Raw genomic sequence first — 144,179 nt, 5'->3', positions numbered from 1 at the left:
GAGTTGTGAAAAGAATACATTTGGTAATCCCTAGAGCAACTACTAAGAATACTGTACAATACTTAAAAGTGTTTTAACTAAATTATAATGGAATACTAAAAAATGTTCAAAAATAAAAGAAATATAAAATAGTAGACCTAATTCCAAACATATCAATAATTACATCAAATGATTTAAACACACCATTTAAAAGACAAACATTATTGGATTGTAACATGATCTAAATATATGCAGTACATAAGAACTAAACAACTCAATTGTTCTTTGAGTGAATGGATAAATGGTGATACATCCATAAAATGGAAGATTACTCAACAACATAGAAGGACAACTAACAATATATGAAAAAAGATGACTGATTCTCAAAGGTATTATGCTGAGTGAAAAAAAAGCCAAGCTCAAACGATTATATACCAATTGCTTTTAGATAGCATTCTGTAAAAGAAGAAACTATAGGAATAGAGAACAAGGAATAAGTGGTTGCCAGGGGTTATGGGTGGGGATGAGGAGATGACTGCATAGGGATAGCACAAATGAAATTTTTAGAGTAATAAAACTGTACTATATTCTAATTATGGTGATGGTTACCTGAATCTAAACATGTGTAAAATTTGAAAAACAAACTTAAGACAACAATCACAATATATAGACCTTACTTGGATTCTAATTTTTAAAAAAATTCTATAAAATATTTTTACATTTATGAGAATTGGAAATTTGAACATTTACTATATACTTAATAATATTAAGTAAAGTGATTTTTAATTTTTTTTAGAGATAGAGAGCACATGCGAGTGGGGGAGAGGGGCACAAGAAAGAGAGAGAGAAAGAGAGAATCTTAAGCAGGCTGCATGCTTAGTACAGAACCCAACCCTGGGATCATGATCTGAGCCAAAATTAAGAGTCAGACACTCAACCAACTGAGCCATCCAGGTGCATCTGATTATTTTTAAATGTAGTTATATTTTTAAGTCTTTTATAAATACATACATATATTTTATAAATACATGTGAGTAAATAATGAAGTTTTATTGATATTTTTTTAAGTACTTAGGTGAAGTGTCACCAATAACAAAGTAGAGAATCCCATCACCATCTCAGAGCCCAGCGTACAGCCTGCAGGGAGCAGCTAGGGTGTCATCCCCAATGTTCAGCAGAAGCCCACCTGCCCCTATTCAGACTGTGAGTCCAACTGGGCTCAGAATTCTAATTAACAGGGATTGGAGTTCCCAAATGAAGCAACTGGGTGGTAGAGGGAAGATTGTGTTGGATGCCAGGAGACAGACTTAGGGTAGTTAGAGGTGGCCTACCAGGAAGACAGAAAACCTAGGCCACACCCACTTCACCCAGAGCCTCTGCCCACAGACCTGGGAGGCCACCCTGGTGACCTCCACAGCAGAGCAAGAAAGAGTCCCACACTCACTGGTGAAGAGTTGCTGGATGTGAGGAAAGCCACTGCTAAGCCCAGCCAGAAGAATGCTAACCATGATCCAGGTAAGGTCCACAGTGACAACCAGAGCCCAACATGGAGGGGGTCCAGAGGCAGGACAGACATGGGCAAGGCTACCTCAGTTGCCAGTGAGTCCCCAAATGATCCTAGTGCTTGGGCCTCCTGTCCCAGAACAGCACAAATCCCACCAACACCTCATCTCCTGACCTGTGAGATTTGCAGGATCTCAGTTCCAGCAGTGGTAGAAGGTCTCATTTTGCCAGCACAACACCACACACCTTGTTAAAATGCATCCTACCCCTGCTGAGGACCAAACACCACCCATGACAGGCAAAAAGAGCCTCTGCAGACAACTGGACTGAAGGAAAAAGAAGCAAGGACTAAACAGCAGAACATATGCAACACACATAGGAGACACTCCCTGAAGCACCAGGCCTCAGGAAACAGAGGGACACTGCACAGCAAGGCACTACAGGACCTCTTCTTCATAAAGTTATTACTGACAAGAGCAAGAGACATAGCTGATGTTCCTAAACATGGAAATGGGCACAGAGAGTTAGACAAAATGAAGACACAGAGAAATATGTCCAAAATGGAAGAACAGAATGAAACTACAGCAAGAGATGTAAGCAAAATGGATGTAAGTAATATACCTGATAGAGAATTTAAAGTAATGACCATAAAGATACTCAATGGATTTGAGAAAAGAGAAGAGGCTATCAGTGAGAGCCTTAACAAAGAGATTAAAAAAGAACCAATCAGAGATGAAGAACACAATAAGTGAAATTAAAAATACATTTAGTGGAATAAATAGCAGGCCGGAAGAAGCAGAGGAGTGAATTAGCGACCTGGAAGACAGAATAATGGAAAGTAATCAGGCTGAGCAGCTGAGAGAAAAAAAAAAGTAATGCAAAATGAGAATAGTCTTAGGGAACTCAACGACTCCATCAACCATAATAACATTGACATTATAGGGATCCCAAGAGAAGAGGGGAGAGAAAAGGGAGCAGAAAACTTACTTGAAGAAATAATAATTGAAAACTTCCCTAATTTGGTAAAGGAAACAGACATCCAGATGCAGAAGACACAGAGATACTCAAGGAAGTCCACACAAAGATACATAGTAATAAAAATGGCAAAAAGTAGTGGTAAAGAAAAAAAACTTATTCAGCAAGAGAAAATAAGACTGTTACATACGAAAGAAACTCCATAAGGCTATCAGTGGATTTATCAGGAGAAACTTTGCAGAAGAGACGGGAGTGGCATGATATATTCAAAGTGCAAAAAGGAAAAAATCTGCAACCAAGAATAGTCTATACAGCAAGGCTAGTATTCAGAATAGAAGGAGATATTAAGAAATGAAAGGGGTTCACAACGACTAAACCAACCCTATAAGAAATATTAAAGGGGACTCTTTGAGTGGAAAAGAAAGACCAAAAATGAGAGTGTGGAAAGTAAAAAACACAAAAGCAGTAAAAATAAGTATTTCTCTAACAATCAGTCAAGGGATTTATAAAATAAAAGAATGTAAAATATGACTCCATATACCTAAAGCATTGGGAGAGGAGGAATAAAGAATTGGTTCAAACATAAATGACCATCAACCTAATATAAACTTCTATATATAGAGGATGTTATATGCAAACCTAGTGATAACAACAATCAAAAACCAATAATAAATATGAAAAAAATAAAAAGAAAGGAATCCAAGTATATCACTAAAGAAAGCTAGCAAAACATGAAAGAGAGCAAGAGAAGAAATGATCAGAGAAAAACTACAAAACAACCAAAACAAGTAAGAAAGTGGCAATAACACATATTTATCAATAATTATTTTGTAAATGAGCTAAACAATCCAATGAAAAGACATAGGGTGACAGAGTGGATAAAAAAACAAGACCCATCTATATGCTGCCAACAGGAGACTCATTAAAGACCTAAAGAGACCTGCTGATTGAAAGTGAGGGGATGGAAAAACATTTATCATACAAATGGATGTCACATGAAAGCCAAAGTAGCAATACTTAGACAAGGTAGAATTTAAGACAAAGACTATAACAAGAGACAAAAAAGAACACTATATAATAATAAAGGGGACAATCCAACAAGATATAAGAATTATAAATATTTATGCACCCAACACTGGAACACCCAAATACATAAAACAGTTAATAACAAACATAAAAGTAGCTAATAGATAGCAATACAATAATAGTAGGGGACTTCAACGCCCCACTTATATCAATGGACATATTGTCCAATCAGAAAATCAACAAGGTAACAATGGCTTTGAGTGACATACTGGACCAGATGGAGTTAACAGACATATTCAGAGCATTCCATTCTAAAACAGCAGAATATACGTTCTTTTCAAGTGCACAGAGAACATTCTCCAGAATAGATCACATTAGCCACAAAAAAATCTTAACAAATTCACAAAGATCAAGGTTATACCATGCATCTTTTTTGACCACAATGCTATGAAGCTAAAACTCAATCACAAGAAAAAAACTAGAAAGAGCACAAATTCATGGAGGTTAAAAAGCATGCTACTAAAGAATTAATGAGTCAACCAAGAAATCAAAGAAGAAATCAAAAATTACATGGAGACAAATACAAATGAAACAGCAGTCCAAAACATTTGAGATGTGCAAAAGCTGTTCTAAGACGTAAGCATATAGAAATACAGGCCTTCATGGAACAAAAACAGACACTCAGATCAATGGAACAGAATAGAGAACCCAGAAATATATCCACAAACATATGGCCAACTAATCTTTAACAAAGCAGGAGAGAATATCCAATGGAATAAGACAGTCTCTTCAGCAAGTGGTGCTGGGAAAACTGGACAGCGACATGCAGAAGAATGAACCTGGACCACACTCTCTTACACTATACACAAAAATAAACTCAAAATGGATGAAAGACCTAAATGTAAGACAGGAAGCCATCAAAATCCTCGAGGAGAAAGCAGGAAAAAACTCTCTGATCTTGGCTGCAGCAACTTCTTACTCAACACATCTCCAGAGGCAAGGGAAACAAAAGCAAAAATGAACTATTGGTACCTCATCAAAATTAAAACCTTCTGCACAGTGAAGGAAATAATCAGCAAAACTAAAAGGGAACTGATGGAATGGGAGAAGATATTTGCAAATGACATATCAGATACAGGTTTAGTATCCAAAATCTATAAAGAACTTATCCAACTCAACATCCAAAAAACAACCCAATGAAGAAATGGGCAAAAGACAAGAATAGGCACTTCTCCAAGGAAGACATCCAGATGGCAGACACATGAAAAAATGCTCAACACCACTCATCATCAGGGAAATACAAATCAAAACCACAATGAGATACTACCTCACACCTGTCAGTATGGCTAACATTAACAACTCGAGCAAACACAGATGTTGGTGAGAATACGGAGAAAGAGGATCTCTTTTGCAATGCTGGTGAGAATACAAACTGGTGCAGCCACTCTGGAAAACAGTATGGAGGTTCCTCAAAAAATTAAAAATAGAACTACCCTACCATCCAGCAATGGCACTACTGGGCATCTTTCCAAAGGATACAGGTATGCTGTTTTGAAGGGGCACATGCACCCCAATGTTTATAGCAGCACTATCAACAGTAGCCAAAGTATGGAAGGAGCCCAAATGTCCATCGATGGATGAATGGATAAAGAATTATTACTCGGCAATCAAAAAGAATGAAATCTTGCCATTTGCAACTACGTGGATGGAACTAGAGGGTATTATGCTAAGTGAAATTAGTCAGAGAAAGACAGATATCATATGGCTTCACTCATATGAGTACTTTAAGACACAGAACACGTGAATATAAGAGAAGGGAAGCAAAAATAATATAAAAACAGGAAGGGGGACAAAACATAAGAGACTCTTAAATATGGAGAACAAACAGAGGGTTACTGGAGAGGTTGTGGGGCGTGGGCTAAATGGCTAAGGGGTATTAAGGAATCTACTCCTGCAATCATTGTTGCACTATATGCTATTTGATATAAATTTTAAAAATTTTAAAAAAATGTTAATTTCCAACAAAGTTGTAAACTATAAAAGAACAAAAAATAAATTACAAAGGCAAAAAAAAACAACAACAAAAGAAATACAGGCCTACATCAAGAAACAAGAAAAATATCAAATAAACAACTTAGCCTTACATCTAAAGGAGCTAGGAATAGAAGGGGAAAAATTGAAACCCAACAGAAAGAAGGAAATAATAAAGATTAGAGCAGAAATAAATGATATGGAAACTTAAAAAACAATAGAAGAGATCAATTTGCCAAGATGCTCTTTGAAAGGATCAAGGAAATTGATAACCCCCTAGCTAGGCTTATCAAAGAAAGGGAGAGCATCCAAATAAGCAAAATCACAAATGAAAGAGAAGAAATAACCAACACCACAGAAATACAGACAATTGTAAGAGAATGTTATGAAAAATTATGTGCCAACAAAGTGGAAAAACAAGACGAAATGGGTAAACTCCTAGAAACATATAAACTACCAAAACTGAAACAGGAAGAAATAAAAAATTTGAACAGACTGATAACCAGAAAAGAAATTAAATCAATGAAAAAACAAAAAAACAAACAAAAAAAACCTCCAAACAAACAAAAGTCCAGGACCAGATGGCTTCATAGGGGAATTCTACCAACATTTAAAGAAGAGTTAAAACCTATTCTTCTCAAACCATTCCAAAAATTAGAAATGGAAGGAAAACTTCCAGACTCATTCTATGAGGCCAGAAATTACCCTAATACCAAAACCCAATAAAGACACCACAAAAAAAAAGAAAGAGAGAGAGAGAGACAGAACTACAAGCCAATATCCCTGATGAACACAGATGCAAAAATCCTCAACAAAGTATTAGCAAACCCAATCTAACAATACATTTTAAAAAATCATTCACCAGGGCACCTGGGTGGCTCAGATGGTTAAGCGTCTGACTCTTGATTTCAGCTCAGGTCATGATCTCAACTGTTTGTGAGTTTGAGCCCCACATCAGGCTCTATGCTGACAGTATGGATTCTCTCTCTCTCCCTCTCTTTCTCTCTTAAAATAAATAACTAAATATTAAAAAAAAATCATTCACCACACTCAAGTGGAATTTATTCCTGGGCTGCAAGGGTAGTTCAATATTCACAAATCAATCAGCATGATACATCACATTAATAAAAGAAAGGATAAGAGCCATATGATCCTGTCAATATATGCAGGAAAAGCATTTGACAAAGTAAAACATCTATTCTTAATAAAAACCCTTAACAAACTAGGTTTAGAGGGAACATACCTCAACATAACTAAAGACCATATATGAAGAACCCACAGCTAATATTATCCTAAATGGAGAAAAACAGAGCTTTTCCTCTATAGTCAGGAACAAGACAGGGATGTCCACTCTGACCACTTTTATTCAACATAGTACTGGAAGTCCTAGACACAGCAATCAGACAACAAAAAGAAATAAAAGGCATCCAAATCAGCAAGGAAGAAGTCAAACTTTCACTATTTGCAGATAACATGATACTCTATATAGAAAACCTGAAAGACTCCACCAAAAAATTGCTAGAACTTCTACACAAATTCAGTAAAGTTGCAGGATACAAAATCAATGTACAGAAATCTGTTGCATTTCTATACACCAATAATGAAGCAGCAGAAAGAGAACTTAAGGAATGAATCCCATTTACAAATGCACAAAAATAATGTTACCTAAGAATAAACCTAACCAAAGAAATTAAAGACCTGTATTCTTAAAACTATAAAACATTGATGAAAGAAATTGAAGATTACACAAAGAAATGAAAAATATTCCATGCTCATGGATAAGAAGAACAAATATTGTTAAAATGTCTATACTACCCAAAGCAATCTACACATTTCATGCAATCCCTATCAAAATACTACCAGTATTTTTCACAGAGCTAGAACGAACATTCCTAAAATTTGTACGGAACCACAAAAGATCCCAAATAGCCAATGCAACCTTTTAAAAGAAAAGTAAAGCTGGAGGCATCACAATTCTAGACTTCAAGTATATTACAACCTGTAGTGATCAAAACAGTATGGTACTAGCACAAAAATATACACATAGATCAATGGAACAAAATAGAAAACTGAGAAATGAACCCACAACTCTATGGTCAATTTTTGACAAAGCAGAAAAGAATATCCAATGGGAAAACAACAGTCTTTTCAACAAATGGTGTTGGGAAAACTGGACAGCAACATGCAAAATAATGAAACTGGACTACTTTTTTACACCATACACAAAAATAAACTCAGAATGTATTAAAGACCTAAATGTAATACATGAAACCATAAAAATCCTAGAAGAGAATAGAAGCAGTAACTTCTTTGACATTAGCTGTAGCAACTTCTTTCTAGATATGTCTCCTGAGGCAAGGGAAACAAAAGCAAAAATAAACTATTGGAACCTCATCAAAATAAAAAGCTTTTGCACAGCAAAGGAAATAATCAACAAAACTAAAAGTCAACCTACTGAATAGGAGATGATATTTGCAAATTATATATCTGATAAAGGGTTAGTATCCAAAATATATAAAGAACTTTATAACTCAACACCCGAAAAACAGTTAATCCAGGTAAAAAACAAGCAGAAGACATAAACAGACATTTCTCCAAAGAAGACATCCAGGGGCGCCTGGGTGGCGCAGTCGGTTAAGCGTCCGACTTCAGCCAGGTCACGATCTCGCGGTCCGTGAGTTCGAGCCCCGCGTCAGGCTCTGGGCTGATGGCTCAGAGCCTGGAGCCTGTTTCCGATTCTGTGTCTCCCTCTCTCTCTGCCCCTCCCCCGTTCATGCTCTGTCTCTCTCTGTCCCAAAAATAAATAAAACGTTGAAAAAAAAAAAAAAGAAGACATCCAGATGGCCAACAGACACATGAAAAGATGCTCAACATCACGCATCATCAGGGAAATACAAATCAAAACTACAATGAGATATCACCTCACGCCTGGCCAAATGCCTAAATATCAAAATCACAAGAACACTGTTGGTGGTAATACAAAGTGGTGCATCCACCATGGAAAACAGTAGGGGGAGTTCTCAAAAAGGTAAAAATTGAACTACGATATGATCCAGTAATTGCAATACCTGGTATTTACCCAAAAAATACAAAAGCACTAATCCAAGGTGATACATGCACCTATATGTTGATTGGAGTATTATTTACTGTAGCCAAATTATGGAAGCTGTCCAAGTGTCCACAAGATGATGTGGTATATATAGAATGGAATATTATTCAGCCATAAAAAAGAACAAAATCTTGCCATTTTTGGTAACATGGATAGAGCTAAAGAGAATAATGCTAAGCAAAATAGGTTTGTCAGAGAAAGACAAATACCATATGATTTCACTCATATGTGAAATTTAGAAAACAAAATAAAATGAGCAAAAAGAAAAAGAGAGCAAGAGAAACAAACCAAGAAACAGACTCTTAACTATAGAGAACAAACTGATGGTTACCAGAGGGGAGGTTGGTAGGGAGATGAGTGAAATAGGTGAAGGGAATTAAAGAATACACTTATGATGAGCAGCGAGTAGTGTATAGAATTGTTGAATCAATATATTGTACACCCGAAAGTAATGTAGACCTCTATATTAATTACACTTGAATTAAAATAAAAAACAAAAAAAATCTTTAAAAAATAGACTTTGCTAAGAAAATAAGGAAAAATAAAACACATAGTAATAAGTGAGACTACAGATTTCTCAACCACATTTAAATAAAATGTAGCCTAGACTGACTTGGCTTGCACAGTTTGCAAGACATCGCAATTTCCTATGTCTTTCCTTTACTTCAAGAAATACTAAAAACATCATCCAAAAGCCACTCTTTTTAGTTCTTTAACAGTGTAGTTACTCCTTCTCTCCCACTTTTGGTCCATTTTTTTTGCTCCAAGTGAAAGGGATGATTTGGGAGCTTTGGCAAAGGAACATATACTGTTAATTTGCTAAGTATTTGCTAAGGGATTTCTCCAGCCAGAAAAAAAAGGACATTAGAATTGGATACTTTATAGATTAACATAACAGAATCACAAATAGAAGGCCAGCATCTTACTCAGCATGGTTTTTCCTGTCCCTTCTGAAGGGTACTGGAGTCATTTACTGAAGTGATCAAAGTTTCTTTTTCTCTCCTAAAATAAAATTATAGGAATTTTCTCCTAACTGCATTTTAAGAGTTTGGGAGGTAGAAAGTTTTTTCCCACATTTGGAGCACAGACAATAAAGATAAGGAGAGAAGAATTTCTGTTACACTGAGCATCCCCTTTGACAACAAGTCCATTCAGTCTAGAAGTAACAATCCATTAGAATCTGTAGGAAGCTTCATATTTCAGCTCAGGCCTTCATTCAATGTGACAGTGCTGAGATACTCCTGGAAATCTCTCTCTGCATTGTTTAAAAAAAGGCCTACAGGCTTATGTGGGAGGTGCTATTACAGCCTGGAAAAAGTCTAAGATTTTTTTTTTTTAATATATAAGAACCACACCTTGTGTGCTGTCTTTCTGGTGGGAGTTTTCCAGTTACTGGAGTGTCCAGTAGCCATTTCATTCTGTTATGGGAGTAATGAAATAATATTATGATCAGGAGATCCACAAAGTCTTGGCCAGGAAAATAGGCAACATATGTGTTCTGATAAGACATTCATTGGAATGTCTCCACAGATACATAATGGAGCATGACTGAGGTCCACGGAGGTTGCATTCACTTTGTAGGTTTGTAGGAGTTCTACTTCCTGATTATATGGGTTTTAGAGGACCACAATATAAGTCCTCCTTTCTTTGCCAGAGTTTGGAACCAAATGAAAGATAGGGAAGTCATGCACATGGAGATAAAAACATCAGCTTTATTACTGATAAAACTAATATTGGAGAATGCAGATTCCTTAATGCACCAAAGAATCAGTCAGGCTTACTCATCCATTTGCAAGCAATAATATACAACCACAGGTATCCTTATGTGAAAAACTGCCCTTGTAAAATAAGGAAGAAGCAGACACAAATGCATGTGGGCAGCTGGCAGCCAAAGGAACAGAAGGAGAAAGAGGCTCAGTTACACATGCTAAGTTTATGCTCCCAAATTCATCAGTCAGGTAAGTCACCAGAATAAGTAGGTGAGAGAACATACAGTAAGTAAGTAGGTGAGGGAACAGGAGAGATTAGGGAAGACCTTTCCTCTTGGAAACCAGAGGAGAGTGGAAAAGTTGGTCTCCACATCCCAGAACATCAGTTATTCACCTGCAACATCTAACGTGCTAAAAGTCTATATCCAGGTAGAGTAATTAGATATTTCCAAACATTGCATCAATATTTTTTATTAATAAATATTTCTCTAAATTTGATGTTACTGGTAACTTAATGGCATCTTTGCAAATGACTCTTTGCAATTTGTTGTTTCTCACTGTGAACATACTATGAGAGATGAAACTATATAGTTCTATGAATCAATTAACATCTATAATCACTGATCTGAATTGGGTAAAATACTTCTAGAAATGGGCAGGATTAAAAAAAAACAGGAAGAACACAAAAGGAGTCCATGATGTTTTTAGGGACAATGAATAACATAATTGGTAAGCATCCATTACAACAGAAGTTTTATATTCTTTTTTTTTTTAATTTTTTTTCAACGTTTATTTATTTTTGGGACAGAGAGAGACAGAGCATGAACGGGGGAGGGGCAGAGAGAGAGGGAGACACAGAATCGGAAACAGGCTCCAGGCTCCGAGCCATCAGCCCAGAGCCTGATGCGGGGCTCGAACTCACGGACCGCGAGATCGTGACCTGGCTGAAGTCGGACGCTTAACCGACTGCGCTACCCAGGCGCCCCAGAAGTTTTATATTCTAATAGACCCTTAGAACCACAGAATCTATAAAAGATATTAGGGTCATTTGCTCCAACTCATTTGACACTAAGGTCCATGGAGGAGAAGTAACTTGCCAAAATCAGAACAGCAAGTATGAACATAGAGAAGGCAGTGGGATTAAAAATCAGGTCTTCTGATTCCCATTACAATATATATCACCAAGATTTATCCTTTGAGTACCATTCATATATGCTGATTCACAGGGGTAAAATACTTGGGCCATATGTTAATGTGATTTTTAAAAAGATCAGAATTACTCAGTAACCATTTTGCCCCATCCTCTCTGCCAAAGACAATTTTTACACTGAACATATTACAATTTGGAAAGACTGATTTTAAGCCTAATATAGGTAATGAAACAGAGAAAAGTATGTAGTTCATTCAATAAGCTCAAGTCTTCTGACCAGATGAATCATATTCATACTGAGAAATTTATGGATGAGATCCTTCTTGGTGATCTTTGAAGACTTTTGGAGAATGGAAGAGGAACTCTAAAAGGTGCCCAACATCATGAATCATCAAGGTAATGAAAATCTGAAACACAATAAGACATCACTTCACACCTGTTAAGATTGCTGTTATCAAAGTATTATTGTATGTTGATCAAAGTATCAAAGTATTATAGTATGCTGATAAGTATTATTCAGAATGTGGAGAAATTGGAACCCTTGTAAACTTGTGATGGGAATATAAAATGGTGCAGCCACTATGGAAAACATATGGAGGCCTCTCAAAAATTAAAAATAAAACTACAATATGATCTAGCAATACCACTTTGGGTATATATCTAAAAGAATTGAAATCAGGATCTCAAAAATGTGTCTGAACTTGCATCTTCAATGCAGAATTATTCACAAAAGCCAAGACATGGAAACAACTTAAATGTCCACTGACAGATGAATGAAAAAAGAAAATGCACTAAATATGTACACTGGAATATTATTCAGCCTTATATAGAAGGAAATCTTGTCATATGACAACATGGATGAATCCTGAGGACAGGATCCACTTATGCTAGGTAAAATAAGACAATCACAGAAGGACAAATATTGCATGATTCCACTTATATGAGATATCTAAAACAGTCAAACACACAGAAGCAGAGTGTAGAATGGTGGTTACCAGGGTCTGGGGTAACCCATAACTGATAAGTTATGCAAGATGAATAAGTTTTAGAGATCTGTTGCACAACATAGTGCCTATAGTTAGAAATACTGTATTGTACACTTAAACTTTTGTTGAGGGTAGATTTCATTCTGTGTTCTTACCACAATTCTTTAAATGGGCAAAAAAGGGGTGCCTGGGTGGCTCATTCGGTTAAGTGTCTGACTTAGGCTCAGGTCATGATCTCACGGTTCATGAGTTCAAGCCGTGTCAGGTTCTGTGCTGACAGTTCAGAGCCTGAAGCCTGCTTCAGACTCCGTGTGTGTCTCTCTCTGTCCCTCCTCCACTCATGCTCTCTCTCTCTCTTTCAAGATTAAATAAACATTAAAAAAATAAATGGTCAACAGAAATGAGCAGACACTTCACCAAAGAAGATATACTGATAGGAAATAAGCATATGAAAAGATGTTCATTTAATAGACCCATTTAATTGCATATTAAAATAGCAGAACTATCACTACACACCTATGAGAATGTTGAAAATTCAACAAGGATGTATAACGACATGCTGATGGGAATGCAAAAATGGTTCAGTAACTTTGAAAAACACTTTGGCATTTTCTTAAAAACTAAAAATACTCTTACCATATGATCCATCAATTGCACTCCTTGGTATTTACCCAGATGAGTTAAAATTTTCTACACAAAAACTTACATATGAATGTTTATAGAGATTTTTTTCATTATTTCCAAAACTTGGAAGCAACCAAGATGTCCTTCAGTAGGTAGATGGATAAATTGTGATCCAACCAGACAATGGAATATTATTCAGCACTAAAAAGAAATGAGTTATCAGACCATGAAAAGACATGGAGGAAACTTAAATACATATTACTAAATGAAAGATGGCAATCTGAAAAGTCTACATACTGTATTATTACAACAATATGACATTCTGGAAAAGGCAAAACCATGGAGACAGCAAAAAGATCAGTGGTAGCCAGGGATCAGGGAGAGGGAGGAATAAAAAGTCAGAGCACAGAGGATTTTTAGTGCATTGAAACTATTCTATATGATGCTATAATGGTAGATGGGTGTTATTATACATTTGTCTAAACCACAGAATGCAGAAAATCAAGAATGAACCCTAATATGCACTATGGACTTTTGGTGATAACAATATGTCAATGTAGGTTCATCAGTTGTAACAAACATACCACTTTAGTGTGGGATGTTAAAAGCAGGGGAATCTGTGCCTGTGTGGGACAGAGATTTTACGGAAAATCTCTGTACTTTCTGCTCATTCATGCTGTGAATATGAAACCTCTATAAAAAATATAAAGTCTGTTAAAAAATAGAGGCTGGATAATATAGTCCTTAGTTTTGAAAGAATAAGGGGAAAATTTTGAAACTTATAAACCGTGATCTCAATGTAAAGTTTTGTCAGGGCTTTAGAACTGATTACCAAAAGTAAGTATTGATGAGAAGAAAAAAAAGTGCTGATCACCAGGAACTAACATGTGTGACCAATGGTTTTGACAGAAGATTCTAATTTCCTACTGAAAACTCCATGCTGATTTTTGATAGAACAAAAGGCCCAAATTAAGGTACTATGATAACTCTATTTTGTTATATAGTACAGCTAGAAATATCTGTTGTATTGAACCAAGCAGCTTTCTTTTCCCCCTAAGTATCATATTTTGCATATTGTACACCCTTGGCACAATGTTACATTAAGAAGCTCAATTAACAGAAAACAATATATAACAACATTGTCAGTAGCTGGCACGTGTAGCTGGCCAGACACATCTCTCCCACACTGCTTAATTCATAGTCTTTTGGATGTCCTTTGTATCACTTGTAATGACCAAAGTTGTAGAAAACATTCCTGTTTTAAAATGGCCATCTTGGCTGTGTCTCCTAACACCTAAAATTTTGTCCCTCCCACCCTGGCGAGCCTCAACTGACTGCTTTACTTCTTACTTTTGGAGTTACTGTCATTTCTTTAAGCTATGTGCTGGTCATCCTCAATTACTCTGATACATCTCCCTTCTCATTGCATGATCCCCCAAATTTTCCTCTTCTCTTTCCATGCAAAGACATATTTCTGGCTGCCCTTGGAGCCTTTCTCCACAAGCAAGCCAGGGACGCATCCCCACAAACTCTTCCTGTGTACTTATTGGTGACAGCTAAATCTTCCAATTTATAATTTCATACCTTTTTATGGACATGTTGCACTTCCTTCTGAAGGTTTACTAGTTAGTAGATAAGGTGAATGTTGTATATATACTGTATCTGGATTGAATAATCCAAGTATTTGACAAAGTTGCACATGAGATGTTTATGAAAAAAATGGAAAGGTGACAACATAATTAGGTGTGCTCACAACTAATTGAACAATTACACCAAAATAGTTCTGTTTACTGAATTAATCATAAGCTCCATGAGGAAGGAAACTGTAGGTGTTTTGTTCAACACATAAAAGGTGCTCTAGAAATGTTAAGTGAAGAGATAGAAAGTATCAAATGCAGGGAGATTGGTAGTTCAATATTTTTGAGGATAACTTGGATAGGGATGAAGAAAGCTGAAATGGACCTGAGATTTTTTTTTAAAAATGAGATGCAATAATTGGAAAAATCATTCAAATACATGGGATAGAACAGACTTGGCTTAAGAGCTTCATATATGCATTCATCAGTTGATAGACATTTAGGCTCTTTCCATAATTTGGCTATTGTTGAAAGTGCTTCTATAAACATTGGGGTAAGTGCAAGTGCCCCTATGCATCAGCACTCCTGTATCCCTTGGGTAAATTCCTAGCAGCTAGGTCATAGGGTAGATCTATTTTTAATTTTTTGAGGAAACTCCACACTGTTTTCCAGAGCAGCTGCACCAGTTTGCATTCCCACCAACAGTGCAAGAGGGTTCCCGTTTCTCCACATCCTCACCAGTATCTATAGTCTCCTGATTTGTTCATTTTAGCCACTCTGACTGGCGTGAGGTGATATCTCAGTGTGGTTTTGATTTGTATTTCCCTAATGTGGTTTATATTCACAATGGAATACTATGTGGTAATGAGAAAGAATGAAATATGGCCTTTTGTAGCAATCTGGATGGAACTGGAGAGTGTTATGCTAAGTGAAACAAGTCATACAGAGAAAGAGAGATACCATGTTTTCACTCTTATGTGGATCCTGAGAAACTTAACAGAAGACCATGGGGGAGGGAAAGGAAAAAAAAGGTTAGAGAGGGAGGGAGCCAAAACATAAGAGACTCTTAAAGACTGGGAAAAAACTGAGGGTTGATGGGGGGTGGGAGGGAAAGGAGGATGGGTGATGGGTATTGAGGAGGGCACCTGTTGGGATGAGCACTGGGTGTTGTATGGAAACCAATTTGACAATAAATTTCATATTCAAAAAAAGAAGAGCTTCATATATGAAAAAAGGGCTTCATATGTAAAAAAAAAAATGTAACGGTGCACCTGGGTGACTCAGTCGTTTAAGTGTCCAACTTCGGCTCAGGTCATAATCTCATGGTTCGTGAGTTCAAGCCCCACGTTGGGCTCTGTGCTGACAGCTCAGATCTGGAGACTGATTCAGATTCTGTGTCTCCCTCTCTCTGTTCCTCCCCTCTCACACTCTCTCTTTCTCTCTCAAAAATAAATAAACATTAAAAATGTTGTTTAAAAAACGTGTAGGGGCGCCTGGGTGGCTCAGTCAGTTAAGCATCCGACTTCAGCTCAGGTCATGATCTTATGGTTTGTGAGTTCAAGCCCCGCGTTGGGCTCTGTGCTGACAGCTCAGAGCCTGGTGCTGCTTTGGATTCTGTGTCTCCCTCTCTGTCTGCTCCTCCCCTGCTCATGCTCTGTCTCTCTGTCTCTCAAAAATAAATAAATGTTAAAAAAATTAAAAATAAATAAAATAAATAATAAATAAAATAAAAAAGTGTAGAGGTCTTAGTTGACAGTAATCCTATGAATCAACAATTTACAAAAATAAAAGCTACTATAAAAGCTACTAAAATCAGTCTTTGTTAGTAAAAGTATAGTATACAGAGGAAGAAAGATGTGAAACTTCTACTTAAATTTGCTCTGACCAAATCCATCCTGAAGGGATGTGCTCTATTTTGAGAGACAATTTTTAGTTTGATAACAAGTAGAACTGTATAACCATTAGACTTAGCCAACAATGGAAGAGATTTCCTTCCTTGACAGGCAGTGAGTTTCCCAACACTGGACATGTACAAAGAGAAAATGGAAATCTACTTGGAAAGATTTTGTACAAGAAATTCATCTTCAGCATGACAGGATAGGTGAAAAATAAATAAATCTCAAAATTTCCCAATTGGTATGTTTTTGGCACAAGTGTTTCTCCACAAATGTACTATAGGGATGCAATAAAATATTTATTCCTTCAACTCTCATGGTGACCAGATAGAGCTTTGGGTAGCTGGAATCTCCATGCCAGTTGTCTCTGGCTGCAAACAGCCTTACCTCTTTGTCCCAGTGAGATATACAAATATTATTTTCTTTTTGTGTCATGATGTGAAAAAGAATGGGAGCCACAGTCCAAAATGAGTTCTTGGTTCCTTTCAACTAAGATGACTAAATTGTACAATATAGAGTTAGAATTGTCACTAGAAATTAGTCCAGGGTTTTTTCTCAATTACAGAACCCATAATTAGAGTAAAATATCAATAGAATCTTGAATTGAAGCAAAATAAGATAGCTGCTGTGAATTTGACTTAGAGAAGGATGGCAGAGAAGATAAAGGACATAGGCTACAGCTCTAACGGTCTGGTATTAGGAGGATAAGTCCCATTCTTTCTGTATTAATCATAGCATTGACCAGAGGCAAATATGACTGCCCTCTAATTGTATCCTGAATAAGTACCTACCTCTGAAGGGTTAATCTTTCTAAGTCCATGACTTGTGAAAAAGAGTATAAATACATTTTGACCAGCAAAAGACTAAATAGAAAACTCCAAGAAGGAACTGTCCAAGGAAGGCTGATCTGGATAAGATGCAATAAGAAGAGGGCCTGAAAAGCTGGGGGACAGTTTGAAGGCATTGGAAATTTGAGAGCCAGTAGTCAGGGAAGTTGGAAGGGCACCAAAGAAACATTGGCTGATTTCACACTTTGGCAGCTTTTCTGACAAACTTCCACACTTTGGCAGCATTTCTGACAAACTGTGGCCAGAAACATCTCCCACTGCATTGTCCCCTTTTGAGAATACCAGGCAGATTTACTAAAACCAACAAATGCTTTTCATAGAAGTGATAGCAACATCATTTCAAACCTACTTAATATTTAGTGAACAAAGGAGAAAACAATGTTATATACATGTAGTAGTTTGAAAGCATATCATGCTCATAGTCATGTGTTGTGCTCATGACATAAGGTCATTGAAGGCAAGAAATGGTCTTGAGCTTTTGTATTTGCATTCTAGTGCCCAATAGAGCACAGCATGATGGATAGATGATATATTAAAATGATAGATTAGGTAGATGATAGATAGATAGATAGATAGATAGATAGATAGATAAAAGATGGAAGGAAGGAAGGAAAGAAGGAAGGTAGGGAGGAAGGAAGGGAAAGGGAGGGAGGGAGGGAGGGAGGGAGGGAGGATCATGGATGTCTATTCAAAACAAATGTTTGAATGAAATAGTTGGGTAATCATTAAGACTTGGAATGACACTCATAAGAAGACAGAATGATTTGTCCTAGCCCTTGGCACGCCCTTCCTGCTTCCTCACCAAGCCCAAATACCAATCCTCAAAATATTCCCATCCCCCAGACATTAGGAGAAGCAATAACCTTCCTGCAGAAGAAAACTGGCTCTTTGCCTCAGGGATCAGAATGACTCAGGAAAGAGAGTGATTAACAAAAAATGTTATCAGGCTAAAAGATTACTGTTTAAATCATGAGCATCCTAGAAGAAAACAATTTAAAATAAGTAACTATCTTTCTCTTCTCAGCCTATAATTCCCCCTATGTCTCTTAGTTCTACATTCCCAAGGCCTCAGCTTCCTCATCACCTCTAAAATAAAGTATCATACCCTAGCAGATTGTGTTAGCACCTTCCAAAACCTCAGACGGTGGGAGTACAGTGGTTTAGCAGAATATAGATGGAGGTAAGTGGCACAGAGTACGCCAAGTGTGTTACATAAAAGGAAAAGGTTGCCATGAGCTTGCATCTGAGGACAAGGAAAAATCATGGACTGGTAATCGGTATGGCTTTCCTCAGGGAACTCTATTTGAGGATGATCAGTGAATCTGGCCCCTAAAAGACTTTAAAAGGCTAGTATGGTAGTAGAGAAAGAACATTAAAATAGAAAGTTTCTAGTTCTGGTTGTACTCTGCATGGCCTTGAACAAGTTCTTTTGCCAATCTGGGCCTAATTTTTTAAATAGAAAAAAATAATATCTACTTTGCCTAACTCACAGGTCGTTATAAGGTCAGATGTGGTAGTTCTCATAAAATAATTTTAAACTATAAAGCAAAATACAAATAAAGGGAATTTTCTACTCTAACCTCTTTGTTTTACAGAAGAGACAATTCTGAAGCCAAAAGATATTATGGTACTTGCTCAAAAATACAGATAGTAGCAGAGCCCAAATAAGAACTCATTCTCCTGACTTAGTCAAGCGCTTTCTCCACTACACCATTTTTACCTCCTTCACAAACTTGGTATATGTCAGAACTCAATTGACTGAGCTTGCAAGCATGGGGTGTCTAATTAATTTAGAATGATAATCTACACATTTGCATTCACACTGCAATAAAATTTACTGAGGAATGTTTAGATATTGTCATTGTAAATTTAATTATTTTTCTGTGGATTTTAATTTAACAAAGTTTTTGTAATCCTAAACATGTCTAGCTATTAATTGAAATAGTACTGTGGTCTGTATTATAATTAGCAAATAATATATCAGCATAGGAATTATAAAAATGCTTATGACATCTTTTTGTAAGGTGTGATATTTTCAATTTAAAGTCAGTTTCTTAGAGATACAGGTAATAATGTGGGAGATTAATTTGGATTATACATATTGTATACCTTAAATACTTTAACGCTTAGAATGTGGAGGGTGAGAGTTCTAAGGATAAATTTTAAAACGTTGTAGAAGATGAATGAGAAACACAAAACTTTGTAGAAGATGAATGAGAAATACAATAGTATAAATGGATAGCATGATGTGACAGAATAGGAAGAGAAGGATAGAGGAAGGATGAGAAAAAAGGGTAAAGGAAAATTAGTCTAAAGGTAACTCTATAAAAGCCGTTGATGATTATTTAGAGACACATTAGAAATTATTCAGTCAGTACTTAAAGCCCAGAAATAATCCCTTTATTACTTGCCTAATCTATGTTGTTTATCTCCTAAAGCAAATCATTGGAATGAAGCCAGTATTGCATTAAGGTTACTAATGGCTCACTGTCTATGATGACCTAATTTTTTAAATTTGAAAGACACTTAAAAAAAATCCTCTACAAGTACCCCTGAGCCCTTGGGCCTTTATAATACAGGCAATCCTAAATCATGGAATAGGGAAGAGGACAGAAATAGAATATCCTAGAACTGATAGGTATGGCTTAGAACATAGAGACTGAAATATTCTGTGAGATCAGCCCAAGCAAAAGAGAAAAGCAAAATAGGATCAGCAATTAAACAGAGAAGACACAGGAACAATATGGGGCCCAAGGACAGGTAGTTATTCTGGAAGCCCTAAGGTAGTGTTACATTTCATGGTTTTTTTTTAAAAGGCTCAAAACAAAGGAGTGAGGAGATATTTAATATAAGAATTACCACAGTATCTCAAGATATAAGATGTATAAAATGCATAAGGAGCAATAATCTGAAGTGCACAGCTAAATAAAATCGTGCATATGTATATATACCTGTGTAATGCCTATGTAGATAAAGATACAGAGCATATCTAGCACACAAAATTTCCTCTGGTGCTTTCTGATTCTATATTTCATTTGTCCCTTCCCAGAAGGTAACCCCTATTCTGACTTTTTGCTATCATAGATTTTCTTTTTCTAAAAATTGATATAAATGGAATAATATAGTATGTACTTTGCTGTGTCTGGCACTTTTGCTCAATACATTGCTTAGAATAATACTCTCTAGCTCCATCAATGTAATTGCAAATGGCAAGATTTCATTCATTTTTATGGATGAGTAATATTTTTTTTTTGCTTCATCCCAGAGGTTTTGGGCTATTGTGTTCTCATCTCATTTGTTTCCATGTATTTTTTTATTTCTTCTTTGATTTCATGGTTGACCCATTCATTCTTTAAGTAGCATGTTATTTAACTTCCATGTATTTGTGGTCTTTCCAGATTTTTTTTCTTGTGGTTGACTTCTAGTTTCATAGCACTGTGGTCAGAAAAGATGCTTGGTATGATTTTAATCTTCTAGAATTTGTTGAGGTTTGTCTTGTGGGCTAATATGTGATATATTATGGGGAATATTCTGTGTGCACTTGAAAAGAATGTGTATTCTGTGGTTTTAGGATGAAATGTTCAGAATGTATCTGTTAAATCCATCTGGCCCACTGTGTCATTCAAAGCTATTGTTCCCTTGATGATTTTCTGTTTAGATGATCAATCCATTGATGTAAGTGGGGTGTTAAAATCCCCTACTATTATTGTATTATAATCTATTAGCTCCTTACATTTGTTATTAACCATTTTATGTATTTGTGTGCTTCAATGTTAGGTGCATAAATATTTACAGTTGTTACATCTTCTGGTTGGGTTGTCCCCTTTATTATTATAAGGTGTCCTTCTTTGTCTCCTTTTACAGTCTGTGTTTTAAATTAGACTTCATCTGATACAAGTATTGCTACCCTGGCCTTCCTTTGACATCCATTCATATGACAAAGGTTTCTCCATCCCCTCACTTTCAATCTGCAGGTGTCTTTAGGTCTAAAATGGGCCTCATGTAGGCAGTGTATAGATGAGTCTTGTTTCTTATTTATTCTGCCACCCTATGTCTTTTGATTGGAGTATTTAGTCCATTTACATGCCAATTAATTACTGACAGATATGTATTTATTTATTGCCATCTTATTATTTGTTTTGTGGTTGTTCCTGAAGATTTTCTCTGATCCTTTCTTACCTTTCGGTTTTTCATGTTTTACTGATTTTCTCTAGTGTTGTATTTGGATTTCTTTTCTTTATTCTTTGCATGTTTATTAGTGGGTTTTGACATATGGTTACCATTAGGTTTACATATAACATCTTCTGCATATAGCAGTCTCTATTAAGATTATGGTAGTTGAAGTTTGAACACATTCTTTTCTCCTTTTATCCCCGTATTTTAGGTATGTGCTATTATATTTTATATCCTTTTTTCTCTGAATTCCTTGACTGATTTTTTACAGAAATATTCATTTTGGGGATGTCGGGTTGGGTGGCTCAGTCAGTTAAGCGTCTGACTTTGGCTCAGGTCATGATCTCACAGTTCATGGGTTTGAGCCCCATGTCGGGCTCTGTGCTGACAGCTTGGAGCCAGGAGTTTGCTTCGGATTCTGTGTCTCCTTCTCTCTCTCCCCCTCCTCCACTTGTGTTGTCGTCTCTCTCTGCCTCTCTCAAAAATAAATAATCATTAAAAAATTTTAAAAAGGAAATATTCATTTTTACTCTTTGTATGTTTCCTACCTGTATACTGTCACTTTTGGTCTTTCCTCTTCACTAAAAGAGTCCCCTTTAGTATTTTTTTTTCAGGACTGGTTTAGTGGTCATGAACTTCTTTAGTTTTTGTTTGTCTGGGAAACTCATCTTTCATTCTATTCTGAATGATAGCCTTGCTGGGTATTCTTGGCTGCAGATTTTTCCCACTCAGCACTTTGAATATATCATGCCACTCCCTTCTAGTTTGCAAAGTTTCTGCTAAAAAATCTCTTACTAAATTTATGAGCTTTCCATTGTAAGTTAATGACTTCTTTTGTCTTACTGCTTTAAATTTTTTTCTTTATCATTATATTTTGCAAATTTAATTACAATTTGTCTTGGTGTGGGTCTGCTTTTGTTTATTTTATAGGGGGTTCTCTATGCCTCCTGGATCTGGATATCTGTTTCCTTCCACAAATTAGGGGAATTTTCAGCTCTTATTTCTTCAAATAAATTTTATGCCCCCCTTTCTCTTTCTCTTTCTTCTTGGACTCCTATAATATAATGTTATTACATTTGATGGAGTTACTGCGTTCTCTAAGTCCATTATCATTTTGCATTATTTTTTGTTGTCTCTTTTGTTCAGCTTGATTACTTTCCATTACTCTGTCTTCTAGGTCACTAATTTGTTCCTGTGCTTCTTCCAGCCTGCTGTTCATTCCATCAAGTGTTTTTCTCATTTTGTTTATTGAGCCCTTTATCTCCATTATGTTATTCCTTATCTCTATGTTAAGATTCTCACTCATGTCTTCCATTCTTTTCTCAAGTGCAGTGAGTATTCTTATAATCATTGCTTTAAATTCTCTATCAAGCATGTTACTTATATTTGTTTCATTTAGATCTCTGGCCATGGCTTTGTCCTGTTCTTTCATTTGTGATAAATTTCTCTGTCTCCTCATTTTGTTTGCCCCTCTATCTCTGTTTCTGTGTGTTAAGAAAGTCAGCTGTGTCTTCTGCTCATGAAAGTAGTGACTTTATGACCTAAATGAAGATTTTAAACCATAAAAATCCTAGAGCAGAACATAGGCAGCAATCTCTATGACATTCGCCATAGCAACTTCTTTCTAGATATGTCTCCTGAGGCAAGGGAAACAAAAGCAAAAATAAACTATTGGGACTTCATCAAGATAAAAAGCTTCTGCATAGAAAAGGAAACAATTAATAAAACTAAAAGGCAACCTACAGAGTGGGAGAAGATATTTGCAAATAACATATCTGATAAAGAGTTAGTATCCAAGGGGCACCTGGGTATATTAACTGACTGGAGATTAAATAAAAACTTTAAAAAAATAAAAAGGAAAAAGAGAAATATGCACTTCTATGTTTATTTCATCATTACTTACAATAGCCAAGATATAGAAGCAACCCAAGCATTCATCCATAGATGAATGAATAAAGAAGATTACATATATATATACATATGCATACATACATATATATATATAAATATATGTATGTGTGTATATATACATACACACACATATATAATGGAAATTTACTCAGCCATAAAAAAGGATGAGATCTTGCCATTTGTGACAACATGGATGGACCCAAGGATATTATGCTAAGTGAAATAAATTATAGAAAGACAAATATCATATGATTTCACTTATATGTGGAATCCAAAAACCAGAAAAAATGAATAAATAAACAAAAAGCAGAATCATACTTATAAATACAGGGAAAAAAACTGATGGTTGCTAGAGGAGAGGGGTGGGAGATGGGCAAAAAGAAGTGAAACGGAGTGAGAAATATAGGCTTCCAGTTACAGAATGAAAAAGTCACAGAAATAAAAGATTCAACATAGGGAATATAGTCAATGGTATTGTAATAGCATTGTATGGTGACAGATGGTAGCTGCACTTATGGTGAGTGTAGCATAAGGTATAGAGACATTGACTCCCTATGTTGTATACCTGAAACTAATATAACATTGTGTGCCAACTATATTCAAACTAAAAAAAAGTCATGCTTTCCCCTAAAAGGGGCTTTCAAATGGCCACTAAAAATAAAAAAAAAAAAAGATGCATTGACTTTATAAATCATCTGGAAAATTTTTAATGTTTATTTATTTTTGAGATAGAGTGTGAGTCGGGGAGGGGCTGAAAGAGAGGGAAATACAGAATCTGAAGTAGACTCCAGGGTCTAAGCTGTCAGCACACAGCCCAACTCAGGGCTCAAACCCACCAAGAACGAGATCATGACCTGAGCCGAAGTCAGACGCTTAACCGACTGAGCCACCCAGGTTCCCCAAATCACCTGGAAATTTTAAGTTAAAACAGAATGAGGGGCACCCGGTGGCTCAGTCAGTTAAGCCTCTTGATTTTTTTTTAATTTTTTTAAGACTCTTGATTTTGGCTCAGGTCATGATCTCACAGTTGTGAGATTGTGAGCGCCGCATCGCTCCCTTAAGATTTTCTCTCTCTCCCTTCCTCTGATCCTACCCACTTATGCTCTCACACTCCCTCAAAAAAAAAAATCCAAAAAACCACAATGTAATAGCGTACACACCTACAAAAAAGGCTAAAATTTTAAAAAATCTATCATTGACTACTAATTCTGTTGTTAGGCTGGTGGAATAAAGGGCACTCTTTACACCTGCTGCTATGCCTATAAATTGCTTGTATCAATCAGGGTCCAGTCAGGAGACAGAAACTACAGAAACCACTAAACATTGACCAAACATTGAACAAATAAAAAAGCAAAAAGAGAACAATAAGTTATCGTAGATATCATAATGATAGGAAGCAGCTACCACCCCTAGGGCTGGGAAACTAAGAGGAAAGTTTGGAATTATTAAGTCCTAGAAATGAGGAGAAGACATCCTGAGATGTGAAACTCAGATCTCTGAGGCCTGCTGATGCTTGTGTCTCTGATTGCAGAGGACAGTCCCCAGTGAAAGACTTCTGAGGAGGAGGTGCTTCCAGCTGGTGGTGGAGTGTCTGAGGGGATGTAATGAGGCTGGTTCTGGAAACACTGGGAAAACTGCAAACTGGATTTAGCTGCTACTACATGCAGGAATTTATGCTGCTCTAGCACTCCCTATTGGCAATGCCTACCAGGGACCCAGCAGTCAAAACATAAATGTGGTTTGCATAACATTAGCCCCAATATTCACAAAGCAAAATACAGAATGTGGGCTTGAATCTTAAGAGAAAATTTCTTAATAACCAGCAGTCAACCCATTTGCCTAGTAAGCATTCATTCATATCCTTCTACATGTATTTTCAATTCCATACACCAACAGAATAACTCTCTGTATTTGATTAACAAGATGTAATTATCCTTCATGCAAACAAGACAGTGTCATAGTCTCTCCAAGTGAGGAGTGACAAAATTCCAATAGTCATTGTATACATCTCTGGACTATGTTGATTTCTCCTTAAATTCAGGCACAGCTCATCTGAAATTTCAGTTACCTAAAGGCTAAGTTGTAAAGTTAACCTCTAACAACAATCTTTATAAAAAAATAATGAGAAAGCAGAGAAAAAGAAATTAGTCAAATACACATATATTTTATATACAATACATACATTTAAAAAAAACAAGTAAAAATGATGTTTCATTTCCATTTATATATCCTCTGGTTCTGAGTTAGTATCTAAAGCATTCTTTTTTCACTACTTATTCAAATATTCCTTGCCCCAACTTGTGCCACCTTGTGGGGAGATACACAGTTTTATTTCTAAAAGGTTTGAACCTTTAATGGTCTTACCTATTTTCTATTTGATGTAGTTTTCCATTAACTTTTACTATTGGGCACAGACATACTATAGAGGTGCCCCAGAGAATCTCCTGGGCACCAGCCATAGTCCTCCCTGACCCTGTTGTGTGCCAGCAACCCAGTTTCCCTTGAAGATCAGGATCAATCACTCCAGCCAGTAGAGTAACCCCCTTTCCTAATTGTTGGTTCAGTTGGCATAAGAACCTCCAAATATGCAATAGCAGGTGGCAGTCTCAAATTCCGATCTCATAAAACCATTGTTGTGGTGGTCCCTGCTGAAAACAACCCTCCCTTGGTAGATAAGACCTCCAAGCCAGCAGAGCTCAAAGTGACAAGGACAAGAAGCAAAAATTCTGCAAGTGGGTTACTGGGGAGCCACTTCCACATTCATTCCTTGATTCCTAAGTACATGGGTACGTGCACTTAGGGTACTATCTTCCAACTGATGCCACAACTGAGTCTTCAGTAGTCTACCCACTGTTTAATCAGTCCAGCTGCTTCTAGGTGATATGGCATATGGTAAGACAAATTCCATGGCATGAGCCCATTTATGTACTTCTTTTGCTATGAAATGAGTTTATTGTTCAAAATCAATGTCATTAAAATACCATGATAGTGAATAAGGCATTTCACAAGTGCACACATGGTAGAGCTAGCAGAAGCATTATAGTAAATCATACCCAGGGTGAATGTTTACTCCAGTGAGGACAATGGCTTCCCCCTCCTTTGACAGAAGCAACCCTATGCCACCAGGTGGATGGCTTGTCCCTTCTAAGGGAGTGGAGCTAAGCGTTCTGCTTTTCTCCTGGCATGTCAGGCACTCAGTAGCAACAATACCCCTATAATCCTGTGAGAAGATATCTCAAAATGCTTTTGACCAGTTGACCACCAGAAATTTCACTGAGATCTTGTGTTCTCAATTTTATGGTATTTGTTTCCCATTTTCTGATTCTCATATTTAAATAAGGCATTTAAAGTCTGTGCTACTTTTCCCCTCATCAGGTAAAATCACTGTAATGCTATCAATGTAGATAACCAGTATAATATTTTGTGGAATACGACGAGAGTTAGCATATTTATATATTATGGCCCAGAGGAAAATTGTTGATATAGCCATGAGGCCAGATTGTGAAGGTGTACTGTCAGCCCAGTCAGGTAAAACTAAACGGATTCTTGTGATCCTTGCAAACTTATATAAAGAAAAAGCATTTTCTAGGTCAATGGCTGCATATGTCAGGGGATGTGTTGATTTGCTCTAGTAAATAAAGCACATCTAGAATGCAGCTGTTACCATCTGATGAAGTTTATAAAAGTTCACAGTCATTCTCCAAGTTCCATCCTATGTCTGCACAGTCCAAACAGGAGAGTTAAATGAGAATGTGATATGTATCAATACCCCTCTTCTTTTAAGTATCTGATGGTGTTACTAATTCCTATGGTTTCCACAAGCATTTAAGTTTTCCTTTTGGTTTACTATCCTGGTATGAAGGGAAAGTTCCTGAGGTTTATACTTGACTCTTCTTACAACAATAGCTCTCATTTCATAGATCAAATAGCAAATATGGAGATTCTGTCATTGTCTGAATGTATCTATTTCAATTGTATATTCAAGAACTAGGGGAAACAACCACAGAGTGTGTTATCCTACCTATTTAGTCACTGTCATTAAAACATAGGTCAAAACTCCACTTACTATCTTACTGCCACAAGCTCACATTTAGATTTGTGGACCAGAATAATGACTTGGGTCCTTAGAAGTTAACATTAATTCAAAGACAGTGTCTAGTATCCCCCAACGTGTATGAATATTTCCTTTTCCCCAGTGGTGTCACTATGGTGAATGGCCACAGGTCCCTTTGGGTAAAGTTTGGGATAAGATTTACAGTACAGTATGTATAGCAATGCTGTAGGGTTTGTCCCCAAGGGACCTAGCCTCTCCTTCAATCACAGAGCTCTGGGTCTGTCTGGGAACTTCTTAGGTCTTGGAACTGGGTTCTTAGAGAACACGGATTTCCGTTTTAGTAATTCCAGTAAAGTTTCTCTCACACTGGAGCTTTCTTGTTATTTAAAGTATCATTTTAATAGTATGTTCATCTATTGTATTCCTAAGGACATTGATGAATTAGCTATCATCAAAGATCCTTGAGGGCTAAAGCACTATGATCATTGCTTTGTCCTCATTTCCAATTATGGTATTTATTCTCATCTTCTCCTATAGTTAAGTGTTGACAGTTGGCTGTGGTAGTGGTGCTGGTGAGTGTAGAAACTTTATGTGATAAATTCACTCCGTCTTTTCTGTCCTCCTAAGGTTCTGGATTATTTTCTCTACATTATGCCATGGAAGTTCTAGCATCGTAACCTCATTAAATATAGGCCATCATTCAGTCCACATTAAGATGCTAAAGCTACTTCCTTCTGCAAAAGCTAATGCATTAAATCCAGAATCTCTGGTAAGTATACTTATATCAATACATTTGGCCTGATACAATGTTAGATTCCATCTTTCTTGGTAAAACACTTTTAGAATCCATTTCAGTATATATTCCCTCAGGTTTATGGTATTATAACTTAGAAAATCTTTAAATTTTGACCAAGTATAAATTATTTCCTCTTGAGTCAGATTGCATTTGCCCATCAGCACATTGAGATCTGATCCTAGTTACAAGTCTAGTGGCAAAAAGTAGTAGGACAGTAGATCTTGAGAAGAATAGACATCCCTTTGCAAGGCAACATTGAAAAACAATTTGACAGTATCTCCTAAAGTTGAATGTATGTATATTCTATGACCCAGCAATTCTATCCCTAGGGATGTACCTAACAAAAATTTATGCACGTATACTACAAAAGACACGTACAAGAGTGTTAGTAGCAGTATTATACTTCACATTCCCAAATTGGAAACAACCTCAATGCCCATCAAGAGTAGAATGGATGAATAAATTGTGGTATGGTCACACAATGGAATTCTACACAGCAATGAGGATGAATGAGTTGTTGCTGTACACAAAATTAATAATGAATTTCATAAACACGATATTTTGGGAATGGAGACAAAACAACACAAATAGACACACACACAGACACACACACACACACACACACGGTTTCATTTATATAAAGTTCAAAACAGGGGCACTTAGGTAGCTCAGTTGGTTAAATGTCCAACTCTTATTTTGGCTCAAGTCATGATCTCATGGGCATAAGATCGAGCCAAGAACGTCCATGATGGGCATGGAGCCTGCTTAAGATTCTCTTCCTCTCCCTCTACCTCTCCCTGCTTGTACTAAATAAATAAATAAATAAATAAATACACACATACATACATAAATACATAAACAAACAAACAAACAAATAAATAAAGTCAAAACAGGCAAAACTTATTTATGTTGATAAGTCAGGATATTTATTTTTCTGAGGAAGCCTCCTGGAGTACTGGCAACATTCTAGTTCTTGACTGAATTTGTGTCGACACAGGTGGTTTCATTTTGTGAATATCAACTGAATTGCATACTTATACTATGCCCAGTTTTCTGTACTTGTGTTACATTCAAATTAAAAATGTTTTTAAGCAAATTAAAAAAAAGGGTGGGGCGCCTAGGTGGCTCAGTCGGTTAGGCTGCCGACTTTAGCTCAGGTCATGATCTCGCGGCCTGTGGGTTTGAGCCTCGCGTCAGGCTCTGTGCTGGCAGCTCAGAGCCCGGAACCTGCTTCTGATCCTGTGTCTCCCTCTCTCTCTCTCTGCCCCTCCCCTGTTTTCTCTCTGTCTCTTTCTCAAATAATAAACATTAAAAATAATTTTTTTAATGTTTTTAAGCAAATCAAAACCATGAGATATCACCTCACACCTGTAAGAATGGCTATTATCAAAAAGGTAAGAATTAAGTGTTGGCAAGGATTTGGAAGAAAAGAAACTCTTGTGTGCCATTCTTGGGAATGTAAATTAGTGCTGCATCTATGGAAAATAGTATGGATATTCCTCAAAAAATTAAAAATAGAACTATTATATATCCAGCAATTCCACCTCTGGGCGTTTATCCAAAGAATACAACACTAATTCAAAAACATATCTGTACCACCATTATATTAAAGCATTATTTATAATAGCCAAGACATGTGATACATAATGGAATATTATATAGCCATAAAAAGGGAAAACATATTTTTTTTAAGTTTTTTTTTTTCTCCAAGTTTTTATTTAAATTCTAGTTAGTTAACATACAGTGTAATATTAGTTTCAGGTGTACAATCTAGTAATTCAACACTTCCTTACAACACTCACTGCTCATCACAACAAGTGCACTGCTTAATCCCCATCACCTATTTAACATATCCCTCACCCACCTCCCCCCTCTGGTAACCATTAATTTGTTCTCTATAGTTAAGAGTATGTTTCTTTGTTTGTCTCTCTCTCTCTTTTTTCCCCTTTGCTCATTTGCTTTATTCCTTAAATTCCACATATGAGTGAAATCATATGGTATTTGTCTTTCTATGACTGATTTATTTCACTTATCATTATACTCTCTAGTTCAGTGCAGGTCGTTAAAAATGGGATGATTTCATTCTTTTTTATGTCTGAGTAATATTCCATTGTATGTATATACCACTTCTTTATCCATTCATCATCAGACAATGGATACTTGAGCTGTTTTCATAATTGTAGATAATTATGCTATAAACACTGGGGTGCATGTACCCATTTGAGTTACTATTTTTGTATTCTTTGGGTAAATATCCAGTAGTGCAATTGCTGAATCCTAGGGTAGTTCTATTTTTTACTTTTTGAGGAATGTCCATACTGTTTTCCACAGGGGCTGTGCCACTTTGTATTCCCCCCAACAGTGCAAGAGGGTTCCCCTTTCTCCACATCCTCACCAACACTTGTTTCTTCCGTTGTTTGATTTTAGCCATTTTGACAAGTGTGTGGTGATATCTCATTGTAATTTTGATTTGCATTTCCCTGAGGATGAGTGGTGTTGAACATCTTTTTATGTGTCTGTTGACTATCTGTACGTCTTCCATGGAAAAATGTCTATTCATCTGTTCTGCCCATTTTTTAACTGGATTATTTGTTTTGGGGGTATTGAGTTTTATAAGTTCTTTATAGATTTTGGATAATAACCCTTTATCAGATATATCATTTGCAAATATCTTCTCCCACTCTGTAGGTTGCCTTTCAGTTTTGTTGATTTTTTTTCTTCCCTCTGCAGAAGGTTTTTGTTTTGATAAGGTCCCAATAGTTTATTTGTGCTTTTGTTTCCCTTGCCTCAGGGGACATATCTAGAAAGAAGCTGCTATAGTCGATATCAAAGAGGTGATTGCCTGTGCTCTCTTCTAGGATTTTTATGGCTTCCTGTCTCACATTTAGGTCTTTCATACATTTAGAATTTATTTTTGTGTGTGGTGTAAGGAAATCATCCAGTTTCATCCTTTTGCGTGTTGCTATCCAGTTTTCCCAATACCATTTGTTGAAGAGGTTGTCGTTTTCCCATTGGATATTCTTTCCTGTTCTGTTGAAGATTAATTGGCCATACAGTTGTGGGTTAATTTTTGGGTTTTGTATTCTGTTCTATTGATCTATGTGTCTATTTTTGTACCAGTACCATACTGTTTTGATCACTACAGGTTTGTAATATACCTTGAAGTCCAAAATTGTGATGCTTTCAGCTTTACTTTTCTTTGTCAAGGTTACATTGGCTACTCAGGGTCTTTCATCATTCAATGCAGATTTTAGGATTGTTTGTTCTAGCTCTGTAAAAAATGCTGGTGGTATTTTGATAGGAATTTCATTAAATGTGTAGACTGCTTGGAGTAATATGCACATTTTAACAACATTTGTTTTTCCAATCTATGAGCATGGAACGTTTTTCTAGTTCTTTGTGTAATCTTCAATTTCTTTCATCAATGTTATCTTTTACCTCTTTGGTTATGTATATTCCTAGCTGTTTTATGGGTTTTGGTGAAATTATAACAATGGTATTGATTCCTTAAATTCTCCTTATTCTGCTTTATTATTGGTGTATAGAAATGTAACACATTTGGGGTGCCTGGGTGGCTCAGTCGGTTGAGCATCCAACTGCGGCTCAGGTCATGATCTCACATTGGTGAGTTCAAACGCCACATTGGGCTCACTGGCATCAGCCTGTCAGCATGGAGCCCGCTTTGAATCCTCTATCCCCACTCTGTCCCCCTCTTTCTTAGCGCCTCCCCCACTTGCACCCTCTCCCTCTCAAAAAATAAATTAAACATTAAAAAAAAGAAATGCACGAGGCACTTGGGTGGCTCAGTCAGTTAAGCGTCCGACTTCAGCTCAGGTCGTGATCTCACAGTCCGTGAGTTTGAGCCTCACGTCAGGCTCTGTGCTGACAGCTCAGAGCCTCCTTTGGATTCTGTGTCTCCCTTTCTCTCTGACCCTCTCCTTCTCACGATCTGCCTCTCTCTCTCTCTCTCATATAAATAAAGGCTAAAAAATTTTAAAGAAAATGCAACACATTTCTTTCACATGTTGATTTCATATCCTATGATTTTACTGAATTTGGGTATCATTTCTAGCAATTTTTTGGTGGAGTCTTTCAGGTTTTCTACATAGAATATCATGTCATCTGCAACTGGTGAAAGTTTAACTTCTTCATTGCAGATTTGGATGCCTTTTATTTCTTTGTGTTGTCTGAGGAAAGGCTCTTAATTTTTCCTCATTGAGGATGATATTAGCTGTGCGTTTTTCCTATATGACCTTTATCATGTTGAGATATGTTCCCTCTAAACCTACTTTGTTGAGGGTTTTTATCATGAATGGATGTTGTACTTTGCCAAAAGATGCTTTTTCTGCATCTATTGACAGGATCATACGGTTCTTATCCTATCTTATATTTAGGTTGGTGTATCATGTTGATTGATTTGTGAATATTGAACCACCCTTGCAGCCCAGGGATAAATCTCACTTGATCATGATGAATGATTCTTTAATGTACTGTTGGATTTGGTTTGCTAATATTTTGTTGAGAATTTTTGCATCCATAATCATCAGGGAAATTAGCCTGTATTTCCTTTTTTTTTAGTGGGGTCTTTTTCCGGTTTTGGTATCAGGGTAAATCTGGCCTCATAGAATGAGTTTGTAAGTTTTCCTTCCTTTTCCGTCTTTTGGAACAGTTTGAGAAGAATAGGTTTTAACCCTTCTTTAAATGTTTGGTAGAATTCCTATGAAGCCATCTGGCCCTCAATTTTTGTTTTTGGGAGCTTTTTGAGTACAGATTCAATTTTTTTGCTAGTTATTGGTCTGTTCAAGTTTTATTTCTTCCTGCTTCAGTTTTGGTAGCTTGTATGTTTCTAGGGATTTATCCGTTAATTCTAGTTTGTCCAATTTGTTGGCATATGGTTTGTCATAATATTCTCTTATAATCATTTGTATTTCTGTGGTGTTGGTTGCTATTTCTCCTCTATCATTTGTGATTTTATTTATTTGGGTCTTTTTTCTTTTCTTTTTATTAAGTCTAGCTAGAGGTTTATCGATTTTGTTAATTTTTTTAACAAACCAGCTCCTCATTTCATTGATCTGTTCTATTGGGTATTTTAAGTTTGTATCTTATTTATTTATACTATAATATTTATTTCCCTTCTGCTGGTTTTAGGCTTCATTTGTTGTTCTTTCTCTAGCGCCTTTAGGTGTAAGTTTAGCTTGTTTATTTGAGATTTTTCTTGCTTCTTAAGGTAGACTTGTATAGCTATATACTTCCCTCTTAGGACCACTTTTGCTGCACTCCAACAGTTTCATCTGTTGTGCTTTCATTTTCGTTTATTTCCATGTATTTTCAAAATTTCTTCTTTGATTCAATGGTTGACCCAATCATTGATTAGTAGCATGTTGTTTAAGCAGCATATATTTGTGGTCTTCCCAAATTTGTCTTATGGTTGACTTCAGGTTTCATAGTGTTGTGGTCAGAAAAAATGCATTGTATGATTTCAATCTTTTTGTGTTTGTTGAGGCATGATTTGTGACCTAGTATGTGATCTATTCTGGAGAATTTCCCATGTGCACTTGAAAAGAATGTGTATTATAATGCTTTAGGATGGAATATTCTGAATATATCTGTTAAGTCCATCTGGTCTAGTGTGTCATTCAAAGCCATTGTTTCCTTGTTGATTTTCTGTTTAGATGATCTGTCCATTGATGTAAGAGGGGTGTTAAAGTCTCCTACTATTATTGTGATATTATCAATGAGCTCCTTTTGTTCATTATTAATTGTTTTGTGCATTTGTATGCTTTCGTGTTGGGTGCATAAATATTTACATTTGTTATATCTTCTTGTTGGGTTGTTATTTTTATGATTATATAATGTCCTTCTTTGTCCCTTTTTACAGTCTTTGTTTTAAAGTCTAGTTTCTCTGATAAAAATGTTTCTACTCAAGCTTTCTTTGAAATCCATTTGTATAATAAATATTTCTCCATCCCCTCACTTTCAATCTACAGGTGTCTTTAGGTCTAAAATGAGTCTCTTGTAGGCGGTATATAGATGAGTCTTGGGTTTTTTTTAATCCATTCTGACACACTATGTCTTTTGATTGAAGCATTTAGTCCATTTACATTCAAAGTAATTATTGATAGATATATATTTATTGCCACTTATTACTTGTTTTATCATTTCTCGAGATTTTCTCTGATCCTTTGTTGTCTTTGTCACTTTTTGTCTCTCCTTTGCATTCAAAGAGTCCCCATTAATATTTTATGCAGGGCTGGTTTAGTGATCATGATTTCCTTTGGTTTTCATTTGACTGGGAAACGCTTTACCTTTCCTTTTATTCTGAATGATGGCTTTACTGAATAGAGTTTCCTGGCTGCAAATTTTTCCCTCTCAACATATTGAATATATCACACTCCCTCCTGGTTTGCCAAGTTTCTGTTGAGAAATCTCCAGCTAGTGTTATAGGGTTTCCTTGTAAGTTAAGGGCTTCTTTTGTCTTGCTGTTTTTAGGATTTTTCTTTATTGCTATATTTTGATGTCTGTTTCCTTCCCTGAGATTAGGGAAGTTTTCAGCTATTATTTCCTTAAATAAATGTTCTGTCCCTTTTTTCTCTCTCCTCTTCTTCTGGGACTCCTATAATACAAATGTCATTACATTTGATGGAGTCACTGAGTTCCCTAAGTCTATTCTTGTGTTCCATAATTCTTCTTTCTCTCTTTTGTTCAGCTTCATTATTTTCTATTATTTTGTCCTCTAGGTCACTAATTCATTCTGCTGTTTCTTCCAGCCTGCTGTTCATTACATCATGTCTGTTTCCAATCTCTTTTATTGCATTCTTCGTCTCTGACTGATTTTTTTTAACTTTCTATCTCTGTGGTAAGGGTCTCACTGATACCTTCTATTCTTTTCTCAAGCCCAGTGAGTATCCTTATGATTGACACTTTTTAAAATTATCTATCAAGCATGTTACTTATATCTGTTTTGCTTAGATCTTTAGCCATGGCCTTATCTTGTTTTTTCATTTGAGACAAATTCCACCATTTTTGAATTTTGTCTAAGTCTCTGTCCTCTTCTCTGTGTTAGAAAAGCCAGTTATGTTTCCTGCTAATGGCTATGAAGAAGAGGTCATATAATTTCCAGGGCCTGAGACTTCAGGTAGTGTCTCTGGTGTGTGCAGTGTGCACTCTGCTGCTGTGTTTTTGGCTGCTCTATCCTTCAGGTCAGTCATGGGCAGAGGCTCTCCTTGCCTGCAGTGGGCAGTGTTTGGTCCGTTGCCTGAATGTGGTGAGTTTTAACTAAGTATGCTCTGGTATGCTTGTGAAATGAGACCTGTCACTACTTCCACCAGAACTGAGGCCTTGCAGAACCTTCTGATTCTGCAAATGTGCAAATGGAAACAAAACAAAACAAAACAAATGAGCAAATGGAAAAAAAAACTGAAACAGAAACAAACAAAAAATCAGACTATTAACTATAGAGAATGAAATGATGGTTAGCAGAGAGGAGGATGGTGGGGAATGGGTTACATAGGTAATGGAGATTAAGGAGTGCATTTGTTGTGATGAGCAGCAGGTATGGTATGAAGTGGTGAATTACTATATTGTATACCTGAAACTAATATTACACTGCATGTTAACTAACTGGAATAAAAATAAACACTTAAAAAAGGAATTTGTGGTATTTATGAAAATAGGTGTGAAGATAGAGATCCAAAGAGAGAGATCAATATCCAGTTAAAGAGTATTTAGAGTGCCAAATCCCCTCTTTACCTCAGCTCGGTGGATGGTTGCCATGTTTATTCTCATCACAACAGAAGTCTGAGGTTTTATTCTCTGCCGAGTCTCTGAATTGCAAGATGCCAAATACAAACCCTAACCCTAACCTTAATCCTGACCCTAAACCTAATGCTACCTCTAACCAGTCACCCATAAAATCTGCCCATAACCCTAGCTGTAACCCTGAATCTAACCTGTGGAGAGGTCTCTGAATGGCAGGATATGAGGCACATACTCTTTAACAGTAACCTTATTTCTAAATCTAACCCTAACCCAAACCCCTAACTGCTAACCAGTAACTCCTAAACCTAACCATAACCATAACCATAAACTTGTCTTTCTGAAAAGGTCTCTGAACTTCAGGACAATAGGCACATATAGTCACTCTAAATCAAACCCTAATATTAGACCTGCAGGGAAAAAAAGATTTGGTATATATACACAATGGAGCATTACTCAGCCATAAGAATGAAATCTTGCCATTTGCAATGACATGGATGGAGCTAGAGAGTATTATTCTAAGCAAAATAAGTCAGTCACATAAAGACAAATAACATATGATTTCACTCATATGTGGAATTAAAGAAACCAAACAAGCAAAGGGGGAAAATAAGAAGAAACAAAGAGCCCAACCAAGAAACATACTCTTAACTATAAAGAACACACTGATGGTTACCAGAAGGGAGGTGGGTGAAGAGATGGATGAAGTAGGTGATGGGGATTAAGGAGTGCACTTGTGACGAGCACTGGGTGTTGTATGGATGTGTTGAATCACTATATTGTACACATGAAACTAATATTACACTGTATGTTAGCTAACTGGAATTTAACTTAAAACCTGATAAAAAGAGTATGTGTTTAAATTTATAATAGTTTTCTAAAGCAATTGTGCATTTTATTTTGCCATCAGCAAGTTATGAGAGCTCAAACTGTTCCACACTCTCACTAACATTTGGTAGCATCATTATTTAAAATTTTTATATATTTTAGTTGGTGTGTTGTTTTGTGATTTTCCCCCCTTAATCTAAGGGGTAAATGACATTGAACTTCTTTTCATGTGTTATTAGTCATTTATATTTTCTTTTGTAAAGTATGTGTTCAAGTATTTTGCCTATTTCTAATTGGGTTTTTTTGTGTTTTTATTTTTTTAAGTTTATTTATTTATTTTGAGAGAGGGAGAGCATGCATGAAAGCAGTGTAGGGGAAGAGAAAAAGGGAGAGAGAGAATCCCAAGCAGGCTCTGAACTGCCAGCATGGAGCCCAATGTGGGACTCAATCTCACCAACCATGAGATCGTGACCTGAGCCAAAATCAAGAGTAGGATGCTAAACTGACTGAGTTACCCAGGTGTCCCTGTATTTTCACTTTTTACCTTTAAGAGTTCTTTATGTATTCTAATTATCTGATCTTTGTAATGTGTACGCATTATGACTATTTTCTCCCTAGTCCATGGCTTATATTTTCACTTTCATAATATCTTTGATGTGCAAAAGTTTTTAATGTTGATGAAGGTCAATTTATCAATTTTTTATTTTATGTTTTTCTTCTGTTTTAGGAAATATTTGCCTATCTCAAAATTATTAAGATATTCATCCATGTTTTCTTCTTTATGCTTCATAGTTTTAGTATTTATGTTTATGTCTATGATTCATCCTAAATTAAATTTTGTGTATGGCATGAGGTAGAGTTTAAGGTTAATTTTCTTCAATAATCAGTGGTTTATGACACTTCCTTTCCTTATTTAATGGCATTGGTAACTTTAGAAAAAGTTAATTGAAGTTATCAAGGCAGTGTGGTGGTGGCAGAAGGATAGACACAACAATGGAATTGAATTTAAAAGTAAGAAATAGACCCATTCAAATATGTCCAAATGATTTTTGTAAAAGTAATTCAATAGAGTAAGAGTAGCCTTTATATATATATATATATATATATATATATATATATATATTCCATTGGAATGGAATATATATAAATATTCCATTTATTCAAAATAAACAAATATGTAGAGACAGACATAGGTTAGTGGATACCCAGGGATGGGAGAGATGGGAGTGAATAGGGAGTAAGGAGGGTTACGTTTCTTTTCAAGTTAATGAAAAATTTCTAAAGTTGATTGTACTAATGGATGTACAACAATGTGAATATATTAAACCACTGAACTTGTACACTTTATGTATTTATTTATTTTCGGGGAGAGTGAAAGTGGGGAAAGGACAGAGAGAGGGAGACAGAGGATCTGAAGCTGGTTCTGCACTGACAGGCTGACAGCAGTGAGTCTGACGCGGGGCTCAAAATCACGAACTGCAAGATCATGACCTGAGCTTAAGTCAGACGCTCAACTGACTGAGCCACCCAGGTGCCCCTGTACACTTTATTTATTTATTTATTTATTTATTTATTTATTTAAATATAAGTTAGCACATACTGCAATCATGATTTCAGGAGTGAATCCAGTAATTCATCCCTTATGTATAACACCGAGTGCTCATCCCAACAAGTGTCTTCCTTATAATGCACCTTATCCATTTAGCGCATCCCCCACTCACAACCCCTCCAGCAACCTTCATTTTGTTTTCTATATTTAAGAGTCTCTTATGTTTTGTCCCCTTCCTTGTTTTTTATATTATTTTTGCTTCCCTTCCCTTATGTTCATCCGTTTCGTATCTTAAATTCACATACGAGTGAAGTCATATATTTGTCTTTCTCTGACTAATTTTGCTTAGCATAATACTCTCTAGTTCCATCCACGTTGTTGCAAATGGCAAGGTTTCATTCTCTTTGATTGCTAATAGTCCACTGTATGTATGTGTGTGTATATATATATGTATGTATGTGCATATATATATATATTTATGTGTGTATATATATATATATGTATATATATATGCCACATCTTCTTCATTCACTCATCAGTCAATGGACATTTAGGCTCTTTCCATTCTTTGGCTATTGTCAATAGCGCTGTTATAAACATTGGGGTGCATGTGCCCCTTTGAAACAGCACACCTGGATCCCTTGGATAAATACCTAGTAGTGTGATTGCTGGGTCATAAGCTAGTTCTATTTTTAATTTTTTTTAGGAACCTCCATACTGTTTTCCAGAGTGACTGCACCAGTTTGCATTTCCACCAGCAGTGCAAAAGAGATCCTCTTTTTCCGCATCCTCACCAACATCTGTTGTTGCCTGAGTTGTTAATTTTAGCCACTCTGACTGGTGTGAGGTGGTATCTCATTGTGGTTTTGATTTGTATTTCCTTGATGGTGTGTGATGCTGAAAATTTATCATGTGTCTGCTAGCCATCTGGATGCCTTCTTTGGAGAAATGTCTATTCATGTCTTTTGCCCATTTCTTCACTGGATTACTTGGTTTTTGGGTGTGGAATTTGATAAGTTCTTTATAAATTTTGGATACTAACCCTTTATCTGATATATCATTTGAAAATATCTTCTCCCATTCCATCAGTTGCCTTTTAGTTTTGTTGATTGTTTCCTTTGCCATGCTTACACTTTTTATTTTGATGAGGTCCCAATTTTGCTTTCATTTTTGCTTTTGTTTCCCTTGCCTCTGGAGATGTGTTGAGTAAGAAGTTGCTGCAGCCAAGGTCAAAGAGGCTTTTGCCTGCTTTCTCCTCAAGAATTTTGATGGCTTCCTGTCTTGTGTTTAGGTCTTTCATCCATTTTGAGTTTATTTTTGTGTATGGTGTAAGAAAGTGGTCCAGGTTCATTCTTCTGCATGTCACTGTCCAGTTTTCCCAGCACCATTTGCTGAAGAGACTGTATTTCATTGGATATTCTTTCCTGCTTTGTCAAAGATTAGTTGGCCATACGTTTGTGGGTCCATTTCTGGGTTCTCTATTCTGTTCCATTGATCTGAGTGTCTGTTTTTGTGCCAGTATTATACTGTCTTGATGATTACAGCTTTGTAATACAGCTTAAAGCCCGGGATTGTGATGCCTCCAGCTTTGGTTTTCTTTTTCAGGATTGTTTTGGTTATTCAGGGTCTTTTCTGGTTCCATACAAATTTTAGGAGTGTTTGTTCTAGCTCTGTGAAGAATGCTGCTGTTATTTTGATAGGGATTGCATTGAATGTGTAGATTGCCTTGGATAGTATCTACATTTTAACAATATCTGTCCTTTGAATACAGGAGCATGGAATCTTTTTCCATTTCTTTGTGTCTTCTTTAATTTCTTTCATAATCTTTCTACAGTTTTCAGTGTATAGATTTTCCACCTCTTTGGTTAGGTTTATTCCTAGGTATTTTATGGGTTTTGGTGCAACTGTAATTGGGATCAATTCCTTGATTTCTCTTTCTGTTGCTTCATTATTGGTGTATAGAAAAGCAACCAATTTCTGTGCATTGCTTTTATATCCTGCAACTTTGCTGAATTCATGGAATATTTCTAGCAGTTTTTTGGTAGAATCTTTTGGGTTTTCCATATAGAGTATCATGTCACCTGCAAAGAGTGAAAGTTTGACTTCCTCCTTGTCGATTTGGATACTTTTTATTTTTTGTGTTTTTTGATTTCTGAGGCTAGGACTTCCAATACTATGTTGAACAACAGTGGTGAGAGTGGACATCCCTGCCGTGTTCCTGACCTTAGGGGGAAAGCGCTCAGTTTTTCCCCATTGAGGATGATATTAACATTGGGTCTTTCATATATGGATTTTATGATCTTGAGGTATGATCCTTTTATCCTTACTTTCTTGAAAGTTTTTATCAAGAAAGGATGCTGTATTTTGTCAAATGCTTTCTCTGCATCTATTGAGAGGATCATGTGGTTCTTGTCCTTTCTTTTATTAATGTGATGTGTCACATTGATTGATTTGTGTATATTGAACCAGCACTGCAAGGGACAGACTTTCAAGCAATTGTCCTGGGGCAACTGGACATCCATAGGCAAAAATATGAACCTCAACTTAACTTACACCTTACAAAAATTACTCAAAATGGATCATGAACTTTAATGCAAAACATGAAACTATAAAACTTTCAGATAAAACATGTGATAATATTTGGGATATAGGCCTGGGCAAAGAGTTCTTAAACTTTAACACCTAAAGCATAGGCAACAAAAGAAATACTGACAAATTAGACCTCATTGAAATTCAAAACTTTTACTCTATAGAATACTCAACAGAATGAAAGAGACAAGAACAGAAAGGGGAGAAAATATTTGTAACTCAAGTACCCAACAAAGGATTAGTATCTTAAACATATAAAGAGCTCTCAAAATTCAACCATAAAAAAAATCCAAGCAAAAAACATGAAGAGACATTTCACTGAAGATAATACACATATAGTAAGTAAGCACATGAAAATTTGCTCAATATCATTAGTCATCAGGGAAATGCAAATTAAAACCACAATGAGATATCATTATAGACCTATCAGAAAAGCTGAAATGAAAAATACTGGCAATATAAAGTGTTGGAAAGGTTGCACAGAAAATGGATCTCTCATGCATCACTGGTGAGAATGTAAAATGTTTTACCCACTCTGGAAAACACTTTGGTTGTATCTTAAAATATTAAACATGTAACTACCACATAACCCAGCAATTACACTCAGGGATATTTAGCCCAGAATAATTAGAACTTGTGTTTACACAAAAACCTGTACATGAATGTTCATAGCAACTTTATTCACAGTAGAAAAATACTGGAAACAGCCCAGATGTTCTTTGGTTAATGGTTGAACAAACCCCCCAAAATAAATGAATGAATGAATGAATGAATGGCCATATATGTGTAGGTATATTACTGGATTCTAATCTGTTCCATTGACTTATTTGTCTACAATATCATACTGTTTTGATAAGTGTAGTTTTACAGAAGTCTTGAAACAAAGAAGTGTAAGTTCTATTTTCCCTATTTTTAAAGATTTGTTGGAAACCCCAAGACATTGAAACATCTTCACAGCTTTGTCTTCTCTAATGTCTTGTTCCATGGATTTAATTTGGTTAGCTGCTCTGAACTCTGATCCTTGCCTCCTGAGCTTAGTGAGAATGCTAAACTCATCTTGGAATGCAGCTTTCTATGTTGGCGTCAGAAAATTAACACCAGGCAAAGAATGGAGTGATCCTGGGGGCTTACCTTGTGAGTTTCTCTTCTAATGTAAATCACAGTCATGTGCTGACTATTGTTCAATACCTATAAACAGTTTCTTGGCATATATTATGCAGTTAATGCCTGTAAACAGTTTCTTTGCATATATTATGCAGTTTTATGATTTCTGTAATAGCATGAGTGCTAGTCTGGTGCCATTAACAATATAGATTTATTAAACTTTCCTTTGTTTAAATCATGCAGATTCAGCTTCTGTTGCATGCAGCTAAGAGTCCTGACTGATGCAAGCTGTTACTTTATGTCATGCTCTATGATAGTTGCTTAGAATTTATTATGTGACTTAATCCTTATTTGGGGAAATCCTTCCTTGTAGAAAACAAAGCATTGGGGAAGAGGCATTTCTCTCTAACAGTGGTAAGAAGGGTAAGCAGGTTTCAGTGAGAGAAACTTTCTAGATGGACTAGGCATGTATAAATGCACAAGAGAGTGAACATGACAAGAAATAAAATATGAAACCTTTGGCATTTTCATGGGAATAGTTCTGAGACCTTCATAAGTTCCCCTAATCTAATAAAACCACTATACCAGAGAATTTCCTCCATAAAATGCAGTAAGATGCAATTGTTCATACAGTTTAAAATCCTATAAGATTATCTTAAATGCCCTTCCCATGCCTATTAACACTAGGAAAAGCAACCATCCCAGTTTACCTTGGAGTATCATAGTTTTAGGAAAATCTTTAGGGAATCTCTCAGTCTCAGGCAAACTGGGATGGTTGGTCACCCTTGAAAACTGTCCTTTACTATAATATGACATCAGTCACTTAACTACAGTTAATTGGTCTTGATGACTTAAAGCTTGATGATGAATCCCTCTCCCAGTGTCTGTGGCAGGTGCCTTTCAGATTTTCTTTCAAGAGAAAATCTACTGTGGGCAGTGGAGTTAGACAACAGCCTCCAGCTGTAGCACTTTGGGGATATTTTTGCATCATTTTACCCAAGGCCATACCCATCCCAGGCATCTCCAGGCAATTTCTGAGCACAGAAGGGATATTAGGAACATTTATGCTCAATGTGGGATTCTTATAATTAGTAACCTTTGCTCTAGAGTTCCCAGTTGGGCTGGCTGGAAATTCCACAGAGTTGCACTGCAGTCTGAGGCATTTTGTATCCATTCCTCCTTAATTTCCTCTCCTTTAATAAGTGTCAGACCTGTACTATGGTCTGAATTCTCCCCTGCCTACTCCTGCTCTTCCTCTTTATCTTCTTAATCATTACCCACAATAGATCTCTGGACTTGTAACTCCATCTTGGCATCTGCTTTTCAGAGGACCCAATGTGGCATAATGTCTCTCTCCAGTGGTTGAAGCTGTAAGATGAAAATTTGGGAAGGTATCAGTAACCATATTTCTTATTGCATGAACTTGAGAAACGAAGATTTTAAAGGAGATGGGGGAAGGAGAGAGAAAGAAAGGGAGAGGGAAGGAGAGAGAGGAGAGAGAGGACAGAGACAGGGAGAGAGTGTGAGCACAAATGTGTAGGGAAGAATATGGATAAAAGAATGATAGAGCTATAATGGCATTTGAATAATTGCCATTTGACCATTCTTGAGGCCTAACTGTAATTTGCCCTTTCCAAATTTTGATTGTTCCACTCCTTAAATTTTGTGACAAACTCCATATCTTTCCACAGATTTCTTTCTCACTTAAGTTAGTTTCAGGTAGATTTGTGTCTCTTTCAACTAATGAAATACCTCTTCACTGCAAAAGTTATTATACATGCTACTGATTTTGTGCTGAGTCATATTTCTGTTAAGTCAGAAATGTTCATACCCTGCTCATATCCTCAGGCATAAATTAATACAACACTTTTAAGGTTTACCATGTTTTTGTTCATTGGTAGATGAGGAAAATTTTGCATGGCCTACATGATTTCTGAGATGTTTTAGCATTTACTTATTTCTGTATAGAATATATAGAATTGTTGTCATAGACCAAAGCCTCAGCCAAATTCGACATTGCACTTTGTCCAGAATATTTATTTTCTGATTAAAAGTCACTTTTAATCATATAATAAAGGTTAGTTTTAATATGAATTTTTTCTTTCTTTTCTTAATTATTTTTAAGCTTTTCAAAGGTCACTAGTAGCTTCCTTTAAGGACCACTTTGATAAATTAAAATTCAAAAATCACAATATACAGTTTGAATCACTTTTCAACAACTCTTAAGGTTGTGACCAATTTAGAGAGTATGAAAGCTTCATTCAGATGCTGATAAAAGTAAGATATAGAAGTTGGCCAAAGATGAGAGCTCCTACACATCACCCTTCTAGAACATTCATGCAAGAATGGTGCTGATTTGGTCTGGGGCAGGGCTGTCAACTTATAGCCCACAGGCCAAATTCTACCTCTTTCTTGTTTTTGTAAATAAAGTTTAATGGAATACATTCACACTCATCATTTAAGTGTTGTTTGTGGCTGCTTTTGCTCAATGAAGGTAGAATCAAGTAGTAACGGAGACTGGATGTGTCCCACAACACCTAAAATACTTACTATCGACCCTTTACAGAAAAAAAAATGCCAACCCTCAGCCTCAAGTATTATCAGTACATGTGGAGATGAACAGATGAGCAGATTATATTTGTAGAAGCAGAGCAGGAACAAGCCTGGTGTATTCTAGAACACAAGGAAGACCAGTGTGGTTGAAACATAAAGGACCCACATACTATTGTGTATTTTTTTAGCACATTTGTACCTATTGATTTTTGAGACATTAATTCACTCACTCAACAAATGTTCTTTAAGTTCCCACTCTGTGCTAGACAGTGTTAGCTACTTCACACTCACAAGCACATAGAATTGTAATAAGGGAAAGCAGCAAGTAAACAATCGCAACACAGAATAGTAAGCACTAACTAAAAATGCAGTTGATGCCAAAAGGAGGAAATTAACTTTTGTTTCACCGCCCACTCAATACTTATCTGATATTCCAAGGTACCTTCCTCAGATTATACCTGAACCACATCTTATCTGGTTGGTCATAGCTCCCTTCCTTCATTCACTAAAACGCATCATTATAACATTAATAATCATAATCATAGCAGCCAGTACTCACTGAGCAGTTACTGTGTGTCAGACACGGCTGGGTACTTTATACACATTGTTTTATTTGATCATCACAACCCTGTAATATAGAGACTATTATTATGCCCATTCGTAAAATCAGAAACTGAGGGTCAGAGACCAAGGTCTCATGTGTGTCTCACAAAGTAGCACTCAGGACATCTACTATTTTCTTCCTCATCTACTCTGGCTTGCTGCTGATGCCTAATGTTATGATCATTGCTGCTTGATGGTATCACCTACCAAAGGCACCACTACCCCTGCCAATACCAACCAATGTCTATACCAAATTCTTCTGTCTAGAGCATTAATGTTTGACTCCAGGTTATTGTTTCTCATAGATGTCCTATATCTGGGAACAATGAACATATTTTGTGAAAGAGTTCTTTGTAGTTTTTACTTATGCTTTTATTATAGTTCCTGTCCTCAGGTTTGGAGCCAGATTACCTAGGTTTGAATCTCAGCCCTGAAACTTAACTATTCTGCGATTCTGATGAAATCACTTAAGTGGTCTGTAACCCTGTTCCATTATCCTTAAAGCAGAGATAATAATGTTGTCTACATTAGTGTTTGTTATAAAAAAAAAAAACTTGGCCCAGCATTTGGCATATAAGGCAGGTTTAATAAATGTTGGTTATATTACTAGGGCAAATGACTTCTTTTTCCAACTGTTAAACAGGCTTTATCTACCAACCTCTTGCCTCTTTCTGGGTACTTACTATCTGTTGATTTCACCTTACCTTTACTGATCTTACTCACTCTAATTAATACTGTCATGCTCCTTCCTATTATAGGACCTTTGATCAGGCTGTCCCTTCTGTGTAGAATGTTCCTTTTCCTGTTTGCCTGGCCAATTCCTATCAGTTCATTAAGCTCCATAAGAGCATGGACACTATCTGGTTTGTGTTTACCATTTTACACCGAGAACTTGCTATCGCACCTGCTGTACACTAGGCACTCATTAATACTGGCATGAAAACCAGCCTGAGTCTAGAGTCACTACATTCAGCTATTCCTCTGTATATGAATTCACATCCTAGACTAGCTAGAGCCTTTTCTTCTGTCTAATCACTGGTTCTAGACAATTTTCAACAAATATTCAGTAAATACATACTATATGTTAGGTTCTGTGCTAGGGTCTTAGAAAATAAATTTTATAATTTATTATTTAAAATTTATTTAAAAATATATATTTTTCTTACCATCTCAAGAGGCCACTTGTTCATTGAAAGACACAGGCATGCAAAGGTAGAAGTAATAATACAGAGTGATATTTGCTATACCAAAGGCCTGTACTGGATCCATTGGGCATATTGAACCCATGGGAAAGAATAGAAATTTATCTGGAAAGAGAGAGACTGATTCATAGAGGAGGTAATATCTAAACTGAGTCAAAATAAGGAGTAGCAATTTTCCTAAAGAACAAGTAGGGGTAGAGCGTGTGGCAGAAAGATTTTCAGGACAAAATTACGAAGTCACTTCCTTCTTTTATTGGTGCTAACTGTTACAAACCATTTCCTTTATTACCCTTTGATATCAGACGAATTATTTTTCATCTGTAATAAGTGCAATACCGGTCAGTTTATTTTTCAATGTCTGTACGTTATATTTGTTTGTTCTTGCTCTAGATTTTTTTTCCCCTTTGTTCTGGATTTCATTTTCATTGTATATACTATTTCAGTGCAGTTTTTGGTCTTTTTGTAATATGTGTTGTTCTTAAATTTTTAAGTGCATAAGCTGTGCATTCGTGATGGCTCCTTCCATTCTAATGTTCATTGTATTTAGCTCTGTACAGGGGCCCTGGATTCAAGTAGCTCAAATGAACTCCTGGGAGTCCAGGAGTGAGTGGTATGTGGCTTAAGTTCAAGAAAGTGGTGCAAGGAAGTGGAAGAATTTTTGTTCCAGCAAACCTCGATAAGCAACCTCATTAGTGGGGAGAGTCAGGAGGGGCACAGAAAAGGCAAACAAGGAAACCTAGGTGTTACACCCAGTATACTTTTATGAGTCCGTGTATTCTCCTCTCTGTGCCTGGGGCTCCAAATCTGTCAAACTAAGGCCATCGACTAGGGCACCCCGTCGCCACCCTTCTGGATCAGAGGCTGTAGCACACCCCCGCAGCAGTCCCGGTCCCGGGCGCACAGGACGCGCACCCACAAGGCCGGAAGAAGTGGGGCGGGGCCTCTAGGCAGTTGGGCCTGAACGGACTGGGGGAGGGGAGCGCGGGGCAGATGGTCTCTGGGAAAAAGCAAAAGGCGGGTGCAGGGCTGCCTCCCAAGGCTCTACTTGCTTGCATTTCCTCCCGCTTTGCTGAGTTGGGAGTCGCGACCTCCAGGACAGGTGGGTCCCGTCCCACGGATCGGGAAGGGGTGTCTTTGGTGGGTGCAGTGGCTGGGTTAGCCCGGGCGCTCTATTGAAGGCCTGGCACGGGAGGCGGGGTGAGGGGAATGGTTCCCACCCCGTCTGCTCGGTACCAGGGCGGTGGTACTTACCTTAACCCTGGCTGAGGAGAAGGCCACTCGTGCATTTCCGCAGGGCTGTCGTCACGGTTTATGCCAGTTGCGCGACAAAGCCCGGAGATCAGCGCAGGGCCAGATGGGCCTAGCGCTCGGAAAGAGCTGGGAGAGCTGAAGGAAGCTCGGGTTCGGAGTGACGCCCAGTGTACATTGTTTCAAACTCGATCCGACTTCCCCGCCCTGGGTCTGTCACCGACTTGGTGTCTAGCTTTCAGAGAGCCCCTAGCCTGTCCATGTCTCACTTTGTTCGGCGGTAGAGTGGAAGGTGGAACTCCTTTCGTTATAATATCCACCAGTGTTGTCTGCGCATTGTACCCTTCTTCTGCCCCTCCCGAGCAAGAATGCCTAGCAGGAGTCGGGAGTGGCAGGGCAGGGCAGCGGAGAACTTACGCGAGGAAGTGCTCTCCCTTACGAAAACAATTCTGAAAAACCTTTTCAACGTTTTTAACTACTGACTGCCCCCAAAACTGGAAAAAGCATTCATCCAATGCCCTAGAGGTGAATGTCCACTCTGGAAGAATGCTTTTGTGAATGCTTTACTGTTAAAGATTTTTAACCAAATGATTGATCAAAACATTATGAGTTGAATGAACGTAACACAATGCCTAGCAAAAGTCTCCTCATAAAAGACTTGGGTGGTTTACCTGTTACCCAATCGCTGCAAAAAAAAAAAAAAAAAAAAAAAACCCAAAAAACAAACAAACAAACAAAAACCTTGAGCTCTCATATGGAGAAACACTTCCATAATCCATTCCCACATAGCAGTCGTTTAGAGTTGCTTCTTGGGGCGCCTGGGTGGCTCAGTCCGTTAAGTGTCCGACTTTGGCTTGCGTCATGATCTCGCAGTTGGTGGGTTCGGGCCCGCGTCGCGCTCTGTGCTAACAGCTCAGAGCCTGGAGCCTGCTTCGATTCTGTGTCTGCCTGTCTCTCTGCCCCTCCCCCACTCACACTCTGTCTCTCTCTCAAGAAATGGATAAACATTAAAAAAAATTAGAGTTGCTTCTTAGCTGGCATTGTCCTTTGAGGAATCATTATAGTAAAACTTACATACAGTTATTGTACATTAACTCTAGAGATAGAATTATAAACACTATGGACCAACATTTTGGTGTCATTCCAATTCCATCTCATTAAGAAACTGCTTATAATGATAATGACAGCCATATACTATGCAAAATCCTGTAGTCTGCACAACCGTGAGACATGAATGTATTTGTCACCATACTTAAAGATGTGTTCTATCTCATAACCAATATGATGAAGGGAACGGTCACTGGGTTGGTTGAGTCTGAGGCGCATCGTCCACATACCCCATCTCATTCTTATTTCTGGGAAATCTGCACTGGGACAGATCACTTCCTGGTTTTGGTCTCTGTACCAGGAACCACAAGCAGTTCTGTATCTCTGCTTGTCAGCCCTGGCTGGGAGAAGCAATAAAATATCCAAGCTGATCACTTGATGTCTGTGGTGTTTCTGGCAGTTGTATTTTTTGCCTGCCAGCCCGAGGGTCTGGGGGAGAGGCTGGATTAAGAAACCCGTTTGGTGGGAAGAGTCTCTGATCCAAGCCAAGGTGAACACAGATCCACCAGTTGGGTGCCATTGTGACCCTGTTTCTACAACACCAAACATCCCCTGTGCTCCTAAGGGTTGTACGCTGTGCCATTGGCCTCATGTAAAGAAATTACAGAAGAGGCTCCTGGCAAAACCCGGTCTGTGCCACACCTACAGGTTCTAGGCAAGGAGTGTCTGATGTGAAGGTGGGTGTTCTTCTGGACCTGAGATATGGCGATTTTCCAAACGGTTGATAAAGTGAGAGGGAAACTGTGATAGACCTCTGCTGAGCTGACCTTGAGGGTGAGTTTGGGACTGGCTGTTTGGCAGGCACTGGTGAATGCTTTGGCCGTATTTCTACTCTATTCATTTATTCTTTCACTCCAAAGACAATCAATGAATGCTTAGTCTGTGCCAGCATGCTGATCCACTCACTGAGATTAGCAGTGAAGGAAGACAGTGAGTTTGGAGGCGAACAGCAATTCCACTTTAAGCATGCTAAGTCGGAGGCGTCCTCTCTCTTCCCGATTCCCAATATAGAATCAATACAAAATCTTCTCACTTCTGCTTCCTGAATATTTTTAAACCTATCCACTTCTCTTTGCCCCCACTGCTACTCCAGATTTCAAGCCAGCAACATAGTTTTTTAAATTCATTTATTAAAAAATTATCGTCATTGACATAGAATTGATACACAGTGTTATGTTAGTTTCAAGTGTACAACATATTGATTCTGCAATCCTATACGTTACTTGGTACTTACCAAGATAAATGCAGTCACCATCTGTCAACACACAATGTTATTGTATTATTATTGGCTATATTCTCTATGCTGGGCTTTTCATCTCCGTGACTTATCCATTTAAAAAAAAAAACTTCATCTTCCAAATTTTGTTAAATATATTTAGAGAAGTTCTCATAATTCTTATCCTTGCTGTCTAAGGTATTCTCCCTCCACCCCGGGTTCTTCAATATCACATGCCTCTGTATAGACTTTTTCTTTTTTTGTTGTTTATTTATTCATTTTGAGAGAGGGAAATAGAGAGAGCCTGAGTAGGGGAGGGGCAGAGAGAATCCAAAGCAGGCTCTGCTCTGTGCTGACAGCACAGAGCCCGATGTGGGGCTCGATCTCATGAACAGTGACATCATGACCTGACCTGAAATCAAGAGTTGGATTAACCAACTGAGCCACCCAGACACCCCTAGATTTTTTTATTTGATATTTATCATGCTCATTCTCTGACCTTCCTGGATCTGTGGTTTGGTGTTTGTCAATAATTTTTGAAAATTCTCAGCCATTATTACCTCAAATGTTCCTTCAGCTCCTTTCTTTACTTCCTGCTAATCAATTAAGTGTATGTCACACCTCTTGAAATTGCCCCATAGTTCATAGGTATTCTGTTCTGAGCTTTATTAAAATTTGTTTTTCTCTTTGAATTTCAGTTTGGGAGGTTTCTCTTGACTTATGCTTACATTCACTGATTCTTTCTTTGACCATGTCCAGTCTACTGATGAGCTCATCTAAGGCATTCTTTATTTTTGTTACAGTGTTTTTTAATTTCTAACATTTCCTTTAGATACTTTTGTAGAATTTCCATCTCTCTGCTTACATTTACCCATCTGTTCTTGAATATTGCCTGCTTTTTCCAGTCGAGCCCTTAACGTATTAATCTTGTCTTTTCTTTCAAAACTGTCATATCTGAGTCTGGCTCTGATACTTGTTTTTTATCTTAAGACTTGGTTTGGGTTTTTTGTTTGTTTGTTTGTTTGTTTGTTTGTTTTGCTTTTAATGTGCCTTATAATTTTTTTGTTGAAATTCAGGCATAATGTATTGTGTAATGGTACTGACATAAATAGCCTTTAATATGAGGTTTTGTTTTAATCTGGCTGGAAGTTGGGCTGTATGTAATGTTTGTGGTAGCTGTAGGTGTCAAAGACTTCACATTTTCCTAGTGTCCTTGATTTTTGTCTCCCTTTTGTCCCTCCTATGCCTTAAGTACTACTCATCAGATAGAGTCTACATCTTGCAGATCCTTCATTTAATAATCCACTCTTATTATACTGAAGTCTGATGGCATGGTGGTAAGGTGTGAGATAGGGGATGCATTCTATAATCTTATGATTAAATCTTAGTTTTTTAGTGGGCCTGTGTCCTTAACAGTGTTTCATACCACCTCCCTTTTGGTAACATGGAAAGGCTTAAGAAGGCTCAAGTAAGAGAAGGGCCCTTTCCCCAGATGGGATAAGACTCTGATTAAAGTCTTTTCCCCTGGAGAGCAGGCCTTTGTTATAGAGACAGCTCTGTTTGGAGAATACTCTATTATGGACAATGCAATGTTTACTCTCCTCTCGCCTGCCAGAACCATGCAGGAATTGTTTTGGACCCTATACCATAAGATCCTGGTGGGATTCAGGGAGGTAAAAACCCATGAAAGTGTGGGTTCCCCCTTAAGACTATGATCCCAGAAGTCTCTCCTTCTCAAGGTGGACCACACTCAGCCTCCAGCAGTTCATCAAAATTACCATTTAAGTGAATGGAGTTTCTCCTCCAGGTAAATAGATCTTGGCTGTGCTTCTCTGGCTTTGCCAGTCTCTCCAGATTTGGGGTGGCAGTTTGCCCTGCAACTTCAGTTGTCTAAATCTAAGAAGAGCCATTGTTTCTCAATTTGATCACCTTTTTCTTATTGTTAGGACGGGAATGACAAGATCCAAGCTCTTTACATGTCAGAACTTAAACCCAAAGTCTGATGAGGTTTTTAAACTATGATCTTGTAGCTTATCTGGCTGATTCTCACTTTTAGGGCTGGTGAAACAATCTTTTGTAACTTTCTTCAACCTAACCAGAAGTAAAAGCCTAGGGCTTGAGTGACTTTTAAATTTCTTTTAATTTGAGTAGAGTTGACACTCAGTGTTACATTAGTTTCAGGTATACAACATAGTGATTCAACATCTCCATACATTATGCTGTGCCTACCCCAAGTGCAGCTACCATCTGTCATCATAAAACACTATTACAATACCATTGACTATATTCTCTGTGCTGTTCCCTTTATTCCCATGATTTATCCACTCCATCACTGCAAGCCTGTATCTCTCACTCCCCTTCACCCATTTTGCCCATCCCCCCACTCCCCTCCCCTTTGGCAGCCATCAATTTGTTCTCAGTTTTTATAGGTCTGATTCTGCTTTTTGTTTGTTTGTTTATTCATTTGTTTTGCTTTTTAAATTCCACATATGAGTGAAATCACATGGTATTTGTCTTTCTCTGTCTGATTTATTTCACTTAGGATAATGCCTTCTAGGTCCATTCATGTTGTCCAAATGGCAAAATTTTATCTTTTTTGTGGCTGCACAATATTCTGTTATACACACACACACACACACACACACACACACACCACGTCTTCCTTATCCATTTGTCTATCAGTGGACACTTAAGTTGCTTCCATATTTTGGCTATTATAAATAATGCTGCAACAAAATAGGGGTACATATATCTTTTCAAATTAGTGTTTTAGTTTTATTTGGGTAAATACCCAATTGTGGAATTATTGGACCATAGTTTAGTTCTACTTTTAATTTTTTGAGGAACCTCCATATTGTTTTCCACAGCAGCTGTACCAATTTGCATTCCCACCAACACGCATCCTCACCAACACTTATTATTTCTTGTCTTTTGGATTTTAGCCATTCTGACAGGTGTAAGGTGATATCTCATTGTGGCTTCTATTTGCATGTCCCTGATGGTGAGTGATGTTGAGCATCTTTTCATGTGTGTTGACCATCTGGATGTCTTCACAAAAATGTCTAGTCAGGTACTCTACCTTGGCTTGAGTGTCAATGTTTGCAGGAGAAGGCCTTGGGTCCTTACAAGTCATAGAATTGGGACGGAGAACCTCAAAGATCTACACACAGTTTAGCAAAAACTCCACCAACAGAATAGTGATACATCAAAGAAACTTTTCCGTCTTAGTCTAGGCTGTAGATGAGCCTTAATTAGGATGTGGGTTCAAATGCCTATAAAAAAGACCAAAAGTGGAAGTGGAAAAGTGGAAGAAATGCAGCCCAGAGTGCACTGTGGTGGCCTCACCTAGCTCCTCAAGGAATCTCCATGTTCTGAAAGACTCTGGACAGAACTGGTCACTGCAGCAGGCCAGTGTTGCACTTCTTCCACAAAGGGTCTGCTCACCCGTGAACACCAGATTCCTGAATACACACCAAAAGGTTACTATATGTGTATATACTAACTATATATATATAGTATATGTATACATACTATATACTATATACTATATACATATATAGTATATGTATATATACTATATACATATATATACTATATATACTATATATGTATATACTATACTATATATACTATATATGTATATATACTATATACATATATATACTAACTGTATATATATGTATATAGTATATATAATGGGTTTTATACATATATGTAAACGTAAATGAATTTCATATATAAATAGAATAAATATGTTTTATATATTATATATAATTATATGTATATAATATGTATTAAAAGGTTATATATAATAAATGTATAAAAGTCTGCATTTGATTAACATGTAATAAATATTTATTACATATAGTAACTATAATAAATATCTATATGTATTTAAATGTAGTCTTAGAGTTCTTCCAGGGAAAGAGCTCCAGAAGAAACCTCGGAGAAATCTACAAATGTTGTGATGTTAGAAAACTACTTGTTATAAATGTGATAGCTAAACAACAGGAAGATGAGAGCCAAAGGTTTTTCTATCCAACTAAGTTAACTTTAAGTCATAAATGCAAGCTATAATGAATGTGCAAGACTCAGGAAATATTAGTTCCATGATGCTTTCCTAAGGTATTTAATGGAAATAAAAAAGCTTCAGATAACCTAGAAATCATAGGAGACATTTGACGTATGTTTAATGGTGAGCTGTAACTATGTTTACTTGTAAAGCTAAGAATAAGTGAGGAAGATGAAATGACAGAATAGAGGCAAATATTTTATACTCTGAAATATTACACAAGTAACAAAAAATGGGTGTAGAAAGAGGACATAGATACTAACCAGGAGTAAGAAAATATAGGTTTAAATTAGAGGCTGGGTCAGAAGGAGGGGAGAGAAAAAAGAAGATACTAGCAAATTGTATTATGACTCATGAAGGAAATCAATAGAAAGTATCTTTAAAAGGAGGATAAAAGTAGATCTGATATAATCCCAGCTTAGAACCTTTGCACTAACTTACTTTACACTGGATATCTTCATGACTAACTTCCTCTTTGTTCAAATGTCATCTTTCTCAATGAGGTTTAGCCTTACCACCATATTTAAACCTCCTACTACCTCCAGCCTACCCCTTTTTCATGCTGGATTTTTTTCATAGCTCTTATCATCTTATAATGTGTTATATAGTTTACTTATGTATTGTGTTTATCTTTAATCATCTCCCTCCTCCCACTGGAAGATACACTCCATGAAAGGAGGAGTGTTTGCCTTTTTTGTTCACTTATATATCCCAAGTGCCTAAAATAGTGCCTGGAACAAAGTTGGTGTCCAATAAATATTTTTTTAAATGAGTTGATTAATTAATTAGTTAAGAGTGTTAGGGAAGTTTTCTTCAGTGAATTGATATTTAATCTGAGACCTGAAGAATGAGTAGAAAGAATAAGAGGGAGAACATGATAGTCAGAGGAAACATAGGTAAAGCCCCTGAGGTGGTGGGGCAAGATGGGGCCAATTATGTAAAACCTTGAGTGCCATTGTAAAGAGATGACTCAATCCTTTTGCCTTCCCTCAAGGAGCTCTTAGCAAAAGGGGAGAGAAAGATAATAATTTAAGCAGGTGATTATTATACATGTTGTAAGTGCACTAATAAGGGTATGCACAAAGAACTATGAAAACATTGACTAGGCAGCTATTACCTCTTCCTAGGGCAGTTAGGAAGATTTTACAAAGAAGGTGACATTTGAGCTAGATCTCAGGCTGGAGAGTGACATGATGAAAGTGTTTTAAGAAGATTAATCTGGCAATAGTATGGAAAATGGATTGGAATGTGGATGGACTAGAGGCAAAGAAACCATCTAGCCTATGGCAGTAGTCCAGGCATGAGGTGATGAAGGCTTCTATAGGAATGGAAAAAGGAGGACAAATCTGAGAGACATTGGAAGGAAAAATTGACAGGAGCTAAATGGATTCTTGGCTTTAAGCCTTTCAGGAGGTAATGCTTCTTCCTTAGTAATAACCATGAAAAGATTCAAATTGACCTATTATGTAATTGCCTACTCTGACTAGAATTTCTAGCTATGGCTGTTCTCCAAAAGTTTCTGTTATTGTGATTGATACTTGTTGGACCTTAATTTACATTAAGATAGTTTAAAAAAAAAAGATAGTTTTAGACTCTAAAGATTGGGAAGCTCTCAAAAACATAATTTTGACTATGAAACAGCAAATTATTCTATTAAAGGAGAAATGAGGGAAACCATGGGGCTACATAGGAAGTTTTACAATGAGCTCATAGTTCCCTTTTTAAAAGAATAATATGAAAAGAAGGATGAATATAACAGGTGGTATGTGCCTAAAGCATCAGTATTTGGAAACATAAGGCCCAAAAATCACCTCAGGTTGGTAGAAATACATATTTGCAAAAAGAACAAGAACAATGTGTATGTGTCCTGGCATGGGAAAGCTATAAGTCAGATGATATCATTACACTACTCTCAATGATCAAAGGGATTATGGAGAATAGGAGAAGTGCTTTAAGACTGGATTTATGTAAATATATTACCACTTCTAACAAAGACAAAGAAGGAAGAATTTTCAATCTATTAATCAGTGAACTAAGTATCTCCTGGGTCGGATTCTAGAACAGGCTTTCAAGTAAGTGTGTACTTAGAAAATTACAAAGTTATCAACAAAGACATTTCACACAAATGTAATTTTTTTTAAAAAAAAGCTTATTAGGGGTAGTTTATGGAAATTTGGCAGATATAATGTGCATTAAGTGAATTAATGAATGAAATTTCATTAAGATTTTAACAACTCTTTCATGAAACCTTCATGAACAAGAATTATAAATCTATATTTTGATGGGTTTTATAATTAATATAATTATGTATTAGTTAATTAAATTTACATACTCGAAGGGAACTGATTAAGAGACCATAGGCAAAGGAAGAGTTTCTGTTGGCCTCCTGCAAAGCCTACCTTTGGTTTGACCTGACTATTTTCATTACTGACTAAAGTGAAGAGTTACAACAGACATCTTACCAGATTTAAAGAAAATAGGAAGTTGGGAGAAAAGTAATTCGATTGAATTCCCACAAACATTTATGGAGTTTTACAAAGCACTAGGAACCATGCTAGATGTTAGAGTACAAAAATTAATGAGACATACATCTTCCTGTTGAGGAGCATCCAAATATTACTAGGAAGAGAGACATAAAAACATAGTTTCATCAAAATGTATAAAGAAGGAATATAGAGACATAAACAGAATATTAAGAGAGAACAAAAGAAAGCTTCATTCTGGGAATTTAGGGAAGAATTCTTAAATGAAATGGTATCTCTACTGATTCTTGAAATATGAATAAAAGGCAGGGTTTCCTACTCTGTTTGAGAGAACAAAGGGCATGAACATGAATTTCTTAGAATCAGGAAAGAGTATAGTGAGTCCGGCAAACAATGAGCAATGAAGTACAAGGAGGAAGTGAGGCTGAAAGGTAACTCAGGACCAGGTAAAAGAAGGCATTATGTAACATGATAACAAACTTGGATGGACTTCACCCTGAAGGCCTTAGGGATCCATTCAGAAAGAATTACATACCAACCAAGTCTATTTTAGTTCACTCTTCCTATAGTGTGCAAAATGGTTTGAAGGGAGGGCAAATGTGTATATGGAGAGATCAATTAGAAGACTATTACATACAGTCTTTGGGAGAGAAATAACAGTGGGCTTTGACTGGGATGGTGGCAAGTAAAGCTATAATGTAGTGGGTCAGGTTAGGGAATTTCTTAGAGAGTAAAAGTTATGATTTGATAATTGCCCATAAGAGAGAAATTTTATTTTTTCAAAATTTTTCAAAATGTTTATTCATTTTTGAGAGAGAGACACACACACAGCACAAGTCGGGGAGGAGCAGAGAGAGAAGGAGACACAGAATCCGAACCAGGCTCCAGGCTCCAAGCTGCTAGCACAGAGCCTGATGCGGGGCTCAAACTCACAAGCTGTGAGACCATGACCTGAGCTGAAGTCAGACGCCCAACCAACTGAGCCACCCAGGCACCCCCATAGGGGAGAAATTTTAAAGAGGAGTTATCAGTTTGAAGCACAGATTTCAGACTGATTGGATGTTACTGGAATTGACTGTGAGGAAGAACACTGTGGGAGGAGCCAGTTTAGGTACAGTAGATATCCGGAGGCCATTAAAAGGTGCTTCATGAGGCCTGAGGACAGGAATATTTGTTGTGTTTACTGATACATTTCCAGCACTTGTAACAATGCCTGGCACCTAGTACATGTAAAGGTCTGATATATTTGTAATAGGAGCCCTAGAGGGAGGGGAGAGATAGAATGGTACAGAAGCATGAAGAGATGGTAACTAAGAGTTTTCTAAAAGTAACAAAAGCATTGTATTCTTTTGCTATTGCTGCATACCAACTTACCAGACACTTAATAGATTAAACTAACACCCACTTATTAGTTCACAGTTCTATAGATCAGGATACCAGGTTTGTCATTACTGGCCAGTATATTAAAGGCTAAAATGAGGGTATTGGCCAGCCTGCATTCCTTTCTGAAGGCTCTGGCTAAGAATGCACATTCAGCTTCATTCAGATTGTTGGCTGAATTCAGTTCCACATGGCTGTAGGACTGAGGTTGTTGTTTCCTTCTTGCATGCTGTTACTCACTCTCCTCTCCTTGAGACTGCCTGCATGACTTTCCCTGTGATCCCCTCCATCTTCAAAGCCAATGGAGAATCTCCTTGACAGCAAATCCCTCTCTGGTTTCACATCTCTCACCAGAAAGATCCCTGTCCCTTTTAAGGGATGGCTGGATAAGGACAGTCCAACCAAGGATGTTTCTAAAAGTCATCTGTGCATTATACATTGCTTAATCACTCAAGTGAAATCCCATCATATTCATACTCTAGGGGAAGGGATTATAATTTGACAAGGATCATTGGAAGTCACTTTAGAATTCTATCACAAACATCAAGTCAAGGATTCAAAAAGTGCTGTGACTCAAAGAAGAATAAATACAAAGAAAACCTTATCTAGGTGTTTTTGTAAAAACTGCTAAAAATGAAGAAAAAGATAAAAACGTAAAAGTAGTTGGAGAAAAGAGATGTAATACCTAATATGGAGCAGCAGTTAGATTGGCTTTGACTTCTTGACAGAAACAACATGAAGATAATGGAATGACATCTTCAAAATGCTGGAGGAAGTAACTGCCAATCCAAATTTCTATATCCAGTGAAAATAGCCTTCAAAAATGGAAGTAGGGGTGCCTGGGTGGCTCAGTCAGTTAAGCATCTGACTCTTGATCTTGGCTCGGGTCATGATCTCAGGGTTCGTGGGATCAAGCCCTGTGTCAGGCTCTGTGCTGGCAGTGTGGAGCCTGCTTGGGATTGTCTCTCTCCCTCTTTCTCTGCCCCTCCCCTTCTAATGCTCTCTCTCTCTTTCAAAATAAATAAATAAACTTTTAAAAAATGGAAGTAAAAGCTGTTTTTAGATGGTTCAAAACTTAGGGAATCTGCCACCAACTGCAAAGGTAATATTAATGATCTTCAAGCATAAGTAAAATGATCCCAAATAAAAGCTGGGAGCTATAAGATGGAATGAAGTGTGATGGAGAGGTTAAATATGTGAGTAGGTTTGAATGCCCCTCGGTTGTATAAAACAAAAATAGTAATGTCATGTGGGATATATATGTGTTAATTAAAATACACAATAGTAGTTGAGGAAGGAATATAAATGGAGTGAATATAAATTCTCTAATCTGCATTATAATTTAATAAGCCAAAGATACATGTTGTAAGTCCTAGAATAACTCCTTTTTAAAAACCAGTAAAAGAATGTATAATAAACAAGTAAACAAAGGAGGAAATTGAATAATATAAATTACCTAATAAGTATAGAAGAAAACAACAGAGAAAAGGTAACAAAACAGGCACGGGAAATAGAAAGCAAATATTGATATACTAGAGTTAAGTTCAAATATATCAATAATTGTGTTAAATGTAAATGAACTGAACACATTAATTAAACAACAAAGAATATTAAACTGTTTAAAAAACAAAATATAACTACGTGCTATTTATAAGAGACACAAGTTAAATGTACAAATACAGGAAAATTGAAAGTTAAAGGGTGGAAGAAATATACAATGCCAACACCATCCAAAAGACAACAGATGGAGATATATTAATAACAGACAAAGTTGAAGGTTTTTTTTTTCTAGGAAAGAGTATAGCCACTCCATTTTCAGAGCTCCCCTCATTAGGGGTCTTTCCATAGCCACCTGGGATCCTGTTCAGTGGCAGTTTACTGAAGCCACCCTCAACAAGCAGACCTACCTGGGATGTATCTTGGTTTCTTCATCAAATGTCAATCCTACTGAGGATTTGAACCAATCTGACACACTACATCTATAAAAGTACCGGTACCCAGAACACATGGTAACAGGATCCCTGTGTTGCCTAAATCCAGAGATTGAATTAATGTGGAAATCTCAGGCTCTAAAGTCAGTTAGTGAAGAAATGCTCAAAGTTGACTTTAAGATAGGAATATTTACTAGACATAGAGAGATTTTGTAATGTCCTTTTTATGCACACAGAAAAATAGATGGTAATCCTGGGCCATACAGTAAGTCTCAAAAACTTGAAACAATTACAGTCATTTATACTAGCTGTTTGTTTGTTTGCTTGCTTTTGTTCACTTCAGAGCGAAATGAAGTTAGAATATAATAATGAAAAATCTAGAGGGGTGCCTGGGTGGCTCAGTCAGTTAACTGTCCAACTTCAGCTCAGGTCATGATCTCGCAGTTCATGGGTTCGAGCCCCACATCAGGCTCTGTGCTGACAGCTCAGAGCCTGGAGCCCTCTTCAGATTCTGTCTCCCTCTCTCTCTGCCCCTCCCTGGCTCGCACTCTGTCTCTCTCTTCCTCAAAATAAATAAACATTTAAAAAAACTAGAAAATCTCCCTAAAATATGTAGTATACTTCTAAATAACCTGTTGGTCAAATTTTAAAAATCACAATGTAAATTAGAAAATATTTAAATGAACTGAAAAATGGAACATTGCATATTAAATCCATGGCGGGGAGGATTTTTATGGCAGTCAAAAAGTGAAATTAATCTGTATGATCCTATAATGATGGTACATGTCATTATACATGTGCAAACCCATAAAATGTAGGCCACCAAGAGTGAACCCTAATGTAAACTATTGACTTTGGGTGATACAGATGTGTCAATTATAGGTTCATCAGTTATAACAAATGTACCACTCTGATGGGGATGTTGATATAAGGGTGCAGCCTATGCATGTCTGGGGAAATCTCTGTATCTTTCCCTCAATTTTGCTGTGAACCTAAGACTTGTCTAAAGAAATAAAATCTTAATTTAAAAAATGTTCAGTGGGCAAAAGATCTGAACAGATACTTGGCCAAAGAAGATATACAAATAGCAATTAAGACTATGAAAAGATGCACAACATCATATATAATTAGGGAAATGCAAATTAAAATGATGAGGTGTCATGCACAACCATTAGAATAGCTAAATTTAAAAAACTGACGGTGCACCTGGGTGGTTCAGTTGGTTGAGCGTCCAATTTTAGCTCAGGTCATGATCTCGCAGTTCATGAGTTTGAACCCTGCATTGGGTTCTCTGCTGTCAGCACAGAGCCTTCTTCGGATCCTCTGTCACCCTCTCTCTTTGTCCCTCCCCTGCTCACACCCTCTCTCTCAAAAATAAACTCTTTTTTAAAAAAAGAGTGCTATTGGTGGGTCACATGCTAAATCTATATTTGACATTATAAGAAACTGAAACTGTCATCCAAAGTAGCTAGACTGTTTTGCATTCCACCAGCAATGAATCAGAACTCCTGATCCTCCACATCCTTGTTATAACTTGGTATTGTCAGTTTTTTATTTATTGCTTTAATTAATTAATTTTTGAGAGAGAGAGAGAGAGAGAGAGAGAGAGAGAGAGAGAGAGACAGCATGAACAAGTGGGAGGGGCAGAGATAGAGGGAAAGAGATAATCCCAAGCCAACTCTGTGTTGCCAGCGCAAAGCCTGAAGTGGGGCTCAGCACCATGGAACCGTGAGATCATGACCTGAGCCAAAACCAAGAGTCGGATGCTTAACCAATTGAGCCACCCAGGAACCCCCCATGAATTGCACTCTTAAGTATTTACTTAAGTGATCTGAAAACTATAAAATGCAAAATGTATTTTTGTATGTGAGAATAGAAGGTGTGGAGACTTCACATGCGTGTGATCTGGAATTTGGTTCTCCAAACTGTTGATTGTTGATTGTTGACGAATGGGAATGACAAATATTGAAGACAGGAGGTTTCACTTTTTATTTTCTTCTATATTTATGGGTTGTTTAGACTTTTTTTCTTTTTACATGTGAGCAAATTTTACTTTGTAAGTAAATACAAAACAATGAAACACTTTTTCAAATCATATAGATCACGTGGAGTCCTCCCGGTTTTACCAGGCATAGTTAACTGCTTTCTCTTTTGCAGTTTTTCACTGTATTCTGTGTTTAAAAATGTCACAAGTAGCAGTAGTTATCACCCTATATTTGTCTTTCTTCCCCACTAGATTGTGAGCTTCTTGAATGGTGGCCGAGATTGCTGACTTATTTATGTTTCTCTTCCCAGTACTTAAGAAAGTACCTGCTAGGGGTGCCTGAGTGGGTTAGTCAAGCATCTGACTTCACCTCAGGTCATGATCTCACAGTTTGTGACTTCAAGCCCTGCATTGGGCTCTGTGCTGACAGCTAGAACCCTGAAGCTTGCTTCGGATTCTGTGTCTCCCTCTCTGTCTGCCCCTTCCCCGCTCATGCTCTCTCTCTATTAAAAATAAATAAACATTTAAAAAGATGTGAATATATATATATATATATATATATAGAGAGAGAGAGAGAGAGAGAGAGAGAACCTGTTATACACATGCTCAGTAATATTTGTTGAGTGAAATAATGAAGAAAGGAATACATATACTTGCTTAAGAGTGGTTTTCTGGGGGAGCAATCCAATGTAAAGGGAGAAGAGTATTCGTTTAAGAATTAGTGTCAACTAGGGGTGGCTCAGTGTGTTAAGAATCCACCTCTTGGTTTCAGCAGGTCATGATCTCACGAAAGCCCCGTATCGGGCTCTATGCTGATAATGTAGAGCTTGCTTGAGATTCCCTCCCTCCCTCTCTCTCTGCTCCCCCCACCATCAACCACATCTCTCTTGCTGTCAAAATAAATAAACTTAAAAAAAAGAACTGAGCACTAAACCAGGGGTTGGAAAAATTGTACTTTGAAGGACCAAATAGCAAATATTGTAGACTTTACAGGCCACATATGGTCTTGGCCTCATATTATTTTTTGTTCTTGTTTACAACCTTTTATTTTTTATTTATTTTTGAGAGAGAGGGAGTGAGATGAGCAAGGGAGAGGGGTGGAGGGGGAGAGAGAGAATCTTAACCAGGCCCCACAGTCAGCATGGGGCCTGACATGGGGCTTGATTTCATGATCCTGTTATCATGACTTGACCTGAAGTCAAGAGTCAGATGCTCAAGTTACTGAGCCACCCAGGAACCCCTACAATCCTTTAAAAATATAAAATCCATTCTTAGCTTGTGGGACATATAAAACTAGGCACAGACTATAATTTGCCAGCCTCTGTAGGTAGGAGGTTGAGAAACAAGAGACAGTAGAGAACATAAATGTAACCAAGACACCAGCAGAGGCCTTGCCATGCTCTGCTCCTTGCTTACACCCATAAAATATCAATAAATTTGACTTTAGTTCCTCATTTCCTAGCCTGTCATCAGAATATGCCCAAGTCATCACCCCAAGTCATCAGAATATGCAGTTACATCTCTAGCTATGGCCTTTGTGTTTATCATTGATGTCGTCCCACATCAACGTGACATTCAGTTCCTTCCTCAGCTTACACCACACACACAGACACACACACACACACACACACACACACACACACATGCACATACCACTGAAAGCAATCATTCTATGGGTTTAGTGACCTTAAGGGGTTATTGAAAAGGTTCACATCAAGCACCATACAGCTTCTCTGTAGTTGGATGGTTTTCTCCCTCTTTTCTCACAGAACAAATTAATTCTTTTAAAGGTATTATGCAAATGAAGTTTTTTTATTAATCTTTCTGAAACCATGACACTCAGGGAGTCACCAACTCTAAGCAGGTTTGTCAAGGTAGTTTTACCAACAGATATATTTTATCCCTAACAATAATCATTATAAAAATGATAATGATGATAATAATATGGGACAGACACAATTCTAAGTACTTTAGTCCTTATATTAGACAAATTAAATAAGTATTATTATTATTATCCTCATTTTACAAAACAGGAAACCAGAGTGAGAGTTTAAGTAACTTGCCCACAATCATGCATAATCAGTGGGAAAAAAAAGTTTCAAGAAGTCAGGTGAGAGTGATCAATAAATAGTGTCACACGTGGAGAGGGCCAAAAGGATTAGACCTGTAAAGCAATTCTTCTATGTGGTGGTAACGTTAAAATTACTGAATTTCGGGAGTGCCTGGGTGGCTCAGTCGGTTAAGTGTCTGACTTTGGCTTAGGTCATGATCTCATGATTCAGGAGTTCAAGCACCACATCAGGCTCTGTGCTGGCAGCTAAGAGCCTGGAGCCTGCTTCAGATTCTGTGTCTCCCTCTCTGCCCTTCCCTCGTTTGCACTATGTCTCTCTCTCTCAAAAATAAATAAACATTTAAAAAATTTGTTTAATTAGTGAATTTTTAAAGAACGATTTCAGTTAAATAGTATGTTAGAAGCAAGATTACAAGACATACAAAAAGACTATGTAGTGAGAAAATGGAAGTAATGGTTATAGACCACTTATGCTTAGCTTTTCAGAATTTTTCCTTTGTTTAATCCTGAATTGAGATAATTAAATCTATTCTTTTTTTTTTTTTTTAATTTTTTTTTCAACGTTTATTTATTTTTGGGACAGAGAGAGACAGAGCATGAACAGGGGAGGGGCAGAGAGAGAGGGAGACACAGAATCGGAAACAGGCTCCAGGCTCCGAGCCATCAGCCCAGAGCCTGACGCGGGGCTCGAACTCCCGGACCGTGAGATCGTGACCTGGCTGAAGTCGGACGCTTAACCGACTGCGCCACCCAGGCGCCCCTAAATCTATTCTTTCATATAGTTACATCTGTGGTGTTATTCCTACAGCTTCATAAAGGTTATTTAATACTGTTACTAACTCTCTCTTCTGTCAGATTTTCTAAGATGTGGTGCTTCAGGCTGTCCCATCTACACGGCAGGCTCCAGAACCTGCTCAGCAGAGGAGTCACATGCTCAGCCTTCCAACAGCCCAACTTCAAAAGCTTGTTTCCATTAGCCATCCGTTGGCACCATACGGCCTCCAAGTCTCTGAACTGTGCTTGGCAGCAACACGAAGATCATTTTGGTAAGATATATGGAGACAGATACTTCATTTTCTTTAAGTTTTATTTTCATTCCAGTCAGTTAACATATAGTGTAATATTAGTTTCAGGTGTAGAATTGATTCAACACTTCCATACAACACCTGGTGCACATGACAACAAGTGCACTCCTTAATGCCCATCACCTGTTCAACCCATCTCCCCATCCACCTCCCCTCTGGGAACCATCAGTTTGTTCCCTATAGTAAAGTCTGTTTCTTGGGTTGACTCTATTTTTTTTCCCTTTGCTTGTTTGTTTTATTTTTTAAATTGCACATGAGTGAAATCATATGGTATTTGCCTTTCTCTGACTGACTTATTTTGCTTAGAATAATGTACACTCTAGCTCCATCCACATCGTTGCAAATGGCAAGATTTCATTCTTTTTGATCGCCAAGTGGCATTCCACTGGATGTATCCCACAGAAATGAAATGTAGCATCTAACCCATGTTTGAGTGTACAGTTCAAGTGTTAACTATATTCACATTGTTGTTCAATATCAGATACTTCTCATGTGGACTGAAAATATTTTCTGTGCAGTTGTAAGGGCCTCTAGCCATTTATTTCCAAGATTATCCTACAGGTTGCAAGAAAGACAAGAATAATATACAGCAACAGTATAATCTCATCCTAGCAAAAGAGAAGGGAACATTGCTCTAGTCCAGTCCCGCTCTGTCTCTCTCTCTCATATAATGGGAAAAATAAAATAAAAGAAAGCCTCAGTATATAGGGAAGAGGGTTTCAAAGGCATAGACTGGGAATGCTACAGCCAGGTAAGTTATTAGGTGGCAGAGGGGAAAAAAGCTTTACCCTGTCTATTAGTTTCCTGACACTGCTATAACAAATTACCGTAAACTAGTTGGCTTGAAACAACAGAATCTGGGGAGCCTGGGTGGCTCTGTCAGTTGAACATTTGACTTCGGCTAAGGTCATGATCTCACAGTTCATGAGTTTGAGCCCCTTGCCAGGCTCTGTACTGAGAGTGCAGAGACTACTTGGGATTCTCTGTCCCTCCTCTCTCTTTGCTCCTCCCCACTCGTGCTTTCTCTGTCTCAAAATAAATAACTTTTTAAAAAAGTTAAACAGCAAAAAGAGACATTTACTTTTTCACAGTTCTAGAAGATAGAAGCCTGAATCCAAGGCAGGTAGGGATATATTCCCTCCAAAGACTCTAAGAAAGAACTCTTTCTTGCCTCCTCAACATTCTGGTAGTTGCTGACAATCCCTGGTGTTCCTTGACTTATGGCAACATCACTTCACTCTCTGCCTGTCATCACATGGCTTCTTCCCTGTGTGTCCTCTGTGTCTTCAAATATCTCTCCTTATAAGGGTACCAGCTGTGGGATTTAGGGTCAATAGTGTGATATGACCTAGTACCATATGACCTCATCATATCTTGATCATCTTCAAAGACCCTATTTCCAAATAAAGTCTCATTCACAGGAGCTAGAAATTATGGGTTCAACATCTTTTGGGGGAATACTGTTCAACCTATAACCCTGAAAAGGGACAAAAACAATTGTGAAGGCTATACCCAAAGACATAGGCCCACTGTTTACTCCAAAGACTGAGACTTAATCCAAATATTAGATAGTGCCCTTCTCCTCCATACATTATACATTATGCATTATGCATTATAACCTGATAATAAGCCCCCAGTTAAAATAACAGTGGATTATAGCTGGGAGAGCTGCAACAGACAGGCAGTTTCTGAGATACAGCACAAAGAGAAGGGCCAAGGCCAAGAAGAGAGACAAAAACAAGGTCACTAGAGGAATTCAATGCCTTTGGTACCCATAGAGACAAAAACATCAGCTCTAGCCCCTCTCTTGGCCAGATTGGTATAAATACTCACCTTAAAGTCCTATTTACCTCAGCGGCTACTGCTTTATACAACACATGTGCCTTTCAACAACAACAAAATTACAAAGCATGCTAAAAGGCAACAAATAACAATTTGAAGAGACAAAGCACAATGAGAACTAGACTCACATGTGACACAGGTGTGGAAATTATCAGTCAGGAAATTAACGGCTAATATGTTGAGGACTCTAATGGATAATGGAGATGGGAGACAAAATAAAGACCAGATGGATAATGTCAGCAGAGTGATGAAAAATATAAGAAAGAATTTTTAAAATCAAAATCATAGCAACAGAATTGAAGGATGACATTAATGGGTTCATCAGTAGACTTGACATATTCAAAGATATAATCAGTAGATGTAAAAAATAGGTCAGTAGAAATTACCCATACTGAAATGCAAGAGAGAGAGAGAGAGAGAGACAGGGAGAAGAGACAAAAACATACAGTATTCACGCACTGTGGGACGATACTAAGGGATGGAGAAAGAAGCACCATGCAAATGATAATCAAATAGTAGCTATATTTCAGACAAAGCAGTCTACAGAACAAGGAAGATTATTAGTGATAAAAAGGCACATGACATAGTGATAAAGGGATCAGTTCTTTAAGAGAACATGTAACCATTTTAAAAATGTAGAACCTAACAAGAGACCATCAAAGTACATAAAGCAAACACTGATATAAAATTAGAAATAAACAAATCCACAATTGTCCTTGGAAATGTTAAAACCTCCTTCTTCACCGTTATTGATATATTAAGCAGCCAGAAAATCAGTAAGGATATAAATAACCTGAATGGCACTATCAACCAACTTGACCTAATTGACATTTATAGAACAGTCCATCCAGGAAAAGTAGAGTACATATTGTTCTGAAATGTAAATGAAACATCCACCAAGACAGACCACATTCTGGGCCATAAAAAAGCTCAACAAATTTGAAAGAATCTAAAAGCATAGATTATGTACTCTGACCATAATGGAATCAACTAGAAATCAATAACAAAAAGATAGAAGTCTCTAATATTTGGAAATTAAGCTGTATTCCAAAAAATATATTGGTATAAAGTCTCAAAGTTAAAAATATTTTGAACTAAATGAAAATGAATATAGAACTTATCAAAATTTATGGTAAGCAGCTAAAGCAGTGGTTGGAGGGAAATATGTAGCAATAAATGTATATATTAGAAAAGAATAAAGGTCAAAAATCAATAACCTATACTTCTACATTAGGAAATTGGATAAGGAAGAGCAAATTAAACCTAAAGCAAACAAAAGGAAGGAAATAGTAAAAATTAGAGCAGAAATCCATGATATAGAAAATGGGGAGAAAAAACCAAGAATATCAATAAACCCAAAACTGTTTATTTGAAAATATCAATAAAACAGATAAGCCTCTAGCCAGACTAACCAAGAAAAGAAGGGAAGAGAGAAAGATTACCAATGTCAAGAATTTTTATCACTGATCCTACAGATACTAAAAGGACAATAAGAGGAATACCAGAAACAACATTATGCCCATAGATTTGATAATTCAGATGAAATGGACCAATTCCTACAAATACACTACTATGGACTGAATTGTTCCCTCCCACCAAAATTCATGTTGAAGCCCTAATTCCCCATATTACTGTATTAGAAAGATGGTCTTTAAGGGGGTGATTAAATGACATGATGAGGATAGAACCTTGGCCCAAATGCACTATCCTTATAAAAGAGGAAGAGTAGTGATATTTTCCAGTGATATCTCCCTACCCACTGCCCCCCCCCCAGCCTTCTTTCTCTCATGAGGATGTAGTAAGAAGGTAGCCATCTATATAAACCAGGAAGAGAGCTGTCACCAGGAACCAAATCAGTTGGTGCCTTGATCCTGGACTTCTAGCCTCCAGAACCATTAGAAAATAAACTTACATTGTTTAAGCCAACCAGTCTATGCATTTTGTTATGGCGACCTGAGCAGACACAAAATACCAAAACTTAAGAAAAATTACATAACTTGAATAGTCCCAAATCTCTTAAAGAAATAGTAATAAAGGGGCGCCTGGGTGGCGCAGTCGGTTAAGCGTCCGACTTCAGCCAGGTCACGATCTCGCGGTCCGTGAGTTCGAGCCCCGCGTCGGGCTCTGGGCTGATGGCTCAGAGCCTGGAGCCTGTTTCCGATTCTGTGTCTCCCTCTCTCTCTGCCCCTCCCCCGTTCATGCTCTGTCTCTCTCTGTCCCAAAAATAAATAAACATTGAAAAAAAAATTTTTAAAAAAAGAAATAGTAATAAAAAAAACTTTGAAAAAAGAAAACACCTGGCCAAGATGGTTTCACTCATGAATTCTACCAAACATTTCAGAAAGAAATATCACCAATTCTATACATTCTCCTCCAGAAAATAGAAGAATAAAGGACATTTCACAACTTATTTTTTGAGGTCATCATTACCCTAATACCAAAGTTAGACAAAGACAGTAAAAGAAAGAAAAACTATAGATGAGTATTTCATGAACATAAACATAAAAATCATGCCAGAATATTAACAAATCAAATCCAATGATATATAAAAAGGATCAAGGCCAGCTAGGATTCATCCCAGGAATACAAGGCTCTTTCAACATTAAAAAAAAATCAGTGTAATCCACCATATGAATAGGCTAAGAAACACTATATGATCATCTCATTAGGTTCAGAAAAACAGTTTAACAAAACTCAATACCCATTTATTATAAAAGCTAAACAAATTGGTAATAGAAAGGAACTTTCTTAACCCAATAAAGGACATATATGAAAAACATACAACGAACATCATACTTAATGTCAAGAGATTGAATTCTTTCCTCCTAAGATCAGGAATAAGAGAAGGATATCCTTTTCTCACCACTTGTATTCAACATTGTTTTTGGAAATCCTAACTAGTGCAATAAAGCAAGAAAAATAAAGGCATGCATATTAGAAAGGAAGAAATAAAACTTTTTTTTTTTGCAAATGATATGTTTATCTATGTAGAAATCCCCAAAGGATCTACAAAAAAATCATGAGAGTAAGTTTAATGAAGTTGCATAATACAAGGTTAATATACAAAAGTCATTTGTTTTCCTATAACAACTAACAACTGCAATTTGAAATTAAGAAAGCAATACCATTTATAATAGCACCAAAAAATAAGTACTTAGTTTAAATAAATATTTTAGAATCTGTATTCAGGAAACTGTGGAACACTGATGGAAGAAATGAAAGAACGAAATCACTGGAAAGGCATTCCATGATCATGGATTAGAAGACTCAGTATTGTTAAAATGAGAATTCTCAATATGATCTATAGATTCAATGCAATCCCACTCAAGCTTTTTTTATAGATATCAACAAACTGGTTATAAAATGTATGTGGAAAGGCAAAGGTACCAGACTGGCCAATACAATTCTGAAAAAAAAAGTCAAAGGACTCAAACTACCTGATTTTAGGACTTACTGTAAAGCTATAATAATCAAGACAGTGTGGTGTTGGCAAAAGGATAGATACACAGATTAGTGGAACAAGATGGAGAAAACCCAGAAATAGACCCATACAAATATGGTCAACTCATTTTTGACAAAAATACAAAGCCAATTCTATGAATATTTTTTTTCCAAAAAGTGGTGCTGGAACAATTAGATATCCATGTGCAAACAAAACAAAACAAATCAAATCAAAATGCTGACACTTACCTCATACTTGGTGTAACTATTAACTCAAAGTTGATTATGGGTCTAAATGTAAAATGCAAAACTATAAAAGTTGTGTAAGAAAACAGAACAAAGTATTACCTTTGATTAAACAGAGTTCTTAGATGCAACTTTAAAAGTATAACCCATTAAGGGAAAAATGATAAATTGGCCTCTATCAAAATTCAAAACATTTTCTCTCTGGCAGACACTTTTAAGAGAATGAAAAGAAAAGCCACAGACTTGGAGATAATTTTTGCAAACCACATATCTGAGTAAAGACTTGCATGCAGAATATATAAAGACCTCTTAAACTTAGTAAGAAAACAACCCACTTTATAAAAGGGTGGGAAGATCTTGGGGCACCTGGGTGGCTCAGTCGGTTAAGTGTCTGACTTTGGCTTAGGTCATGATCTCATGATTCAGGAGTTCAAGCACCACATCAGGCTCTATGCTGACAGCTCAGAGCCTGGAGCCTGCTTCAGATTCTGTGTTTCCTTCTCTTTCTGCTCCTCCCCCACTCACAGTCTGTCTATCTCTCTCCCAAAAATAAATAAACATTAAATTTAAAAAAATAAAAGGGTGGGAAGATATGAACAGGCATTTCATTAAAAAGGATGTAAGTATGGTAAATAAACATGTGAAAAGATGCTCAACATTATTTTCTTTATGTAAATGCAAATTAAAGCCAAAACGAGATATCATGCACACATACTGGAATAACTAACCCCCCCCCACCCCCCAATAAAAAGCTGACAGTACTAAATGCTGGCAAGGGTGCAGAGCAACAGAAAGTCCTATACATTGCTGGTGATTATACAGAAATGGTATCCACTCTGGAAGACGGTTTGGCAGTTTCCTCTAAAATTAAACCCCGCACATGAATAACAGCTTTATTCATAATTGTCAAAAGTGGGAAGCTGCCAAGATATCCTTCCAAAGGTTGATTAATAAACCGTAGTACATCCATACAATGGAATACTGTTCAACAATAAAAGGTAATGAGCTATTAATTCACACAATTAATGAGCTATTAATTCACACAACAGCATGAATCGTAAATGCATTCTGCTACCTGAAAGAAGCCTGACCATTAAAGGCTACATACTGTATGATTTCATTCATATAACATTCTGTTAAAGGCAAAACTATAGGGACAGAAAACAAATCAGTGGTTGCCAGGGGGTTGGGAGGAGGTAGTGTAATACGGGATATTTTTAGGCCGGTAGAAACAATCTGTATGGAAATATAGTAGCAATAACTACATTTGAAAAAAAAAAACCTATAGACGTTTATAGCAAAAAGTGAAAGTATACAAATTTAAATGTATACAAATTTTATTTTATTTTTTTTTATTTTTTTTTTAAATATTTTTTTTCAACGTTTATTTATTTTTTGGGACAGAGAGAGACAGAGTATGAACGGGGGAGGGGCAGAGAGAGAGGGAGACACAGAATCGGAAACATGCTCCAGGCTCTGAGCCATCAGCCCAGAGCCCGACGCGGGGCTCGAACTCACGGACCGCGAGATCGTGACCTGGCTGAAGTCGGACGCTTAACCGACTGCGCCACCCAGGCGCCCCAAATGTATACAAATTTTAGAAAATCAACCAGGAAGTCAGATCTGAGGATGGAATACATCCTGTGATAAATGAATCCAACTGTATTATAAATATGTAACTATTGAAGGGAATGGACGGAAAGGTGGTGGCCTATATAATGTTGGAAAACAGTGCTTTGACTGGAAACCGTAAGGCTAAAGACAAAAGGAGCTATACATAAACACTATACTCTAGTTTTTACAGTTGTTTCTTATATGAAAACAGATTTACAATTCTAAAACTGCTGTATATGTGTCAGGATTAAACACATAAGAGCATGGCAGACAGTGGGAACCAGGTTTCTCAGCATCAGAGAGTGTGGTTACAAATAAGCACAGGGGAAATGCTAGAATGAATCGTGTGGTTCTGGATTAGAGTTGGAGATATCAATATGAACTCATGTGTAGCTTAATATAGATACAGGTGGATACATGCAGAAATCATTATAGATGTTTTTTCACATAGATAGTGTATTTCCTAGCTCTGTCCGTTGCGAGAGCCTAGAAGCAGTGATATCTCAGTAGCAGTGAGTGCATTCAGTGACCAGATCTTGATTTCTAATGCTGTTCTCCAATAAAAGGAACCAAGCCTCCTGGGTGAAATGACTTATTCTAGGGCTTGGTCAGGGAAAATACAAGATAAACCTGGAGAAACTTGAAGTGCCAGAAAATAAGGAAGTGCTAAAAAAAAATGAAACGATGTTAAAGGGACACAGGAGCCAACTAAAAGAGTTGCCAATGGCCGAAGCTGGAACAATTTGAGCAAGAAAATAAATAATATATATTGGATTCTAACCCGAGATAAAAAATAAATATCCATGAGTCCATGTTGATATAAACAAATGATCAAATAAATGGGGAGAGTAGAGACAAATCTCCCATACAGGAGAATTTCAAATAGTTTATGTAGTCATTTCTCCTCCTCCCACTATGAAGGTCAATCTTAACTCCCCAGTCCTAGCATGTAGGCTGCATTTAGTGATTTGCTGCCAAAGAATAGAATATGGAAGGAGAAGGAATAATTCTAAGTAGGGAATCTGGCAAGCTCTATCTTGGCCTGGTGTTAAAGGATAACACCATCAGTAATAAGTCCTATTACTAGCATGTACCATTGATATGATGTGTTGAAAAGGGCACTTCACTTGTGTAGCCATTCTCCCAAAAACCTATACTATAGGTTATACTATAACCCCACTTCAACCATGAGAAAATCATCATACAAACCCAAATTGGGGAGCACTCTAATAACAAAATCCCTCTCAAAATTGTCAGGGTCATCAAAAACAAGGAAAGTCACAGCCCAGAGAAGCCTAAAGAGACATGATTAAGTGTACGGTGGGACCTAGATGGGATTCTGGAATAGAAAAAGGACATTAGGGGGAAACTAACAAAATTCAAATAAAGTATGGGATTTTGTTAATAAATTGTGTATCAATATTTATTCATTAGTTGTGGCAAATTTACCAAACTAATATAAGATATTCATAATAGAGGAAACTGGGTAAGGACTTTATCGGAACTGTTTGTACCTTTTCTGTAAATCTAAAACCATTCTAAAACTTAAAACAAGTTTAGTAAGAGGAAATTGGAGAAGGTAGTGGAAACATCAAGCCATAAGTTTCACTATGAAAGGGAATATGATTGAGGTGGGGTGGTAATGGGAGGGGTACACAGAGTGAAGGGGAACATCGTTTTAAGATGGTGGGATATTACAACATGTTTGCTGATGAGAATGATCCAGTAGGGAGGGAAACTTTGATAATGCAAAGAAGGGGGTGGAGCAATTTCAGAAGTGTAGTACCTGTGTGGGAGAGAAGAGATAGGGTCTAATTCCTAAATGGAAGTGTTAGCCTTAGTTAAGTGCACAGATGTCTCAACCATAGTAACAGGAAGGAAGGTAGAATGTGCACAGGTGCAGGTAAGTGGGCAGATGTGGAAGGAACATGAGTTTGTGGAGATTCTCTTCTAATTGCTTCCATATTCTCTTTGAAGGAGTAAGCAAAGTTATCAGTTGAAAATGGGAAGGGAGAGGCGGTGCTAGCAGTTTGAGGAGAGAGGAGACAGTGTGAAATAGTCTTCTTGGAGAGTGAGTGAGTGACTTTCCCAGGAAATTATGCAAGGATTGTTTGGCAGTGGTGAGTACTCATTTGAGATTTTTGGTGATGATTTTAAAATGAGAATAGTCATTGTGGTTTAGAAAATTTTCTCTGACAATGTTCAGCTGCTTGGCTACAGGCACAGACAAAGTAGGGACTTGAGTTTTTTAGGAGTGGGGCTTAGAAAAAAAGGAGTGGGGCTTTTTCAGGGAAGTATGGTGGAAGGAGAGAGAAGGGCACGGGAGTTAGGGTGTTTTCAGGGAATTGATTAAAATGAAGGACCATTGCATCTGGGCTCCATAAGGAGAGAAATGAAAACATTAAAGAAGACAAGATGATGGATGACAAAAAGGAGGTTGTGGTCAATGGATTAGAGTTCTTTGTGGGGTTGAAAGAGTATCAGAGTGAGGAGTGCACAAATAATTGAACTGAAAAGGAACAAGATGTAGGATAGGATGTTAAAAATGAAAATTAATAAAGGTATTACAATTAATGGTGATGAAGTTGTTAAGAATGCTGACAGGAGAGGGATGGCAATAAACTGATCTTTATTTATTTATTTAAAAATAGAGGGGCTCAGGAGATATTTGACTAGAGTAATGAAGAAGGGTAGAGTCATATAGGACAGCATGAGTTTCAGAAGAGCAAGGGAACAACTATCCTACCAGTATGATTACAGCATTGTCTTGCCCTGTTGAGCCAAAACTAGAACACTCTTTCCAAAATACAATCTGATTTCACAACTCCGATTTTAAAAATCTCTTTGTGGAGGCCCACGGTGAAAGACAGTGGTTGCCTAAATGTGGCATGAGAAAGGAGTGGAAAGGTCATATAGATTTTAAAAAGATTTAGGAGGTAGAAGCAGCACACCTTGGTGATCGATCAAATGCAGATTATGAGAAAGATGAGTTAAAATGAATCCCAAGTTTCTTTTCTGTATTGACATTTTGGCCTAGTTAAGAAACATTTGTTTAGTGTCAATTTTGTGTATAGCTGAGAATTTCTAGAGACCCAAGATGTAAGATGTGGTATCCAAGAAACATAAGTAAATAAATATAAGAAGTATGAATACCTTATGCCATATGCAAATGCACATTAAGTTGTTACCTACCAAATACTTAATTTCAAAGAAAATGTAGGGTTGTTCAAGGAAGCTTCCTTGAATAAATGAATTTGTAGCCAGATTTTGAAGGAAAAGGTGGTCATTTAATTAGGGGAGCTTATAATTTCAAGGAGATAAATGGCAAGGGCAAAGATGAGAATGAACTCAGTCATGGGAAGATGGACAATAAGCACAGCAATTAAACTAAAATGTAGGGGATGTTCTGGAGCTTGCAAGAGAGAAGTCTAGCCACATAGGACATAGGATTCTACTACCATACTGTATGTGCCTAGCAACTCCTGAACTGAAAACAGTATATGTATGGCAGGTAGTAGTCAAGATTACTAGATGTTGAACAGAGCAAGAGAAGGTCATTCATAGAGGTCATTTCAATGAGAGGATCCTTCTCATTTCTGATGTGTAACCTATATTGGAGTTACCAGTAAGGCAGCTTCAGCACTGCTTATTGATTTCCTCAACAGATATTTAATGGGCACAACGTCTAGAAGCTAGACGTTGTGATAAGTGCTAAGCATGCAGTGATGAAGAAGGCACATTCAGTATCTTAAAGGTGCTCCTAGTCTTTGGTAAAGACAAACCTGTAGACCATTATAAGACAGCATGATAAATGCTTTTAGGCGATATATAGGGTGCTGTAAGAACAAAGAGGAGAAGTACCTGACCCAAACTGAGGAGTTACATATGACTGCTTATAAGATATAACCTGTGAACTGAGTCATGAATACGGAATATGATTTAGGCAAGGAAAGAGGGGTGAGAAGGTGAGGATAAATGTTCCAGTCAGAGGGAGCTGCATGTACAAGAACTTAAAGGCTGCAGAGAAGATGGCATATTGGCCTATATGGACTGTCGCATAGAATACAAGGAAGGGTTGGTTGAGAGAAAATGTTTAAAAAGTTATTGAGTTGGTGATATTAGCAAGTCCTGTGAAATCACCAGAAGTGGAAGAGAAGGTGATAAACGATTTTATGGCTATGAATTATTTTGGGAGCCAACAAACACTTTCTGTAAAGGGCCAGATAGTAAATATTTTTGGCTTTATGGGTCGTGTACATATCTGTTTCATGGTCTTCTTTGTTTTGTTTTTGTCTTACAACATTTTTAGAATGTAAAAACCATTCTTATCTTGCAAGCTGTATGAAAACAGGCTACAGGCTCTATGTGACCCCCAGGCTACTTGTCACATCCTGGATTAGCTCAGTGTAATGACCCATCTGAATGAAGTTAATCACTTTTGTCACTTCAAGGACAGGGTTCTCAATATTTTTAGCTTATGAATTGCATAGGAATTCTATAGAAAGCTATGGATCCTCTCAATGGAAAAATGTAGGACTACCCACACATACACACAATTTTATTATTCCATGGATCCTAGGTAGGTCAGGAACTTGCCACTTAACATTGTTTTTTTATATTGTTTGCAAAACAGGTTTCTTTTCATATAGACAAATTTATCTTTTATGATTTTCATATATATTAAAATGGCCATTCCTACCTCAAGATTGTCACTGTATAATAATTTTATTTTTTATATTTTGATCTATCAGTAATTTACTGTTTTGAATATTATGAATCCAGAGTCAAATTTGTCAAATATTCTTTTTCTCCAAAACTAGTTATTGAATAATATATCTTTTCTCTACTGTTATGAAATGACACCTTTAACATAAACATATTTCCATGTATACTTGGGGCTGTTTTGAAACTCTATTATGTTCCCTTAACCTGTTCATCTATTCTGCACAAATACCATACTTTTTTTTTATTCTAGTTAGTCAACATATAGTGTAATATTGGTTTCAGCAGTAGAATTTAGTGATTCATCACTTACATACAACACCCAGTACTCATTACAAGTGCCCTCCTTAATCCCCATCCCAAATCTAGTGCATCCCCTACCCACCTTCCCTCCAGCAGCCCTCAGCTTGTTCTCTATAAGAGTTAAGAGTCGCTTATGGTTTCCCTCCCTCTTTGTTTTTTTTTTCAAATATCATACTTTTTACATGACTGTAGCTTTATATATGTTTTTTGTATTTTGTAAGACAGTTATCCCCTTGCCTTTCTTCTTTTTCAAAATTATAAGTTTATTAATCCTGAATATGAATTTTGGAATTAGCCTGTCCAGTACATGAAAATTTCCATGTGAATTTGGACTGGAAGTACATGGAATTTTGTGCATTAATTTGTTGGAGAATTTGTATCTTTTCATTATTGAATCTGCCTCTCTTTGAGCATATTTCTCTGTAAGCGGTCTTCCACATTTTTGCTTATTTCCAGCTGCATTATACTTTTTGTTCCTCTAACAAATTTGATCTCGTTTTCATTTACCTTTCCTATATTAGTAACCCAGTATATAGGAAAGTCTTTAATTTTTTGGCAACTTTTTATTTTGGTATAACTTCAAACTGACAGAAAAGTTGAAAGAATAGTATAAGTACCTCCTTTATAACCTCTACCCACCTGTGTTTCCTTTTAAAATACTTCAGTGGTTTCCTTTTCCAATATTTTTTCTTAAATTTTTTTAATTTTTATTTATTTATTGTTTTTAATATGAAATTTATTGTCAACTTGGTTTCCATACAACACCCAGTGCTCATCCCAACAGGTGCCCTCCTCAATGCCCATCACCCACTTTCCCCTCCCTCCTAACCCCCATCAACCCTCAGTTTATTCTCAGTCTTTAAGAATCTCTTAATGTTTGGCTCCCTCCCTCTCTAACCTTTTTTTTTCTTTCCCTCCCCCATGGTCTTCTGTTAAGTTTCTCAGGATCCACATAAGAGTGAAAACATATGGTATCTGTCTTTCTCTGTATGACTTATTTCACTTGCATAACACTCTCCAGTTCCATCCACGTTGCTACAAAAGACCATTCTTTCTCATTGCCATGTAGTATTTTCATTTCATTCTTTCTCATTGCCATGTAGTATTCCATTGTATATATAAACCACAATTTCTTTATCCATTCATTAGTTGATGGACATTTAGGTTCTTTCCATAATTTGGCTATTGTTGAAAGTGCTGCTATAAACATTGGGGTACAAGTGCCCCTATGCATCAGCACTCCTGTATCCCTTGGATAAATTCCTAGCAGTGTTATTGCTGGGTCATAGGGTAGATCTATTTTTAATTTCTTGAAGTACCTCCACACTGTTTTCCAGAGCGGCTGCACCAGTTAGCATTCCCACCAACAGTGCAAGAGGGTTCCCGTTTTTCCACATCCTCGCCAGCATCTATAGTCTCCTGATTTGTTCATTTGAGCCACTCTGACTGGCGTGAGGTGGTATCTGAGTGTGGTTTTGATTTGTATTTCCCTGATGAGGAGTGACGTTGAGCATCTTTTCGTGTGCCTCTTGGCCATCTGGATATCTTCTTTTTTTCCTCTCCTATAAGACTTTATTTTTTTTTCAATATATGAAATTTATTGTCAAATTGGTTTCCATACAACACCCAGTGCTCATCCCACAAGGTGCCCTCCTCAATACCCATCACCCACCCTCCCCTTGGATATCTTCTTTAGAGAAGTGTCTATTCATGTTTTCTGCCCATTTCTTCACTGGGTTATTAGTTTTTCGGGTGTAGGGTTTGGTGAGTTCTGTATAGATTTTGGATACTAGCCCTTTGTCTGATATGTCATTTGCAAATATCTTTTCCCATTCCATTGGTTGCCTTTTAGTTTTGTTGATTGTTTCCTTTGCAGTGCAGAAGCTTTTTATCTTCATGACGTCCCAATAGTTCATTTTTGCTTTTAATTCCCTTGCCTTTGGAGATGTGTCAAGTAGGAAATTGCTGCAGCTGAGGTCAGAGAGGTTTTTTTTTCCTGCTTTCTCCTCTAGGGTTTTGATGGTTTCCTGTCTCACATTCAGGTCATTTATCCATTTTGAGTTTATTTTTGTGAATGGTTGTAGGAAACTGGTCTAGTTTCATTCTTCTGCATGTTTCTGTCCAGTTCTCTCAACACCATTTGTTAAAGAGACTGTCTTTTTTCCGTTGGATACTCTTTCCTGCTTTGTCAAAGATTAGTTGGCCATACATTAGTTGGCCATGCAACTGCATTTCTGGAGTCTCTGTTCTATTCCGTTGGTCTGTGTGTCTGTTTTTGTGCCAATACCATACTGTCTTGATGATTACAGCTTTGTAGTAGAGACTGAAGTCTGGGATTGTGATGCCTCCTGCTTTGGTCTTCTTCTTCAATATTACTTTGGCTATTCAGGGTCTTCTGTGATTCGATACAAATTTTAGGATTACTTTTTCTAGCTTCTAGAAGAATGCTGGTGCAATTTTGATTTGGATTGCATTGAATGTGTAGATGGCTTTGGGTAGTGTTGACATTTTAACAATATTTATTCTTCCAATCAATGAGCACGGAATGTTTTTCCATTTCTTTGTATCTTCTTCAGTTTCCTTCAAAGGCTTTCTATAGTTTTCAGCATACAGATCTTTTACATCTTTGGTTAGGTTTATTCCTAGGTATTTTATGATTCTTGGTGAAGTTGTGAATGGGATCAATTTCTTTATTTGTCTTTCTGTTGCTTCATTAAGAATGCAACTGATTTCTGTACATTGATTTTGTTTCCTGCGACTTTGCTCAATTCATGTATCAGTTCTAGCAGACTTTTGGTGGAGTCTATCGGGTTTTCCATGTATAATACCATGTCATCTACAAAAAATGAAAGCTTGACTTCATTTTTGCCAATTTTGATGCCTTTGGTTTCATTTTGTTGTCTTATTGCTGATGCTAGAACTTCCAACACTGTGTTAAACAACAGTGGTGAGAGTGGATATCCCTGTTGTGTTCCTGATCTCAGGGGGGAAGCTCTCAGTTTTTCCCCATTGAGGATGATATTAGCTGTGGGCTTTTCATAAATGGCTTTTATGATGTTTAAGTATATTCCTTCTATCCCGACTTTCTTGACAGTTTTTATGAACAAAGGATGCTGAATTTGGTCAAATGCTTTTTCTGCATCGATTGACAGGATCATATGGTTCTTTTCTTTTCTTTTATTAATATGATGTATCACATTGATTGATTTGCAAATGTTGAAAAAGCTCTGCAGCCCAGGAATGAATCCCACTTGATTGTGGTGAATAATTATTTTTATATGCTGTTGAATTTGATTTGCTAGTATCTTACTGAGAATTTTTCCATCCATATTCATCAGGGATATTGGCCTGTAATTCTCTTTTTTTGCTGGATCTCTGTCTGGTTTAGGAATCAAAGTAATGCTGGCTTCATAGAATGAGTCTGGAAGTTTTCCTTCCCTATCTATTTTCTGGAACAGCTTGAGAAGGATAGGTATTATCTCTGCTTTAAATGTCTGGTAGAATTCCCCAGGGAAGCCATCTGGTCCTGGACTCTTATTTGTTGAGAGATTTTTGATAACTGATTCAATTTCTTCGCTGGTTATGAGTCTGTTCAAATTTTCTATTTCTTCCCATTTGAGTTTTGGAAGTGTGTGGGAGTTTAGGAATTTGTCCATTTCTTCCAGGTTGTCCAGTTTGTTGGCATATAATTTTTCATAGTATTCCCTGATAATTGCTTGTATTTCTGAGGGATTGGTTGTAATAATTCCATTTTCATTCATGATTTTATCTATTTGGGTCCTCTCCCTTTTCTTTTTGAGAATTCTGGCTAGGGGGTTTTCAATTTTGTTTATTTTTTCAAAAAACCAACTCTTGGTTTCATTGATCTGCTCTACAGTTTTTTTAGATTCTATATTGTTTATTTCTGCTCTGATCTTTATTATTTCTCTTCTTCTGCTGGGTTTAGGCTGCCTTTGCTGTTCTGCTTCTATTTCCTTTAGGTGTGCTGTTAGATTTTGTATTTGGGATTTTTCTTGTTTCTTGAGATAGGCCTGGATTGCAATGTATTTTCCTCTCAGGATTGCCTTCACTGCATCCCAAAGCATTTGGATTGTTGTATTTTCATTTTCATTTATTTCCATATGTTTTTTAATTTCTTCTCTAATTGCCTGGTTGATCCATTCATTCTTTAGTAGGGTGTTCTTTAGCCTCCATGCTTTTGGAGCTTTTCCAGAGTTTTTCCTGTGGTTGATTTCAAGTTTCATAGCATTGTGGTCTGAAGGTGTGCATGGTATGATCTCAATTCTTTTATACTTATTAAGGGCTGTTTTGTGACCCGTATGTGATCTATCTTGGAGAATGTTCCATGTGCTCTCGAGAAGAAAGTATATTGTTACTTTGAGATGCACAGTTCTAAATATATCTGTCAAGTCCATCTGATATCATTCAGGGCCCTTGTTTCTTTATTGATCCTGTGTCTAGATGATCTATCTATTAGTGTAAGTGGAGTATTAAAGTCCCCTTCAATTACCACATTCTTACCCATAAGGTCGCTTATGTTTGTGATTAATTGTTTTATATATTTGGGGGCTCCTGTATTTGGCGCATAGACGTTTATAATTGTTAGCTCTTCCTGATGGATAGACCCTGTGATTATTATATAATGCCCTTCTTCATCTCTTGTTACAGCCTTTAATTTAAAGTCTAGTTGGTCTGATATAAGTACGGCTCCTCCAGCTTTCTTTTGACTTCCAGTGGCATGATAAATAGTTCTCCATCCCTCACTTTCAATCTGAAGGTGTCCTCAGGTCTAAAATGAGTCTCTTGTAGACAGCAAATAGATGGGTCTTGTTTCTTTATCCATTCTGATACCCTATGTCTTTTGATTGGAAGATTTAGTCCATTTACATTACATTCAGTGTTATTATTGAAAGATATGGGTTTAGAGTCATTGTGATGTCTGTAGGTTCCATGCTTGTAGTGATATCTCTGGTACATTGTGGTCGTTGCATCATTTTACTCACAGAATCCCCCTTAGGATCTCTTGTAGGGCTGGTTTAGTGGTGATGAATTCCTTCAGTTTTTGTTTGTTTGGGAAGACCTTTATCTCTCCTTCTATTCTGAGTGACAGACTTGGTGGATAAAGGACTCTCAGCTGCATGTTTTTTCTGTTCATCATCACATTGAAGATTTCCTGCCATTCCTTTCTGGCCTGCCAAGTTTCAGTAGATAGGTCTGCCACTAGTCTTATGGGTCTCCCTTTGTAGGTTAGACCCTGTTTATCCCTAGCTGCTTTCAGAATTTTCTCTTTATCCTTGTATTTTGCCAGTTTCACTATGATATGTCATGCAGAAGATCGATTCAAGCTATGCCTCAAGGGAGTTCTCTGTGCCTATTGGATTTCAATGCCTTTTCCTTCCCCAGATCAAGGAAGTTCTCAGCTATGATTTGTTCAAGTACATCTTCAGCCCCTTTCTCTCTCTCTTCCTCTTCTGGAATTCCTATTATACGGATATTGTTCTGCTTGATTGCATCACTTATTTCTCTGAATCTCCCCTCACACTCCTGAATTTTTTTTTATGTCTCTTTTTGTCAGCTTCCTCTTTTTCCATAATTTTATCTTCTAATTTAACTATTCTCTCTGCCTCTTCAATCCATGCTGTGGTCGCCTCCATTTTATTTTGCACCTCATTTATAGCATTTTTTAGCTCCTCATGACTATTTCTTAGGCCCTTGATCTCTGTAGCAATAGATTCTCTGCTGTCCTCTATGCTTTTTTCAAGCCCAGCAATTAATTTTATGACTATTATTCTAAATTCTTGTTCCATTGTATTGCTTAAATCGTTTTTGATCAATTAGTTAGCTGTGGCTACTTCCTCTAGTTTCTTTTGAGGAGAATTCTTCCATTTGTCATTTTGGGTAGTCCCTGGGGTGGCTGCAAACTGCAGGTCACATCCCCTGTGCTGTCCTGAGAAACTTGTGTTGGTGGGTAGGGCTGCAGTCAGACCCCATATCTGGCCCCAGCCCACCGCTGGGGCCACAATCAGACTGGTGTGTACCTTATCTTCCCCTCTCCCAGGGGCAGGACTCACTGTGGAGTGGTGTGGCCCCTGTCTGGGCTATTTGCACACAGCCAGGCTTGTGGTGCTGCTTTGATGGGATCTGGCGTATTAGCCGGGGTGGATCCACAAGGTGCACAGGGGCAGGAGGGGCAGGCTTAGCTTACTTTTCCATAGGTGGTCCCCTGTGGGAGAGGCCCTGTAGCACCGGGAGGGAGGCAGACCTGTCGGAGGGATGGGTCCACAGAAGCACAGCGTTGGGCGTTTGCGCGGTGCCGGCAAGTTTGGTGACAGGAACTGGTTCCCTTTGGAATTTTGGCTGGGGGATGGGAGAGGGATATAGCGCTTGCCAGCACCTTTGTTCCCTGCCGAGCTGAGCTCTGTCTTCCGGGGCTCAACAACTCTCCCTCCCCATGTCCTCTCGCTCTCCCGCTCTCCGAGCAGAGCTGCTGACTTTTAACATTCCACATGTTAAGTCCCGCTGGCTGTCAGAACTCACAGATTCTGGTCCCTCTGCTTTTGCAAGCCAGACTTGGGGGCTCTGCCTTGCCGGGGGGGGGCTGCCCCTCCACCTCCCGGCTCCCTCCCGCCAGTCCCTGTAGCATGCACCGCCTCTCCACCCTTCCTACCCTCTTCCGTGGGCCTCTCGTCTACGCTTGGCTCCATAGAGTCCGTTCTGCTAGTCTTCCGGCAGTTTTCTGGGTTATTTAGGCAGATGTGGGTGGAATCTAAGGGATCAGCAGGACGAGGTGGGCCCAGCGTCCTCCTATGCCACCATCTTCTCTCCTCTCCTCCTTTTCCAAATTTAGAACTCTGATATGTTTTGAGTTTATCTTGGAGACTGGTGACAATATGGTTATGGACCCAGTATTGTCTTTTTTTCCAAATGGCTACCTAGTTGTCCAAACGCCATTTATTTTAAAAGTCATTTTTTCCCCAGTGTATAACTATCAGTTTATTAGATACCAAGTTCCTATATTTAGGTGTATTTTTGGACATTTTATATGCATGTGTTGTTTTATCTGCTCTGCTTATCCCAACGTCACTGTTTGAATTCTAGAGATTGTATAGGATGTTTTCTATCTGAGAGGCTCGTGTTCCTCTCATTGCTCTTGCTTGTTTCTTGGTAGAAAACTTTTTGAAGGAAGTTTTCTGACTATTGATTGTTTTTAAGTTTTCCTCAATAAATAATTATCTCTTTTTGTAAAATAATACATTAAATAATCTGAAAGAATGCTTTCCCCTAGAACTGCAGTATGCAAACACCGTGATGCGCTTTGATTATGTGTGGCTTCGAGACCACTGCCGCTCAGCATCTTGCTACAACTCCAAGACCCACCAGCGCAGCCTGGACACTGCCAGTGTAGATTTATTCATCAAGCCAAAGACCATTCGTCTGGATGAGACCACACTCTTTTTCACTTGTGAGTAGACAACAGACTTTGCCTTCATTGGAGTATTCTTCTAAGGAACAATTATTTTGCAAAAACTGGTTTGCCTCATTCCAAAACAGAGAATTCTATTTTTTTATTGACATATAATTAACATAAAATATCTTCTTAGTTTCAGGTGTATAACATTGATTTGACAATTCTGTACATTACTCAGTGCTCACCATACATGTAATCACCATCCAAGACCATACAACGTTATTACCGTATTATTGACTGTATATTCCCTATGCCATACCTTTCATCTCTGTGGCTTGTTGACTTTATAACTGAAGTTTGTACCTCTTAATCCCCTTCACCTACTTTGCCCCTCCTCCTCCCCCTTGGCAGCCACCAGTTTGTATTTTCTATCTTGTATTTGAGAAACTGGTTTTTTGTTCGTTTGTTTTGTTTTTTAGATTCCACATATAAGTGAAATTATATGGTATTTGTCTTTTTCTGTCTGACTTATTCCACTTAACAAATACCTTCTGGGTCCATCCATGTTGTTGCAAATGGCAAGATCTCATTTTTTATGGCTGAATAACATTCTATTGTGCGTATATATATCTCATCTTCTTTATCCATTCATCTATCAGTGGTCACTTGGGCTGCCTCCCTATCTTGGCTATTGTAAATAATGCTGCAACAAATATAGGGGTGCATGTATCTTTTCAAATTAGTGTTTTCTTTGAGTAAATACCCAACAGTGGAATTATTAGGTGGGATGGTATTTCTATTTTTAATTTTTTGAGGAACCACAAAGCTGTTTTCCACAGTGGCTGCATCAATTTACGTTCCTGCCAACACTGCATAAGTGATCCCTTTTCTCCACATCTTCGACAACACTTGTTATTTCTTATCTTTTTGATGCTAGCCATTCTGACATGTGTAGGTGATATCTCCTTGTGGTTTTCATTTGCATTTCCTTGATGATGAGAGGTTTTGAGCATCTTTTCATGTGTCTTTTGACCATCTGGATGTCTTCTTGGAAAAATGTTTATTCAGGTTCTCTGTTTTTAATCAGATTATTTGCTTTTTGATGTTGAATTTTGTTAGTTCTTAATATATTTTGGATATTAACCCCTTATAGGACATATCATTTGCAAATATCTTCTATTCACCAGATTGCCTTTTTGTTTTGATGATGGTTTCCTTTGCTGTGCAGAAGCTTTTTATTTTTATGTAGTCCCAATAGTTTACTTTTGCTTTTATTTCCTTTGCCTTGGGAGACATATCTAGAAGAAGGTTGCTATGGCCGATGACAAAGAAGTTACTCCCTCTGTTCTCTTCTAGGATTTTTATGGTTTCAGGTCTTACATTTAGGTCTTTAATCCATCCTGAGTTTGGTGTGTGTGTGTGTGTGTGTGTGTGTGTGGTGTAAGAAAGTGGTCCAGTTTCATTTTTTTGCACGTTGCTCTCCAATTTTCCCAACATCATTTGTTAAAGAAACTGTCTTTTTCCCATTGCATATTCTTGCCTCCTTTGTTGAAGATTAATTAACCATATATTCATGAGCTTATTTCTGGGCTCTCTATTCTGTTCCATTGATCTAAATGTCTATTTTGTGCCAGTACCACACTGTTTTGATTATTACAACTTTGTAGTATATCTTGAAATCTGGGATTGTGATACCTCCAGTTTTGCTCTTCTTTCTCAGGATTACTTTGGCTATTCAGGGTCTTTTGTGGTTTCATACAAACTTTAGGATTATTTGTTCTAGTTCTGTGAAAAATACTGTTGGTATTTTGATAGGGATTACATTGAATCTATAGATTGGTTTGGGTAGTATCGACGTTTTAACAATATTAATTCTTCCAATCCATGAGTATTGGATTACTTTCCAGTTTTTGTTGTTGTTGTTCAATTTCTTTCATTCATGTCTCATACTTTTCACAGTATAGGCCTTTCATCTCATTGGATAAATTGATTCCTGAGTATTTCATTCTTTTCAGTTCAATTGTAAATGGGATTGTTTTCTTAACTTTTCTTTCTGCTACTTTATTATTAATGTATAGATACACAATAGATTTCTGTATATTAATTTTGTATCCTGCAACTACTGAATTTATTTACTGAATAAAAGCATTTCTTTGCAACTTCCTGTGAATCTATAATTATTTCAAAATAAAAAGTGAAAAGAAAAAAGCTTTGGAGGAAACAATATTTACAATCAATACTTTTGACTACTGATTTCTCTATAGTAAAAAAAAAAAAACCCATGCCATAGAAAGGTTTATTTCTATGCAAAACATTTGCAACATGCATTACAGAGACTGAAAACCTATTAATGTATAAGGTATTTTATTGCCAGTTTGTAAAGAAAAGCACTAGTATTTCAATAGAAAAATGTGAGAAAGAAGTGAACAGGCAGATCGTTAAAGCATGAGTCAGCAAATATTCTGTAAAAGGCCAGATAGTAAAAACTTTTAGGTTTTGCTAGCTGTACAGTCTCTGTCACAACTGTTCAGCTATTCAATTCTTCAGTAGTAGGGTGAAAGCAGACATACTCAATATGTAACCAAGTGAGTATCATGTGTTCCAAAACAGGTGTGATAAAGACAACTGCCAGGCAGATTTGGCCTGTGGGCCATAGTTTGGTAACCCTTGCATTTAAAAAATATGTCTATACAGATGGCTAACAGACACATGAAAAGATGCTGAACATCACTCATCATCAGGGAGATGCAAATCAAGACTACAATGAGATACCACCTCACACCTGTCAGAATGGCTAAAATCAACAACACAAGAAACAACAGGTACTGGCGAGGATGTGGAGAAAGAGGAACCTTCTTACACTGTTGGTGGGAATGCAAACTGGTGCAGCCACTCTGGAAAACAGTATGGAGGTTCCTCAAAAAAATTAAAAATAGAACTATCCTATGACCCAGCATTTGCACTTAGGAATTTACCCAAAGGACACAAAAATACTGACTTGAAGGGACACATGCATCCCAATGTTTACAGCAGCACTATCAACAATAGCCAAATTATAGAAAGACCTCAAATGCCCATTGACTGATGAATGGACAAAGAAGATGTGTATACACACACACACACACACACACACACACACACACTGGAATATTACTCAGCCATCAGAAAGAATGAAATCTTGCCATTTGCAATGATACAGATGGAGCTAGAGAGTATTATGCTAAATGAAATAAGTAGACAGAGAAAGACAAATACCATATGATTTCACTCATGTGTGAAAATTAAGAAACAAAATAAATAAGCAAAGGGAAAAAGAGAGAGAAAAACAAACCAAGAGCTAGATTGTTAACTATAGACAACAAACTGAGGGTTGCTGGAGGGGAGGTGGATGGGGGGATAGGTTAAATGGGTAATGGACATTAAGGAGAGCACTTATTGCAATGAGCACTGGGTGTTGTATGTAAGTGATGGATCACTAAATTCTACTCCTGAAACCAATATTACATTATATGTTAATTAACTGGAATTTAAATAAAAACTTGAAATAAAGTAATAATAATTTAAAAATAAAAATAAAAGATGTATGTCTAACAAATATAAATGTCTAACAAATGTTATTAGCCTTATTAGTAAATGAATAAATTAAAATTATTACAATAAGAGCTTTACCTACCAAATTGGAAAAACTATCTTTAAAAAATAAGCATACTCTATTTTGATAGGTACATATATATTGCTGTAGAGAATGGAAATTGGTATACTTTTTAAAAATACCGTGGGAACATTTTTTAAATATTTATTTTGAGAAAGAAAGAGCAGGAGCAGGGCAGGGGCAGAGAGAGACAGAGAGAGAGAGAATCACAAGCAGGCACCACACTGTCAGTGCAGGGCCCAATGCAGGGCTTAATCTCACAAACTGTAAGATCATAACCTGAGCCAAAATAAAGAGTTGGACGCTTAACTGACTAAGCCACCCAGGCACTCTGAAATTGGTAGACTTTCTAATAAAGTAACTTAAATGCATCAAGACTCGTAAAAGTTTAGATCTTCAGATTTAACAATTCCACCTTCTGTGTTCCTATTTTAAGAAAATTATCAGAATTATAAACAAGGATGTCACTATTAAATAATAAGGAAATGAAAGAAAAAAACCCTACATGCTCCAGAGAAAATTGGTTAGGTAAATCTTGGTAGTCCATATTCTGCAAATTATAAGAATTTTTATGAAGATTTCATTTTTTAAGTTTTATTTTTATCCCAGTTAGTTCACATAAAAGTGTAATATTAGTTTCTGGTGTAGAATTTAGTGATTCAGCGCTTCCATAAAACACCCGGTGCTCATCACAAGTGCCCTCTTAATCCCCATGACCTATTTCACCCATCCCTCCACCCACCTCCCTTCTGGGAACCATCAGTTTCCTCTCTATAGTTAAGAGTCTATGAATTTATGAAACAATCATAGGATGAAGATATAAAAATTTTAAAATGTTTATTCATTTATTTTGTGAGAAAGAGAGAGCACAAGCAAAGGAGGGGAAGAGAGAGAGAATCCCAAGTAGTCTGCACACTGCCAGCACAGAGTCTGTCGTGGGATCGATCCCATTAGCATGAATGAGATCATGTCCTGAGCCGAAATCAAGAGCTGGATGCTCAACTGACTGAGCTACCCAGGTGCCCCAAAGATTTAAATTTTTATTGATAAAATCACTCTTAAAATATTAAGTTACAAAGGCAGGGTACATGGGGAAAAAGTGGAAGGAATGATGCCGGGCTGTTAACAGTGGTTTCATCTGCATGGTAGAATGGTAAATATAGGTAATTTTTAAAATCTTTCTCATATGTTTTATGCTTTACAAATTCTTTATGATACTTTTATTGTCATGGGGTGGGAAGCCAAACAGAGAGAAACAGAGACAGAAAGAGAAGTAAAAAGAAGTAAGAGAAAAGATAAGATGCCAGCAAAGCCTTTTACTCCCCTTGCTGTACCCTTTGCATATCCTGAAGATTTTCTAAAGCATTTGGGGGGGGATTTTTTTTTTACTTTTTGGGGTTTTTTTTGACACAGTGGGCAAAGTCACTTATGAAATCATTATCCTGTTATATTGATGTCATATCATTAGGTCAAACTACCCTAATTCATTTAGTCCATTCTAGTTGGTAAGATGTATTTGTTCATTCATTCACTTATTAATTCATACTACTCAACCTACAAATATTTCTGTTCTCAGGAACATTCTAGGCACTTGTTTTAATTTTGTTCCATAAACAATATAGCACTGGGTAATTGGTTGCTAAAAATAACATTCTTAACCAGTAAATTATTGGCAGTACTTATAACTATTATTTTAATGTCTTTTATTTTTCCCTTAAAAGGGCCAGATGGTCATGTGACTAAATATGATTTGGATTGGCTGGTGAAAAACAGCTATGAAGGGCAGAAACAAAAGGTCATCCAGCCTAGAATCTTATGGAATGCTGAAATCTACCAGCAAGCCCAAGTTCCATCTGTAGATTTCCAGAGCTTCCTAGAAACAAATGATGGATTAAAGAACTTTCTGCAAAATTTTCTGCTGTATGGAATTGCATTTGTAGAAAATGTCCCTCCCACTCAAGAACACACAGAGAAGTTGGCTGAAAGGATCAGCTTGATCAGGTAACTTATTAGTTTCTAATATCTATAGTAATAATTTCCAGAGCATTAATACCAGTAAAATAACAACAGGGTATGGTCACCTTGTTTTTAATCATGAATATTTTGTGGTCTGAATAAAGTGATTCCCATTTATAGTGCTTTATTTGAGGCCTAGATTTCTAATTTCTAAAGACACTTACATGTTAAATATGATGAAGACTTCAAAGTCACTGTAAAATTTTTCAGCTTAGTGGTCCTCATAGTGACAGGTACCATTGTACACTAGGAGGAGGACTAACTTTGAATAAAGAGAATCAGGTAGTATTCTGAGTTCCACCATCAGGGGATTGTGTGAACATAGGCAACTCCATTACACTCACACCTGTACCCTCCACCTCCACCTCTACCCCCTTGGCCTTGATTTTCCCATCTGAACAATTAGAGGATTGAATAAAATGGTGTCTAAAGATCATCCAGTTTTGACCTACTATGATTGCTAAGGCTTGATTCAGAGACTAGTTGTTAATAATACTGCCTTACACAATATAGCACGTAACCAACAAATTTACACCATTATTTTCTTTTGGTCATTATAGAAATCATGATAAGTGTATATTTTATCTCCTGTTCTGCTGAGCCACTTGAGACCCACATATATTAAGTAGGTGGCTTGCCCAGTATTGTTCTGCTAGTAGGTAGTAGAACTGGGATTTGGGGTAGAGCTGAGATGGTGGTGTACTGGGAGGACCCTAGCTTTGCCTTGTCCCTCGAACACAGATAGATAACTATCAAATCATTCTTAATACCCAAGAAATTGACCTGAGGAGTGATAGAACAAACCACAACTAGAGGGAGAGAAGAGGCCACATCAAGGAAGGTAGGAAGTGCAGAGACGCAATTTGGGGGAGAAACGTACTGTAGGTGCTGTGGGAGGAAGAGAGCCCTGGTTGCAGAGAAATGTGAGAGAGAGTGGAGCAGACAGGGATAAGCACAAGGAGATCACTTCTGCACAGCCATTGGCTGGGAAAACAAGAGGGGCTGATTTTCATGAGTTTTTGCAACCAATGGGGCTCAAAGACTGGAATTTTAGAGGTCCCCAGACTTGACTGGGATAGAAACCTGAGGACACTGCCTGACTCCTAGAGAGAAGGCAGGCAAACAACCTGGGGATAGATGGCTCGATATGAGGAACTACTAAGTAAGGCACACGAGAAGAGACTATTCGCTCTTCTTGGAGCACATCTGTGAGAGGTGACATTGCCTTTCTGAGGACAAAAGACGACACCATTTTCCTCTCCCACCCCTCGGCATAGGCATAGAGATACCTGCAGAGGGTAGCTAACCGGGAAATTAGCTGTTTAGCCTTCTTGCTCCAAATCCCACACCCACATGCTCTGGTACACCTACCCTTCCATGTCAAACTGTATCCATTTCAGTGTGGCAAAACCCTTTTCCAGAGGACCAGCACAGGCCCCTGCCACAGCAGGTCCCTAAATTTTGGAGTTCTAAAAGTCAGCAGGCTTGGCTGAGATAGATCCCAGAGTATACTGTGCTGCTCCAAGCAGGCATATGACTCAGAGACAGTGTTAAAACGGTGATCTGAAAAACACATAGGACACACAACGGAAAATTATTTGCTCCTCTGGGGGTGCTTTTCTCAGAGCAGGAAGCATGGACTCCCTTCTACAGGGACAAAGGAGCGGGCTGGCACAATTTTCCTCCCTCGCCTCTCAGCATAAACCAACTTCAGGAAAACAGCACAGTGCCAACACAAACTGACTAACCTGCTTACACGAAGTCACACTTTGTGCTGCTGGTACTGCTTTTCTCAGGCAAGCGTGCCTAGGATCAGCACAGCAGGCCCCTTCCCCCAGAAGATCAGCACAAACCCCTGCCGACACCATGTCTCCCAACCAGAGAGTTGTTCAAGGCTTCAGTTCTAGTGGAAGTAGCATCAGGTCCCTTTTAACAAGCAGACCAGAGCACACCTAGTTAAAATGCACCACACTTTGGCTAAGGTGCAAACACTCCCCACTGCATGCAAGAAGAGCCTCTGCAGGAACTGACCTGAGGGATAGAGCAGCCAAAACACAGCAGCAGAATCACACAACACACATCAAAGACACTCCCTAAAGCACCAGGCTCTGGATGCTATATGACCTCTTCATACAGCCATTTACACTCAGGAGCAGAAACTAACAGACTTTTCTAACACAAAGAAGAAGACAGAGACCTAGACAGAATGCCAAGACAAGAATTCATCTCCAAAGAAAGAACAAGAAGAGGTCATGGCCAGGGGTCTAATTGAAACAGACAGACATAATTTAATATGCCTGATGGAGAATTTAAAGCAACAATCATAAAGATACTTGCTGGTTGGAAAAGTATGGGAGACATCAGGGAGACCCTTACCACAAAATAAAAGAGTTAAAAAACAATTCATCAGAAATGAAAAATGTGATAACTGAGATTCAAAACCAACTGGTTGTAATGACCACAAGGATGGAAGAAGCAGAAGAATGAATAAGTAATATACAAGATAGAATTATGGAAAATAATGAATTTGAACAAAAGAGAGAAGAGTGATGGATCACAAGAATAGACTTAGGGAACTCAGTGACTCCATTAAATGTAATAATATTTGTATCATAGGAGTCCCAGAAGAAGAGAGAGAAAGGGGGAAGATTTATTTGAGGAAATAATGGCTGAACACTTCCCTAATCTGGAGAAGGAAAGAGACATCCAGAATCAGGAGGCACGGAGAACTCCCATAAAAATGAAAAAAAAAAGCAGGCCAGCAAGATATATTGTAGTTAAATTTGCAAAATATAGTGATAAAAAAATCCCAAAAGCAGCAAGACAAAAGAAGTCCCTAACTTATAAGGGAAGACCCATAAGGCTAGCTGGAGATTTCTCAACAGAAATTTGGCAGGCCAGAGGGAATGGCATGATTTGTTCAAAGTACTGAATGGGAAAAACCTGCAGCCAAGAATACTCTATCCAGCAAGGCTATCATTCAGAATATGAGGAGAGATAAAGACTTTCCCAGACAAACAAAAACTAAAGGAGTTTGTGATCATTAAACCAACCCTGCAAGAAATATTAAAGGGGGCTCTTTGAGTGGAAAGGAGAGAACAAAATTGACAAGGACAACAAAGGATAAAAGAAAATCTCCACAATGACAAAGCAAGTAATAAAATGGTATTGAGTACAGATCTATAAGTAATCACTCTGAATGTAAGTGGACTAAACACTCCAATCAAAAGACATAGGGTGTCAGAATGGATAAAAAAAAGAAGACACATCTGCATGCTACATATAAGAGATTCATTTTAGACCTAAAGACATCTGCAGATTGAACATGAGAAATATTTATCATGCCAATGGACATCAAAAGAAAGCCATAATAGCCAAACTTATATGAGGCAAACTTGATTTTAAACAAGTCTTTGTAAGAAGAAATGAAGAAGGGCACTATATCAAAATAAAGGTGACTATCCCATAGAAAGATATAACAATCATAAATATTTATGCCCCCAACTTGAAGCATGCAAATATATAAACAATAGCATATATAAAGGAACTAATTGATAATAATACAATAATAGTAGGGGACTTTAACACCCCACTTACACCAATGGACAAATTAAGCAAAAAATAAACAAGGAAACAATGGCTTTGAATGATACACTGGACCAGATGGACTTAATAGATATATTCAGAACATTTCATCCCAAAGCAGCACAATACAGTTTTTTCAAATGCACATGGGACATTCTCCAGAATAGACCACTTACTAGGTCAAAAAACAGACCTCAACAAGTACAAAAAGACTTTTATCATACCATGTATGTTTTATGACCACAACACTATGAAACTTGAAGTCAGCCACAAGAAAAAAATTGGAAAGACCACAAACACATGAGGGTTAAACAGCATGCTACTAAACAATGAGTGGGTTAATCAGGAAATCAAAGAAGAAATTTAAAAATACATGGAAACAAATGAAAACATGATGCTCTAAAATCTTTGGAACTCAGCAAAAGTGGTCCTAAGAAGGAAATATATAGCAATACAAGCCTACATCAAGAAGCAAGAAAAATCTCAAACAACCTAAACTTACACCTAAAGCAGCAATAAAACAACAACAAATGAAGCCTAAAGCCAGCAGATAAAGGGACATAATAAATATTAGACCAGAAATAAATGATATAGAAACTAAAAAACAAAACAAAACAGTAGAACAGATCAGTGAAACCAGGAGCTGATTTTTTGAAAAAATTAATAAAATTGATAACCCCCTAGCTGTTGCAGACTTTGAGTCTGGAGTTCTCTCTTGTCCAGCAAGAGAGTGGATGCAGAATTGAATATGAGAGAGGCTAATGTCCGGGAGGTGACAAGAGCCTCGAATAAGGGTCCTTGCTCAGTTTTTATTAGGATCAGAAGGCTTACAAACGTGATGGACGTGCAGAAAGAGACAATGAAACAGTAAACATTAACTCGTGTGTGATAGAAAAGGGGTTTCGAAGATGTGCAGTGTTAGGGGTTTGGGTCAATACAAAACAAACTCACGGTGCCAAGCAGATGGTTTACAGCAGGCACAAGGCGCCACGTCTGTTTATCTTAGCTTGCCTACGGGATAAGAGAGATAGAGCAGGCTACCTTAGGATCAACAAGGCACTTTTCTTTTGCTAATTAGCTCCGCTCTGGGCAATTTCACTGTGCTGCAGTCTATAGCCCTGTTTACCTGTTTACCTATTCTGGACCTTAAGTCCTGTGACAGCAGCTTTCTGTTTTGTTCTATGCTGGGAGCACTTTCGCCCTATTTGCCTAATCTTGGATGCTTTCGTTGTAAGCCTTGTTAACCCATTGGCACAAGCTCAGGGAATTCCAAAACTTATTCCCCACACTTAGCGAGTCTTATCAAAAGAAAATAGATTGGTCTCAAATAAATTAAATCAAAATTAGGGAGGAGAAATAACAACCAACACTACATAAATACAATTATAAGAAAATATTATGAAAAACCATATGCCAACAAATTGGACAACCTGTAAGAAATGGATTAATTCCTAGAAACATAAACAACCAAAACTGAAACAGGAAGAAATAGAAAACTTGAACAGACTGATAATCAGAAAAGAAATTGAATCAGTAATAAATCTCCCAACAAACAAAAGTCCAGGGCCAGATGGCTTCACGGGTGAAATCTAACATTCATTTAAAGAAGGGTTAAAACCTATTCTTTTCAAACTGTTCCAAGAGATAGCAATGGAAGGAAAACTTCCAAACTCATTCTGTAAGACCAGCATTACCCTGATTCCAAAACCAAAGACTCCACTAAAAAACAGAACTACAGGCAAATTTCCCTGATGAATATGGATGCAAAAATTCTCAACAAACTACTAGCAAATCGAATCCTACAGTACATTAAAAGAATCATTCACCATGGTCAAGTGGGATTTATGCCTAGGCTTCAGGGGTGGTTCAATGTTTACAAATAAATGAACGTGACACCACATTAATAAAAGATAGGATAAGAACCATATGACCCTCTCATTAGATGCAGAGAAAGCATTTGACAAAATACAACATCCATTCATGATAAATAAAAAAAAAAAACCCTCAACAAAGTAGGGATAGAGGGAACATACATCAACATAATAAAAGCCATATATGAAAAACCCAGAGCAAATATCGTCAATAGGGAAAAACTGAGAGCTTTTCCTCTATGGTCAGGAACAAGATAGGTATGTCCAATCTCACCACTGTTACTTAACATAATACTGGAAGTCTTAGCTTCAGCAATCAGAAAACATAAAAAAATAAAAGGCATCCAAATAGACAAGGAAGAAGTCAAACTTTCACTATTTGCAGATGACCTGATACTCTATTATAGAAAACCCAGAAGATTCCACCAAAAAATTTGCTAAAACTGATACACAAGTTCAGTAAAGTGACAGGATATAAAATCAACATACAGAAATGTGTTACATTTCTATACTCCAATAATGAAGCAACAGAAAGAGAAATCAAGGAATCAATCCCATTTAAAATTGCACACAAAAAAGGTAAGATACCTAGGAATAAGCCTACCCAAAGAGGTAAAAGATCTCTATTCTGAAAACTAGGAAACACTGGTGAAAGAAATTGAAGATGACACAAAGAAATGGAAAAACATTCCATGCTTAAGGATTGGAAGAACAAATATTGTTAAAATGTCTATATTATACACCTTTAATGCAATCCCTATCAAAATACCACTAGCATCTTTCACAGAGCTAGAACAAACAATCCTAAAATTTTTATGGAACCACAAAAGATCCCAAATAGCCAAAGCTATTGGGATTAGAAAGCAGTCTTAAAAAAGAAAAGCAAAGCTGGAGGCATCATAATTCTGGGCTTCAAGTTCTATTACAAAGCTGTGGTGATCATGACAGTATAGTAATGGCACAAAAACAAACACATAGGTCAATAGAACAGAATACAAAACCCAGAAAGTAACCCACATCTCTATGGTCAATTAATCTTCAACAAAGCAGGAAAGATGAGAAAAAGTCTCTTCAACAAATAGTGTTGGGCAAACTGGACGGCAACATGCAGAAGAATAAAACTGGACCACTTTCTTATACCATACACAAAAATAAATTCAAAATAGATGAAAGACTTCAATGTAAGACAGGAAAACCATCAAAATCCTACAGAAGAACAGAGGCAGCAACTTCTTTGACCTCAGCCATAGGAACTTCTTACTAGACATGTCTCCAGAGGCAAGGGAAATGAAAGCAAAAATGAACTATTGTGACTTCATCAAGATAAAAAGCTTCTGCACAGTGAAGGAAATGATCAACAAAACTAAAAGGCAGTGTTCAGAATGGGACAAGATATTTGCAAATGGCATTTCTGATCAGGGGTTAGTGTCAAAAATGTAGAAAGAACTTATCAAACTCAACACACAAAAACCAAATAATCTTGTCAAGAAATGGGCAGAAGACATGAGTAGACATTTTTCCAAAGCAAACGTGCAGCTGGCTAACAGAGACTTGAAAAGTTGCTCAACATCACTTATCAACAGGGAAATGCAAATCAAAACTACAATGAGATATCACCTCACATCTGTTGGAATGAATGGATGAAACTAACAACACATGAAACAACAAATGTTGGTGAGAATACAGAGAAAGGAGAACCCTTTTGCACTGTTGGTGGGAATGCAAACTGGTACAGGCACTCTGGAAAACAGTATAGAGGTTCCTCAAAAAAATTAAAAATAGAACTACCCTATGACCCAGGAATTGCACTGCTAGGTATTTACCCAAAGGACACAAAAATACTGACTCAAAGGGACACATGCACCCTGATGTTTATAACAGCATTACCAATATAGCCAAATTATGGAAAGACCCCAAATGTCCATCAACTTATGAATGGATAACAATGTGGTATGTACATACAATGGGATATTACTCAGCCATCAGAAAGAATGAAATCTTGCCATTTGCAATGACATGGATGGGGCTAGAGTGTTTTATGCTAAACGAAATAAGTCAGAGAAAGATACCATATGATTTAACTCATACGTGGAATTTAAGAAACAAAACAGGTGAACATAGGGGGAAAAGATAGGCAAGCCAAGAAATACACGCTTAACTATAGAGAACAAACTGAGGGTTGGTGGAGGGGAGGTGGGTGGAGGGATGGGTTAAATGGATGATGGGCATTAAGGAGGGCCCTTTTTGGGATGAGCACTGGGTGTCATATGCAAGTGATGAATCACTGGGTTCTACTCCTGAAGCCAAGACTACACTGTATGTTAACTTGAATTTAAATTAAAAAAAAAGAATGAAATCCTGCCATTTGTAATGACATGCATGGAATTAGAGAGTGTAATACTAAGCTACATAAGTCAGTCAGAGAAAGACAAATGCCATATGACTTTACTTATATGTGGAATTTAAGAAACAAGACGAATGAGCAAAGGTGTAAAAAGAGAGAGAGGCAAACGAAGAAAAAAACTCTAGAGAACAAACTGATGGTTACCAGACGGGAGGTGAAGGGGGAAGGGTTAAATAGGTGGTGGCGATTAAGGAGTTCACTTGTCATGATGAGCTGTGGGTGTTGTATGGAAGTGTTGAATCACTCTAGTGTACACCTAAAACTAATATTACACTGTATGTTAACCAACTGGAATTTAAATTAAATTTAAATTTAAATTTTTAATTTAATTTTTAATTTAAAAATTAAAAAAATAGTGTGATGTATATATAACAGTGCTACCAGAATATGTTCACTAATAACAATTCAGTAATTAATTAAAAAATACTAGAATTCAGATAGGTCAGGCTTCCTGATCCTAAATACAGTGTTGTTTCCACTTGCCAGTCTGCATTTCTATGTAGTACTTGGATTGATCTTGTGTAGTATTAAATGTGATGTAAACATACTTTGTTATAATTAGTACTTTCCTTTTACTTGATAAGGGCTAGATATAGCTCATTATGTAGCAGATAGTGTGCTGGATCATTTGCCCTATCCTTGTACAGCATAATCAACATTTTGAACCATTTAGTTATAAACACATTTTAAGAACTTTCAAGTAATGAACCTGTGCTGTAAATAAATTGAGAGGGCTTTAGGGATTATAGTCCATGAGAAAGGATGTTTCCTGTTTGGCCTTTGAGGGTTCAGAAAATAAGATGAACACTGAAAAGTAAAGAATTAAAGTGACCTTTGGTCAGATGTGAGCCACCAGGAAAATAATTGTAAAATCAAAACCCATGATGTATATCTCAAGGAAAGATACAGCAACAGTGATACAGCATCTCACTAAATACTTGCTAACAGAAACTATCTTCTCTTTTTCTTATTCCTCCCTGTCCAAAAGATGGGTGAGGACCTACATTAACCACTTCTAAAAGCATCTGCATAAAGACATCTTTTTCTATGTAAGGAAAGTGAGCATAGGAAAGAACCTTGAATGTGAAAGCTATTAAAAGTAGGCATATAAACAAAGAGGAATGGTTCCCTAAGCTTTGAAACAACAATATACAGTTGACCCTTCAACAATGCGGGGGCTTAGGGGAACTGACCCCCCACCCACACCACATGTTGAAAATTCATGTATAACTTTTTGACTCCCCAAAAACTTAACTGCTAATAGCCTACTGTTGACCCGAAGCTTTACCAATAACAATTAACACGTATTCTATATGTTATACGTATTATATACTGTATTCTTACAATAAAGGAAGCTAGAGAAAATAAAATGTTAATAAGAAAATCATGGGGAGCTTGGGTGGCTCATTTGGTTAAGCATCCGACTTTGGCTCAGGTCATGATCTCACAGTTCATGGGTTTGAGCCCCGCGTCAGGCTCTATGCTGACAGCTCAGAGCCTGGAGCCTGCTTCAGATTCTGTGTCTCCCTCTCTGTCTGCTCCTTCCCCACTTGCACTCTCTCTTTCTCAAAAATAAATAAACATTAAGAAATTTTTTGAAAAAAAAAAAAGAAAACCATAAGGAAGAGAAAATATATTTACAATAATGTATTTATTGAAAAAACATCCATGTACGAGTGGATCCATGCAGTTCAAACCTGTGTTGGTCAAGGATCAACTGTTCTTTCAGTTTTCCCCCCAACTTCCTAAAATATTAATCAGTTACAGAATTGTTAAGACTGGTGGTGTGTTCAAAGGTCATCTACACCTTACGGACAGAAATCTGGAGCCAAAAAACTAATGTTATTTGTGAATAACTAAAGAAGTTATTAGAGTTGTAAAAGACAAAATTAAAAATTTCAAATGGTTAAAAATCTTTCTTCATTTCATCTGACAGAGAAACCATCTATGGGAGGATGTGGTATTTCACTTCAGACTTCTCCAGGGGTGACACTGCATACACCAAGCTGGCTTTGGATCGACACACTGACACTGCCTATTTTCAGGAGCCCTGTGGGTAAGTGGATTCGAATTTTCCATATTAGGATCTTTACATGTGATGGTCTTGAATAATTTCTTAATCATTTTCCATTCTATTTGAACCAATATCATATCTGCTGCTGACGTTTATGACTATTTCTTTTTGTTCTCTTAGCAACATGGTCATTTTTAAATACCCTTGCTCAGTCTTAGAACTTACAAGAATAAGTTTTTTGAAATGATTGAAAATACACCTTACTACATAAGTGGATCTTAATTTTGCTTAATTTGCATTTTGTCAAAGTAATTACAAATAACATAAAAAAGTATTGCCTAACCATTAATTTTGGAATTGCACAGTTTTCTTATATTTAGTTATATTGCAAAGAGGTCAATATTCTAGACACAGCTGCTTTGGGTGGTGTTAACAGGAATTTGAATCCAATTTATAAGAAGGTGCAGAGGAGGAATTAATGAAAATTTTTTCACATAGAACCAGAAGTTGCTGAGCCAAAGATATACCATACTTTTTCCCCTTTATTGATATATAGTTGACATAAAACATTATATAAATTAATAGCTGATATAAAACATTATATACATTTAAAGTGTATAGTGGTTATATATTGTAATCTGATTATCATTGTAGCTAACAGAGAGTAGATCTTAAATGTTCTCACCACAGAAATAAAATGATAATTATGTGACATGATGAATAAATACCATACTGAACTTATCTACTATTTGCCACTTATTAGAGGTAACTTTGTAGTTATTTTGTTGTTATTGATCTTGCTCCTGCATATATAGATGATAAGCCTGAGGCACAAAGATACTACTAAAGTGAGTGTACATATGCATTTATAAAGAGCATATGAGCGGGTGATAATATGCAATTGATTGTGGCTACATAGATTTTCTTAAAGAGTTTGGAACTTAAGAATATTTGGTTCAGGAGAGGAAGAATAAAGCAGCTTTTAGAGGGTCCTTGTCAATGTTATCAATATATGAAGATCCCAACAGCCTGCATCCTCATTCTAGGGGGTGCAGAAGGAAGAAAGAGGAAATGGGATGAGAAACAACTAGACAGAGGTTGACATTCAAATACTGAAAAACCCTTTTCTCAAATTTGAGCAACTCACTACCAAAGATAAGCAGTTAGTTGTCTGTGCCTTTAATTTAACCCTTTCTATTCAATGACAAGGACCAAGTACATTAGCAGTATAGTAAGAGTGGTTGAGAGTTCAGGCCATGTCATCAACAAATCTGGATCTGCATCCCAGCTGGCACATATGTTAGCTTTGTGATTTTGGACAAATAACTTCTCTGTGCCTCAGTTTCCTCGTTGGTAAAATGAAACTAGTAATAAAACCTATTCATTAGTATTGCTCAGGGATTAAATTACATAATGTATTTAAAGCACTTGGCATACTGCCTGAAACATATTAAGTGGTCATGAAATGCTAGCTATGATTATTATCACTTTAGCCATTGTCATCATCATCATCAACATTGTTATATGCCTTGTCCTTTCTGAAGCTACCTTTGCTCTGGATCTCATATTTTCCGGCCTCCTTGGAGATTTCTCTCTCCTACATATTCACCCTTTTCATACCTATTGAATCCTTCCTATCAGCTTCTCATATCTTCTTTGGACTCTGTCTCCCTCTAGTTACAGCCCTGCCTTATTCCTCCCCTTCACATCTAAACTTATTAAAAGAATCATCTACCTTCAATATCTTTTTATTTTCATTTCCCATTCATTCCTCAAATTCATAGTCAGCTAGTTCATCCAACCCCCTCCCAATTAAAATTACTCTCTCGAAAGTCACCAGAAACTTATTGCCATACCCAGTGTGTACCTTTCAGTCTACATCTTACTTGACCCCTGGCGAATGCCATTAACCACTACCTCTTCTTAAATATCCTTTCTTTTTTTAGTTTTCCTCCTATATCTGACCACTTTTCCTCAGCATCCTGTGCTGCCTTTTTTTCCTCGGTCCATTTCTTACTTGAAATGATCTCTCTAAATGACTTCTTCCATGATCTTGGCTTTGGCTCTCACCTACCGACAACTACAAAATCCACCTCTCTTCTGAGTTAAATAACTTCAACTAGCTACTAAACAATCTTGACCTAGATGTTTCACAGAAAGCTCAAAAACCAGAACTGAACTCTCTCATTTGATTTTTTTAATATTTATTTATTTTTGAGAGAGAGAGAGAGAGGAGAGAGAGAGAGAGAGAATGAGTGGAGAAGGCACAGAGAGAGAGGAGACACAGAATCCGAAGCAGGCTCCAGGCTCTGAGCCATCAGCACAGAGCCTGACACAGGGCTCGAACTCATGAACCGTGAGATCATGACCTGAGCCGAAGTTGGACCCTTATCCGACTGAGCCACCCAGGCACCCCTGACCTTTCTCATTTTAATTGTGTTTATATTAGATTCTCCTTGATTTTATTCCTTCTATCTGCATTCATATTTATTACTTATTTTACTTTGTTATTTACTTTTGTGTTTATTATTTTACTAAATTTTTATTAATTTTGTCTTCCCCTTGTTAATTTGGGAATTCTAGTTGAGCTTTCTAGCCCATTAAGTCACTTTTCCTTTCCCTGTTAACATTTGCAGCCACAAATGACTCAACTATTTCAACATGGCCCCTAAACTGAACTTCAACCCCTCATACTCCCTCATTATAATCCAATTACAATTCTCCATCTTTGCATATGACAAGTTACTCAAGTGAAAAACCTGAAGTCATTCTAGATTTTTGCTTGTTCTTTGTCCACCACATTTAATTAGTCATCAAATCTACTATAGTATCTCTTTGGTGTGTCTTTTCTACACCTTTCTTTAAGCTCAAGCCCTCAGTATTTTTGTCTATTTCAGTCATCAAGTTGTTCTCTACATTTTTTTGTCATCTTGCTTCCCACAAGTCCATCTCCCATACTATCATCCTAATCAAGTCTTAAAAATGTTAATGTGACCATAGAGCTTCCCAGTTTAAAAGCCTTTTGTGATTCTCTGTTCTCTGCTGATATACACTTCTTGCTCTCTTCCTTGAATATACCTTGTAAAAAATGTCCTTTCTTTGTGGCCCCTCTATATCTTGTATATAACTGTATTATAGTTCCTATCATAATCTTATTGATATTTCTATGCTTCATCTTTTCCTACTAGACTACAGGCTTCTTTATTTTTTATTTTTTAAATTTTTTTAATGTTTATTTTTTGAGATAAAAAACTTTTTAATGTTTATTTTTGAGATTTTTTTTTTCAACGTTTTATTTATTTTTGGGACAGAGAGAGACAGAGCATGAACGGGGGAGGGGCAGAGAGAGAGAGAGACACAGAATCGGAAACAGGCTCCAGGCTCTGAGCCATCAGCCCAGAGCCTGACGCGGGGCTCGAACTCCCGGACCGTGAGATCGTGACCTGGCTGAAGTCGGACGCTTAACCGACTGCGCCACCCAGGCGCCCCTATTTTTGAGATTTTTAAAAAATTCTTTTAATGTTTATTTTTGATACATATTTTTTTAATTTCGGGCTTCTTTAAAACAGAGACTATATCTTATTCATGTCTGTATTTCCAGGGTCTGTCACATATAGGCTTTAATTCATATTGAATATGTTTAGAAGAAACCTGTAATAGTATTAGTATTTCAAAGCACAAAAAAGTACAACTGGCTATATGGAAAGATAGTTAGGAAATGAAAATGACACAAGTAGATTCAGTAATTATTTCGTATATAATTTTCTAAAATTTTGATATGTTCTCTTTTTGCCACTGAACAGAAGACTTTAATTTTTCCCTTTTCAGCATTCAAGTGTTTCACTGTCTTAAGCATGAAGGAACAGGTGGCAGGACACTGCTGGTAGATGGATTCTATGCAGCAGATCAGGTACTTCAAAAGGCACCTGAGGAATTTGAACTCCTCACCAAAGTGCCACTGAGGCATGAATATATTGAAAATGTTGGCGAATGTCACAACCACATGATTGGGGTTGGGCCCGTCTTAAATACCTACCCATGGAATAAAGAGCTGTATTTGATCAGGTGAGCACCAAAGAACTATCCCCCACTGTAATGTACTTACCCATTATTAGCCTTCAAATGTAATGAAAATTCCTAAAATCCTTATACTGACCACATTTTAATCTTGCCATTTTAAGTCTCTTTATTAACAATTTCTGTTATTATACTTCCCATGGAATAATAAATAGGCCAACAGGTAAAGAATACTAGATTTTAAAATGAAAACATTATTAAAATCAAAAAAGTGATTAAATTGTGCTCAGTGACCAAACAGCTAGAGTACCCAAAGGCATCATGACCACACTTGTCTGTAGCCCACATTTATGCAAACCCCCTGACCTGTATATCCAACAGTCTACTAGATAGTGCCACTTAGGTATCTTATAGCATCATAAAGCACATCATATTCAAAATTGAACCCATCATCTCCACTCATTTCAGTCTGCTCCTCCACACCCAGTTGTAAATATAAAAATAAACTGTTTCTCCTGCCTTTGCCCCTGGATTTTAATAGGAGCTGCATAAATACTAATTCACTGCCATCGGATAACCTCCTCTAGAAAACTCTCTCTTAGTCATCTCTTGTATCCCCGTTGCTTAGAACAGTGAGCAGGTAATCAGTATTTTTTCCAACATTTGACGAGAAACATTTTTAAACATATAGAAAAGTTGTAAGCATTTACAGTAAAACCCATAGACCCACCACCTAGATTCTTCCAGGAAGGTATTGCTATATGCTTGTTTTCTTATCTGTCTGCCTATCTGCCTGCCTATCTATCTATTAATCTCATTTTTGATGCATCTCAAAGTACATTGCAGATATGACTACATATCCCCCTAAATGCTTCAGCATTTATATCTTTAAGTAAAGTTCAATATTTGTTTACAAATTTTTAATTTTGAAATAAAACTTACATAAAATTATGTTTTAAAATATCAAATATACACTTGCTGAATTTGGACAAATGCATATACCTATGTAAACCAAACACCTATCAAGATATAGAATGTTCCTGTCACTGCAGAAAGTCCCTTATACTCTTTCCTAGTCCAACCCTGCACAGCCACCCCAGAGGAGATCATGGTTTTGATTTTTGCCACCAATGATTAGTTTGGCCTGTTCTAGAAATTCATACCATAGAATAAATGCTTTTATTAACAAACACCTGGGCTGTTTCTAATTTGGGGTTATTATGAATAAAACTGCCATGAGCATTCATAGAAAAGTATTTTTGTAGATATGTGTCTTCATTCCACTCAGGTCAATAGCTACAAGTGGAATACTGCGTCATAGAGTAGGTGAGTGTTTAGTTTCATAAGTAACTGCCAGAACTTTTACTAAAGTAGTTGTTTGATTTTATATTGTCATCAGCAGTGTATGAGGATTGTAGCTGCTCCACATCTTTGCCACTACTTGCTGTTGTCAGTCCCATTAGTTTTAGCCATTATGGTGGTTATCTCTTTGGGATTTAATTTGCACTTTTTTGATGACTGATGATGTTGAGCATCTTTCCATGTGCTTATTGGCCATTTATATATCTTCTGAAATATCTGGTTAAATCTTTTGCCCATTTTTTCATTGAGTTGTCTTTTCATTATTGAGCTGTAGGAGTTCTTTATATATGCTGGTCACTATTTCTTACTGAATATATGTTTTAGGAATATTATTTTCTATGCTGTAACTTACCTATTTATTTTTTAACAGTGTCTTTTAATGGGGAGAGAATTTTAAGTTTAATAAAATATAATTGATTATTTTTTTCTTTAACAGTCATTGTTTCTATGACCTGCATAAGAAATCTTTAACTACCCCTATGACATGATGACATTCTCCTATGCTTTCTAAAAGTATTATAGTTTTATTTTTACATTTAAATCTGTGATCTATCTCAAATTAATTTTTTCTATGTGGTGAGGTATAGGTAGAAGTTCATAGTTTTTACATATAGGTATCCAGGTGTTGTAGCCTCATTGAATTGCCTTTGCAACTCTGTCAAAAATCAAATGGCCATGTAAATGGGGGTTTGTCTCTGGGACCTCTATTTGATTCCATTATGTATTGGTGGATCCTTATGACAGTTCCACACTGTCTCAGCTAGTGCAAGTTTATACTAATTTTTTTCTTTATTTTTTTAAAATTTACATCCAAGTTAGCTAGCATATAGTGCAACAATGATTTCAGGAGTAGATCCCTTAATGCCCCTTACCCATTTAGCCCATCCACCCTCCCAGAACCTTTCCAGTAACCCTCTGTTTTTTTTTCCATATTTAAGAGTCTCTTATGTTTTGTCCCCTTCCCTGTTTTTATATTAGTTTTGCTTCCCCTCCCTTATGTTCATCTGTTTTATATCTTAAAGTCCTCATATGAGTGAAGTTATATATTTGTCTTTCTCTGACTGTCTCATTTCGCTTAGCATACTACCCTCTAGTTCCATCCACATAGTTGCAAATGGCAAGATTTTATTCTTTTTGATTGTCGAATAATACTCCATTGTGTGTGTATGTATATATACATACACACACAATGGAATATGTATATATATATATACATACCACATCTTCTTTATCCATTCATCCATCATTGAACATTTGGGCTCCTTCCATACTTTGGCTATTGTTGATAGTGCTGCTATAAACATCAGAGTGCATGTGCCCCTTCAAAACAGCATACCTGGATCCCTTGGATAAATATCTAGTAATGCAATTGCTGTGTCATAAGGTAGTTCTATTTTTAATTTTTTTGAGGAACCTCCATACTGTTTTCCAGAGTGGCTGCACCAGTTTGCATTCCCACCAGCAGTGCAAAAGAGATCCTCTTTCTCCCCATCCTCGCCAACATCTGTTGTTGCCTGAGTTGTTAATGTCAGCCATTCTGACAGGTGTGAGGTAGTATCTCATTGTAGTTTTGATTTGTATTTCCCTGATGATGAGTGATGTTGAGCAGTTTTTCACGTGTCGGTTGGCCATCTGGATGTCTTCTTTGGAGAAGTGTCTATTCATATCTTTTGCCCATTTCTTCACTGTATTATTTGTTTTTTGGGTGTTGAGTTTGATAAGTTCTTTATAGATTTTGGAAACTAACCCTTTGCCTGATATGTCATTTGCAAATATCTTCTCCCATTCCGTTGGTTGCCTTTTAGTTTTGCTGATTGTTTCCTTCACTGTGCAGAAGCTTTTTATTTTGATGAGGTCCCAGTACTTCATTTTAAGTTTACAGTAATTCTTGAAGTCAGATAATATGTTTGTTAACTTTGTTCTTTTTTAACATTATTGTGGATATTTTAGATCGGGGGTCTACAGATTTTTTTTGTAAAGGGCTAGATAGTAAATATTTTAGGCTTGTGACATATATGGTCTTTATTGCAACTACTCAATACTGTTGTGGATGTACAACAGCAGCCATAAACAACATATAAATGAATGAGTGTGACTGTTCTAATAAATATTATTTAAAAAAGTGGTCAGTGGTCTGGATTTGGCCCACAGATCATAGTTTGCCAACCCTCGTTCTAGATTCTTTATATTTCCATACAGATTTTTAAATCAGCCTGTCAATTTCTAGGAAAAAGCCTGTTAGGGTTATGATTGGGATTGCTTTGAATCTATAGATCATTTTGGCGATAACTAACAAACTAACAGTTTTGAGTCTCCCAATCCATGAACCTGATTTATCTTTCTATTTATTTAGGTCTTCTTTAATTTCTCTTAGCAGTGTTGTGTAGTATTGAATATACAGATCTTATATTTCTTTTGTTAATTTTATTCCTAAGTATTTTTATATTTTGATGGTATTATAAAATAAAATTTTAATATTATTTTCAAATTTTCTGCTGCATTATATTAAAAATTGATTTCTTTTTATTTTTATTTTTATTTTTTTATTTTTTATTTTTTATTTTTTTTATATATATGAAATTTATTGACAAATTGGTTTCCATACAACACCCAGTGCTCATCCCAAAAGGTGCCCTCCTCAATACCCATCACCCACCCTCCCCTCCCTCCCACCCCCCATCAACCCTCAGTTTGTTCTCAGTTTTTAACAGTCTCTTATGCTTTGGCTCTCTCCCACTCTAACCTCTTTTTTTTTTTTCCTTCCCCTCCCCCATGGGTTCCTGTTAAGTTTCTCAGGATCCACATAAGAGTGAAACCATATGGTATCTGTCTTTCTCTGTATGGCTTATTTCACTTAGCATAACACTCTCCAGTTCCATCCACGTTGCTACAAAAGGCCATATTTCATTTTTTCTCATTGCCACGTAGTATTCCATTGTGTATATAAACCACAATTTCTTTATCCATTCATCAGTTGATGGACATTTAGGCTCTTTCCATAATTTGGCTATTGTTGAGAGTGCTGCTATGAACATTGGGGTACAAGTGCCCCTATGCATCAGTACTCCTGTATCCCTTGGATAAATTCCTAGCAGTGCTATTGCTGGGTCATAGGGTAGGTCTATTTTTAATTTTCTGAGGAACCTCCACACTGCTTTCCAGAGTGGCTGCACCAATTTGCATTCCCACCAACAGTGCAAGAGGGTTCCCGTTTCTCCACATCCTCTCCAGCATCTATAGTCTCCTGATTTGTTCATTTCGGCCACTCTGACTGGCGTGAGTGATACCTGAGTGTGGTTTTGATTTGTATTTCCCTGATAAGGAGCGACGCTGAACATCTTTTCATGTGCCTGTTGGCCATCTGGATGTCTTCTTTAGAGAAGTGTCTATTCATGTTTTCTGCCCATTTCTTCACTGGGTTATTTGTTTTTTGGGTGTGGAGTTTGGTGAGCTCTTTATAGATTTTAGATACTAGCCCTTTGTCCGATATGTCATTTGCAAATATCTTTTCCCATTCCGTTGGTTGCCTTTTAGTTTTGTTGGTTGTTTCCTTTGCTGTGCAGAAGCTTTTTATCTTCATAAGGTCCCAGTAATTCATTTTTGCTTTTATTTCCCTTGTCTTTGGGGATGTGTCGAGTAAGAGATTGCTACGGCTGAGGTCAGAGAGATCTTTTCCTGCTTTCTCCTCTAAGGTTTTGATGGTTTCCTGTCTCACATTTAGGTCCTTTATCCATTTTGAGTTTATTTTTGTAAATGGTGTGAGAAAGTGGTCTAGTTTCAACCTTCTGCATGTTGCTGTCCAGTTCTCCCAGCACCATTTGTTAAAGAGGCTGTCTTTTTTCCATTGGGTGTTCTTTCCTGCTTTGTCAAAGATGAGTTGGCCATACGTTTGTGGGTCTAGTTCTGGGGTTTCTATTCTATTCCATTGGTCTGTGTGTCTGTTTTTGTGCCAATACCATGCTGTCTTGATGATTACAGCTTTGTAGTAGAGGCTAAAGTCTGGGATTGTGATGCCTCCTGCTTTGGTCTTCTTCTTCAAAATTCCTTTGGCTATTCGGGGCCTTTTGTTGTTCCATATGAATTTTAGGATTGCTTGTTCTAGTTTCGAGAAGAATGCTGGTGCAATTTTGATTGGGATTGCATTGAATGTGTAGATAGCTTTGGGTAGTATTGACATTTTGACAATATTTATTTTTCCAATCCATGAGCAGGGAATGTCTTTCCATTTCTTTAAATCTTCTTCAATTACCTTCATAAGCTTTCTATAGTTTTCAGCATACAGATCCTTTACATCTTTGGTTAGATTTATTCCTAGGTATTTTATGCTTCTTGGTGCAATTGTGAATGGGATCCGTTTCTTTATCTGTCTTTCTGTTGCTTCGTTGTTAGTGTATAAGAATGCAACTGATTTCTGTACATTGATTTTGTATCCTGCAACTTTGCTGAATTCATGTATCAGTTCTAGCAGACTTTTGGTGGAGTCTATCGGGTTTTCCATGTATAATATCATGTCATCTGCAAAAAGCGAAAGCTTGACTTCATCTTTGCCAATTTTGATGCCTTTGATTTCCTTTTGTTGTCTGATTGCTGATGCTAGAACTTCCAGCACTATGTTAAACAACAGCGGTGAGAGTGGGCATCCCTGTCGTGTTCCTGATCTCAGGGAAAAAGCTCTCAGTTTTTCCCCATTGAGGATGATGTTAGCTGTGGGCTTTTCATAAATGGCTTTTATGATCTTTAAGTATGTTCCTTCTATCCCGACTTTCTCAAGGGTTTTTATTAAGAAAGGGTGCTGGATTTTGTCAAAGGCCTTTTCTGCATCGATTGACAGGATCATATGGTTCTTCTCTTTTTTTTTGTTAATGTAATGTATCACGTTGATTGATTTGCGAATGTTGAACCAGCCCTGCATCCCAGGAATGAATCCCACTTGATCATGGTGAATAATTCTTTTTATATGCTGTTGAATTCGATTTGCTAGTATCTTATTGAGAATTTTTGCATCCATATTCATCAGGGATATTGGCCTGTAGTTCTCTGTTTTTACTGGGTCTCTGTCTGGTTTAGGAATCAAAGTAATACTGGCTTCATAGAATGAGTCTGGAAGTTTTCCTTCCCTTTCTATTTCTTGGAATAGCTTGAGAAGGATAGGTATTATCTCTGCTTTAAATGTCTGGTAGAACTCCCCTGGGAAGCCATCTGGTCCTGGACTCTTATTTGTTGGGAGATTTTTGATAACCAATTCAATTTCTTCGCTGGTTATGGGTCTGTTCAAGCTTTCTGTTTCCTCCTGATTGAGTTTTGGAAGAGTGTGGGTGTTCAGGAATTTGTCCATTTCTTCCAGGTTGTCCAATTTGTTGGCATATAATTTTTCATAGTATTCCCTGATAATTGTTTGTATCTCTGAGGGATTGGTTGTAATAATTCCATTTTCATTCATGATTTTATCTATTTGGGTCATCTCCCTTTTCTTCTTGAGAAGCCTGGCTGGCGGTTTGTCAATTTTGTTTATTTTTTCAAAAAACCATCTCTTGGTTTCGTTGATCTGTTCTACAGTTTTTTTAGATTCTATATTGTTTATTTCTGCTCTGATCTTTATTATTTCTCTTCTTCTGCTGGGTTTAGGCTGCCTTTGCTGTTCTGCTTCTATTTCCTTTAGGTGTGCTGTTAGATTTTGTATTTGGGATTTTTCTTGTTTCTTGAGATAGGCCTGGATTGCAATGTATTTTCCTCTCAGGACTGCCTTCGCTGCGTCCCAAAGCGTTTGGATTGTTGTATTTTCATTTTCGTTTGTTTCCATATATTTTTTAATTTCTTCTCTAATTGCCTGGTTGACCTACTCATTCGTTAGTAGGGTGTTCTTTAACCTCCATGCTTTTGGAGGTTTTCCAGACTTTTTCCTGTGGTTGATTTCAAGCTTCATAGCATTGTGGTCTGAAAGTATGCATGGTATAATTTCAATTCTTGTAAACTTATGAAGGGCTGTTTTGTGACCCAGTATATGATCTATCTTGGAGAATGTTCCATGTGCACTCGAGAAGAAAGTATATTCTGTTGCTTTGGGATGCAGAGTTCTAAATAGATCTGTCAAGTCCATCTGATCCAATGTATCATTCAGGGCCCTTGTTTCTTTATTGACTGTGTGTCTAGATGATCTATCCATTTCTGTAAGTGGAGTGTTAAAGTCCCCTGCAATTACCACATTCTTATCAATAAGGTTGCTTATGTTTATGAGTAATTGTTTTATATATTTGGGGGCTCCGGTATTCGGCGCATAGACATTTATAATTGTTAGCTCTTCCTGATGGATAGACCCTGTAACTATTATATAATGTCCTTCTTCATCTCTTGTTACAGCCTTTAATTTAAAGTCTAGTTTGTCTGATATAAGTATGGCTACTCCAGCTTTCTTTTGGCTTCCAGTAGCATGATAAATAGTTCTCCATCCCCTCACTCTGAATCTAAAGGTGTCCTCAGGTCTAAAATGAGTCTCTTGTAGACAGCAAATAGATGGGTCTTGTTTTTTTATCCATTCTGATACCCTATGTCTTTTGGTTGGCGCATTTAATCCATTTACATTCAGTGTTATTATAGAAAGATACGGGTTTAGAGTCATTGTGATGTCTGTATGTTTTATGCTTGTAGTGATGTCTCTGGTACTTTGTCTCACAGGGTCCCCCTTAGGATCTCTTGTAGGGCTGGTTTAGTGGTGACCAATTCCTTCAGTTTTTGTTTGTTTGGGAAGACCTTTATCTCTCCTTCTATTCTAAATGACAGACTTGCTGGATAAAGGATTCTCGGCTGCATATTTTTTCTGTCTAGCACACTGAAAATCTCGTGCCAATTCTTTCTGGCCTGCCAAGTTTCAAAAGAGAGATCAGTCACAAGTCTTATAGGTCTCCCTTTATATGTGAGGGCACGTTTACCCCTTGCTGCTTTCAGAATTTTCTCTTTATCCTTGTATTTTGCCAGTTTCACTATGATATGTCGTGCAGAAGGTCGATTCAAGTTACGTCTGAAGGGAGTTCTCTGTGCCTCTTGGATTTCAATGCCTTTTTCCTTCCCCAGTTCAGGGAAGTTCTCAGCTATTATTTCTTCAAGTACCCCTTCAGCACCTTTCCCTCTCTCTTCCTCCTCTGGGATACCAATTATGCGTATATTATTTCTTTTTAGTGTATCACTTAGTTCTCTAATTTTCCCCTCATACTCCTGGATTTTTTTATCTCTCTTTTTCTCAGCTTCCTCTTTTTCCATAACTTTATCTTCTAGTTCACCTATTCTCTCCTCTGCCTCTTCCATCCGAGCCGTGGTGGTTTGCATTTTGTTTTGCATTTCATTTAAAGCGTTTTTCAGCTCCTCGTGACTGTTCCTTAGTCCCTTGATCTCTGTAGCAAGAGATTCTCTGCTGTCCTGTATACTGTTTTCAAGCCCAGCGATTAATTTTATGACTATTATTCTAAATTCACTTTCTGTTATATTATTTAAATCCTTTTTGATCAGCTCATTAGCTGTTGTTATTTCCTGGAGATTCTTCTGAGGGGAATTCTTCCGCTTGGTCATTTTGGATAGTCCCTGGTGTGGTGAGGACCTGCAGGGCACTTCCCCTGTGCTGTGGTGTATAACTGGAGTTGGTGGGCGGGGCCGCAGTCCGTCCTGATGTCTGCCCCCAGCCCACCGCTGGGGCCACAGTCAGACTGGTGTGTGCCTTCTGTTCCCCTCACCTAGGGGCGGGATTCACTGTGGGGTGGCATGGCCCGTCTGGGCTATTTGCACACTGCCAGGCTTGTGGTGCTGGGGATCTGACGTATTAGCTGGGGTGGGTAGGCAAGGTGCACGGCGGCAGGGGGGGCAGGCTTAGCTCGCTTCTCCTTAGGTGATCCACTTCAGGAGGGGCCCTGTGGCAGCCGGAGGGAGTCAGATCCGCTGCCGGAGGTTTGGCTCCGCAGAAGCACAGAGTTGGGTATTTGCGGGGAGCAAGCAATTTCCCTGGCAGGAACCGGTTCCCTTTGGGATTTTGGCTGGGGGATGGGCGGGGGAGATGGCGCTGGCGAGCGCCTTTGTTCCCCACCAAACTGAGCTCTGTCGTCCGGGGGCTCCGCAGCTCTCCCTCCCTTTGTCCTCCAGCCTTCCCGCTTTCCGAGCAGAGCTGTTAACTTATGACCTCCCAGACGCTCAGTCGCGCTTGCTGTCGGAACACAGTCCGTCAGGCCCCTCCGCTTTTGCCAGCCAGACTCAGGGACTCTGCTTGGCCAGCGAGCCGCCCCTCCGCCCCGGCTCCCTCCCGCCAGTCCGTGGAGCGCGCACCGCCTCGCCGCCCTTCCTACCCTCTTCCGTGGGCCTCTCGTCTGCCCTTGGGTCTGGTGACTCCATTCTGCTAATCCTCTGGCGGTTTTCTGGGTTATATAGGCAGGTGTAGGTGGAATCTAAGTGATCAGCAGGACGCGCAGTGAGCCCAGCGTCCTCCTACACCGCCATCTTCCCTAAATCCTTTGATTTCTTTTTAAATTAGCCTTTTATTCTATATACTTGCTAAAGTAATTCATTAGTTCTAAGTTTGTGTTTTTTGGGGTTTCTTAAAATTTTTCTATATACAAAATCATGTTGTAGGGATAGTTTTATTTCTTCCTTTGCAATTTATATGCTTATTCATTTGTTTTTCTTACCTTATTGCACTGGCTAGCACCTCCAGCACTATGTTAAATAAGGGTGGCAAGAGCAGACATCCTTAGGATGAAAGTGTTCAGTGTTTTGCCCGGTATGATATTAGCTATAAGAGTGTTGGTGATGTCTAGGGGCACTTGGGTGGCTCAGTCGGTTAGGCGTCCAGCTTCAGCTTGGGTCATGATCTCACGGTCCATGGGTTCAAGCCCCATGTCGGGTTCTGTGCTGACAGCTCAGGGCCTGGAGCCCGCTTCAGATTCTGTGTCTCCCTCTCTCTCACTCTGCCCTTTTCCTGCTCACACTGTCTCTCTCACTCTCAAAAATAAATAAATGTTTAAAAAAAATTTTTTTTAAGTGCTGGTGATGTCTTTTATATTCTGGATGAATTTCACTTCCAAGTTTCCTGAGATTTTTTTACATCATAAATGGGTATTAAATTTTAATAAATCCTTTATATTCATGTCAGTCATCAATGAAAATAACTATGTGATTTTTCTTCTTTATTCTGTTAATATTGTAACTTATATTAATTTCAAATGTTAAACCAGCCTTGTACTCCAAGGATAAACTATGCTTGGTCACAATTTATTACTATACACACACAGCGTGTATGTGTGTGTGTGTGCATGTCTGCGTGTGTATATTTAATACTATGGGTTCAATCAAGAAATAAATACCACACATTAGTTTCTTTTTGTTGTTTTTTTTTCTATTTTAATTAATGAGCAGTTAATATACAATATTAATTTCAGGTGTACAATATAGTGATTCAACAATTTTATACATTACTAAGTGCTCATCATGACAAGTATACTCCTTAATCCCCATCACCTATTTCTCCCATCCCCACCCACCCACCTCCCCTCTGGTAACCATCAGTTTGTTCTCTATAGTTAAGAATCTGTTTCATGGTTTGTCTGTCTCTCTTCTTTTTTCCCTCTGCTTGTTTTGTGTCTTAAATTCCAATAAGAGTGAAATCATATGCAATTTTTCTTTCTCTGACTGACCAGTTCACGTAGCATTATACTCTCTAGCTCCATCCATGTTGTTGCAAATGGTAAGATTCATTCTTATATATGGCTGAATAATATTCCATTTATATATATATATATATATATATATATATATGTACATACACACACACACACACACCACATCTTCTCTATCCATTCATCAATTGATGAACACTTGAGCTGCTTCCATAATTTGGCTAGGCATGCGTGTATCTCTTCCTTGCATAAGTTCCTTATATATTTTTGGATACTAACCCTTTATCAGATATGTCATTTGCAAATATCTTCTCTGATTCCCTAAGTGGCCTTTTAGCTTTGTTGATTGTTTCTTCACTGTGCAAAAGCTTTTATTTTGATGTAGTCCCAATAGTTTACTTTTCTTGTTGCTTCCCCTGCCTCAGGAGACATATCTGGAAAAATGTTGCTAAAGAACTTATAAAACGCAACACCCAAAAAACAAATAATCCAGTTAAAAATTGGAAAGAAAAAAAGTGGGCAGAAGACATGAGTAGACATTTTTCCAAGGAAAACATACAGATGACCAACAGACACATGAAAAAATGCTCAACATCACTTGTCATCAGGGAAATACAAATCAAAACTACAATGAGATATCTCGTCACATCTGTCAGTATGGCTAAAATTAACAACACAGGAAGCAACAGAAGATGTTGGTGAGGATGCAGAGAAAGGGAAACCCTCATGCACTGTTGGTGGGAATGCAAAGTGGTGCAGCCACTCTGGAAAACAGTAGAGAGGTTCCTCAAAAAAAGAAATAGAATCATCCTGTGATTTAGCAATTTCATGACTAGGTATTTACCCAAAGAATACAAAAATACTAACTCAAAGGGACATATACACCCCGATGTTTATAGCAGCATTGTTTACAATAGTTAAATTATGGAAAGAGCCCAAATGTTCATCCATTGACTGATGAATGGATAAAGAAGACAGAATATTACTCAGCCATAAGAAATAATGAAATCTTGCCATTTGCAGTAATGTGGATGGAGTTAAGAGTATTATGCTAAGTGAAACAAGTCAGGAAAGACAAATAGCATATGATTTCACTCATATGTGATTTAAAGAAACAAAACAAACAATCATAGCAGGGAAAAAGAGAGAGGAAAACCAAGAAACAGACTCTTAACTATAGAGAACACACTGATGGATACCAGATAATAGGTTGGTGGAGAGATGGGTTAAATAGTTGATGGGGATTAAGGAGGGCACTTGTGATGAGAACCAGGTATTGTATGGAATTGAATCACTAAATTGTACACCCAAAACTGATATTATACTGTATGTTGACTAACTGGAATTTAAATAAAAACTAAAAAAAATAGGAAAAAATGTTGGGGGGAGTTAAGATGGCAGAGGTGTTGGGAGACCCTAGGCTTGCCCTTTCCCTCAAATACAGCTGATAAATATCAAATCATTTTGAACACTGAAGAAATAAATCTAAGGACTGAGAGTAAAAATTCGTGGTCTGAGGATCTCCTGGGTTTCACAGAGAGAAGCAGTTACCCTGCTTGGAGCGCATTTGGGAGAGATTGCACAGCCTCTTTAGGGGCAAAAGACCTGGCAGACGCCACTGACCTACCCTGTTCACTAACATAGGAACAGGAACACTGGCTGAGGGCAACAAGCCTTTGTGCTGGCTTTCTGCTACGCTTTACCAAAAACTCTGAACTACTGCATGGTTGTGCAACCGGTTTCTGGGACAAGCCAGCACTGGCCACAGCACAGCAAGAACCTCCCCCAGAGGGTCAGCATGGGTCCCCGCCATGCAGATCTCTAAAATACGGAGTTGTTTTTTTTTTTTTTAACGCTTATTTATTTTTGAGACAGAGAGAGACAGAGCATGAACGGGGGAGGGTCAGAGAGAGAGAGACACAGAATTTGAAACAGGCTCCAGGCTCCCAGCTGTCAGCACAGAGCCCCACGCGGGGCTGGAACTCACGGACCGCGAGATCATGACCTGAGCGGAAGTCGGCCGCTTAACCGACTGAGCCACCCAGGCGCCCCTAAAATACGGAGTTTTGAAACCCAGCTGTGTGCCTGAGATAAAACACAGGAGTGCTGTGCTGCCTGGTAGGCAGACAGCTCAGATGCAAGCAGGGTTAATGCGGAGATCTGGTGGAAGCCAGAGACACAAGAGAGGTGATTGTTCTTCTGTGAGGGCCTCCTGAAGAGAGGTGGGTGTGAATTCCCCAATCCAGGGATGAAAATAGGGCGATGCCATTTTCACCCCACCCATCAGCACTGACCTACTTCAATGAGCAAAACAGTGCCACCAAGTGGAGGCCAGAGCCACTTACACCAAGCCCCACCCCCCTGCAACCTACAGGTACATCCTCACTAGGGCAAATCCATCTAAGAATTAGCGCAGAAGGCCCCACCCCCAGCAGACCAGCACAAACCCTCACAGGCACCAGGTGTACTGATCATAGAGTGCTACAAAGCATCAGTTCTAGGGGGAATACGATCTAGCTTCCTTTGGTTCCCCCTGCCCTTGGGATACAAAAAAAGCAATTAGAAAAACCTTTTTTTTAATCTAGTTTCTTTTAACAAGCATACCAAAGCACATCTATAATCTAGTTTCCTTTTTATATCTTGAAAGTATGATAAGACAGAGGAATTCACCCTAAAAGAAAGAACAGGAAGAAGCAATGGCCATGGATTTAATCAATACAGATATAAGTAAGATGTCTGAACTAGAATATAAAACAATAATTATAAGGATACTAGCTGGACTTGAAAAAAGCATAGAAGACACTAGAGAATCACTTACTGAAGAGATAAAAGAACCAAAAACTAGTCAGTCCAAAGTTAAAAATGCTATAACCAAGATGCAAACCCAGATGTATGCCAAGACAACAAGTGTGGACAAAGCAGAGGAATGTATGCATGATATAGAAGATAAAATTATGGAAAATAATGAAACTGAAAAGAAGAGGGAATAAAAGGTATTGGATCACAAATTTAGACTTAGGGAATTCAGCAACTCCTTAAAGTATAATAACAGTCATATAATGGGAGTCCCAGAAGATGAAGAGAGAGGAAAAAGAGCAGAAGGATTATTTGAGTAAATTATAGCTGAAAACTTACCTAACCTGGGGAAGGGAACAGAAGACATCGAAATACAAGAAGCACAGAGGATTTCTGTTAAATTCAACAAAAGCCAGCCATCACCAAGACATGTCATAGTCAAATTCACAAAATACACAAAGAAGTGTGAAAGCAGCAAGGGGAAAAAAGTCCTTAAACTATGAGGGAAGACAGATCAGGTTCACAGCAGACCTGTCCACAGAAATGTGGCAGGCCAGAAGGGAGTGGCAGGATATATTCAATGTGCTGAATGGGAAAAATATGCAGTCAGGAATACTTTATCCAGGAAGGCTGTCATTCAGAATAGAAGGAAAGATAGTTTCTCAGGAAAACAAAAACTAAAGGAGTTCATGACCACTAGACCAGCCCTACAAGAAATATTATAGGAGCCTCTTTGAGTGGGGAAAAAAGGACCAAAAGCAACAAAGACTAGAAAGGAACAGAGAACATCACCAGAAATACCCAACTTTACAGGTAACACAAAGGCACTAAATTACTATCTTTCAGTAATCACTCTGAGTATAAATAGACTAAATGCTCCAATCAAAAGATATAGGGTGTCAGAAAGGATTAAAAAAGATCCATCTATATGCTGCCTACACGAGACTCATTTTAGACCTAAAGACACCTGCAGATTGAAAATGAAGGGATGGAGAGCCATCTATCTTGCTAATGGATGTCAAAGAAAGCCAGAATAGCCATAACTTTTTTCAGAAAAAAACTGTATTTTAAACCAAAGACTGTCACAAGATATGAAGAAGGGCATTACATCATAATTAAGGCACCTATCCTTCAAGAGATCTAACAATTGTAAATATTTATGCCTCAAACTTGAAAGAACCCAAATATATAAATCAATGAATAACAAACATAAAAAAACTCACTGATAATAATACAATACTAGTAGGGGACTTTAACACCCCACTTACATCAATGGACAGATCATCTAAGAAAATCAACAAGGAAACAATGGCTTTGAAAGACATATTCAATCGGATGGACTTAACAGATATATTCAGAACATTTCATCCTAAAGCAGCAGAATACACGTTCTTTTCTAGTGCACATGGAACATTCACCGGAATAGACCACATACTGGGTCACAAATCAGCCCTCAACAAGTACCAAAAAAGACTGAGATCATACCATGCATATTTTAGGACCACAATTGTATGAAACTTGAAGTCAATCACAAGAAAAAAAATTGGAAAGATTGCAAATACATGGAGGTTAAAGAACATCCTACTAAAGAATAAATGGGTGATGGGCATTAGGAGGGCACTTGTTGGGATGAGCACTGGGTGTATTATGGAAGTGATGAATCACTGGGTTCTACTCCTGAAACCAATACTGCACTGTATGTTAACTAACTTGAATTTAAATTCAAAAAAGAGAATGAATGGGTTAATCAGGAAATTAAAGAAGAAATTTTAAAAAGTACATGGAAGCAAATGAAAATGAAAACACAACAGTCCAAAACTTTTGGGATGCAGCAAAGGCCATCCTAAGAAGGAAGTATGTTGCAATACAAGCCTACCTTAAGGAGCAAGAAAAATCTCGAGTATACAACCTAACTTTATGCCTAAAGCATCTAGAAAAGGAACACCAAATAAAGCCTAAAACCATCAGAAGAAGGTAAATAATAAAGATTGGAACAGAAATAAATGATATGGAAACAAACAAGCAAACAAAAAACAGAACAGATCAACAAAACTAAAAGCTGGTTCTTCAAAAGAATTAATAAAATGGATAAACCCCTAACCAGGTTTATCAAAAATAAAAGAGAACAGTTTCAAAAAATAAAATCATGAATGGAAGAGGAGAGATCACAATCAACACCACAGAAATACAGAGTTATAAGATAATATTATGAAAAATTATATGCCAACGAACTGGGCTATCTGGAAGAAATGGACAAATTCCTAGAAACATACAAACTACTGAAATTAAAACAGGAAGAAATAGATAATTTGAACAGACCCATAACCAGCAAAGAAACTGAATCAGTAATCAAAAATCTCCCAAAAAGCCACCCTGGAAAACAGTGTGGAGGTTCCTCAAAAAATTAAAAATAGACCTACCTTATGACCCAGCAATAGCACTGCTAGGAATTTACCCAAGGGATACAGGAGTGCTGATGCATAGGGGCACTTGTACCCCAATGTTTATAGCAGCACTTTCAACAACAGCCAAATTTTGGAAAGAGCCTAAATGTCCATCAACTGACAAATGTATAAAGAAGTTGTGGTTTATATATACAATGGAATACTACTTGGCAATGAGAAACAATGAAATCTGGCCATTTGCAGCAAGGTGGATGGAACTGGAGGGTATTATGCTAAGTGAAATAAGTCAGGCAGAGAAAGGCAGATACCATATGTTTTCACTCATATGTGGATCCTGAGAAACTTAGCAGAAGATGATGGGGAAGGGGAAGGGGGAAAAAGTTATAGAGAGGGAAGGAGGCACACCATAAGAGACTCTTAAATACTGAGAACAAACTGAGGGTTGATGGGTGTGGGGGAGAGGGGAAAGTGGGTGATGGGCATTGAGGGGGGCGCCTGTTGGGATAAGCACTGGGTGTTGTATGGTAACCAATTTGACAATAAATTTTACATATATATATATATTATATTATATATAATTATATATATTTATAATTTTTTATAAAATTATATAAATTTTATTTTAAAAATTTTGTAAAATTATAATTTTATATTATATATAATTTTATATATTTTTATAATTTTTATAAAATTATATAAATGTTATTAAAAAATTTATAATTTTATATATATATAAATCTCCCAAAAAACAAAAGTCCAGGGCCAGATAGCTTCACAGGTGAATTCTATCAAATATTTAAAGAAGAGTTAAGGGGGGCCTGGGTGACTCATTCAGTTAAGCGTCCAACTTCGGCTCAGATCATGATCTTGCACTTTGTGGGTTCATGTCCCACGTTGGGCTCTGTGCTGACAGCTCAGAGCCTGGAGCCTGCTTTGGATTCTGTGTCTCCCTCTCTCTCTGCCTCTCCCTGCTCTCTCTCTCTCTCTCTCTCTCTCTCTCTCTCTCTCAAAAATAAAATAAACATTAAAATTTTTTTTTAAAAAATAAAGAATTAATACCTATTCTTTTCAACCTGGTCCAAAAAAAAATGGATGGAAAAACTTCCAAACTCATTCTACAAGGCCAGCATTACCTTGATTCCAAAGCCAAAGACCCCACTAAAAAGGAGAATTATAGGCCAATATCCTTGATAAACATGGATGCAAAAATTCTCAACAAGATACTAGCAAATTGAATCCAACAGTATATTAAAAGACTTCTTCACCACGACCAAGTGGGATTTATTCCTGGGCTGCAGGAGTGGTTAAATATTTGTAAAGCAATCAATGTGATATACCACATTAATGAAAGAAAGGATAAGAACCATATGATCCTCTCAATAGATACAGAAAAATCCTTTGACAAAATACAGCATCCATTATTGATAAAAACCCGCAACAAAGTAGGTTGAGAGGGAACATAACTCAACATCATAAAGGCCATATATGAAATACTCACAGATAGTATCATCCTCAATGGGGAAGAACTAATTAAACTTTTCCTCTATGGTCATGAAGAAGACAGCGATATCCACTCTTACCATTACTATTTAATATAGTACTGGAAGTCTTAGCCTCAGCAATCAGACAACAATCTTTCATGCTTTATTGGTTTCCTTTCATGATACACTTGTATTCCTTTCTCTTTATTCTTTGCATATTTATTACTGGTTTTTGATTTGTGGTTATGATTTTGTTGTATATAACATTTTCTGCATATTGAAGTCTATATTAAGTTGATGGCCATCTATGTTTGAACCAATTCTTTACCCCTCTTTTCCCCATGTTTTGGATATATGGTGTCATATTTTACATTCTTTTATGAATCCCTTGACTGATTTTTAGAGAAATACTTATTTTTAATGCTTTTGTTTTTTACTTTCGTACTCTCACTTTTGGTCTTTCCTTTCTGTTCAAAAAGCCCCTTTTAATGTTTCTTGTAGGGCTGATTTAGTGGTCATGAACCCCTTTTGTTTTTGTCTATCTGGGAAACTTTCTCTCTCCTTCTATTCTGAATGACAGCCTTGCTGGATAGAGTATTCTTGGCTGCAGATTTCTTCCTTTTCACACTTTGAATATATCGTTCCACTCCCTCTTTCCTGCAAAGTTTCTCCTGAAAAATCAGCTGATAGTCTTATGGAGTTTCTTTTGTATTTAACTGTCTTTTTTCTCTTGCTGCTTTAAAATTTCTTTATCACTCTTTTTTTTGCCATTTTAATTACTATGTATCTTGGTGTGGACTTCCTTGAGTTGATTTGGAGGGGGAAGGGGTCTCTGTGCCTCTGAATGAATTCTACTTTTCTGCCTTTGAGTTTGCTGATATTTTCTTCCACTTTATCTAGTCTGCTCTATTAACTTTGTAAATTCAGTTATTGTATTTTTCAGCGTGTATTTGTGTTTGTTACTTTTTAACATTTTCTATCTCTTTGTTAAAATTCTCACTTTGTCATGCATTGGTCCCCTGACCTTGGTGAGCATCTTTTGGCCATTTTTAAAAACCCTTTGTCAAATATACCATTTATCTCCATTTTATTAAGGTCTGTTTCTGGAGTTTTACCTTGTTCTTTTGCTAGAACATATTCTTCTGTTTCTTCATTTTTTTTCACTCTGTGTTGGTTCCTGCATATTAGATAAAACAGCCACCTCTCCCACTCTTGACAGAGTGGTCTTGTGTAGGAGATGGATCTCATAAATCAGCTCAGCCTTAGCTCTTGGTTGTTTCTCAAACTTATATGATTGTCTAAGCCACTTTTTTTTGTTCTTAGTGCCTCCCAGTAGTTGATGGCGTGTCAAGACCTGTCAGTCTCCCAAAAGGGAGGATCTCAGTCAGCACCTAGATGCAAACTAATTAGAAGCCAGACTCTTGGTTAGCAGCTTTTAAAGTATACAAGTAGATTTCTTTCTAGGCAGGACCAGGATCTGAGCATATCTGTATGCTCCCTTGCACTAAGCCTTGGGTAGACAGCCAATTAAGAAACTTTTAACTCTTCAGTCCTCAGAGAGAAGCTTGGAATTGAGTTCCCTCCTAATTACTGCACCAGGGGTGGGGTTTATAGTAAGATTGTGTCTCAGCATCTTCCACCCATTTTGATGTTTTTTTTTTTTCATTTGCCCAATGTTTAGGAGTCACTCAGCTAGTTTCTGGATTTCTTTCATAGGAAGTTTCGCCATGTGTAGCTATAGATTTGGTATGTGCATGGGGGGAGGTGAGTTTGGGAGTTTCCTATGTTGCCATCAAGGATCAGCACCACCAGCACTATTTGTAAAGTGCCAAACTGGAAACTACTCAAATATCGATCAACAGTAGAATGTATGAATAAATTATGGTATAGTCACAAAATAAAATTCTATACAGCATGAAGGATAAATGATCTACTTCTCTATAACACAACAATGATAAATCTCCCAAATATATTAAATGAAATAAGCCAGACACAGCAGAGTACATTCTGTAGTATTTTTTGTTATATAAAGTTTATAAACAAGCAAAACTAATCTTTGGTGACAGAAGTCATGATGGTAGTTATCCTTGAGTTAGGGGAGAGACAAGATGGGAAAGAGGGACAAGGGAGTGTTCTGGGATATGGGTAATGATCTGTTTATTGAGTTGGATGCTAGGGGAAGGAATGTGTTCACATCATGAAAATTCATCAGGCTTATGATTTATGTACTTTCATGTATATGTACTATACTTCAGTAAAAGGTTAATTTGACTTAAGTAAAAAAAAAAAAGACAGAAAAAAATCCAATATTTTTAGCAAAGGCTTTTCAGTGGCTTCCCATAGTACTCAGAATAAAACCCAAAGTCCTTACCATGGCCTAAAAGGTTATACATGATCTGGCCTATGGCCATCTCCTCCACATTATTCCTTCCTATTATTCCCCTTGCTTACTTAGCTCCAGCCACATGACCCTCTTGCTGTTCTGCAAACATAATAAAACTCCTTTCCATCCTAATGCTTTTTACTTGCTATTCCTCTTTCCTGGAACACTCTTCCCTCAGCATGTCACATTGTTGGTTTCTTATCATACAGGTACCAGCTTAAATATCACTTCTTCAAAAAAGTCCTCACTTAACACTCCATCTGAAATAGACTTCCCAATCACTTTTTATTACATTACGGTATTTTTTCTTTATAGCATCTGTAACTATCTATGTATTTATTACTTGTTCTTCATTTGTCTTTCTTAATAGAATGCAAACTCCCCAAAGGCTGGGGTCACATCTGCTATGTTCATCATTGTGTCTTTAACACCTGACATCGCCTAGCACATAGGAGCTGCTCATATAAATGTTAGAGTTACATGAATGAATTAATGAAGATCCCTGGGTAAACTGTCCACTAAGCTATAGCTTGGCTTTTCCCCCCAAAGGGAAACACTTAGAAGTTCTAAGTCATTCTGTTAAAAATAAAGCCATGTTAGTATCACCTCTCTTGCCCACCTCAGCTTGATGAATAGAAAGCTCAGATATTTCCCCAGTGCTTCTGTAAAATTTGGCCAAGAGAATGTACTTTAGATAAAACATCATATCCTAAGAAGAGAAACCATCTAGAACTTACTTCTATCTCCTACCCCCAGATTCTCCAAAGAAAAAATATATATATGGTCAATAGGCAGTGGAGCTCCTCTCTACAGTCCTATATTCCTAAGAAAACGTTGACTTATTCTCACCTTATCTAGGACAAGTAATGAATATAGAAAAGGCCTTATATAGAATTGTTCAATAAGCAAAAGGTGTCTTTAACATGTGTTTGAGGATATCTTTTCTTCTTGTGATTTCATCTTAGATACAACAACTATGACAGAGCTGTCATCAATACTGTGCCTTATGATGTTGTCCATCGTTGGTATACAGCACACCGGACTCTGACAGTAGAGTTGAGGAGACCTGAGAATGAGTTTTGGGTCAAACTAAAGCCTGGCAGGGTGGGTGCCAAACTCTAAAGATGTCAAATAATTTTGATTTAAAGATGTCAAATAATTTTGATTTAAAGATGTCAAATAACAATAAAATGAAGCCAGTGTAGATACTCAATAGATACTCAAGTATTCTTGAGTAAAAGAATACTCAAGAAACAAGTTTGTCAAGTGCAGGACCTATTACCTACTGTAACTTATCTTTGTAACTTCCACCCAGCCTGCTGCAGGGCCATGCACATCCTAAGTTCCAAATGTTTGTTTAATCTCAAAAAGAAAAATATGTCATCAAATGTAATCAGAGAACAACCTAAAGCTTTTTTTAAGTGATCTCTTCTGATTTAGAGTTCCTTTGGTCTGCCCTTGTTCTGATGGTGTTTTATTCTCTGTTTTTGCCCATTCACAGGTTCTATTTATAGACAACTGGCGTGTCCTACATGGCAGGGAATCCTTCACTGGCTATCGCCAACTCTGTGGCTGCTATTTAACAAGGGATGATGTATTAAACACTGCTCGTCTCTTGGGGCTTCAGGCTTAAAATTGACAGCATTAGGATTATGAACACACCCGACACCCTGCCTACCAGAATTTCATATCAGCAGAATAATATTGTGTCAATATCTACTTCAAATTGTCTCTTTATCTCATCACACAAAACAGAAGTTGCAACTAGATCAGTTAGAAAGGAAAGCATTTTAGGAATACCAAAGCCTTTATAAAGCAGGATAAAGCAAATGTTCGGTCTTAGGACACGTTAACACTATTAAAAGTCATTGAGGACCCCAAAAAGTTCTTGGATGTGGATTATATCTATTGATACTAACTGTATTAGATATTAAGACTGAGAAATGTTTAAAATTCAAGAACACAAAATCACACATCCCTCTCAGTATCAGAGAGATGACATCATCACACATCAGGTAGCCTTTGGAAAAGCCTCTGTACATTTATGAGATAATGGGAGTTAAAAAGGCAAATATCACCTTAGTGTTATCATAAAAATAGTTTTTAAACTACAGGCCCACTAAAAGGGTCTCAAGGATCCTTACAGGTGTTTTCAGACCACTCTTTAAGAACCAGTGAGCTGGAGGATACCTTAGGACAGTCCTTTACATAGACCTGTGGATTAAAGAGTTTAACTGAAACCCTACATTTATACCTACAGTGTCCTATAACTACAGATACTACAGAAATTGCTTCATAACACAAGCTCTGTGATAAGGGAGTAACTAAATACAAACACGTGTTTGTATCTTACAAGAAGAGTTATCTCCATCCACGTCATCTCTTGAGGAGTTAAACTATGAAGTCACAATAGCTCCTGTGGAACAAAACCATCAGTTCAATAATTGTGTGAGGGATAATTACAGAAAGTTTTTAGAGACTTCTGAGGTTCCATATGATAATGCATATATACACACATACGCCACAAGAGAGTACAGAGGGTTAGTCTGTAAGACTGTTCAGTGAACTCATCATGATAGATAATGTGCTTCCAAAGAATTGGACATCACTATCCAAACTTGCATTTTTTCTTTTGACGGAATTTAGGATGCAATCTGTTTTCTCCATTTCTGCTGATCTTTTTTTTCTTCTCTTAAAATATTACACGTTTTAATTGCTAAGATTTGACAGGGTTAAGTTTAATACCTTGTTTCTTTTATTTTTTTAATGGCTTCCTTTACATATGGGTAGAGAGACAGAGAGATGGGTATGAGGCTTATTTTCCCCTAGGTTTCATTGAAAGTGAAGCTGTACAATAACTTCATTGACCACTATAGAATGATGAAAGAGAATTCAGGCTACTATGTGCACAAGAGGAAAAAAAGCATTATTAGTGAGGATAGAAGTCACAAATCAAAACCAATATTCTGATAGAGAGTAGAGTCTAATCTAATATTCACAAAGAGTCCCTAGTTCACATTTAGTAATTTATGCATTATCTTATTGACTCATCCAGTGTCCTAAAGTATGTTCTCAAAATATTTCTCCATTTTATTTGTAGTATATAGGAATCTTTAAGGGTCTTCATGAAATTTGTCATCCTTAGGTCAAAAGATTGATAATTAAGTCTAGGTTTTAAAGAATATACCCGTTAGCAATCAGAGCAGAAGTAACACTTTAACATGCAGTCTATTCTCCCTACTGTTATATACTCCTGAAATATGTCACCATTAGTATTCATCAGGATATTTACCTTTTTTGAAGTCTTGCTTAACTTAGCCTTGAAAATTATATTTTAACTACAGTCAGCATTGATTTATAACAAGCAAATCACATATTCAGGGCTCTGGAGAGACAGGGATACAGCTCAGTCTTTCTCACTAAAGGATTTCCTTTACCTTCTGTCTCACCTAGGACCTTGATTCATTAATTATTTCACCCTCACTTGCCTAAATTTTCAATCCATACTTTTCTACAATGTACTCTTTTCACAGGAAGAAAGAAGGAAGGTAATCATTTGAGTATTGCCCATGGTGCATTGAAAACTTTCTTTGTGAGATGTTTCTTTTTTACATCTCTTTCTTGTGTCCCTGAATATGTAAGCATGGAGTCTCTGTCTACCAAGCTCAGTGTGAAGTTACTTTTACCTTTTGCTAAGGTGGGATGGGATCCGTGGGTCAGGAGCACTGCGCCTATCATAGTGTTCCATAGCACCTAACATAATCACTACATAATACAAATTTGTTGGAATAAGAATAAATTAATAAATCATTTTCAAATAAATTCACCAGAAATTACCATGTTCTCAGTAAATATGTCCTTTTGTGTTTGGCAGTTAACCAGCACTTTTGTTTACCTTCATCTAGAGTAACAAACTATTAAGGAGGGTTCAGGACTGAGGGGTTTCCTGGGCTTCAGAACTTAGTGTTAAAACTGGGAAAGTACCACACAAACCAGGACTATTGTTCTTTCTACCCTTTTGCTGCTAGCTATGTCTTTTTCTTAGGTTCATCACTGGTTCCCATTTCTGTATGAGTGCTCTGTGCCCTCACAACCTGTGTAGTCCTTGATGAAAAGGAAAAAAGATGGATAAACTATGGTGTGTTATGGTGGTTCCCAAAATAGACCAGCAGCATCAGCATCATTTGAGCACTTGTTAGAAATGAAAATTCTCAGCCCTCACCCTGGACTTACTAAATCAAAAACTGTGGGGGTAGAATCCAGCAGTTTGCGTTTTGGAAAGCCCTCTGGGGCATTCTGGTGCCCATCAAAGTTTGAGAATCACTGAAGGGAAGAGCCTTGTTGTTGAGTTCTAGGCTCTATTTTAGCTATAGTTTGCTTTTCAGTTTTCTCTTCTTCACTTTATTTTTTTACTTTATTTATTTATTTTTAGAGAGGACAGGGGAGAGGGAGAAAGAGAGAATCCAAAGCAGGCTCCAACCCAGCACAGAGCCCAACACAGGGCTTGAGCCCACAAACCGTGAGATCATGGACATGAGCCAAAACCAAGAGCTGGATACTCAACTGACTGAGCCACCTGGACACCCCCTTTTCTTCACTTTAAAATGGAGGGAGGCCTTGGACTAGGCAACATCTAAAGGCTCTGTCACTCTGTAATTTTGTTTGACCTCTCATAGCTTAAGTTTTCTCATATGAGTAGAGTAAGGAAAATACCTACCTCACAGGTTTTTCTAACAAATTTGTAATTATTAAATAAGATGTTTACAGCATATAATGATTACTAATAATAATAGCTAACTCTTTCATAGTGCTTTCCGTGTGCCAGACACTGTTATAACTGCTTTTAATCCCCATAGCAACCTATTTTATAAATGAATAAATAGAGGCAATGAGAGATTAAGTGGTTTACCCAAGATCACATGGCTAAATAAGTGTCAGAGGTTGTTAGAACCTCAAAAATCTGGCCACAGAAACTGCTTTTAATTCATGAAAGTGGATGATGGGCATTGAGGAGGGCACCCGTTGGGATGAGCACTGGGTGTTGCATGGAAACCAATTTGACAATAAATTATATTTAATATAAAAAATAAATAAAAGTGAGTTTTAAAAAGCAAAAAAAAATAATATTCCATATTCCAAAATAAATATTAATTACTTCTCCCTTGTGCATATTTACAGTCTAGCTGATCATTCATAGATAGTAATCATCATCTTCATTATTAAATTCCTTCCAACAGAATCTTAAGAGAACCATAAGAATATCTAGATGTTTTACAAATAGTTTGTAAACATCCAACCCCCCCCCACTTTTTAAAAAGAAGTGTTTTTCACATTCTCTAATTTTACTTCTTCCAAAGGTAGAAGGTTGATGATAGAAGGAAATCAATCCATTCAGTACTTTTTCCTTCTTTCTACACTGTGCAAAATATGTCAGTTGTTAGGTCAAAACCATTTTACAGGAAATATTCCCATCACTGCCCCAGGAAACTCTAGGGCATATTGAAGATCTACTCACAGGGCCAGCTGGTGGCTTAGTTGTAAAGTTGGGCCATGTCTGTGCCCTCACCTCCTTAAGCCTACAGCTCACCACAGCCAAAGACCCTGGCAGATATGGTAGTAGTTTATTTTTTGGTTCTCTTTCGTTGTTGTCAGATTTACATTCAGGGGTTGGTGGGTTTGTGGGTAGTTCTATCCTACTCCTTGGCTTTAAGCAGTGAGTCTGGCTTTTGTCCTCCATCTTGCTCAGAGCACTTCTGGACCAGAATATAAAGTATTAGCTTGATTAGTGGAATCCAAGCTTCCTTCCTGGAAGGCATCTTTAACAATTGTGAAAATCATCTTAAGCCATGTTGGTGGCTTAAGTTAGGTAAGCCATGTTAGTTTCATAGTGGTGTTCTAACCTACTTTTTTATAGGTAGATAAACATAGTAATTTATCCTATGCACAAGTGAAGATCACAAGGGTCAATGCTATGGTGAACCTGTGAAGTCAGTGAAGGTTTTTCTCTGCTAGCCCCACCTTTCTCCATGGTTGATCCTTTGTCCCATTGATGATGGCCACTCCATCCAATTCAGGTATTCAGTATCTTCTCAGCTTCTGCTTTCTAGATCCCTCTATGATGCCTTGACTGAGGCAGAGTAGTGTCATAGGAAGAGCATGGACTTGAACCAAACTGGGTTTGAATTCTATCTTTGCCTCTGACTAACCTGGTAAATTTGGGGAAGCCACTTTCCTTCCTTGAGCCTCTGTTTCTTCATCTGCAAAGTGGGGCTAAAAATGTCATCTACTTAATAAAGCTGTGATGAATGAAATGAGGTCATGTGTATAAAGTGAGTACCATAGTGAGCAGTACACAATAAATAGTACTTAGTAATTGTTTATCATCATCACCAATATCATTTGAGCAAAAAACAGAACTGAAAAATGCAATAAATGAGATTCAAAACAGACTTGATGCAATGAACACAAGATGGAAGAAGCAGAGGAATTAAGAAGTGATATAAGAGATAAAATAATGGAACATGATGAATCTGAACAAAAGAGAGAATTATGGAACATGAGAATAGATTTAGGAAACTCAGAGACTCAACCAAGCATAGTAACATTCATATTATAGGAGTCCCAGAAGAAGAATAGAGAGAAAATGGAGCAGAACATTTATTTGAGGAAATAATAGCTGAAACCCTCCCTAATCTGGGGAAAGAAACAGACATCCAGATCCAGGAGGCACAGAGAATTCCTATCAAAATCAACAAAAGCAGACCAACATCAAGACATATTGTAATTAAATTTGCAAAATATAGCAATAAAGAAAAATCCTAAAGGCAGCAAGACAAAATAATTCCTTAACTTACAAGGAAAAACCCATAAGACTAGCTGGAGATTTCACAATGAAACTCAGCAAGCCAGGAAGGACTTAACATGATACATTCAACGTGCTGAATGGGAAAAATCCACAGCCAAGAAACTCTATCAAGTGAGGCTATCTTACAGAATAGGAGAGATTAACACTTTCCCAGACAAACAAAAACTAAAAGAGATCATGAACACTCAACCAGCCCTGCAAAAAGGAGATTCTCTGAACGCAAAGGAGAAACCAAAAGTGACAAAGACAAGGAAAGATCAGAGAAAATCTCCAGAAACAATGGCAAAACATGTAATAAAATGGCACTAAGTACATATCTATCAAAATTACTCTGAATGTAAATGCCCCAATCAAAAGACATAGGGTGTCAGAATGGATTAAAAAAAAATAAGACCCATCGAAATGCTGCCTACAAGAGATAAATTTTAGACCTAAAGACATCTGCAGATTGAAATTAGGGGATGGAGAAACATATATCATACAAATGGCTTTCTTTTGAAAGCCAGAGTAGCAATACTTAGATAAATTACACTTTAAACCAAGACTGTAACAGAGATGAAGGGGGCACTATATCACAATAAAGGGGACAATCCAACAAGAAGACCTAATAATTGTAAATATTTATACACCCAATTTGGAAGGTCCCAAACATACAAAACAATTAATAACAAACATAAATAAACTCATTGATAATAATACAATAATAGTAGGAGACTTTAACACCCCACTTACATCAATGGACAGATCATCTAAGCAGAAAATCAACAAGAAAACAATGACTTTGAATGACACACTGGACAAGATGGACTTAACATATATTCAGAACATTCCATCCTAAAACAGCAGAATACACATTCTTTTCAAGTGCACATGGGACACTTGCCAAAATACATCACACACTAGGTCACAAATCAGACCTCAAAAACTACAAAAAGATTGAGATAATACCATGCATATTTTTCTGACCAAAATGCTGTGAAACTTGAATTCAACCACAAGAAAATAAAATGGAAAGACCACAAATACATGGAGGTTAAATAATATAGTACTAAAGAATGAATGGGTCAACCAGGAAATCAAAGAAATTAAAAAAATACATGGAAACGAATGAAAAAACATAACAATCCAAAACCTTAAGGATGCAGCAAAAGCAGTCCCAAGATGGGAAGTGTATAACAATATTGGCCTACCTTAAAAAGCAAGAAAAGGGGCGCCTGGGTGGCGCAGTCGGTTAAGCGTCCGACTTCAGCCAGGTCACGATCTCGCGGTCCATGAGTTCGAGCCCCGCGTCAGGCTCTGGGCTGATGGCTCAGAGCCTGGAGCCTGTTTCCGATTCTGTGTCTCCCTCTCTCTCTGCCCCTCCCCCATTCATGCTCTGTCTCTCTCTGTCCCAAAAATAAATAAACGTTGAAAAAAAAAAAAAAGCAAGAAAAATTTCAAATAAACAATGTAACCTTATACCTAAAGGAGCTAGAAAAAGAACAACAAATGAAGCCTAAAGCCAGCAGAAGGGAAATAATAAAGATTAGAGAAGAAATAAAGGATATAGAAAATAAAAAAGCACTAGAACAGATCAATGAGGCCAGGAGCTGGTTCCTTGAAAAAAAATAATGAAATTGGTAACCCCCTAGCCATACTTATTGAAAAGGAAAGTGAAAGGACCCAAAATAAATAAAATCACAAATGAGAGAGAAGAAATAACAACCAACACCACAGAAATACAATTATAAGAATATATCATGAAAATGTATGCCAACAACTTGGAGAACCTGGAAAAAATGGATTAATTCCTGGAAACATATAAACAACCAAAACTGAAACAGGAAGAATTAGAAAACTTGAACAGACTGGTAACCAGAAAAGAAATTCAATCAGTAATAAATCTCCCAAAAAACAAAAGTCCAGGGCCAGATAGCTTCACAGGTGAATTCTACCAAATATTTAAAGAAGAGTTAATACCTATTCTTCTCAAACCATTCTAGAGAATAGAAATGGAAGGGAAACTTCCAAATTAATTCTAGGAGGCCAGAATTACCCTGATACCCAAACCAAAGACTCCACTAAAAAAGAAAACTACAGGCCCATTTCCCAGATGAACATAGATGCAAAAATCCTACTAGCAAACCAAATCCAAGAATACATTTTAAAAGATCATTCACCACAATCAACTGGGATTTGCTTAGGAGGCAAGGTTGGTCCAGTATTTGCAAATCAATCAATGTGATACATCACATCAATAACAGAAAGGATAAGAACCATATGATCGTTCCAGTGAATGTAGAAAAGGCATTTGACAAAGTACGACATCCATTCATGATAGAAGCTGTCAAGAAAGTAGGTCTGGAGGGAACGTACCTCAAAATAATAAAGTCCAAATATGAAAAACCCACAGGTAATATCATCCTCAATGGAGAAAACCTGAGAGCTTTTTCTCTATGTTCAGGGACAAGACAGGAATGTTGGCTCCTCCAATGTTATTTAATATAGTTCTAGAAGTCCTAGCCACAACAATCAAACAACAGAAAGAAATAAAAGGCACCCAAAATGCAGGGAGGAAGTCAAACTTTTACTCTTTGCAGATGCCATGGTACTCTACATAGAAAACCCAAAAGATTCCACCAAAAAAGTTGCTAGAACTGCTGATACATGAATTCGGTAAAGTCAAAGGATATAAAATCAACACACAGAAATCTGTTGCAGTTCATAATGAACTCTCTCTCTTTCTGAGAAAGAGAACTCAAGGAATCAATCCCATTCACAAATTAACCAAAAACCATAAGATACCTAGGAATAAACCTAACCAAAGGGGTGAAAGATCTGTACTCTGAAAATTATAGAAAGTTTATGAAAGGAATTGAAGAAGACACAAAGAAATGCAAAACACTCCATGCTCATTGATTGGAAGAAAAAATATTGGTAAAATGTCAATACTACCCAAAGCAATCTACACATTCAGTGCAATCCCTATCAAAATACTAAAAGCACTTTTCACAGAGCTAGAACAAACAATCCTAAAACATGTATGGAACCACAAAAGACCCCGAATAATCAATGCAACCTTTTAAAAGAAAAGAAAAGCTGGAGGCACCATAATTCCTGACTTCAAGTAATATTACAAAACTGTAGTAATCAAGACAATGTGGTACTGTGACAAAAATAGACACATAGATCAATAGAAGACATTAGAAACCCCAGAAGTCAACCCACCACTCTATAGTCAATTAATCTTTGACAAAGCAAGAAAGAATATCCAAGGGAAAAAGACAATCTCTTCAACAGTGTTGGGTAAACTGGACAGCAACATGCAAAAGAATGAAACTGGACCACTTTCTTACACCATACACAAAAATAAATTCAAATGGTTTAACAACCTAAATATGAGACAGGAAACCATCAAAATCTGAGAGGAGAACACTGGCAATAACTACTTTTATTGGCCATAGTAACTTCTTTTTTTTTTTAAGTTTATTCATTTATTTTAAAAGAGGGAGAGAACATGATGAGAAGAGGGGCAGAGAGAAAGGGAGAGAGAGAGAGACTCCTAAGCAGGCCCCATGCTGCCAGCATGGAACCCACCGTGGGGCTCAAACTCACGAACCACAAGATCATGACCTGAGCCAAAACCAAAGACCGAACGCTTAACTGACTGAGCCACCCAGGTGCCCCTGGCCATAGCAACTTCTTACTAGATATGTTTCCTGAGGCAAGGGAAACAAAAGCAAAAATAAACTACTGGGACCTCATCAAAATAAAATCTTCTGCACAGTGAAGGACACCATCAACAAAACTAAAAGCAAGTGTTCAGAATAGGAGAAGATACTTGCAAACGACATACCTGATATAGGGTTAGTATCCAAAATCTATAAAGAAGTTATAAATCTCAATACCCAAAAAGCAAATCATCCAATTAAAAAATTGGCAGAAAACATGAATAGATGTTTTTCCAAAGAAGACATACAGATGGCTACATGAAAAAAGGATCAACATTACTCATCATCAGGGAAATACAAATCAAACTACAATGAGAGATCAACTCACACCTCTCAGAAAGGCTAAAATTAACAACAGAAGTAACATCAGGTGTTGGAGAGGATGCAGAGAAAGGGAAAGCCTCTTGCACTGTTGATGGGGGTAACAGAGAGGCCACTCTAGAAAACATTGTGGAGGATCCTCAAAAAATAAAAGTAGAACTACCCTACATCCCACAATTGCACTACTACGTATTTACCCAAAGAATACAAAAATACTGATTTCAAGGGATACATGCACCCTGATATTTATAGCAGCATTCTTTGCAATAGCCAAGTTATGGAAAGAGCCCAAATGTCCATCGACTGGTGAATGGATTATGAAGATGGGGTTTGCAAATAAATAGAATGGAACATTACTGAGCCATAAAAAAGAATGAAATCTTGCCATTTGCAATGACATGGAAGGAGCTAGAGAATAATATCCTAAGCAAAATTAGTCAGAGAAAGATAAATACCATATGATTTCGCTTTTATGTGGAATTTAAGAAAAAAAATAGGGGCACCTGGGTGGCTCAGTCGGTTGAGCATCCGACTTCAGCTCAGGTCATGGTCTCGTGGCCCATAAGTTTGAGCCCTGCATCGGGCTCTGTGCTGACAGCTCAGAGCCTGGAGCCTGTTTCGGATTCTGTGTCTCCCTCTCTCTCTGACCTTCCCCCATTCATGCTCAATCTCTCTCTGTCTCAAAAATAAATAAACGTTTAAAAAAAAGAAAAAATAAACAAGCATAGAATGGGAAAAGAGAGGGAAACCAAGAAACAAATTCTTAACTAAGGAGAATACACTGATGGTTACCAGAGGGAAGATGGGTGGGGGGATGGGTTAAATAGGTGATGGGGATTAAGGAGTGCACAAGTGATGAGCACCAGATGTTTTATGGAAGTGTTGAATCTCTATATTGCACACCTGAAACTAATTATACACCATATGTTAACTGACATTTAAATAAAAACTTACCAAAAAGCGAAAGGAATCCCTTTTACAATATCATCGAAAATAATAAAATACTGGGGAATAAATTTAACAATAGATGTGCAAGATTATATTTGCTAAAAGGAAAACATTGCTGAAAGAAATTAAAGAGGGCCTAAATCAATGAAAAGCCATTCTGTTTTAGTGATATGAATACTTAATATTGTTAAGATGGCCATAATCTCGAAGGCAATATATAGATTCAATGCAGTCTCTATCAAAATTTCAATGATCGGGGAGTCTGGGTGGTTTAGTTGGTTAGGTGGCAAACCTCAGCTCAGGTCAGGATTTCACAGTTTGTGGGTTTGAGCCCTGCATCAGGCTCTGTGCTGACAGTTCGGAACCTGGACCCTGCTTCAGAGTCTGTGTCTCCCTCTCTCTCGGCTGCTACCCCACTTGAACTCTGTCTATCACTCTCAAAAGTAAATAAACATTTAAAACGTTTAAAAAACCTTTTCAGTGACCTTTTGCAGACGTGAAAGCCAATCCTAAATTTATATGGAAATGCAAGGGACAGAGACAGCCAAAACAATCCGGAAAAGAAGAACAAAGCTGTGCGATCCACACGTGCCACTTTCAAAACTTACTTCAAAACTACAGCAATCGTAAACTGTGGTACTGGCATAGGGGTAGACATGTAGGTCAATGTTTTTGAATTTACAGTGAGAAATAAACCCATAGATTTATGAATAGTTGATATTCAACAAGGGGGCCCAGACCGTTCAATGGAGGAATGAGCAATCTCTTCAACAAACGGTGCTGGGAAAACTGAATGTTGACAGAAAAAAGAATGAACGTGGGCTCCAGTTTCACACCACGTGTGAAAATGAATTCCAAAACGGATCACAAACCCAAACGTAAGCGATGAAACTATGAAACTCTTGGAATAAAACATAGATATAAATCCCCCTGGCTTTAACTACACAACAGTTCCTTACATATGGCAGCAAAAGCGCGGCCACAAAAGAAGGGGGGTGGTGGAAAGAGGATAAGTTGTACACCATCCAAACCAAAAACTTTTGTGCATGAAAGGACTCTGTCTAGAAGGTGAAAGGACAAAACGCACAGGATGGGAGAAGCATTTGCAAATCACACATGGGATAAGGGTGTATTTTCCAGAATGCATAAAGAACACCTACAAGTCAACAATGAAAGCACGAACGAACAACCCAGTTAAAAAATGGGAAAGGACTGGGACAGACGTTCCTCCAAAGTGGATGTGCAAATGGCCAAGAGGCACATGAAAAGACGCTCAACATCATGCGCCAACAGGGCGATGCAAATCACAACCGCCATGAGGCACCACTTCGCAGCCAGTAGGCTGGCTCTTCTAGGCACAAGAGAGCAAAACAAAGGCAAAAAGACGAGTTCGGGCGAGGGTGCGCAAGGACCGGGGCTCACACACTGCTGCTGGGAACGCAAAGCTGCTGTGGGAATCCGCTGGGCGGCTCCTCAGTAAGTTACCGGCAGAATTAGCACCCGACCCCTCAATCGCAGTCCCAGTGCAATTTCCTACCCTAGGGAATCAGAAACAGGTGCTCAAACAGAACCCTGTGCAGGAAATGTTCGGCGCAGCGCTGTTCACATCTGCCGCAAGGTGGGAATGGCGGAGCTGCCTGTCAACCCATGAACTGGGATAGGCCGCCACGCACGGTGTGGCCCTGCGGTGGAATATTACTCAGCCGTGAAAAGGCTTGAAGCGCTGACTCACGCTCCCACGCGGACGAACGAACCCTAGTGACAACGCTGCGCTACGGGAAAGCAACCAGGCACAGAAAGCCGCCTATTCGCCCAGCGATCCCGCGTGCAGAAAGAAGTGTCCGGGACAGGCGAACCCCTATGGGCAGCAAGCCGACTAGCGGTTGCCTGGGGGCTCCCGAGGACGGGGGTGGGGGGGAGGGGGGTGCGGTGAGGACTGGCTGCCTGACACGTACAGGGGTTTCTTTGAGGGGTGCTGCCACGGTTTGGAACTAGACGGTCGTGGTGGTCGCCCGACCCCTCTAGTGTACACTCGGGGCCGCTGGCTCCTACACGGGTGTTGGGTGTGCACAATGCGCCCGCCCAGCCAAAAGCCAGCGTTCCTTCAAACAGGGGTTCCAGGGAGCAGGCTCCCGCCCAGCACTGTTTCTCTGCAGCGGGGGCCCATGGGAAAGCAGTGACTTCACCGGATGTACGTGTCCCAAAACGCGCACCCGACCAATGATGGGGTGGGTCTGTGATCTCTAGGATATAGAGTAGCGGCTTTGGAACCCTGCCGGTCGGAAACTTCGGGCCAACTGGCTTTTTACACCGCTTCCCGCCACATCGCACCATATCCAGCCCTATCCCACCGCATCCAGCCACACCCGACCGCATCCAGCCACATCCGACCGCATCCAGCCCTGTCCGACCGCATCCAGCCGCACCCGACCGCTTCCCGCAGCGCACGCCAGACCGAGGCCCGTCCGAGAAAGCGCAGCCGAGGCCCAGCATGCCTATGAGGAGGAGCCGTCGAGGGTCGTCCAGTGGCCAGAGCCGGGTCCGCTCCCGCACTGCCCGAGCCGGGTTGACGTTCTCCGTGAGCCACGTGGAGCGCCTCCTGCGGGAGGGCCGCTACTCGCAGCGCCTGGGCGCGTCCGCCCCGATCTTCCTAGCGGCCGTCATCCAGTCCCTGACGGCCAAGGTCCTGGAGCTGGCCGGCATCGAGGCCCGGAACAGAGGCAGGAGGCTCATCACCCCGGATGTCGTGGACATGGTGGTCCACAGCCGCCCGCTGTTCAGCGCCTTCTTCCAGTCCACCATCATCTCCCAGGCGGTCCCGGGCTGGAACTAGCTGTCCCACGCGACGTGGGGCCCGGCGGGCGCCAGGCCTACTCACGGCCGGGGTGGGCCCCGGCCGGCCTGGTGCCTCAGGCAGTCGCTGAAAGCCAATAAAGTGTTTGGAGAAACCCGTGTGAGCGCTTCTGTCGCTGGTGTGTGGGGCGTGGTCGTGGGACGTCCCTCGTCGGGGGTGGGGGCGTGGGGCGGGGGTCGTGGTCGGGGAAGACCCAGCAGAGCAGCTTGTCTCGGGGATCATGCAGGCGGTGGCCCTGGGCGGGAGAGGCTGGCTCGGGTGGAGGCTTTGACGGGAGGGGTGACGAGTGACCGGGGCGGGGGGACCTGGCGAGCGAGAACCCTGCCAGGTTGGAATTGGGGTCACGCGGGACGGCGAGCTGGGTTTCGGGCCGGTTCGGTTGCAGATTCTGGGAGACGCCTTCGGCCACGCGGGTAAACAGGCCGTCACCCAGCCCCAGGGGGCACCTGGCCAGGCCCCGCCCCAGGGTCCACGATTTGCACACACGACCCGCGCGGGGCGAGGCCTCTCCTGCGGGCCCCGTCGCTTGCGTATCACCGGGGCAACGGGGCGCCTGGCTGCCCGAGCGCGGACGCAGGGCACGTCGCCGCCGGGCGCCCGCACGTCCGGCCGTCCGCGTCCGCGTCTGCGTCTGCGTGTGGCGGCGAACATGGCGGCGTCCGCGCCCGGCCTGGGCGGCGCTGCGGGCCCGGGCCCCGAGGCCGGGGACTTCTTGGCGCGGTACCGCCAGGTGTCGAGCAAGCTGAAGAAGCGGTTCCTGCGGAAGCCCAACGTGGCGGAGGCGGGCGAGCAGTTCGGGCAGCTGGGCCGGGAGCTGCGCGCCCAGGAGTGCCTGCCCTACGCGGCCTGGTGCCAGCTGGCGGTGGCGCGCTGCCAGCAGGCGCTCTTCCACGGGCCTGGGGAGGCGCTGGCGCTCACCGAGGCCGCCCGCCTCTTCCTGCGGCAGGAGCGCGACGCGCGCCAGCGACTCGCCTGCCCGGCGGCCTACGGGGAGCCGCTGCAGGCCGCCGCCAACGCCCTGGGCGCCGCCGTGCGCCTGCACCTCGAGCTGGGCCAGCCGGCCGCCGCCGCCGCCCTCTGCCTGGAGCTGGCCGCCGCCCTGCGCGACCTGGGCCAGCCGGCCGCCGCCGCCGGCCACTTCCAGCGCGCCGCCCACCTGCAGCTCCCGCAGCTGCCCCTGGCCGCGCTGCAGGCGCTTGGCGACGCCGCCTCCTGCCAGCTGCTGGCGCGCGACTACAACGGCGCCCTGGCGGTCTTCACGCGCATGCAGCGCCTGGCGCGGGAGCACGGCAGCCACCCGGTGCCGCCGCCGCCGCCGCCGCCGCCGCCCCCGCCGCCGCCTCCGGGGCCACAGGTCGGGCCCGGCGCGGCCCCGGCCCTGCCCGCCGCGCTGCTCCCTGCGAACGGCGGCCCTGCGCCCGCGCCCTCTCCCGCCACGCTGGGCGCCTTCTCCGACGTGCTGGTCCGCTGCGAGGTGTCCCGCGTGCTGCTGCTGCTGCTGCTGCAACCGCCGCCCGCCAAGCTCCTGCCGGAGCACGCCCACACTCTGGAGAAGTACTCCTGGGAGGCTTTCGACGGCCACGGGCAGGAGAGCGGCGGCCAGCTTCCTGACGAGCTGTTCCTGCTGCTGCAGTCCTTGGTCATGGCCACCCACGAAAAGGACACGGAAGCCGTCAAGTCGCTGCAAGTGGAGATGTGGCCACTGTTGAGTGCCGAGCAGAACCACCTCCTTCACCTGGTTCTGCAGGAAACCGTCTCCCCCTCGGGACAGGGCATCTGAGGACTCACGTGAACGAAGGCACTCGTTGCTTGCTACCAAACGTCGTGCGTCTCCCTTGGCGTTTCGGGGGGGGAATACAAGTCGTGGATGCCGGCAAAGTTCTACCTTGGTTTCTCGTACTCCTCTGGCCACTGTAGCAATATAGTTCACTGGGAGGTACCTGTGTCCCAAAGACTGACTTCCATAACGGAGGGAGGGAAAAACAACCAGGACAACGTGATAGAATCAGAGTGGAAGACAGGGCTCTCTTCCCCAAGGCTGCAACATAAGAATGAGAACCCTCTTGCGGCGCCTGGGGTGGCTCAGTCCGGAGTCTGATTTCAGCTCAGGTCATGATCTCGCTGTTAGTGAGTCCGAGACCTCCCCCCACCACCTTGGGGCCCTGCGCTGACAGCTGGGAGCCTGCTTGGGATTCTCTGTCTCCCTCTCTGCCCCTCCCCTGCTGCACCCATGCTCTCTGTCTCAATAGAAGTAAAAAGAACCCCGTTTATCCCTTACTTCTTCCACCCAACTCCCCCTACATCTTTGTGGCAGAGGATTTCATGTTTCACAGTTCTGCCTAAATACTTAAGCTATAGGATTTTTTTTTTATCGTGATCTCATTTCTTAGCGTATATTGATGTCTATCTGTGGGATCACCCAAGTAGTTTCATCTGCCCCATGCATATTTGTGGGAATCATTTGATTAGTACATTGTTGTTGCTCCAGCCCTAAATCCACAATAAAGCCATCCTGATGCCCCTAACCTGTGGTTTAGCTTTACTTCATCTATAACATGGGAATAGCTTCTGTGCCCATCCAGAAGCAGGAGGTAGAAAAACAGTTCTCCTTCAGGTCCATGATGCATTCATTCATTTGAAATGGACAGTGTGTCTGGGATTCAGGCTGTGCCCCGCAGTGAATCTACAGAGATCATTTGCGATGTGGTGCTTAAGTGGTCCTTACTTAAGAGAGCTACCATGCAAATGTGTCTGGTGCAAGGTTGGGGGTGGGGCGGGAATGTTCTAACAAATGTGTTTAGCAAATGTGTCGGTGTGCATTGGAATTCACAGTTCTGGTTCCAGGTTCTATTCTGAGAGGTATGCCTAATCCACGTGACAATCCTGTATTTGTAGTAGGGACCTTTCTGTACCTCTTATTTAACTCCAATGTGTAAAACCAGCACGGTTCTTTGGTATTGTGTGGTCATGTATGTGAAAGACAGTGTCTTTGTTCCGCAAGAGCAGGGTGGTATCCCATTTCAAAATACTGCATTTCCAAAGCTTTTTGGTCCAAATGTTACATGCAGACATTACAGTCTGGGGGCTTTTTCAATTCCATTTTATTTTCTTTGCGGTGTTGGGAGTGATAACGAGAAGTCTTCAGAATAGAATCTTCTCAATCATTCAGGTTTGGGAAAATGCATCCTTTACGCTGAAGTTGTGTACGGTACTAATATTTTGGAGTGAGATTTAAGGGCACAGCTTGGCGGTAGATTTGCCTTATTTTGTGTGCATTGCAGGGGATATGTACAGGTTGTCACCATGAGTTAAGTGCCGCAGAAGGGGCGGGACTTTTAGCGTATTCTTTCCTACTTCTGTTTCAACAATGTGGGAGCAATAGGTAAGGAAATGTGGGACAGGCCCATCTGAGACAGACTCAGCCAGCATTCCTGTGCTCTCACTTGTCTGCCAGGAAGGGTCTTTCGGAGCCCTAAAAACCTCATCCAATTTTTTGCAAAAGTGGCTAGGGTATCAGACACATGGCAAGATGCTCAACATCGCTCATCATCAGGGAAATGCAAGTCAAAACCACAGTGAGATAGCCCCTCACACCTGTCAGAATGGTTAAAATCAAGAGCACAAGAAACATGTTGGCGAGGATGTAGAGAAAAGGGAACCCTCTTGCACTGTTGGTGGGAATAAAAACTAGTGCAGCCACTCTGGAAAACTGTGGAGTTTCCTCAAAAAGTTAAAAATAGAGCTGCCCTTCAACCCAGCAATTGTGCTAGTAGGTATTTACACAAAGAAAATGAAAATACTAATTTGAATAGATATATGCACCCCTATGTTTATTGTGGCATTATTTATAATCGTCAAAATATGGAAGCAATCCAAGTGTCCATCCATAGATGAATGGAAAAAAAAGATCTATGTATAGAAGCACACATATGCACACACACACACACACACACACACACTGGAATATTAGCCATAAAAAGAATGAAATCTTGCCATTTCCAACAACATGGATGCATCTAGAAGGTATAATGCTCTGTGAAATAAGCCAGTCTTAAACTGGAATTTACAAAGAAAGTTGTTAGGTTGCATGCTCTTTCCTGCTTTTGCTTTTCCTGGTGTATTCCTCTCCATCTGTGCTACGGGCCTGTCTGGCTGCCTTACTGTTTTATGACAAAAATGTTTAGGAGTTATGGAATGTGGCTGGTGATAGTATTTGGATTTGGGCTCCAGGAAAAGCCTCCATAGGCCTCTGGTCTAACTCCTTGCCTTGAGGAAGTGGCAGGGAAGGATTACTAGAAAGCTTAGTGTTGGATGTATGAACAACATTAGAGTTCTCCAGAGAAATAAAATGAATAGAATCTCTCTATGTATATGTGTGTGGATACTTACATATGTTTATATACACATACATATACACATACATATATGTTTGTATGTACAAACAGAAAGATTGATTTTAAGGTATTGGTTCACAAGACTGTGGAGGCTTGAAAAGCCCCAAATCTTCAGGATAGGCCAGTAGCCTGGAGACCCAGAAAAGAGGTGCATTTGGAGTCCCAAGGCAGTTTGCAGGCTTAATGGCTGAATTCCTCTCTTCCAAGGAAGTCAGTCTTTTTCTGTTAAGGCTTTTTTTTTTTTCAACGTTTATTTTTTTTGGGGGGGACCGAGAGAGACAGAGCATGAACGGGGGAGGGGCAGAGAGAGAGGGAGACACAGAATCGGAAACAGGCTCCAGGCTCTGAGCCATCAGCCCAGAGCCTGACGCGGGGCTCGAACTCACAGACCGCGAGATGGTGACCTGGCTGAAGTCGGACGCTTAACCGACTGCACCACCCAGGCGCCCCAAGGCTTTTTAAAAAAAATGTTTATTTATGAGAGAGAGAGAGAGCACAAGCAGGGGAGGGGCGGAGAGAGAGGGAGACACAGAATCAAAAGCAGACCCCAGGCTCTGCTCTGTCAGCACAGAGCCTGATGTGGGGCTTGAACTCATGAACCACTGGATCATGACCTGAGCCAAAGTTGGATGCCCAACAACTGAGCTACCCAGGTGCCCCTCTGTTAAGGCTTTTAATTGATTGGATGAGACCCATTGACATGTGGGGGGGGGGGTAATCTGCTTTACTCAAGGTCCACTTATTTTTTTTAAATTTTTTTAATGTTTAT

General features: G+C 38.3%; 3 protein-coding genes across 4 annotated transcripts; all 3 read left to right on the top strand.

The window, feature by feature from the left end:
* Positions 1-47,528: 47,528 nt before the first annotated feature.
* Positions 47,529-128,142, top strand: TMLHE (trimethyllysine hydroxylase, epsilon). Of its 2 annotated transcripts, XM_047100730.1 has the most exons (8): positions 47,529-47,628; positions 64,877-65,067; positions 84,560-84,736; positions 90,056-90,335; positions 100,147-100,266; positions 104,053-104,289; positions 125,284-125,422; positions 125,820-128,142. In XM_047100730.1, the coding sequence occupies exons 2-8, from the start codon at positions 64,887-64,889 to the stop codon at positions 125,949-125,951; spliced, it is 1,266 nt and encodes a 421-aa protein (XP_046956686.1). In that variant the 5' UTR covers positions 47,529-47,628; positions 64,877-64,886; the 3' UTR covers positions 125,952-128,142. The 2 variants fall into 2 exon arrangements, with proteins under 2 accessions (XP_046956686.1, XP_046956687.1); XM_047100731.1 differs by lacking the exon at positions 104,053-104,289.
* Positions 128,143-138,359: 10,217 nt separating this feature from the next.
* Positions 138,360-138,995, top strand: LOC124527614 (histone H2A-Bbd type 2/3-like). Its single transcript, XM_047100711.1, has one exon. It carries the CDS (start codon positions 138,654-138,656, stop codon positions 138,993-138,995), a length of 342 nt encoding a protein of 113 aa, XP_046956667.1. The 5' UTR covers positions 138,360-138,653.
* Positions 138,996-139,664: 669 nt separating this feature from the next.
* On the top strand, positions 139,665-141,161 carry F8A3 (coagulation factor VIII associated 3). The gene has a single exon (XM_047100737.1). The coding sequence runs from the start codon at positions 139,666-139,668 to the stop codon at positions 140,794-140,796; it is 1,131 nt and encodes a 376-aa protein (XP_046956693.1). The 5' UTR covers position 139,665; the 3' UTR covers positions 140,797-141,161.
* The last annotated feature ends 3,018 nt before the right edge of the window (positions 141,162-144,179 follow it).

Source organism: Lynx rufus, unplaced genomic scaffold (genome assembly GCF_022079265.1).
Source record: "Lynx rufus isolate CCGP_SWC_20201006 ecotype Redwood Valley unplaced genomic scaffold, mLynRuf1.p SCAF_52, whole genome shotgun sequence".
NCBI lineage: Eukaryota > Metazoa > Chordata > Mammalia > Carnivora > Felidae > Lynx > Lynx rufus.
This window is presented reverse-complemented; position numbering and strand designations above follow the sequence as displayed.

Excerpts from the sequence above, each read along its gene's own strand:
- TMLHE (XM_047100730.1), top strand. The coding sequence starts at position 64,887 with ATGTGGTGCTTCAGGCTGTCCCATCTACACGGCAGGCTCCAGAACCTG. Across the intron at positions 65,068-84,559 it reads GCAACACGAAGATCATTTTG|AACTGCAGTATGCAAACACC; the intron begins GTAAGATATATG and ends GCTTTCCCCTAG. Across the intron at positions 100,267-104,052 it reads TATTTTCAGGAGCCCTGTGG|CATTCAAGTGTTTCACTGTC; the intron begins GTAAGTGGATTC and ends TTCCCTTTTCAG.
- LOC124527614 (XM_047100711.1), top strand. The coding sequence starts at position 138,654 with ATGCCTATGAGGAGGAGCCGTCGAGGGTCGTCCAGTGGCCAGAGCCGG.
- F8A3 (XM_047100737.1), top strand. The coding sequence starts at position 139,666 with ATGGCGGCGTCCGCGCCCGGCCTGGGCGGCGCTGCGGGCCCGGGCCCC.